The following is a 144,179-nucleotide window of genomic DNA, read 5'->3' as shown; positions in this document are numbered from 1 at the left end:
TGCTGTCGAGATATTGAATAATCAAACATTTACCGGTGCTCCCGGTAAATTTCAAATAGTGTAAATAGCTCCTAAGTTGTTGTTGTGTTTTGGCTTATTGGCGATTAGTCAGTGGTGACTATTGCAGCCTAAGGCCATTGCATGGTAGCTGCGACCATGCAAATCTCAGAAAATTATGATATATAATTTTTATACGGGAATAGCAAATCGGTCGAATGTAGTTAAGAAACATTGTTTTAAAGATAAAGTAATATCAGTCTTGAGAGGGTGCTATACAACATAAAGAGTTTATTATTTACAATTTCATCACTTTAGTCTCGATTTTAACCGCGACAACGATGATAGAACATTGTAAAATCGCATATGCTTCCGATATGTTCATTTGAACCAAATTCATTACCCCACATATAGCTCCGTTTAGTCTCATTTGAGAACGCCCCCTATCGTCACAGTCCAGCAGCCTAACATGTACGTTAGCCTAGGACTTTTACCCCCCAAATCGTTAAAAAAATCTTCTTTTTTTTTGTTTAAACGAAAAGCACATTCACCCGACGTACGTTATCACTAGCTCTTTCATTGGAACCCTCATGTCCCATTGACTTTTGAAAGTTTACCCACCGTAATTTGGTCAAAATAGGTCGCCAGCTCGCCATTGCCTATATAACACATGTCGACACATAAAGTCGAAGTTTGGACGCAATTTACCACTCGATTGTAAGGTTACAAGTCAAGCACACGAAGGGTAACAAGCACGAATTATCATAGATCAGTTCTAATTTGTTCATTATGTCCATTTCAGCCAACCCCCACCGTAATTTTTCCATTTATTATAGGCAAGCATTTTGCCGAGGTAAGCAAAAACATGAATATTCAAGAACACCATGGACTATTCGATTATTTACAGAGGGGTGCAATTGTGCACCACATCAAACTCCCCTACTTTCAGTCAGTATTTCATTGTATTATGTAGTTTGGTAGGTTTATTTTACTAACTGTTTAATTATCAGATATCAATGATAGTTTAAAGATATGGAAACGATTCTTGTATTTTATATTTAGCAAAGCAATCTCACATAGAAAATCACTATAAAGTGTCGTCTGATCCGCCGAATGCCATCTGCTATATACGTTCAAGGCACATTTATCTGTGGACTGTGATGTACACAGTTTACTCGTCATTGTAGATTTATGATTAGCCATCTGTCATGTATTAGTCTTTAATTGTTGACACACATACAATTACCACACACATGAACACTCTCACTTCCCCTCCCCAACACACCATTTCCGCACACCCGGTTCACACTTCATTCCCAATGGCATATACACCCTGCAACATAGTGGAACATTCTAGTTTGGTAGTGATGGCGAACAAGCTACGTTTGTGCTGGCGGAAATAAGACAACCGGAGCAATATGAGATTAATAAAGGCACTTATAAGAATTGAAAAATTGACAATTATTGCAAAGGAAAAAAGGAAAAATTGTCGAGGGAAAAGGGGCACATGTAACAAAAAAAGGGGGGGCACCTATCAGAGGTGAAAAGGGGAGGGGCATTTTTATAATGGAATAGGGGTTCTTCTCAAAGTAAAAGGGGCACTTTTTGGGTACTTGAAAAAGTGGGGGCACTGTGCCCCCCCCCCCCCCCGGAGGGCCGCCTCTGATATCATTCATGAATTAAAAAGGTGCGTTTTCAGCAAGGTCTTAAACTGGTCTAGAGAATGAGTATTATGAATATGCGCTGGTAATTTATTCCAAAGGATAGGGGCATTGACTGAAAAAGCTCGATCGCCTTTTTTTTTTAACGGTACGAGGTCCAAGGGTTAACTGCAAGGTAACTAGAAGATTGTAAGGAAATCAAATCTATAAGATATTTAGGGGCTTTGCCATGGAGAATTTTGTATGTTAGAAGAAGAACTTTAAATGTTATACGATGGCGTATGGGAAGCCAATGGAGGGAACGCAATATTAGGGTTATGTGCTCAAATTTTTTAGAGAGAGTAACAAGCCTTGCAGCAGTGTTCTGAATTCCTTGAAGTCATCGGACTGTGGATCACAAGGTCCGCGGTTCAAGTCCCACTAAGGCACTAATGTCCTTTGACAAGACATTTATCTACATTTGCCACTCTCCACCCAGGTGTTAAATGGGTACCCGGTAGGATGCGAAAGTTAATGTGCTTAGATTAACAAGTGTGCGCTTGTAAACATGACGCCTGGCTCGGTTGTTCCCCAGGGAGTGGAGAATGTGCATACCTTGTGTGCCGTTAAGCCTGAATCTGATGACCGGGGTAATAATATATATCTGTAAAGCGCTTTAGAGGGCCTTCGGTCCTGAAAGGCGCTGTATAAGAACTACCTATTATTATTATTATTATTATTATTAATATTTGCAACATCATTATTGTACCGATTTTAGTATTGCACTGCTATGTGTTTGTTTATATTTAATTATACATGTAATAATAAAGTGGAAATGAAATTGAACTTGAACTTTTTCGATGATACATGTGTTAACAAAACTTGAAATGTAACAACAACAACAACAAACAGACAAACATGATTAATGTTTATACATATTAAACATGAATAAGACATTTTTTAAAAACTGTTCTGTGTTGTTAAGCTTTGATTTTCGCACATTCATATAAACGCAACCCCTCCCAAAACCACAAGTACACACCCACGCTGACACCTGAAACGAACACCCATCCACGGAAAAGAAAGCCCTTTAAATTGCTAACAGTATACATGTACTTATAATCAGATTGATTTATATATCGGAGCTACTCGTATATAAACTATACTATCTTTTTGGTGCTGTTATTATGAGTTGTTATCTTTTTTTGTTACATTTAAAAAACTATCTTTGAACTACTCAACTAAATATATTTTAATTAAAAAATTTTGTTTGTTGTTTAGGCTGTTAATATAGATTTTCTTAATTTAAGATGTTATTGTTTAATTTAATAAACTTTGATTTTTCTTCGTTACTATTTGTTACCCCAACAATTTTGATGCATTCCCTAAAATAAAATGCAGGGTCTAGAAGTAGTCCCACAGGAAATCAAATTAACAAGGACCCCAGCCTATAATATACATATGTTTGGCGACCATCATGGTAAAATATCACATAACACGGAAACACCTCCTCATTTGCGAAAAATCCGGACGAGAAACCTGGAATCGTTTTTACATAGCCTAATATGAATAGACCAGATTCTGGCGTGTTTAAATACGTTTCCTTTTATCGAGTGCGTGCAAGCGCGCTCACCATATTAATTCACCTACCAGAAAAAAAGACGTGTATGCACTCAAGGTTCTCTTGTACATATACTGTTATTGCCGCTACACGTCAACAGTTATTATGCTATCTCTCCTGAGTACATATGACGATTTTTTTTTTCTCGAAAATATATAACAGTAAGATGTACTCACGTATTGTGTATAGTCAATCAGTAGTCCATTAATAAATGCAGGTCAATTACGTCATTTAACGCCTTGTGTTTAGGTGCACGATAATGATAATTGAGTAGTAAATGATCTATAAACAACTGGCTCACGACGTTGTCCGTAAGAATATTCCGTGTACCAAAACCCTGCCCAAATAGTACAACGTTCTATAAACGGCTCAAACTTGTGTAAGCTGTGAGAATGAAGAACATTTAAACACGAATCTTTCGACTCACACTTCCAGCCATCTTCTCGAGTGTCCGATTTTGCTTGTATTGAAATCTTCTCATTTGCGATATATAGCTTGTTAAGAAAGTTTGGAAAGTTTCAAGAGTCGACTCCCTCTTCCGAAGCGACCGATATATAGCCATCTACGAGGAATTATTATCATACGGCGTCAACAAGTCTAGTTGAACGCGATCAGGTCGAGGGAATAAACATAAATTGAGCAATGCGTCGCTCGCATGGATGAGCATTATAGATTGAGATATGTATTTGTGACGATGCAACTTCAATAAGTTTCTTGGGGACGGGGGCGGTGAACGTGTACGCCGGTGCCATGCAGGATATGCTTAAAGAGAAGGTTGAGTTCTGGGAAGAGGTGAACAATATTTTGTGAGCGTTATCATTCTTATTATGTGTGGAAGAACATCAGATAAGACATGTTCCCTGAAAAGCATGGCTCTTCAAATGCCTTTATATTCTAAATATGTCATGTAACTCGTAAAACTCGGGGGGGGGGGTAGGTTTTTTACGCCACGTGTTCATGTAGTCCCATATACATCTTTTTGTGTACAGTGTTTGTAACTTGGCCAAATTTCTTATCATTTTAATGATTCAAGAACCTTGCAATACACACAAATTTGTATATGCTAGATGATCAACCTTTTCTGGTCGATTTCACACCGTTTCTTTCACAGTGCAATCGCATGACCATAACTCAACTTCATCTTTAATGGGGGCGAATGAAGAGAGGGATTTACTGAGTGTGTGCGTTAACGGAAGAGAGAGGGAGAGAGAGAAGGATGGGAATTAATTGTGAATGAATGGGTTAGAAAGATAGAGCGAATCGGGATTGAGTTTGTTTAATAGGTAGTTGCGAATAAAAGAAATAGATTAATTGAGGGAGAGAGAGAGAGGGAGAGAGAGAAGGATGGGAATTAATTGTGAATGAATGGGTTAGAAAGATAGAGCGGATCGGGATTGCGTTTGTTGAATAGGTAGATGCGAATAAAAGAAATAGATCAATTGAGGGAGAGAGAGAGAGAGAAAGAGAGAGAGAGGGAGAGAGAGAGAAGGATGGGAATTAATTGTGAATGAATGGGTTAGAAAGATAGAGCGAATCGGGATTGAGTTTGTTTAATAGGTAGTTGCGAATAAAAGAAATAGATTAATTGAGGGAGAGAGAGAGAGGGAGAGAGAGAAGGATGGGAATTAATTGTGAATGAATGGGTTAGAAAGATAGAGCGGATCGGGATTGAGTTTGTTGAATAGGTAGATGCGAATAAAAGAAATAGATCAATTGAGGGAGAGAGAGAGAAACCTTTTGAATGAGCCAGTGGGTGAGCGAAAAAGAAATATTTGAGAGAGTGAGTTAATGCGAGAGAAAGATTAGGTTATACAGAGTGAGGCAGACAAAATGCCCCACTTTTTAAAAGTTGTATTGTCTGAAGTATGAATATTTCATCATAGGTTTCATTATATATCTTGATAGAGTTATCCTCCCAGTACATTTAGGTACCATTTTCATTTGAATTTCTGCATGCATCACTGAATATCAGACAATCTTTACAAGACTGCCAGATCTCACTTGCGCCAAGTTACTGGGTGAGGAATAAAACAGTGCATTGAACAAAGACAGTCAGAAACGCGCACACGCACGCACACACAACACCCACGGTGACAATTGTTTCATAATTACCCCTTTTCTGATTGAGCATTGATTTTTATCAAGATCGCAGAATGTTTAAGTGATGGCATAACCCTACAAATCTTTCCCTTTTGTACACATTCACTAGTTCAAGTTCAAAGTTCAAATAAGGTTTTATTCATTACTTGTCAACAAGTCCGAAGACTAAAAATGCAAGTTTACATCAATATAAAAAACATTCAAAAAACATAAAGATAACATAGTAAATGAGGACAAATATATAACAATGAATACATTTTTAAGTTAAAAACATTAAAGTAGTAACAAAAAACAAAACAACAAAAAAAGATTTTTAAAAAAAATACAAGATATGAAATATTGCTAGCAAAAATGAATAAATGTTGACATATAAACAAATAAAATGTATACAGATACTTGAATTCAATTAACTGTAACATTGGAAAAATTGTAATTAAGTATTGAGTATTGAGTATTGAGTATTAAAAAGTATTTAAAAGTATTAAATAGTATTACAATCGGAGTCTTGGCAGTGTGCTAATCACAAGCGTGATATGAGTACAGTATAATGTATAAACATATTGCACATGAGAACAATGGAATTCCTTAGGTATTATTGGTTACAGTAAGAATAGCAGATAATTAAAGAATGTTGTACTGTAAAACATCATCAGAAGAGAATAAGGTGGAAAAGAGGAGGGAGAGACAGAAAGTGAGAGAGAGAAACAGAGAGGAGGAAGAAGAGATGAAGGGAGTAAGAGGAAGAGGCAGAGAGAGAGAGAGAGAGAGACAGACATAGAGCTGAGAGAGAGGGAATGGGAGTGAAATAAAGAATAAAGAGGAAAGACCAGAACTGAAGAAGAGAAAAGGAAATTTGAAAAGAAGCAAGTTCGAATAGAAAAAAGGAATGAGGGAGTGAGAGGAAGATAAAAGTACATGCAATATCAAAATACGAATGAATGGAAGAACCCGCTATGCCAATCATCATAGCAGTTAATATTGCACATAATTATATTGCTGAAATACATGACATATAACATACTGATAATTACCTAAGCCTCAATTTATCATTATTTTCAACAACAAAAATGGAATTCCTTAGGTGTTATTGGTCACAGTAAAAATAACATATAATTATAGAAATATAATTATAGAATGTTGTACTGTAAAACATCATAAGAGAAAAGAGGTGTCATCATCTTAATCTTTATCATCATCATCATCATCATCATCATCATCATCATCATTAAGCACAACATCCGCTAATACGCACCAAGAGGACAGCGGCCACTCAACTTTTCGTACGTTAAGGAGAATTCCCGACAAAAAAGTAACAGTTTGGGTGGGCCTCGTCGGGAATGAAATGCTCATTTGTGTGCGTGTGCCTGTGCATGTGCGTGTGTGTTGGTTTGTGGGTGCGTGTGTGTGTGTGTGTGTTTGTGTGTGTGTGTGCGTGTGTGTGGGTGTGTGCGTTTGTGCGTGTGCGTGTGCGTGTGTTTGTGTGTTTTTGTCTGTCTGGGTAATTGGATAATTGAAAAAAACTGGCTGTCTTTGTTCAAAACATTATTTTGTTCCTCACCTAGCAACTTGGCGCAAGTGATATCTGGCAGTCTTGTAAAGATTGTCTGATGTTCAGTCATGCATGCAGAGATTCAAATGAAAATGGTACCTAAATGTACTGGGAGGATAACTCTATCAAGACATAGCATGAAACACTTTTAAAAAGTGGGACATTTTTTCTGACTCACTCTGTAGGTGTCCTCTGGTATCCGCATCTCCTGTATTTATTTATTTATTTATTTATTATAGTTTTATTTTAACAGGGTGGTCTCATTCAAGTTCATTTCTGAACCTGCTCTCCCAGAGAGCCCTGCATTCACATAAAAACATGGACAATAATAACATGAATTCAAAACATACATACAGAGGTAAAATATACATGGTATATACAATAATTAAACATAGGTAACGAAAAACACGCATTAACAATTATAAGGGAAAAAATACAACTATAAAAAAATACAACTATCAAATATAAAACTGCGTTGTACATTTCGAGATGCCGCCGTGAGGGACCCGCACGGGCGATATTTATTTTAAATGGCCCCCGGACGGCAGACGCCTATTGTTGTGCATATCACCCGGGGCTCTTGAGGGGCCCGTGAGGGCGCCGTAGGGTACACGTACGGAACCCTTGAGCACCGCAAGGTGCCCGTAAAGATTTTTCATGAGAATTGACCCCCAAAATCGTGAGGGGCCCTACGGGCACCGTCCGGAGCCCGTGCGGGACCCGTAAGGTGCCCTATGGGCCCTTTACGTGCTTTATACGGCCTAACGGTCAGGTAAAAACGCCGGGAGAATTGAGAGCAGCCAACTCAGCACCACGGCGCCCGTACGGCTTACAAAACTGTCCCGGCGCCCGTAGGAACTTTACGCCAACCGGCCGGACACCGGCCGAAAATTCCCAAAATATCTGTTTTTACTCGCCGTACGGGCCCCGGAGTGTATATGTGAAAGCCCCATTACTTTATGTCTGAATACACCCATCTGCAATCAAGAAAAATGAGCCAGGAATAACAAAGTTCTGTTTGTTTAAAGTAGTCCTTACATTTTCATAATTTTAACAAACGAATTCGTTTTCACTGGGTGCCTGCCGTAGCAAAAAGCAGATTTGACAAAAGACTTAACTCCGTTTCGTTGACAATCAGCCATGCATGAAGACTCTCGTCTACGGCTGATTGTCAACGAAACGGAGTTAAGTCTTTTGTTAATTTCGTTAATTGATACGGCAGGCAGCAAGTGAAAACGAATTCGTTTAATAAAATTATGGAAATGCAAGCACTACTTCAAGCACTACAAACAGAACTTTGTCATTCCTCGCTCATTTTTCCTGATTGAGGTGTCACATGAAAGGGCAGAAATTCAACTTTCTAGAAATGTGAATTTTTCTTCGAAATTCAGATACCACCCGCCAAATGTCTTTTTGGTTTCCTTCCTTCAAATTGCTTTTAATCACTCATGCGTAAAATATGCATTATCTGAGTACCATCACATGAAAGAGGAGACTCTAAGCTTTTCAAATATGTATCATTCATTAATTATAGTTGTGATTAAGTTATGATAGAACATCGATACTTCTCGGTTTCGTTTTTTCTGGGACGCACTGTATAGACCCCAATGGCAAATCATGCATTTTAACTGCATTATTTAAAAACTGTAAAAGTTTGTTGCAATTCTTCCCCCTAACATTCCTAACTTGAATACAAATATTACGAATACGAATGACAGGTGTTAATTTGAATGATAAAAATTACGCTTCGACAAGTGAATTTAATTTGAATGCTAGTTGAGCAGTTTCTAAATTGAATGACAGATCTATGAAACCCTTCGACCAAAATCCTAAATTAAATACAAAAACTGGAAAATTGAATGATAATTGGCATGGCAAAGCTGATCTGCGCTAACTTAAATGCAAAGTAAATGAATTCGAATGACAAACACGCGAATTTGGCCGGGAAATCCAAAATATATATTTCTTGTCTGTCTGTTTTCTCTGTCTCTCTCTCTCTCTGTCTATCTCTCTCTCTCTCTCTCTGTCTTTTTTCTATCTCCCTCTTTCTCCCTACCTCTCTTACTCACTGTCTCTTCTATTTGTTTCACATGTACAACCATTCAATGGAGGGACACAATCCCCAGTCCCTTAGCTTTGATACTATCTTTAATCTTCCTTATTACATGCCTACAACCGGAATCACGTTTATAAATAGTTCTATTTTGCACGCAGGTGAATGCTACGGTCGCGTCGTCAGTAGTCGTATTATACCCGATTGGCCCCGGGTAGGGCCACGGGAAAGACACCTCATGATACACTCCCTTTAATGCATGTATAAACATCTCTTTGACACACATTTCTAGTATATCTTGGTTATTTTATTAATAAAGGCCTTAAAATATTGTAAAAATAAGCCACATATACACATGCTATAGATCCAAATGGAACAGTACTTTAATAGTAACAAGTGTGACAAAACTTTCTACCATAATTCACAACATTTTAAGTACTACTAGCTCCAAGATATAGGCCTACATGATGCACAGCATACATGTACACATGACTTACTTAAAGTTTTGGGAATTTTTGAAAATTGAGTGAATAGGGATTCTTTACAATTTTGATATATTTGGATGCCCCTGTGGATGTAATATAAGCACTAGAAACTTTAGCCCTTAAAGGTACTATGTCCCATTTGCAGGCCCTAAAAATGAAAAGGTTAAATTTCAACGGCTTTTGAAAGATAATACTAATTTAGAACTTCCCTAAAAAAAAGGGGGGGGCTTGAAAATGTCTTTAAGTGGGAAAATATTGACTATTAGTTGTCAAATGGACTTAGGAGCTATAGAGCCAGTAAGTAATAGTCTGATTTTCAGACTATTGTACCGAATGGTCATACGTTTTATGCTGCGCAAATATTCAATCAGTTTAATTTTGGCCATTACAAGAAGTGGGTTATAGATGTAGACAAATGCTCATGTATCCTTTACAGCTCAATTTATGTATGCTATTACCAAAGAAGAAAAAAGCCAGTCAGTCACTCAATAGTGTCTGACAGTGAAGTCTAGCAAGTAAACGGGTTTCCTTGCATAATTTGAATATTAGGACACTGCTAACGTTTACGTTTCACAGATGGGACATATGTGACATATTAATAATTCCTGCAAAGTTCTACAGAACTTGATAGTGGCTGCAAAAGGGACATAGTATCTATAAAACACTTCTGTTTTAGAGAAAAAAATTAGTTTAATATAAAAATTTACCGATGCTCTCGGTAAATTTTGATGAATTTTAAATAGCGCCGACGGCCGTACAATGGTAGCTGCTACCATGACAATCTCAGAATATATAGTTGTGATATATAATTTCTTAACGGGAATAGCCAATCGGTCGATTTTAGTCAAGAAACATTGTGTTATAGCTTAATTAATATCTTGACCTTGAGAGGGAGCTATACAACATAAAGAGTTTATTTACAATTTCGTAACTTAAGACTCGATTTCAACCGCAACAACGATCACTGAATATTGTAGGATCGCATATGCTTCCAATATGTTCATTTGAACCAAATTCATAACCCTATACCAAAACTTTGATATACCTTTAAAACACAGTTACTTAAAACACAGTTAGTGCTTGCGTATACCTGAACTGAAACGCCATGAGATCAAAGAAACGCCGGAAGCGATGCGATGTTTTATATTTATAATTTTTGTCATAACAAATCGACTGAAAGTGTGAATAGAACGATGTTTTATGGAATTCTTTAAAATAAGTTCAATTCAATTCAATTCGGTATTCATTGTTTTGTTTTAAGAATAGGACACAAAATCCGGAGACTAATATTGTCATATTTACAGTAAAGATGGCATACTAAGAAAAGATATACAGATTTCTTGATGTTGTACAATTTGTTGCAGACCGATCATCGTTATTTAGTAAACGTAATTCAGATTGTATAACTATAAAAATTTGAGATAGTTTAAACTTAATCTTTTGTCTTCGCTGCCTAAGAATATCTTACATAAAGTGATCTTAATTTTTGCGTTGATCATGGCACTCGATGGGCCCAACACTCTTGCAAGTAAACGTTAAAGTAATGTTGCAAGAGTGATTTATACATTAATGTTTGTTTGTTTCGTAAATAATTATTTATTCGTGTTTTTTTATCATTATTATTCATCTCTTTATTTGCAAGGGATGTTTCTTTCAGACTTGTACCCCTGTTAGAAAACCCTGGATCCACCACTGATGTTTAAATGTCTACATAAGCGATGACGACATAGCCTGGGCTGGATTTAAAGGTCCTCTTTATCATTGGAGTGGACGCCCTCTGAAGGCTTATTAATCACGCGAGTGAAATCATCAAATCCGACCCTGAAAGAAAGACAAAAAATCCAAAAGGACTTTAGATCAGACTTTAATTGACACTATTGTAGGACATGTACTCAAGCAACGTTTGCTACACGATCAAGTTTGTAAAGTTTGTGTTAAAATTCCTTACTTCAACTGTCCACCTAACAGCACATCCCTGGATGCTCATCTGACCGTAGTGAAATATCTAAAAACTCTCGGAGCTTCTGGGGGCTCCGCCCCCTGGATGTTCATATAACCGTAATTAAACACCTTAAACCCATGAGCTTCCGGGGGCTCTGCCCCCTAGACTCCCCGCCAATTAGTGACCTGCCAGTGTCACAAATAAGGTATCTAAATATGCTTAATGCCTAAAAACCCTGAGCTTCCAAGGCTCAGGCCCTGGACCCCAAGCCAATTTACGCTCTACCTGGTCGTTAATACTACACTTTGAAAAACTTTCCGCGGGACCTGCATGTAACGTGTAAGAGTGGTGGTGATGCAGATTTTTCTTTCCCCCCCCCCCCCCTTCCAAATCCCAAAATGCTTCCTGCGCGCCTGCAACTCAACACATTCAACAATTAATGAGAAATCATTGAAAGGAAGAGCGAACATTTGCTGAGATACCATTTTCTGATGTAGGAATTCTATACCCTGATATTTCATGCGCACCTTAATCTCACTACCTGGTCAACAGTTGCGGATTAGCGCGTAACTTTTCGGCAGCTTGGATCATGGGAGTCAAAGGAGAGCGGCTTGATTCCACTCCTTCTCTATCACCTCCATGTTTAGACCAAGGAAATTACCTTGTTATAATCAGGAATCTTGTTATATCAGGGTAAAAACGCCAAAAGAATATAAAGAGCTCTGACCAGCAGAATCAGCTTGTTATAACAGATACCTCGTTATATCAGATCTCTTTATACTGAGGTTTCACTGTATTATCAACTATCAAAATGTATGTGAGGCCATTTTCATTTGATTTGATTTTCAACCATACACGTTCATATTTTGCTTGTCTATGTCTATTGTATAAAACTATTAAACAAAAATTCAAACTAACTGGGTGTCACCCCAACTGTTCTCGCAGTCGGTCTCGCTGACCAAGAGCCATGTGGTCTTCATGGTCTCCCGACCGTCGCACGTGAGGAGAAGTCCTGCCCAGGACGTGGTCGAAGTGCCGCCGTTCCACAGGACTGAGAAGGAGACGGACGGGTGGCTTCCATCCGGCGATGTCCAGCCAGTGAGAGGGTAAGATATTTTGTCTGTAAGAAGGGTAATTAGTCAGAACTTGTTGATTATAGGTACAGTCATGTCACCATTCTAGCATGATCGTCAAAAGCAAAGTATAAATCACAAACTGTGGTGTAACATGCCTCGATCTACCAGCCAATAGAGAAAATTAGAACGAGATAAACATGTATAATAGAATTGTGAGAGAATGAAGAAAAAAGGGGTAAGTCCATGGAAACGGGATGAGAAGTTGACCAACTGCCCCTCCCAGACCCTCATTCACTCATTAACCCCACTCATGTTCACCCGTCTCTTTTGTAGGCGCCTATACACTCTTCTTATCGTACCCTCTCATTCTTTGATAACCTAACACTTCCCATCCTCAATCGACTTTTTCATCTTGGAAAGAGAGAGAGAGGGAGAGAGAGAGAAGGAGAGAGAGGGGGGAGAGAGAGGGAGAGATGTGAAGTGAAGGATGTGATAAAATGGAGTGACCAGGGAGACAACGTGTCAGAAGGAAAGGACAACGACCACCCTTACCAGTAAAATCGTTATCTAATCTGAGGTCAGTAAGAAACAAAATTGATGAGATTCGAGCTGGTTGTAAATATTTGTCCGAGTTCAGAGATTCCAGCATACTTTGTTTCACTGAAACCTGGTTATCAAATGATATTCCAGACAACATTATTGATATTAATGGATTCGATATTTTACGTCTCGATAGGTCACAGACCGCTACCAATAAATCGAGGGGAGGGGGAATTTGCATGTAATATGTGAACAAGCGATGGTGCCAGAACTTTCAGATAAAGAAAAAAATATGCAATGCTAACATTAAACTCATGTGTGTAGCCCTACGACCCTACTACCTCCCCCGAGAATTCAACCAAATTCATGTTTTCCTGGCATACATCCCCCCCCCCCCCAGACGCTAACAAGGATGAAGCGTCGAATATGGTTCATGACTTTGTCCAATCTATGAGTAGTTCTTCCCCAGAGTCACCGAAAATTGTTCTTGTTCTCAGCGAAATACTTCCTACATTTGTTCGATGTGTTAATGAACCTACACGTGGAAATAAGATTTTGGATCAATGTTACTGTTCAATTTCCAATTCTTATAAGTCAGTGATTCGTCCTGCGATTGGGAACTCGGACCACAATGCCGTCCACCTTGACATCGCAAGTCATGAAGTGTTTGAGCGAATTGTATCCAGGCGTCTCCTTGATCCTCTAGTGCAGCAGGTGGATAAATTTCAGTTTGCATACCAAAAGAATAAATCAGTAGACGATGCCGTGTTATCACTGGCTCACTCTATTCAACGTCATACGGACAACCGCGATACATACGCTCGCGCTACATTTGTTGACTTCTCATCAGCATTCAATACCATGGTAGCAGCAAAGCTGATTGAAAAGCTCAGGGATCTTCGTGTTGACCCCACACTAGTTCAATGGATTGGTGATTTCCTCGTGAACAGAACGCAACAGGTGTCGGTTAATGGTGCTCTATCGCGACCGATGTCAACGAGCACCGGGTCTACTCAAGGTTGTGTACTGTCTCCCATTCTTTTTATACTCTATACGAATGACTGTCAAGCTGATGGTGTAAATACAAGTATTCTTTATACGCCGATGACACGGTCATCATTGGTCTCATCACGAAGAATGACGAAACAGAATATAGGAGAACATTGAACTATTAATTTGTACAGTGGTGCGATTTCTTTCTAATACTCAATGAAAAGAAAACAAATGAAATTGTATTCGATCATAGGAAAAGGCAAAATGTTGCTATAAGTCCAGTTATCCTCCAAAATTCAGTCATTGAAATTGTTCCGAAAAAATTGATGAGAAGCTGAATTGGGTAGAACAGAGCAAAGTTGTTCTGGCAAAAGATTATGTCAGACTGCACTTCCTGAGAAAACTCAAATCTTTCCATGTCGACAAGACCATTCTACATTTTTCAATAATTTATTGCATTTTACCCCGGTTCCTTACATTACAAAATCCTCTGTGTGACCATGCCTTGAGCCATAATGCATGGCCGTCCAGAGGATTTCTTTATGTTGGGGACCGGGGTAAAATGCAATAAATTATTGCATTTTCTGTTTTTTATTTTATTTATGGAAACTGCCCCCTACCCTAGCCCCAACTGCGTACAGTCATGGCTCAGTGACAAAGCAATGACCTCGTAACTGTGAGGCTCCAAGATCAAAACCGTGTCGATGTGCTATATTAGTGCCCTTTTGTGGGGCATTAATCCTCATTACTGTCATTTATGACTTAAGTGGGTATAGGTCCCCTAGTTGATATGCATAGTAGCATACACATGCTTTAGCAGTCACGCAAAACACACATTGGCAAATTACTATTCAATAAAATCTGAGAATGTATACTATAATTGTCAAAATAAAATGCATTGATTAATGTTTTTCCTAGCTGCGTGAATATTCATGCATAGCTTCCCATTTGACCTCTGAACTCTCTAATTCTTATTCAGATGCGAAGTCTGGATGCGCTCATTCCTTTTCCTTTGTTCCGTCATAGGAATTTAGATATGCAAATTTAACACTAGCGCTCATGTGACTGGGTTACGTTTGGGAGAGTGTGAATGTGTACGTGTTATACATTAGCGAGAGTGGTGGGCAAAAGCCATTTTGTTGCGAGTAGAGAAGGACCTGCTGTGTCGCCCTTGGGGAGGGAGTACGTATGACAGTGAAGGGAGGATTTTTGGGCTTGCTGTCAGAGCGAGTGTGGTCCCCTTTTTTATCGCTGCTTTCTCATTCTGCTGTTGATCGAGAGCGGAAAGAGCAGACAACCGTCCTTCGGACACGATCCCTCCGGAAGGCAGGCAACGGGGTCTTCAATCTACAGAATAACTCCGTTTAGGGTGGTGTTCAACCACATTCCATTGATCGACTTTACGAAGTACAAGAGACCGATTTAGACTGTTTTCTACCCTGCGATATGGTGAACTCATCACGAGCCATCGAGCCATTCGACCCAGCTAGTTCTCGTCCTACATGATTCTAAGTGCATCTAACGCGGTGGACTTTTTCACGCACACTGATCGTCTAACGCGGTGGACTTTGTCACGCACTTCAACGTTCGTAACGCGTTATCCTTTGAACGAACACTGGTTTAGTATAATGGCAGCCTTAATTTAATTGACCCTCTTAGGAAGTTATAAGCTGATATATTTTTGATTTGTCAACGCTCAATATTGGTGAATTTATGTTGCATCTCGGTGTATTGTGTAATTAAAATCCACACTATCATATTACAACTCATTCTTTGATTGATTGTTTTTATATGTGTGTATCGCCACGTAGCCAACCACAATCCTTGTGACAATTATCTAGATCTATTATTCTTAAATAATTTTTAAAATAATTCCATACATTTGGGTAAAGCCAAAATATTCCAACTTTATGAGCGACAGTGTAAAACTCTTTCACACCGCAGTCGTTGATAGTACCATCCTATATGGCTGCCTCTCTTGTTATTGTAGTTTAAGGAAGTGTGACCAAACAAAAATTCAAAGGTTGTTGAACCAAGCAGGTAAAATAGTTGGTGAAAAATTCAGTCTAGATGATACATGCTCTGTCCGTGTTCTTAAGAAAGTTGAGAATATCATGAAGGACCCCCAACACCCCCTTCATTCATCCGACTCCAGTCTGCAAAATGCAGGACAAACCGTTATCTGAATTCTTTCATTCCATTTGCCATAAGAGCCTTTAACAACACACGTTAACTAAATTGGTGCCAATCAATATAGTTCACCTGAAATGTTGACCTTATCATTATTATGTCTAAAGAGCTGGGCTTTTAAATGCAATTAAACTCTGACTTTCCATACTCGTTGACATGTGCTGTGTTGCTAAGTTCGTAGTCATGTAAGCGTAAGAGTAAACAAACAAATTGCATGTAATAATATTTATATATTCATCACCAACATGTAACTTTTGTTATTATGTGCATGGAGACGCCTCTTTTCGATGGACCAGTTTCGTAATGTGTTCGAGTTGGGTGCATGGGTCCGCGTGTGGTACCTGGATGCGTGTGGTTGCGTTAGGAGTGATTGCGTTTCGGTGGGTGGGGTGTAGATTGTGCACATTTGTTGTTGCTAGGCTGGGCAAACATTAAAGCTTGCCCAGCCTTGTTGCGGCTGGTGTGTGCAATTCGCGCTCTGTCTATTCGGGGTGCGGTCGCTCTTGGCAGGTGGGTGGAATCGAATCGCTCGCGTTCGACCGCCTCGCGGGGACCTGTGCATTCTGTTTGGATACGTTGCGAGACTGGTCGTTTGTATCTCCTTGACATGCATTAATGGATGACTGGAAAACTGTCCTCACTATGTGCAATATCCATGTCTTCAATATTCCTGTGTCTTCGTATTATTATCATTAAAATGATGAGTTCCCACTGGAGGATGTTTGTACGAAGAAAATAGAGCAAAATTATTGAATGTAACTGTCTTTACTTGGAAGCTCACACATCTATCATCACTTTTTAAGTACAGCCAGTGTATGTATGTATTATGAACTATGTGCATTGCCTCTGAATTCGGGTTTGCCTGTACTGTGGGTTGCGATTCCTTCTCGATCTTTCCCTTCCACCCCCCCCCCCCCTCTCTCTCTCTCTCTCTACTCTCTCTCTCTCTCTCTCTCTCTTTCTTTTCTCTTTGTTTGTCTCTCTCTCTTTTATTTTCTCTCTTATATATTCCTCTTCCTCTCTCTCTAACTTCGTCTCTCGTTATTTCTCACTGCCTCTGTCTCTTTGTCCCCCCCCCCCCTCTCTCTCTCTCTCTATGTCCCTCCGGCTGGGATGAGTTATTGGGGTGGGGGTGCAAGGGATCGGGCTATTGTGTATACTAAAGCTATTTTGAAAATCTTGGGGCCTTTTTACTATGTATTTTTGTGCATTGTGTCGATGTCATGTTATGTTTTTCCAATTTCTAACCGATTTTAAATGTAATTATTTCCTATTTCAATGTCATGCTTTTCAGTGATGTCTTTTTTATACATGATTTTAATGTAAACGCATTATGTAAAATCCCACAATGAATTTCCATCTTATTATTGGACGAAATAAAATTGAATTGAGTTGTGTTATCATGTCTTTCATCCGGAAAGAGGAGTTGTTGTTAATCACTGGCAATGTAAACGTGAAGTGTAAAAAAAAGTATATTGCTTGTTTATTTACTATAGTTTTGCTGAGGAATGTAATATTTTAATACAACAGAACTTCAAAAGCCTGTGAGGGGGTGGTTACTTCCGTCACCTTCGCCCTTCTCGTTCAATATGTTCCCTCGTCCCTAGCATGTCACAGCCCCCCCCCCCCCCTGCTGGTCATGAAAAGAAATCGCCGCCCCTTCTCATCTGAGACGTTCACATGAGGACTATCGATTGAATCTTTCTCCTGTAGATCGTTCGTTGATAGCTAAAAAAGCATTAAAAAAAGAATTATAGAAAATAGGCAAGAAGAAGAGGAATTAGCGGGGGAGAGAGGCACTCTAACACTTCACTTCAGAAAATGGGACAACTTCCACAGTTAAGGATGGCGAGGCAAATACTTCTTTCTCAGACTCAGACATTTTTTTTAAATATAATTTGGTCTTAAGGAAAAGAAAGAGACAGAATTTCCAACAAATGTGTAGGTGTGAATGCTCGGGAAGGGAGGGGGGATTTGTTGAGCTTTGGAATGAAGGGGGAGGGGGATATGTAAGTTTGTATGTGTGTCTGAGTATGTGAGCGTGTGTGGTGTGTCTGTCTGTCTGTGCATAACTCTTTGATTTATAATATTCGTTCAGTATAATTAATTTGAAAACATTATGTACTGTGTATTAAACTATCTTATGTATTTTTTGAGGGATGTACAATTTTCTTAATATTTTGATATGTTATGTAAATCAATGAAGCTGTATGTTTGTTTTTTATATATTTTGTTCTGAATGAATACAATAAAATATGCACACAAAAAAAGAGAGCATTAACTCCGTGTTAAATAATCATGAGCCTTGTGGCTCTCTTTATACGACTTAAATCACTATGACAAATTGTACTCGCCTGCATCCCCAACGTTCGTTATGTATTCCCCAGTCACAAGACCTGTGTCTTTATCCACGCGAAAGAAGACTATTGAACCCAGATTGTTGGTCCACGCACCTTGCATCTTGCAATCTATATTGAAGGATAGGTTTAACATGGGCATATATGTATTTTGTATTTTGTGGGTATTTATTAACATTTATTTCCTTCTCAACGGTACAATATGAAACACAATGTATATATAGATTATATATGTAACAATGATTTTAACATAGAGTATACAATTCAGGTCACAAAAGGAGGCGAAAACCCGTAAAACATAGCTTGAGTTGGGAATGCCCATAATAAATTAAAACAGTTACTGAGAAAACATTATAGATATCATTATGAAAATTACATATTGTACAGAACGTTGATAGAAAATAAAAAATAGTAAACAGAAGAAAAACTGAGAAAAGATTTGTATAGGAAAGCATGTTCACAATAAATTCTATCAAAGGGAGTCATTCAAGCGCCCAATCAAAAAACTACACGGTATATCATGAGTTTATGAATATCTTTGCGTAGAAGGGTAGGTGATATGTAGAGAAAAGAGTAAAATAATTTGTCAAAAAATCAGCAAAGATATAACTTCATACTGACGATACAGCTACAAGCAAGTGTAAACATACAAAGGATCCCATTAACTCCAGGATAAAGACAACTTTTACAAGCCATGTACTTGAAATCCACTGTACAGCACACTGCCAAAAGTTTCATCTTTAATTGGCTACAAAGTGACCCTTGTATCCATAAAGGGCCAAATTAAATCACTACTGCTTGAGTGTATTATATACTGCCAAGGCCAAGCACTAATTAAATACTAAAATGAACATATAAATGAAATGTCAACATTTCCAATAGAAAATTAATACCCTTTATAAAGGGCCCTTTTTAACTTGCACAGCGAAAATCATGCAACGACGATGGAAACGCCATTAATTTCAACAACAAAAATTTTAGAAAAATTGCACTTCTATACTTCCATATCCCCTTGTCAACCGTTTACGATATAAATTTGAAAGAGCACAATGGGGTAAATTGAAACTTCAAAGATTACACAAATTACCCTTACTAATTTAAAATTGGGCAAGGGGTTTTAAAATATGATATTTTTTTTAAAACTTGGTGGGAGGGGACGGAGGGGGTCTGAAACAAAGATGGAAAAGTCGAAACTGCTCAACTAACCTAATAAATGGATTTTTATAAGATTACATATTTGAGCCGGCTAATAACAACACAAGCACACTGGAATGAAGTACATGATGTAAGGTAAATAGCACCAAATCACATTGGTATTGTATTTACCTTTGACTCGTCCACACTTGGTCGTACGTTGCTTGTTAGTCTGCAAATAAAAATAAGAGATGAATAACCAATTTATCGGCGGGACTTAAAACTGTACATGTATATTTATGATCGACCCTATATAATATTCGAAGACAACCTTGAAATAATCGATGAAGCTGGAACGGATTTTATCATTCTTGGCGATATGAACTATGATATGAAGAGGAAAAACTACCAGTGGCAAGCAAAGCTGCTCTCTGATCTATTTCATAATAATAGATTTAAGCAACTTATAATGGACTCGTGTAACAAATAACTCTAGTTCATTGATTGATTTGACACGGTGACGAACAATACCCAGCAAATTCAGTCAAGTGGAGGAGGCGCGATAGCTCAGTCGGTCTGAGGGCACTGATCTCGTAATCCGGTGACTCGGGTTCGAAACCAAGTCGATGCGCTAGCGCCCTTTGGTAAGGGGTGGTAGTTGTTTGGTAGGGGCAATTGAAAACGTCTGCTTGGGGTCGGTTATGCCTAGTGATTAATTTGATGTACAAAAGATAATATAAGATGTATTTCTTTACCTCTGCTTGCAAAAAAAGAAGGAAAATAACTTGTACTGTAATTATTTCTTTTATTCTACAAAATTAGATTGGATACAGGGACCGACATGCTGGTTAGATGGGTCCTTGATAATTCACTGAACACAGAGCTGCAGATGTGACTTCTTGATCGTTCTTGATCGTTTCCAAATAGTTGAAATTTGAGATGTTCCTAATTAATTGTTTTTAATGTTTAGGTCTCTTAGTTTAAGGGAATGAGTGGTCCTATCGAGGTCAGCATTAGATGCTGACCTCGATAGGACCACTCATTCCCTTAAAATAAGAGACATAAACATTAAAAACAATTAATTAGGAACATCTCGTTTTTTAAATCCTTAACAAAAATTGATAATACTAAGATTATACCAATTAAAGTATCTAATTTAAGAGCCTCTCTAAAAGTTGGTACCAAAACTACACAAAATAATTTCACCTAATCATAAATACAATGCACTGTAAAGTTCCCTTTCATGATTGACATTCTGATAATGATTTTCTATTGATTTTGACTTGGAATTTTGTTATGATTTTTCTTTCTCTTATTACCTTTTGCTTTCAAGCAGTCTAGATCAATAATCTTCGCTGCTTCAACCACTATCGCTCGGATGACATACGTGTGAAGAAACTTGAAGAACTTTTGTTGAAGAGCATGCTTAAGAAACTAGAATCAATCATATTGATCGTTGTGGCAATGTTTCCATACCTCAATCTCTATTTGATACTGTATAATTGTAAACATTTTGAATATCATATAGAAAACTCCACTCATAATTTTAATTGTGTGTAGAATTCAGTAATCGCAATGAAATGGATTGATTATAAAACCAATGAATTTATTTAAAGTGAACTGGTAACATTGTCCATGATTTCTGAAACAATGAGCTGAATGGTCGTACCTGTGTCAGTTTTATGTTACACTATTGTAATGAACTCATGCAAACATAAATCTTTGATATTTAAATGTTTAGCTCAGAACAGCTATTTATCAGGTATACCTACCTCATTTTTAGAAATCAGTAATGGATATTAGAGTTTTGGATTTCAGTTCCATGAATTCTCATATCGTATCTTTGTATTGAAAAAATTGTTTATTTCTTTTAAATTTTTCTATTTACAGGGGTTGATGCCTTTATTAGAACATTTCCACAATTTGTTTTCCTGTTAAAACACAATGTTACTAGTTCACATTTAATGGTGTTTTTTTTTCTAGTTATTCTCATCATAATTGTATTTGGTATTTCAAACTATCCTATAATCATACAATATAATGTTGCTGTTTTTAATGTATCTGTATGATGAGAAATGAAATTGTTTAGTCAAAATGATATTTCCATGTTTATCATGCATTTTTCAGCTGATAATTGTTTAGTCAAAGATTACGTGTTCGCCTGGGTGAAGATAACCTTTTAGCATTGGTAAACTTTGTAGCGTTTGAGACTGTGTACTAAATTTTATTGAAATACCCTACAAAGAGATTGTGTAAACTGACTTGCTTCTGATACTCTACTCACAAAACATTTATGAAAAACAGTGATGAAAAAAAAAAAGTAACATTGATGATTATATTAGTCATATTTCCTATTGAAAAACTCCAGCATCTTTTTTTCAAGAACTGCCTTGTTTCGTTACGATCAACATATAAATCTTTCAGCTAGAACATGATAACCACGGCGTGCAAGAAAGAGACTATACCACACAGTACTGTTTTGAATAGCTCTTTTGTCTTCAGGTAAACAATCTATGCAGATGATGAGGATGATGATGCAAAAGATAAAGACATTTTAGCATATTTACAAGTACTGTATAATGTTTGAAATAACCTTCGTATTCCGTGGATGTATACCTGATGAGTCTTTTCCACAAAACCCTAAATGTACGTTTTAAAATGCAATACAGGGGCGCATCTAGCTTTTTGCTCAGGGGGGGTTGACCAATAATGACGATGCGGAGCATCGTCCACGAGCCGCGAAGCGGCGAGCCGATTTTTTGGGGGTGTTTATTTGAACCCCGTAAGTGATGTTTTCCTGGCATCTATTAACACAATGGAGACCATAAAAAGCAGTGCATGATAACGTCTTTTTAAATCAAGTAACAGTTAAATACACAGTTATATCCAGAGTTATCATATGTTTGGTTAAGTTACCAGATGAGTTGAATATCTTCTCACAATATTTGCACTTGAAAGGGTTTCTCTCCAGCGTGCGTTCTTTTTTCTTTTTTTCTTTTTTTTTTTTCTTCTTTTTTTTTTTTTTTTTTTTTTTTTTTTTTTTTTAATGTGGGGATTTGGGGGATGAGAATCGGCAACGCTGGCCTAGCTTGTCACTTCGGCGGTGGCCCGTGTCCTCAAAAAAGCTGATGGGGGGGGGGCAAGGGACTCTGTGACATTTGTTCGCCCAACCCCCCCCCCCTCCCCTCCCCCCAAAAAGAAATAATAATAATAATAATAATAATAATAATAATAATAATAATAATAATAATAATAAATGAAATAAATACATAGAAATAGAAAAAAATAAAATTACAAGTTTAAAAAAAAAGATAAGATTTAAAAAAATGGTCCCCGGATTTTTTTGATTTTTTTTGGGGGGGGGTTGCAACCCCCCCAACCCCCCCCCCCCCCCCCCCCCCCCTCTAGATCCGCTTCTGCAATACAGTATTGATGATAATTGATGATGATATGTTTGGTGTGAATTATTTGATATTTTAAATGCATGTTTACCTCTTTTTTGTTTATTTTTGTAAAGAACTTATTGGCATGCACCCAGTAGATTTTCATCATGTGTTTGATCTTGTTATTGAAAACAAGATCAAACACGTCATCATAATTTACAGAGTGCAACCAAAACATTCTTATCAACGATTGAATTTTTTTCAGGAAAACTAACAATAAAAGCTGTTTTTGATTCAAAGAGCATCGCAGAGACGACGAAAAATAAGAATAGTAATACAACGTGAGACCGTTCACTTCTATCTCTTCCCGCCAAATAATCCGATCAAAAGAATCACCCGAGGGTAATCAACTGTTAAACGAATGTATCATGAGTCCTTGACAAATTAATTTATACTGCTTGCCAAGTATTATTGAAGCACAGCAAAGGCGAACGATTGTCGCTACAATTCAGAAATCGTTGATTCGATTGCTTTTCTGTCAAAATTACCATGAGATATCAGGCTACATAGAACTATGATCGACAAAAAAGATATTGTCTTGAAAGAAACATTGGAACTTGAATACATAAATATAATGGCAATGGGTAAGACTAGAATGAATAGGACACGAGTTCATTTTTACCATTTAAATCATCCAGTACCAAATTCGAGCCAGATGCATATAATGGTAAGCTTAAAGACAATGATTCATGACAAATTGTCAATTGTCCTTCCTTTGAGTTTATTGTCTAGACATATTGCAAAAGATAATCAGGATAATAAGGATCAGAATGATACCTCTACTACTTGGCCTACTTTTACATGTATTATACTACACTACTGCCATTGCTGAGTATCGTGAAATTGTTTCATCCAATAAAAATCCCAAAATGTCGTGAGAAATTTGTTTTTGTTTGTATTTTTGGGTGGGATATCTAGCCCTCGTAGCAACAAGCGGGCAGGATATAATGATAAATACAAAACAAACACAGGAAAAATACGGAATGTAAATACAAATATGCATGGAGTTTCAGAAAAAGTTAAACATTAATTAATTCGAGACATGATAAATTCAGATATAAATATAAATAATCAATGACTTTAAATAGCCAAACCAAAATAATAAAATTACAATAAAAGGAACAAACCAAACGAGGAGTAAGGCTGGCGTGAATTGTCACGTAACAAAGTAGATAAATACAGAACAAAGACATCATTAAATATGAAATATCCCCCCCCCCCCCCAGCCCCCGCTCAAAGAAACAACATAGCAGCTGAGAAAATGACGGACAGAGAAGCTGGCAGCTTTGATGTAACTTCTACACACTGTTATACCAAGAATATATCTGTACTTTTAACTCCGTAATGTATAATTTTGCAAATAAATGACATAAAAAATTATTATTACCTGCCCCGAAAAGGAGCAAAACGAATATCCTGTTTTCACCGAGTTACTGTATACATATACATTGTAGCTCTGTTGTAATTAATTTCTTATCTATTTCTTAAAAATTATTTAAGCAATATTTACAAATTCTAGTACTATTACTTTCATGTAAAGTAAATGTTATCTCAGTTATTCGTTAACCTTTGCTCTACCGGGGTTAACGTATGCCGAAATAACACCCCGTGATACAATATGCGTGATTATGTGGGATAATTATCTAGAATAATATTGCTATGAAATATATCGACGTCGTAATCAAAACAAGGAGTAAAATCGACCTTAACACCAAATATGGAACGAGAGGATAGTAATAATAAAACATTGCGAAGGACATAATCACTTACCATATTCATTTCGAAATGATGAGTATAAAATTGTTGACAGAAGCTTGTATGTGCGAGAATTTTTTTTAAATAAAATTGCTTCTCTGAAACTCTGCTCTCTAACACTGAGCTCCTGCTGAAATCAACTTATAAACTCTTGCTCTATTATAAACAGGTTAATCTAATTAAAAGCAGACGAAAATGAAATCATGTCTTAACTGAACCAGATCCTTAGTGGCACTGATTTAGATTAAGAGGAAGTCAATTTCACCGGATAACAACATGACGTCATAAATAAAGAACCAATCAGAAACATAAAAATGGAATAGGTCAACATAATGGAAAAACCCAGGGAGAAGGAAGAACAAATAGACAGTATATGGAAGGTTGTTCTGGGCCCTGTTTCACAAAACTTGATATCAATAACAAGTTACAAGCTACTGTTATAAGCTAATGAAATCAAGGCATCAGATTGGATGAGAGCAGAATTATCATAGAAATTAAGCATTTGTTATAGATAATAAGTTTTAAGAAACGGGCCCCTGGTGTTCTGAATATTATTAATATTATAAATGAGAAGTAAACAATAGAAGTGGAAATGGAAAGGAAATGGTAGCATGAGGGGTGAAAATGGAATGAAAGAAACAAGGTGTGGCAATGGCAATGAGATCGATGTGTGAAGGTGGAGCGAGGAATGGAGCACTGCTGTTCAAATTGAGCTCATAATTAAAACAAAAACAACGAAAAAGCTGCAATGTTTGGATTCAAAAGCTCATTCAAAATGTTAATATATTTTTATATACAGATTTTTGTGTAATGTGCAAGTGACTTTCGGCAACTTGGGCCAATTTGTGAGTATTTTAAAGTTTTTAAAGACTCGCAGTAGACATACATGTCTAGGTGATACATAATCAATTTTTCAAGTCGCTTCCAGATATTAAAAAAAAAAAAAAATTGTCACAATGCAATTGCATTTATTTTTCTTTATAGTGAATGATTGTAAGAATATGATTTATTTTTGATAGATAAAGTTCATATCTTGTCAGAATTTCATTGATTAAACTAAATATTCAGAGAAATTGATGAATAAGGTTCTGAGAAGGTATAAAACTCATGTATAAAGTATAAACCAGATTGTCACAAGCATTTCATGAAAAGAGGCAATAAAATATAATTTCCTATGTATTCGCACTTTATACGGGCATGCACCCGGATACAGTCATTTTCGTCAAAGTCAATAACATTTTTAAAAAATCAGGTTTCCTTCCTCCTCCATATTCCATATTCATTCAAAAATGTAAAAGCCATTCAGTCAGTCAGTCCAGGAAAATTGTTTTTTAATATTTTTGTTATCCCGATACAAATGTAGCATTTAAATATAACATAGTTCCGCAGCCCAGAAAGCACTGGTAAGTTCCAATCTCCAAAAGCCCGGTTTTGTGTTGATCTTATCACATTTGCTTTGCATGCTCTTTCAGTCGGTTATTTTATGGAGTTGAACAATTGTTTGTGAACAAAGAAAGCTCCATGTAGCCCTGTGCACATTAAGCGTTATTCAACTCCGAAGTGGCGTAGCATGGTCCCATTCATTGGCGGAGGAGGGGGAGGGGGCGCCAGTTTTTAATCCACGAGATCAGTGTTTTTCAACCCTTTTTTGTCAAGACACCCTTTTAAGAAATAAAAAGCTTCGCGTCACCCTAATCCCAAATAAATTACAGTAGATTCAATTTTCATCACGATGGCACTCGTCGTTTGTTATGTACACATGCAATGTGTAGGCCTACATGGCGTTTACGGGAATATTTGTTCCGAAACTTTGTGAGTGAGCAAAAAGAAGGGGGGCGCTGTTACGAGTTTAAAAGGGCAGTCATAGTAATGATAGTAATGTATGCGGACGACTGTTCAACTTTTTTGAAAGACACAGAAGATATGAAAATCTTAGAAAAAATATTAGATTCCTTCTCTCACGTATCTGGATTAAAATTAATAGGGACAAAACACAAATTATGAAGCTTGGTTCTTCTAGTCACAGTAATGAAAATTTGACCGGTATAACATTGGGTAAGATGGTTTCTCTGGTAAAAGTTCTTGGAATATACTTCTCTTTGGATATTAATGTTAAAGAAGAAATGAATTATAAGGAAATACTGAGCAAAATAAAAAGATTGTTAGGGTGGTGGAAGCAACGGGATTTAACACTTTTTGGGAAAATTCAATTGGTTAAAGTTTTTGCAATCTCTAAATTACTATATGTGTCTTCTATAATGTCGGTACCACCAAGTGTTTTCAAAGAAGTTGAAAAGATATGTTTCAATTTTATATGGAATGGACATGATAAGATAAAAAGGAATATTTTGTATTTGAATTATGATAAAGGGGGTTTGAAAATGTTGAATTTCAAGTACATGATCTATGCACAGCGTGTAATGTGGATTAAGAAACTGCTTGGTGGCAATAATGACATGAAATGGAAACAATTTTTTCGAATATATATTCAGAACGGTAGGAGGAAAGTTAATATTTTTTTGCAATTATAATCCCAAAACAATCAATATTAAGGCACCCAATCTATACTTGGATTTTTTGAACATCTGGAATTATCTAAAGGAGAAGAAATATATTGTAAAAGAAACACATAATGAAAATCAAATTATCTTTAACAATACTTTTATTGAAGGTAGGATAATTCCTTTTAATGCAAAATTATTTCATGTGAACATTTTTCAAGTTAAACATTTGACGGACGCAGAAGGTGATATGAGATCAGGGGACTATTTCATAAGGAAAGGTCTTAATGTAGACGATCTGTTTTTGCTTAATGATCTATACACCAAATTGCCAGCTGCCTGGAAGATTAAGAGAATTTGCAGAGGGAGAGATGATACTCTAAATGACACTGTTGATCTTTCCAACATTAACTTTATCATTAACAAAACAGTATATTCTTTTGAGTCTGTCTCTTCCAAAATGCTCTATAACATTTTTATTGCAATAATACAAGATGCATTTGCTTTTAAACATCCAGCGGTAATAGCTTTAAATCTAGATAAGTCGGAAACTACAACATGTTTCTCAATCCCCAGATTTTCCACTCTAGATGGGAAGTTAAGGGAATTTCAGTATAAACTTTTACATAACATCATATTTTGTAATGATAAATTGTATCTTTTTGGATTAACACAGTCAAATTTATGTTCCTTCTGTAGAAAAGAAGTAGAAACCTATCGTCATATCTTCTTTGAATGTTCTGAAGGGACCAGAATATGGAATGAGATGGGAAACAGTTTAAAGATGTTTCAGTTTCTTAATATGCAATGGATTGATGTGTTGCTTGGTTTGAGAAAAAATATGAAAGATAATATATTGTTAAATCATGTATTGATTATGGTCAAATAATTATATGATTTACAGTAATCGTAAAAATGGAAAGTTCCCAACTAGTAAAAAAATATGTAAGGCTGTAGAGAACTCAAAAAAAGTTGAACATGAAAAAGCAAAATTAAAGGAGAAACTGCCAATACATTATCAAAAATGGGAAAATTGGGGAACTGATTGTATATATATATTGTAATTCCTGTTTCCTGTTCACTCACTCACTTTCCCATCGATCCGGACATTTATCTGCTATCGTGTTTGCTTGTTTTTTTATATTTCATATTTATATATTTTTTAAATAACGGTATAGTTACAGACCTCCACTGATACAAGACCCTTATATAGTTATAATGAAAAATGCACCGTATTATTATATGTTAATATAACAAATGTTGTCATCATGGGTTATGAAGCAGCACCTTCACCTTATACTTTTTGTTTATAAAAGAAAATCTTTGTTCAGATTGCTTAATTTATATTGAACTAATTAATTTGCATATTATGTTGTAAAAAGTGTTCCTTTTTATAATGTTGTATTCAAGTATTACCGTCACCTTTTCCCTTTTTAAAGGAATTGGAGCACATTCTGTACACTTGTTTGAATGTGTACTATTATTAGAAAATATTTTTTAAATATGTCTGTGTTTATAATGTATGAGACAATGTACTACATGCATGTTTATACTGTAAGAACAGTTGTGTTCCTATTCATCATTTTGTATAATTATAAAGATCTGAATAAAGGCAAAAAAGCTTTTTAAAAAAAAGTCATTAAAAGTGGAAAGGACACTTCTTACGAAGGAAAAATGGCACCTCTCAGATTTTAATAGGGGCAATTATCAGAGGTAAAAGGGGGGGTACTTATCAAAAGTAAAAAAAAAAGGGGGCACTTCTCGTATCTAAGAACGGTCACTTTAGTACTAGAGATTAAAAAGGGCACCGTATGAAAATAGAAAATGGACACTTACTGCGAAGGAAGATGAGAACTCGGCAAAGGAAAAGGGGTACGTGTAAACAGAAAAATAGGCACTTATCATTGCTTAAAAAGGGCACTTATTAAAAAGGGGAAGGGGCACTTGTTACAACTTAATAGGGGCTTTAGTGAAAGAAGAAGGGGCATTCTTTTTACAAGCAAATCCCCCCCCCCGGACCACCGCCTTTGTGAATTAGTTCTACCGCAGCGTCATAGTTATGATAAACTTTATATCAAACTAAGGAAACAATTCCTCCATCAGATGTACTTATGAGTCGTAACACACACCGATGCAGCATTGCAGCATATATTATACAAGACTAAACCTACACCATGTCTGAACCCATAAATGTGGGAATTCCCGCATGGCGGACGAGCGTAAGAGGATCACAGAGGTCGCACACCTGACTAGTCCCTCCCTCCCCCCCCCCCCCCCAAGAAAAGGCGCAATGTGTTCGCACGTAGATAGATTTGATTGATTGATTGGTTGCTCGTATTCACATTCCATGCGAAAACAGAAATAAAGCAAATCACAGGTAGTACATGTTCTAGTATAGAGAAAGGTGGGACTGGTAAATTTTGTAGACATTCTAGGCATGGGTGGAGATTTTTAAAAAAAGCGGAGAGCAATGAATTGATGAAAATAATCTTTACAAAGAGCTGTCTATGAGTCATTGCACATCATGCTGGGGAAAATAATGATTGAGTGCGTTCCCGAAGCTGCAATTTCAAGTGGGTTTCTATTTCAAATCAATTGGGTACTGTACACACACAAAATTATTAGCAAGTAGGCTTCTCATTTTGTGGAAGGTGATCGGAGCCCACTTAAACCTAGATAGATAGATAGTTTATTGGTTTCCACAATATCTCATTTTACAAAGAGTGTAACAACATATTGAAAATTATTATAATATACATGTACATACGATACCGATACACACTATTCAGAATATTGTCCATTAAGTTGAACTTCAGAGATATAGTGGCGGAGCCTATGGAAAAGCAGAGGTTATTGTGGATAGGCTCCTTAAACTCCAAATAAAGGGAAATGAGTAATTCGGTATTTTTCCTAAATATTGTTAAAAGAACTTCCATAATCCCAGACAACTCGCCCCTGGACAACTTGACACAATACCCTGGACATCTCGCCACAATATGTTGTATAGCGCCCTCTCAAGACTAATATTATTTTAGTTTCAAAACAATGTTTCTTGACAACAATGATATCGACCAATTTGCTATTCCAGTTTGGAAATTATATACTCCAGGAACTGCACATTCTGAGATTTTCATGGTCCCAGCTACCATGGAGTGGCCTTAGGGGATATTTGAAATATTTGAGAAAAAAAAAATGATTATTCAATTTCTCGAAAGCAAAAGTGTGCCTCAGTCACACCTTTGCGTATGATGCTGCGTATTGCTGCGCTGTACGGGGTATATCAATACGCAGCCGTTCCCAGCAATACGCGGCAAATTTGATGGTAGCAGTCACACTATTGCGTATCTAGCTCGTAGGTAGCTCGTATGCCGCTCGTACTAAGACTGCCTACGGTTGCCTTTGACCACGCTATAGCTCGCTGTTGCTCATAGCAGTACGATTCAATACGCAGTTTGCTCGCCACGTTGCGTATGTAACTGCTTCTTTGCTCGTTTGCTGCTCGCTAGCCGCTCGCTCCAGTACGTCTCGTTGCGTCTCACTGCGTGTTCGCTCGATTTAGCTCGTCTGTTGTTCGTACTGCTGCGTGCCAGCTCGCTCTACAGCGTACCAGCTCGCTTGGGCTGCGACGGCGTATAAATAAAAGTCATTTTGCGGGCTTCTGACGAGTTTACATCTACAAGAAAAATCAATCTAATGAAAAAAAATGGCCCAGCAGCAGAGCTCTGCCTTGCAAAAGCTTAAGCTTTTGGTTCAGCTGGAAGAAGCAGAGGCGAATGATGTTTATTTATTAACGTTATGAAGCGCAGCGACGGTGATTGGTGCTAGGCAACTAATCGCAGTGAGAGAGAGAGAGAGAGCTTAAGCGAACGGCGTACGAGCTAGACTCGCAGCGTATCGAGCGGCAATTGCAACAGTTCTTGCTGCTTCGAGTGGTAGGCGAGCAACAGCGCAACAATACGCGCAATCATGCGAACGACAACGAGCTTTTGCGAGGTAAATCGTGCAAGGAACGCAGCTATATATGGAAAGCCGTTGGAGACTTTATTCACATGCCCCAGACGTATGGAACGCGGCACACGTCTGCTAAATTGACCAATCACCGCCTGTTATTTAGCAGGCGCGTGCAAGGTGCGATAGCACACGCCTGTTACTTTGCCAGACGGATGCGCAGAACGCTCGTAAATTGAATTTTAAGGCAACCAATCAAATCCGCTGTTACAAAGCTGCTCAGCTCAGTACGTACGGGGCCTGTTCGCTATTACAAAACTGGTCAGGTCAGTACATATTGGATGGGGGACACACCCACGGCCAGGCACGGATCCAGGGGGAGGGCCTAAGGGGTCTCCCCCCCCCCCCCCCCCCTCCCCCGCCAAAAGAGAGAGAGAGCTAGAGAGAGAAGGAACAGAAGGGAAGGGGAAAGAGGAGAGAAATGAAAGAAAGAAGAGGAAAGAAAAGAGGGGAAAAAAGAGATCGGCGGGAGGGGGGGGGGCGACTGAGGGCCTTGCCTCCGAGGCTGTTGCCCCCCTCCCCCCTCCCCCAAAAAAGAGAGAAGGAAGGAAAGGGAAATAAAAAAAAAAGGAGAAGAGGAGTCAAAGGGAAGGGGGGAAAAGGAATAAGAAAAGTAATGAAGGAGGATATCAGTTACGATTTTCTCGCCAACAATTTGTTGATCCTAAGGGGGGGGGGGAGCAAAAAAAGAGAGTAGGAAGGGAAAAGGAAAGAGAAGAGTTAATGGGAACAAAAAAGGGAAAGAAGAAAAGAAACAGGTGAAAAGAAAGGGAGGGGGGTCAGATGCAATTAATCCAGCCAACAACATGTGGTTCGGGTAGGGGGTGAAAGGCCTTTGCCTCCCCCAGCAAACTTTAAAAAGAGAGAAGGAAGGGAAGGGGAAGGTATAGAGATGAGAAAGGGAAAGAAAAAAAAAAGAGGAAGAAGAAAGGTAGGGGAGATCAGTTGCGATTTTTCCCGCCATCAAGGTGTGGATTAGGGGCGAAAGGCCCTTGTCTCCCCTCCCCCCTCAGCAAAGGAGAGAGAGAGAGAGAGAGAGAGAGAGAGAAAGAAGGGAGGGAGGGAATGGGAAAGAGGAGAGAAAGGGAAAGAAAATAAAGAGTAAGAGGAAAAGAAAAGGGGGATATGATATAGTTTCGCGCTCATCTCACCTCCCCCAAACGAGACAAAGCGCCAGATACGCCACTAGACACCACTGGCGTACTAATTCGAAGGGGACAGCCTCCCCCTTAAGTGGTTCATTTCTAATTCGATTTCAGTGATTTACAAATGTTGTAAAATTACATAATTTTTTAGTAAATTATACTGTTTTAAGAGTTTGTTGGAAAATGACGAATTCTGAAAGTTACAGTTGGGAGGAAGCGCAAGAGCATATCTTTTCCCCCTTTTCTTTTCTTCTTCCTCTTTATTTTATTTCACTTTCTCTCCTCTTTCCCATCCCCGACCTTCCTTCTCTCTCTCTGTTTTTTTGCTGAGGGGGGAGGGGAGGCAAGGGCCTTTCAGCCCCGCGATCAACACGTCGTTGGCTGGATTGATTGCAAGTGATCTCCCCTCCTTTTCACCCTTTTCTTTTTCTTCTTCCTCTTTTGTTCCTCTCACCCTTATAGCTTTCCTCTTTTCCTTTCCCTTCCTCCTCTCTTTTTTTTTTGGGGGGGGGGCGAAGGGGGCTGGAGGGGAAGGCAAGGCCTTTTCCCCATCCCCCAATCCCCTTCTTTTACCTGTTTTCTTATCTTCTTTTTCTTCTTTCTTTCCTTTCTCTCCTCTTTCCCTTATTTTCCTTCATCTCTCTCTTTTTTTATCGGGGGGGGGGGGGGCAAGGCCCCTCGCCCCTCCCACGCCTGGTAGCACACACTTTAGCAGTCATGCAGTCATGTAAAGCAAACACTTACAAACTATTATTTTGTTTTAATCTGAGAATGTATACTATTATCAAGATCTGTTAAGAATGAATCATTGTCAAAATCATTCCATAAACTGGGGTAAATAGGCCACCTTTATGACCAACATCGTATTATTATAATTTGATTGCAGGGACCTCAGGGAGAACAGCATACATACTGATGAGGCTACCCTGGGTAAACAAGACAGTATTATTATTATTATTATTATTATTATTATTATTATTATTATTGTTATTACACATATCTTAAACATTCAAATATTAAAAACAAACAAAGAACACAAAGAAGAAAAAAAATAATACAAAATGTACAAATGAAGATACTACCATCCAACCCCCCCCCCCCCCATCATCAGTTATTATTTCCAATCAGCGTTAAACAAAAACGTAGAGTTATGTTAATATATATTTAAGCGTACGTAATATATAAACACTATCAATTATTTCAAATATTATAGAACTCAAACAGTAAATCATATTGGGATTGCATTACCCCTTTGTACGCTACATGACGCGAAAACCTTCAAGACCCGAGAGTGTTCAAGCCCCCTTTCCCCCAACAAGACACAATTTTAAAGTCCCCCCCCCCCCCCTCCGAGCAGTATCTAGGCTTGTAGTCCGGTCAGCTCCGTTTGGTATCCTGAGGTTTTGAGAATTCCGATGTCATGGACAAACGAAAATCTTGAAAATTTTCATTGGCTAAAATTGTATAGTTTCTGGGTGCCTGGAGATGGTAGGTCCATAAGTTCTAATAAAAGCTCCGTTCACATATGCCTTCCGGTCACAAAATCGTATCTTATTTAGCTAAAAATCTTGAAAATCTAACTTCCTTACTTATTTGGAAAATATATTGTGCAACTATTGTATATTTACGAAAAGCTTGAATGTGGTATAACCTAAAGGCTAAATCCACTTCAAAATAATTCGCTTTCAATAGATGCAGAAAAACAAGAGGAGCAGAGCAAAACAAAATGAGTAAAATCGGATAACTAATAAGGAAGTTATGATTTTTTTTTAAATATGAAAAACTATGGAACAATGGAAATCACTACACAAATTGGCAATTTGGTTATCAGTTTGTGACGCCATTGCCTCACTATTTATCAATTGCTTTATATATTTTTATCCCATTTTAATTCCCTCTTTATCCCAAAAATTTGATTTCCCCATGCCTTTGCCCAGGTTATATGATTTGTATCGTATTGCGGGCATGACATTTCACAAGATCTTTTATAAACTTTGAAGAATTGAAACTATTTTCAGAATATTGTATATTCATAATTATTGACTTTTATATAAATAAATTTTCAGAATTCACATTTTCCATGATTTAACTGAAAACAATTGCTCTATATTAGATTATTAGTGCATCCGCACAAAAACATATTATTGTCAATATGACTTGGATGCTGGTGTTAGGAGATGAGATTCTAAGGGGGAAAGTGAGAAATGTATATTACCAATAGAAAGAAAACAATAAGAGGATAGCGAGGCAATGACGTCAGGCGCGGGTCCAGGGGGGGCCGAGCGGTCCTTGCCCCCCCCCCCCCCCCCGCAAAAAGAGAGAGAGAGAGAGAGAGAGAGAGAGAGAGAGAGAGAGAGAAGGAAAAGAAGGGAAAGAGGAGAGAAAGGGAAAGAAAGAAGAGGAAGAAGAAAAGAAAAAGGGGGGAGGAAGAGATCGGGGCCGAAAGGGCCTTGCCTCCCAGGCTGTTCCCTCTTCCCCCCCCCCCCCCAAAAAAAGAGAGAGAGAGAGAAGGAAGGGAAAGGGAAAGAGGAGAGCTAAAAGGGAACAAAAAAGAGGAAGAAGAAAAGAAAAGGGTGAAAAGAAGAGAAGATCAGTTGCTGTTAATCCCGCCAACAGCGTGTGGAGCGGGATGGGCGCCGAAAGGCCCTGCCCCCCCCCCCCCCCGGTCAACCTATAAGAGAGAAAAGGAAGGGAAGGGAAAGGTAAAGAGGAGAGAAAGGGAAAGACAAAAAAAGAGAAAGAAGAAAGGTAGGGGAGATCAGTTGCGATTTTTTTTCCCGCCAACAAGGTGTAACGGAGGGGGGGGGGGGCACTGGTGTACTGATAGGGGGCCGGGGGCGGCTTGGGGGAAATAAAATTAAAACGTGGTTTATTTCTAATTCGATAACGGTGGTTTACAAATAATGCTAAAATGACATAATTTGTCCTCACTTTTTAGTAAATTACCTATATTTTTGTATGCGTTTGGTGGAAAATGACAAATTCCTAAATTTACAGCCAGGCAAGAAATATGCTTCTTGAGGTGCCTACATGTCAGGTCTCGCAGAACGGCGGGGATCGGGAGCCTCGAGCCCCCCCCCCCCCCCCCCTCCCCCACACACTTAACAAAAAAGTATATTAAAGAGAAATAGAAAGAAAGAGAGCAAGAAAGAAAGAATGGTATATGCCAATGCATGGCACAAAATAATGAGGTATCAAAATATGCTCAGCTGACCGTGATTAAATGCCTATAAAACCCCTAAGCTGTCGGAGGCTCTGCCCCCTGGATTCCACCTGGGGCCCTAAGGCGGGCCTCTCCTAAACACTGGCCCAAAAAAACAAAAAAAATAAGAGAGAGGAGAGAAAATTAAGAGGACGTAGAAAGAAAAAGGAGCAGACAAAGAAGATTTTTGAAGGATCAAAATAAGAGTCGAGAACGGTACAACGAATCGTCTTCTTTCTATAATGATTTAATGAAACGTAAAAGCTTCCGCGCTTCGCGCAGGAGGGGGGGGTGGGGGGACTAAATTTAGACGAGGATTAAGAGACGAGAACGGTACAACGAATCGTCTTCTTTCTCTAATAATTTATTGAAACGTCAAAGCTTCCGCGCTTCGTGGAGGAGGAAGGGGGAAGCTCGCCCATCCCTGTACCCACCCCCTATTACGTCACTGCTGGTCACCATTACGTCCCAATATTTGGCTCGCATAATTTCATATTTGAGTGAGTGAGTGAGTTGCCAATTTGTCTTGTGATTTTCAAAGTTTTTCATGTCATCAAAAATTCAAAACTTTCTTATTAGTTATCCGATTTTGCAAACTTTTAGTTTGATTGGTTTGTTATTAATTTTTGAAGTGGACTTGCCCTTTAAGTCCATACAACCCCCTCTCTGTCGATTCCTTCCTTTGCTGTGGGTTAGGGGACATAAGCAGGGCAATAAACAAAATGATAATAAGAAAGCAAAATAATGGATAGGGAACACCCCATGGCTGTGGCGTAGGCGGAGGCGCAGGGGGGGGGGCGGGGGTCGCCACATGGCCCCGAATATTTGTAGAAAACATTTATTGAAAACGTACATTTCTGAACAAATAAAGAAAAAAGGCGTGCCCCAATAATGTACGCGACCAATCATCCTGCCCCTCCCCCCCCCCCAACAAAAAAAATAAAATAATTACGACCACGCTGCGCCATTCGGTCCACCCTCCCCGCAGTATTCCCTTGGTACGAGTAAACAGCGGGGGCTAGGGTACGTCGCCGCCCCCCATAAATAAAAAAAAAACTCAAAGAAAATGCAATAAATTATCAATAATTCATTGCATTTGGCCCCGACCCCTAACATAACAAAATTCTCTATGTGGGCATGCCTTGAACCATAATGCATGGTCTTACAGAGTTCCTATTTAACTAACATCTACATTATTATAAGAACAGTTTCATTATCAAATCGAATAAACACTTACATACAAATAATGTTATATATGTTTTGTTCTTATTCACATCATATTCATACCTAATATGGTGATCAGGGGCGTCGCTAGACTTTTTCAGTGGGGGGGGGGGGTGTAGAGGCCAACAATTACCGACAAAACTAGCCACAAATTACAGACAACATTAAATTTCCAATACCTACAAATTTAACCCTATAAACCCGGGCCGAAGGCTAAATTGTTTTTCCTATGGACTATCTATAATACTTGCGTATGCGAAATGGTCATTTTCCACGACGACACAAATATACGAATTATTTCGTCAACTTAGTCAGCATTCATAGCTATATATTTTAATGCAGACACGGAGCTAGGATCTTATTTTAGGGAGGGGCGGTAGTGAACAAGCGAATCACTTAAAGAGCGCGGGGGTTTGGGTGATAGGCCTCCCGCGTGAAGCGCGGAAGCTTAGACGTTTCCTTAAACTATTAGGAAAAAAAGACGATTTATTGTACCGTTATCGACTGTTAATCCTAGTCTGAATTCAGTTTCTCCCCCTCCCGCGCTTTGACGTTTCATTACATGATGACAAAAAGCAGACGATTCTGTGTACTGTTCTCGACTCTTAATCCTTATCTGAATTCAGTTCTCCCCCTCCCGCGCGAAGCTCTGAAGATTTGGCGATTCATTAAATTGTTAGAGAAAGTAGACGATTCGTTGAACCGTTCTCGACTCGTCTAAATGAAGTTTTCCCCTTCCGAGCAAAGCGCAGAATTTTTGGCGTTTCATCACAATATAGAGAAAAGAAGACGATTCGTCGTACCGTTTTCGACTCTTATTAAGCCCTATTCATCTGAATTCAGTTTCCCCCTCTCGCGCGAAGCGCGGAAGCTTTGACGTTTCCTTAAATTATTTGAGAAAGAAGACGATTCGTTGTACCGCTTTCGACTCTTAATAAACCATATTTGTCTGAATTCAGTTTCCCCCTCTCGGGTGAAGCGCGGAAGCTTTGACGTTTCCTTAAATTATTAGAGAAAGAAGACGATTCGTTGTACCGTTCTCGACTCTGCTAAATGAAGTTTTCCACTTCCGCGAGAAGCGCGGAATTTTTGGCGTTTAATCACAATATAGAGAAAGGAAGACGATTCTTCGTATAGTTTTCGACTCTTAATAAGTCCTATTCATCTGAATTCAGTTTCCTCCTTTAGCGCGAAGCGCGGAAGCTTTGACGATTCCTTAAATTATCAGAGAAAGAAGACCATTCGTTGTACCGTTCTCGACTCGTCTAAATGAAGTTTTCCCCTTCCGCGCGAAGGGTGGAATTTTTGGCGTTTCATCACAATATAGAGAAAGGAAGACGATTCGTCGTACCGTACGTTGTTGACTCTTAAACCTTGTTTGAATTCAGGCGAAAATGTCAAACCTCTGATTTCTTTAGCTGATATTATAGGAAAGTGAAACTTCGAGAAAATACAAGTATAGTAGTTGTAGTCACTCTCGAAGTCTTCATAGCGGATAAAAAGTCACAGTTCGTAGGGAAAAAAACTTGTCGGCCGACCGACAATATACATCTCACCAACTTCAAACTTCTGCATTGATATAGTACACGAGGATCTAGCAAGAGTACCGACACAGCTGACCCGACACAGCAACATATTTACCCGTGTCTTTCTTGCTCCCTCGACCAGACGACTCCACCCAACAACCCCCTTCTTTCTTTTACTCCCACTCCTCCTCTCTCAGACTCTTACCTCCCATCTTTCTCCTCTCTTTCATCCCCCGTTTCTTTTCTTTCCCTTTTACTCTTTTTTCTTCTTTTTATTCCTTTTCTTTCTTTTCTTTCTTTTCTTTTCTTTCCTCTCCTCCCTCTTTTTCTTTTTTCTCTTTCTTTCTTCTCTTTTCTTTCCTTTTTCCCTTTCTTTCCTTTCTTTTCCTTCAATCTTTCTTTTCTTTTCCTTTCCTTTTTTCTTTTCTTTCCCTTTCCCTCTCTTCCCCCCCCCCTTTTCTCTTTTTTCCCGACGGCAGCGCAATTTTCCCGACAATATCCTGACAGGTGGGGGTGTCGCACCCCCACCCCCCCCCCTCCTTTGGAGACGCCCCTGATGGTGATTCGTTATACCCTAACTCTAAATTAGACCTTTATTGTACCTAGGCAATCTCATCTAAACGCGCTAATCTATTATCCTCTCAGATTTGGAAATAATAATACTAACATAGAAATATGTTGTATTCCTCCAGCACACAACACATACATAATCTCAGGTATAAATATCGTTTTAGGAAAACGAGCTTATCAATCAATACTGCAATCTGTATGTGATTCACCTATAATTATTGCACTATTATTATGCTTCGACTACTCATCTGACATATAACATAGAAATATAAAGGAATAATCATAAACTATATACAAGACAAGAAATATAGACTAAAGAATATTGATTGTCTCTAAGAAATGTGATAACTTCCACTTATGCAATATAGAGCAATACATGTTGTATTATAAGCCAATCAACATTCAAACATCAACCTTTAAATACAATTAGGCCTATGGGATAATTATGAGCAGGTTTATTCGATTGAAAACTACCACAAAAATGGTCAGACAATCCCTTGTGCCAAGCAAATGCAGTGTTTCCAACTTCTTATCTGAGCTCTTAATTAAGCAAACATGCCTCCTATCACTAATCCCCCTGTCCTCCCGGGGGGGGGGGGGTACTCAGATTATAGTCGGACGGGGGTGTGCGGCTGAGACCTCCGAACCCATACCCACATCCAAGGGTCCTTTTGCTGAAATAGGTACCCATGTCTAAGGATTTTTTGTCAAAAATGGACCCATGTCTAAGGATTTCAAACTTCAAATATTACATTTTTTAAGCTGTAATAATACATTCCAGCAAAGCATATGGAGAGTCAACGCTAATGCATATTGACCTTTAGCACTGCACTACGCGTTAATAGGCAGCATTTAAATACATGAATAGTCAATACACTCATAACACAAAGATGCACACAATCATGCCGATGCGGCTGATCGGCAAGTTCGATAGTGGACTCACAATTTGATTTTTTAAATTATTCTTTCTAACATCGGAAAGTTAAAAAAATGTATATTACTGCTATTTAGATCTTATTGATTGTCACTAAAGTATCGATTTTTAGTGAAATTGGTTGAGTTTTACAAAGTGGTGTTTGAAATGTTGAGAATCAATACTATACTAGCACAGCTTTTAATACACAGCCAGGATAGTAATGCACCTATGTGTGTAATAATACAATGGCCAATAATTTTGCAGTTTCTCGATAAAGTTCTGTATTAGTAAACTGTACCATACTACATGTAGTTTACAAGTAGTTTACACACATAAAGATGAAAACACCATGCAACATAATAATACTGTGCTAGCACCTCTAGCATCTGTTTTAATTGAAGGACTTTTCCTGTTAACGTACCCGTACACGAGCTCTCAAGCATTGGCTATATAGCTCCCTGCTTGAGCCCCGCTGCTGCCCGGCTGCTGGGCAGAGGGTACGCAGGGTATAGCTTCCGATCTTTCAGCGTGCGAAGCGCTACAAGTTTCCGGGGGTACGACCCCTATACGGGCGGATACCATACCTAGCGCGCATTATGCCATATGAGTACCCGGTATAGAGCCCATGGGGTCCTGATATATGTGGTACCCCGGGATCTAGTTGAGTTTACGAGCTACGTACGTACACCCACTGACTTAGAGGTCAGTGCGTACACCTTTTACACTGGAAATGCAATTACCGAAGGGTCCATTTATTTAGAGATGGGAGAGATTTAGGCCCCGGATTTAGGCATTTTCAATGTAGGAGCAAATCCCAAAATCCAGGAGAAAATGAGGGAGAAAAGAGGGGAAAGGAATAAATGAAAAAAGGGACCCATGTCTAAGGATTTTTTTAATGAAAAGGGGACCCATGTCTAAGGATCTTTCCTGAAAAAGTCACCCTTCCGAGCGGCACATCCCCGTATACCCAATATACGTGAGTACCCCCCCCCCCCCCCCGGGCCTGTCCTAGCCCAATGGAGAGTGTTGCTCAACAACATAACATGAACGAGAATTGGGGAAGAAAGGGAGAGAAAGAGAGAGTGTGTGTGTGTGTGTGTGTGTGTGTGTTCCCCTACCACGAATGAGGTTGACCTCTGTACAGAGTGACCCAAGAGAGATAAGGGAGAGATGGAAGAGGGGGAGAGATCTACTCTGTTGTTTCAACACTATGTATCTACACTGGATCATACACATTATCACAATGGCACTGTTGCATAGTGTGAAAGTTGTAATTTTGTATTTGCTAGCTAAAGTCATTTTATTTAGTATTTATTGATTTAGCTTGACATTGCAATAATAGAACAACAGAGGGCATTTGGTCAAAGATTACTTTGACAGTTCTTATTTAAAGTTTTTCTAGTTTGAAGGTCAGAAACTTGTTTGGCGCCACCTGTTGTTGGCTGATTTGAAATGATCATGTTTGCAACATGATTTCTGTTTTGTGAGGAAAATCTGTGGTTTTCTGGAGCATCCTTTGTTCCTGAGAGCTGTTTCTACAGTATTATGGAGGCACAGAGGTTAGTTAATTTAAACCACATATTTGAGCATTATGAAAATGAATGTAAAAAAGGTAGTTTTTAAGATGTTTACATTGTATGAAACTTACACAGTAGCACAGTAATTTGTATGGCAAATGTATAACATGTGTATACTGTGTACCCACACATAGGATAGACTAGAGATATCTATTGAACATTTAATATGTCATTACATCTATAATTGATGTTTTGGTTTAGCTTAAAGTAGAAAGAAATAGTAAAGTTAAACGTATGATGCAGAAGAAGACATTCTATGATGAAATTGGATGAGGAATGTGAGCATATCTGTGTGAATGACAGGTCAAGGTCATGACTTTGTTATTGTATTCCTTGACTATGATAAAGTCATTCAAGCTCGTTAAATATAGTCACATTATTAGTTGAAACCACGTTAGATCTGATTTAGACATGATAAAGATGATGTAAGTTTAATTGTGTGTTTCTATATGAAATTCAAAGAGAGTTAGACACTGAATTCAGACAATGCCTTTGATTTAGTAGAATGCTATAGTTGCTTTAATGTTGTGAAACTTATATTCATAAACACGTACTTATTATGCATTCCTGTTATGCTTTATCATGTACAGTTTTCACGGAGTGAAGGGAAGAAGAACGGAATAAAGCAGTGGAAGGAGTATTAAGATAAAAGATTCGTTCATCAAAGACAGAGTTGCATTCCCCTTGATGGTTATGACTCTAAAATAAACTGACACTCCCGTAAAAACCTGAGTCGTTGTAGTTATTCAGCGTTTCGCCTCACAGACAGTCACAGTGAAAACTCTCTCTCAGAAGAGTGAAAAGAACTCGGGGAAACAGCCAACCTTTTCCTGAGTTAAACCGCCTCTCGGCTCTTCAAGTAAGCTCTCTCCAACGATCAGACAAGATGATAGAAGGAGAAGGAAAAGCTGAGGGACAAACAGCTGAGGGTCAAACAAGACCAATAAGAGAAACAGTTACAACCGAAAAGGGGTTGCAATACCAGCTTGGTGTTGCAACCAAGAACTGGAAGGGTGCAATAAGAACGTGGCAGAGATCAGCCGACAAGTTGAAGGAGCTGTTAGGTGATGAAAAACCAGAATCATCAATGATTAGAGATGGTCGAAACGGCACCCAACAAGCAATCGAGAAGGTCATCGAGCTCAGGAAAGGCTGGCAGAAGTCACGACTGCCTTGTCAAAAGAGGACAACAGCGAGGACAAGCTGGAAGCGATGGAGGAAAAGCATTCCGGCTTGATGGACAAAGTCATGAATACATTGGTTCTCTTACGCGGTGATGTGGCCTCAAAGGCCTCCTCCAGGTGCAAGGAATGGGTTGACAACGGACCGCCAGCTGCCACCAACAATGAAGACGCTTCAAAGGAGCCAGCAGCAAGAGCAGAAGCAAGTCCCAATCCAGACGAAGGAGTGCTGAAATTCCTTGCCATGAGCAGGCTGCCCGTGCCGGAGTCAGGGATCTTTGGGGGCGATCCGCTGGAATATACGTCATGGAAACGTAGTTATGACAACCTCATAGGGCAACAGGGCATTCCGCCGCAGGAGAAGTTTTATTTTCTCCTGAAATATCTCAGAGGAGAACCAAAGGGCCTTGTTCAAGGATATGCCATGCTAGGAGATGATGGAGCCTATGAAGCAGCTGTCAGCAATCTACAAGAGAGGTATGGAGACACTTTCATCATCTCCAATGCCTACAGAGACCGTCTCGATGCCTGGCCAAAGATTAGCACAAAAGATTCACAAGGTCTACGCAGACTAGCTGACTTCCTGAGACAATGTGATACGGCATCAAGATACGTCCATCATCTTAGACATTTAGATGATGAACGCGAGAGCAGGAAATTGATGGCCAAACTACCCGACTGGTTAGTGGCGAGATGGGGACGGACTGTTGCGAGGTACAGGCAAGACACAGTTGCCTTTCCCCCGTTTTCCATCTTTGCAAGATTCGTTAACGATGAGGCGACCATTGCCTGTGATCCCGTCACATCTTTTCAGATGCCAAAGGGGGAAAGGAAGCTGCCTACGGCAAGGGCATTCGGAACCGACGCTAGGAAAAGCAACAGTAAGCCGTCATGCAGCTTTTGTAAGGGTACTCACAGACTTGAGGACTGCTCTACCTTCAAGGTGGAGACTTTAGATAGCCGAAAGGAGTTTGTGAAAGAACAAAGACTGTGCTTTGGTTGCCTAAAGTTTGGACACGTGTCAAAGAAATGCAAGATACGCTCTACATGTTCATTATGTAAGTACAAACATCCAACGGTACTTCATGATGAGAGCTGGAGAACAACTAAAGCACAGCCGAAGGATTCAAAAGTTCAAGAAGAAATGCAATCCAGCTCTCATGCATCGGCCAACAGATTTAACATCAAAGCAAAGACATCTTCGATACTCCCGGTTTGGTTGTCCCATGGCACAGCTCGAGAGCAGAGGTTGGTGTACGCCATGTTAGACACGCAGTCTGACACTACCTTCATCCTGGACAAGACAAAGCAGGACATGGGCATCAAAGGCAAAGAAGTCAACCTCCTGCTTTCTACGATGACACGGGCCGATGAAAGGGTGAAGAGTGAGAAGATTACAGGTTTAAAGGTGAAGGCTTTCAATAGCAATAAGGAGATCAGTCTGCCACCTACATACACCCGCAGCATCATGTCTGCTAACCGGGAGCACATTCCCACTCCAGATGTGGCCAGATCATACCCTCATCTGACTGAGATTGCAGAGTTCATGATGCCCCTTCAAGATTGTGAAATTGGCCTCCTGATTGGGTATGACTGTGCAAAGGCTCTAGCTCCTCGTGCTGTAATTCTCTCCTCAGACGAAAACGGACCTTTTGGGATGCAGACTGATTTGGGTTGGAGTATCATCGGCACAGTGGACTCCAACTATCAAGGCAGTGCAGAGGATCCAATAGGACTGAGTCATAGAATTCTGGGCTGCGAAATCCCCACTGAATTACATGGTGTCAACAAACACCAGAAGTTTGATGCAGTGTTCTCACAGTCTATCACTGCAAAGGAAGAAATCACCCCGAGCCACATCTTGAAACTAATGGAAGCAGGTTTCAATGCAGACACGAATGAGAGGCCATATTCGCAGCATGATAAAAAGTTCCTGAAAGTAATGGAAGATGGCATCCATGTTGCGGATAATGGGCACTACGAAATGCCGCTACCATTCAAGATGGAGGAACCGTTGATGCCGAACAATCTGTTCCAAGCCAAGAAGAGGCTACAAGGCTTAAGACGAAAGTTCACAAAGGATGTAGTCTATCATGAACATTACACCAAGGTAATGGATGCTCTCATCAAGAATGAGTATTCAGAGTATGTACCAGAACCCATGGACTACAAGAAAACAGTCTGGTACATTCCACATCACGGCGTTCAACAACCTAACAAATTGAGAGTCGTCTTTGACTGTAGTGCCCAGTATAAAGGAGAATCGTTGAACGAACATTTGATGACAGGACCGGATATGACAAATGCACTGGCTGGTGTCTTGTGCAGATTCCGGATGGAAAAGGTAGCCTTCATGTGTGATGTGAAAGAAATGTTTCATCAATTCCAAGTCAACAAGGAACACCGAGACTACCTGAGATTCCTGTGGTGGCCCGATGGTGATTATCAGCAACCAGTTCATCACTATAGAATGAAGGTACACTTGTTTGGGGCTGCCTCATCACCAGGGTGTGCGAATTATGGACTAAAGAAAACTGCAACGGACCACAAAGATAAATACGGTGAAGCTGCAGCAAACTTCGTACACAATGACTTCTACGTTGACGATGGTTTGATCTCTGTTCCCACATCAGCGGAGGCAGTCGACTTGATCATACAGACTAGAGTGCTCTGCAAGGAAGGAAAACTGCACCTGCACAAGATTGTTTCCAACTCGAGAGAGGTAATGCAGGCAGTACCAATAGAAGATCGAGCCAAGAGTGTGAAAGAACTCAATCTACTTCATGATGAGCTGCCGATTGAACGAGCCCTTGGTCTGCAGTGGTGCATAGCATCAGATTCCTTCAACTTTCGCATCACATTTGCTGACAAGCCATGCACCAGAAGAGGAGTGCTTTCAACAGTCATGTCACTCTACGATCCTCTTGGACTCATTGCTCCAGTGACATTGAGAGGCAGACAGATTGTTCAGGAATTGTGCAGAGAAGGTGCTGACTGGGATGATCCACTGACGGATGAGATGAAAATGAGATGGGGAAAATGGAGACAAGATGTCATTTGTCTTCAAAATGTGTCGATTCCCAGATGCTACAAACCAGTGGAATTCAAGGAAGTGAAATCTGCACAGCTTCATCACTTTTCTGATGCCAGCACCATAGGATACGGAAACTGCACTTACCTCAGACTGCAGGACGTTGACGGGTCAGTGCACACAACACTAGTGATGGGGAAATCTCGAGTTGCGCCCATAAAGCATGTCACCATTCCAAGACTGGAACTTATGGCCGCAGTTGTATCCACAAAGATCAGCTCCTTTTTGGAGAAAGAACTTAGTGCACTTGAAGCTGAGAATTATTTCTGGACAGACAGCAATGTGGTGATGGGATACGTAAACAACAATGAAAGGAGATTTCAAGTTTTCGTAGCCAACAGGATCAGCCAGATAAAGGATCGGTCAAGCTCATCACAATGGAGACACGTGGACACAAAAAGCAATCCAGCTGATCTTGCATCCAGGGGTGCTACTGTCGAGCAGTTGATGGAGTCAAACTGGTTAAAGGGTCCAGCTTTCCTGTCAAAGAGATCTCTTCCAATTCATGAAGGAAAAAGTTATGATGTACCTGAAGATGACCCAGAAGTGAAGAAATCGTGTGTGTCTGCCACATCTGTAGTCACTACGTTTGACTTGGAACGACTGGAGAGGTTTTCTTCCTGGTATCAAGCAAAGAGAGCGGTAGCAAACTGTGGGAGATTCAAAGCTGAACTGAGAAAGAGATGCAAACAGCGTTCACAGTCTGCCACCAAACCACTGTGTGTGGAAGATTTGAATCAAGCCCAAAATGACATCTTGAGGTTGGTTCAAGAACATTGCTTTCCTGAGGAGATGCAGAGACTGCGAGATGCACCAATCTCAAAAATACCAGGAACAAACCACACCAGAGATTACAAACGGAGCATGAAAAGGGCCAGTCACCTGTATAAACTAGACCCCTTTGTGGATGAAAGGGGAGTTCTACGGGTTGGAGGACGATTAAGGCGATCAGAGGGTTCATTTGAGGTCATCCATCCTGCCATCTTACCTCAAAAACACCATGTGACTGAGTTGATCATCCGTCACTGCCATCAGATATCTCACCTTGGACGGGGTATGACTATAAATGAACTCCGAGGTAATGGCTTTTGGATCATCGGTTGCAGTACAGCAGTGTCCAAGCTGATTGGGAAGTGCGTAACCTGTAAAAGATTGCGAAGTGCAACACAGTCACAAAAGATGTCAGATCTGCCACGAGACAGGTTAGAACCAGCTCCACCATTCAGCTACAGTGGTATGGACTGTTTTGGACCCTGGATCATAAAGGAAGGCAGAAAAGAGGTGAAAAGGTATGGTCTCCTTTTTACCTGTATGGCGTCACGAGCGATTCACATCGAAACGTTGAACTCCATGAGCACTGACTCCTTCATCAACGGACTTCGTAGATTCATCTCAGTACGTGGTCCCATTCGTCAGCTGAGATCCGACAGAGGGACTAACTTTGTTGGCGCTGAGAACGAGTTCAAGAAGGCCTGGAAGGAGATGGACCACGAGAAGGTGAAAGATCATTTGATCAAAGAACATTGTGATTACTTTGATTTCACCTTCAACTTCCCCTCGTCAAGTCACATGGGAGGGGTCTGGGAACGACAGATCGGTTCGGTTCGCAGAGTACTTGACGCATTACTGTATCACAACGGCCAGCAACTGGATGACGACTCTCTTCGCACTTTGCTCTGTGAGGCAGCAGCTATCGTGAACAGTCGCCCCCTCACGGCAGAGCACCTCAACGAGCCGACTCATCTAGAACCGCTAACTCCAAATCACCTGCTGACTCAGAAATCAAGGGTGATATTACCGCCGCCAGGTAACTTTCCACGAGAAGATGTGTACGCCAAGAAGCGATGGAGAAGAGTACAACATCTAGCCAACGAGTTCTGGTCTCGATGGAGAAAAGAATTCCTGAGCCAACTACAGTCACGACACAAATGGACGAAGCCACAGCGCAACATGAAGGTAGACGACATCGTTCTGATGAAGGACGAAAACATTCCTAGAAACTCGTGGCCGCTGGGAAGAATTGCTAAAGTGTTCGCGTCTGATGACGGCCATGTCCGGAAGGTCAAGGTCGCAGTGGGTGATCCAAAACTAAATAGACATGGAAAGCGAACCTCTCCACTCTCTTACCTTGACCGCCCTATTCACAAATTGGTTCTATTAGTACCGCAACAAGACCAAGTGTAATTCCCAGCCAAGGAGCCAAGAACATTTATACACTGTTGGTCATAATGGTGGAATATTTATTTTTACCCCAGTTTAGGGAAGGATTTTTAAAAATTATTTATTTCTAATAGATCTAAATAATGGCATACATTCTCAGATTTTATTGAATATTAATTTGCGAGTGTTTGTTTTGCGTGACTGCTTAATCATATGTGTGCTACTATGCTAATCAGCTAAGGGACCTACGTCCTTAAGTCATAATTGACAGTAATGAGGATTAATGCCTCACAAAAGGGCACTAATATATAGCTGATCGATACGATTTTTATCCTGGGGCCTCACAGTAACGAGGCCACTGCTTAGCCCCTGAATCATGACTGTACGCAGTGTTTGCTAGGGTACGCGGCCCCTTCCACAAATCCCCCAAAACGAAGAAAATGCAATAAATTGTCAAAAATTTATTGCATTTTCCCCCGGCCCCCTACAGGAAAAATTCCTCTGTAGGGCCATGCATTATGGTTCAAGGCATGGCCACACAGAGGAATTTTTCCTGTAGGGGGCCGGGGGAAAATGCAATGAATTTTTGACAATTTATTGCATTTTCTTCGTTTGGGGGGATTTGTCGAAGGGGCCGCGTACCCTAGCAAACACTGCGTACAGTCATGATTCAGGGGCTAAGCAATAGCCTCGTTACTGTGAGGCCCCAGGATAAAAATCGTGCTGATCAGCTATATTAGTGCCCTTTTGTGAGGCATTAATCCTCATTACTGTCAATTATGATTTAAGGACGTAGGTTCCCTAGCTGATTAGCATAGTAGCACACATATGATATAGCAGTCACGCAAAACAAACACTCGCAATTTAATATTCAATAAAATCTGAGAATGTATGCCATTATTTAGATCTATTAGAAATAAATAATTTTTAAAAATCCTTCCCTAAACTGGGGTAAAAATAAATATTCCACCATTATGACCAACAGTGTAGTAACAAACAAGGGAATTTACATTTTGAAAGTTAAATTATGAGATTTGGAACTCATTTAAATTACCTCATTTGAACTCTAAGGAACTGGAGGTTTATGGAACTTGTGTTTACGGCAGAAAGTCATAATCTAGACATTTATGGACTTTGTAAAGACTAATTATATTGAATTTAGGGTTTGAGTAAAAGACTAGCACAGAGAAGAACATTTATTCATAGAGTCTTAAAGCAAGACTACTTTTATGTTCTTAATTTGATGGACAATTTGATTTTTGATGAAGACAAATTTATTTGGTAAAGTCTGAAACTGAGTCTAGTAACAAATTTGTAGTAAAGGACTGAAGCAAGACTAGTCGAGTATTATTGGTTAAGTCTAAAACATAGAGATGTATACTACTAAACACTAGAGGGCGTACTCGCTCAAATTGCTGCTCCGAGCTGGAGCGGTGGCCGCCATTACTAAGGAGGGCAGAAAAACGGACGACTCAACAAGATACTGTGCACAACATACGTGGAAAAAATTGGAGAAGCCAGGTTCGTGCGTTGCATTTGGATGTTCAAACCGAAGAAAGAAAGGGAACTGCATAATATTTCACAAGTAAGTTCTTCTTAATGTTATGTTGATTAATAAGGAGATTTTAGAGCTAAAAATGTAGTTTAAACTTTATGCAGTGACTGTAGTCTGTACCCGGGTTGTCTCATGACAAGCCACGGCAGCTCCTGCAGGAGCGGAGCGCGCCAGTCCACGCCCGCCGGGCTGGGGCAGGCATGGGTTAAGGTTCTGGGGATGGTGATGGGAAAATTCTGCTGCGCTGGAGTCGCTCGCAACTCCAAGAGTCATAGAGTCCAACTCGGAAATATAACTCCATGAGCTTGATTCTATTAAAGAAAAGTCTAGAATAAAATGATATAATTAATTTTATCTTATCTAATTTCAAGATAAAAACCAAATGTCAGCTTCTTTATAGATTCTAGACCTATTTTAACTAGAGTCTAGACTAGACTCTAGATCTAGATCTAGACTCTAGACTCTAGATCTAAACTCTAGTCTCTAATTTCTAAAGCCTGAAAGGCAAAGCCAGGTTAGACAGAAATAACCGTCTGATATGGGTCATTTCTTTAATAAAACTGACATTTGTTGACATTCCCCATAATATAATCAGAGGTCTAGTGGAGCCAGACACAGTCTCAGTAGAACAACCGACGATATAGAGAGACTGAAGCTTTTGGTCTAAGCCAGGCTAGCCTGCCATATTTCACATCACAGGAGTTATCCAACTAGGCTAGGCAAGCCTAAAAATCCCACCACACACTACACTATTTCTATCAAATTTGCTTATGACTTGCTAACATTATTATTATTTTATTTATTTGGCTGGAAGCTGCTTTCAGTTTCAGTCTTAAAAATCACATGAAATAGCATGAATAGTAGAACAATTGTCATGTTATGAGAAAAAACTCATTGTTTCCATTTGCTTTTATTGTAATGCAGGAATACACTCAAGAGAGGAAAGGATGTTACACACCACATCTCATTCCTAGAGCTGTGCCTACTGTCTTTCCTGGACATCCTCCCTATAAACAGACCCATGGCTCAAGACTCCCAGCAAAACCTAGCCTCTTGTCGATGCCCTCGCGCTGTTGGAGTCTCTAAATTCTGACGAGCGAAGCGAGTCAGAGAAACCGAGGCGCTTGCGCTGAGGGCCTCTTGACAAGTGATCTGAATTTCTTATGTTTTACATTGTTTGGCGAATATTCCGACCCAGCAGAGTTCGGTGAAAGTCATCCAATCAGAGAGAGCTACTATGACGTAATATCTACCGCTCTGTGCGAATTCCCTCCGTGAGAGCGACACTGGCCGCCTAGTTGTAGTCTGCAAGCACAAACCCTGGTCAGTCGTAAAAGAGAGTGTGCACTATAAGACTACCATATGCCACGTACTATAGCTGCTCCTGACCTATATTGGTACAACCAGTAGGTACCAGTAGATAGCTGGGCTAGGCTTTTCTCAAGGCACAATGATTTTTTGATAAAGTGTCAAATTAGGGTTTGTGCTTGCAGACTAGCCTAGTTGGGCAATCCCGAACACACACGTACACACACACAATCGCTGGGGTCTAGACATGCATAATTCAGTAGGAAATCGGGTCTCATGAATATATAATTCAGATCACTTGTCAAGAGGCCCTCCGCGCAAGCGCCTCGGTTTCTCTGACTCGCTTCGCTCGTCAGAATTTAGAGACTCCAACAGCGCGAGGGCTTCGACAAGAAGCTAAGCAAAACCATGTACAACATCCGAAAGTGTTCCCGTGCCTCCAAAGAAACCCTATGACATTACAAAAGAACATGACTATTCTTTTTCTGTCTGAGTTGATTAGAAACTGAATATAACCAGACAGCAAGTGCAGGATGCCAAGAAACAGCTTAAAGTGGTGAAACAAGGTAAACAGGAGAGATGGAAAAACCAGGACTCTCTTGCAGGAAGTCCACGAAAGCAAGCTCATTAGCCAGGATCAGCTTGACCTACTTCAACACAACTTTGGAGAGAACGCATTTTCAGGAAAAACAAAACAAAACATAGAACTTCATTCGTACAAACTACAAAGACAGATCGGTCTTTTATATTTTGCCTCTTGTCTGCATAGCTTATCCACTGGATGATTGACTGTGAAGCTGTTTAAAACTGGAGAGAGCTTTCAATAATCTTTTAAAAAAACAGAACAATCTGAGACTTTTGTTCTGTGTAATGAAATAAAAATTTTGGGACACATTGTGACAGTTGCACAACCTAACCATAATTTTCTGTTTGTTAACTTTACACGAAGGCAAACTAAAGTGGAACTTAGAAGAGTTGTACTTGAATTTTGAGTTGTTGTGAGGTACACTGTATTTGAATATTTACTCTATAAGCTTCATGATTGTACCTGCTGTATCTGATTCAGTTGCTATAATTTTTGCAAATTATTTGCACTCTACATGTGCTTTGATTCTACAAGTACAGTATGGATATGTATGTTTTGTACATAGGTTTGAATTTTGTTCCAAAATGGAAAACTGCTTTTGAAGAGATTTGATAACAGAAAAATTATATGGAATAATGTCACTAGATGTAAACCCATAAGATTGTGCACTCTTTGGCTTGTTGTATCTACTGTGTACATTTGAGGGTAATCAGTTTCAAATTTATTATTATACCTGATGAATAATGATGTCAAAAGACCATGTTACTATGAGGTTTCACTGAATAGTGTAGTGCAGTATCCTGAGATGTAAGTCCCTTCAATTATAGTTCTTCATAGCAATACAGGTGACTTGGAATATATATGCTCAATTACTATTTCTGGTTTGCATTTATTACTCGATGAAATGTCTTTGTATTATTAGTAAATGTGACGCGCCTGCGTGCACTTGGAGCCAAGACTAGTTAATAAAGTGTTCGTTATCGCTGACATCTTGACACATAGACATTGGCCTCCTGACATTTATGTTTTGGGAGTTATTGTGGCGGTTTTGGGATGTGTAATGCTTGTCTTTGGTGACGAATCAATTTGTTGTGGTTGTGTTGCCTATGATCCGTGACAGTAAATTTGGGGCTAAAATCTGAGGTGTTGTTTTTGCAATGTCTGTCCTTTCAATTGTGATGTATTATTGCAGTATATTATGTCCGATAAAATGTCAAAACTTAAATGCCTATGCTGTAGAATATCAACACACGTGTGCCGTGTGGTAATAAAAGGTTCATTTATTCATTTTTTTCTTCAAATTTAATTATAAGTTTATTCTCTAAAACTGGTTGATGAAGAAAATAAGAAATACACTGTATCAAGGAGAATATTATTTATGGAGAAAAAAAGTGGTGTGAATAAATAATTATTACATCAATGATCAGCTGTTTTTAAAGAATATTCATATATATTTATAGTGAACTGTAAAAAATTGAATTACTCTTTCAGACAAAAATAGAGATTTTATAGAGAATGGGTGAAAGACATAAGGTGTGAATTTGATATAAAATGAGTGAGAGAAGAAGAAAAAGAATGTTTGGATGGATGGATGAATGATTGGATGAGTAAATAACATAATTTTTTTAAATAAATGTGTAGGCCTATAATTCTTTCCTTCCCCCTCTTCCTATCTTCAGTATCGTCCTTTATCTGCATTTCCATTATCTACCTATCCTTCTATATTATATCTATCTATCCATCTATTTATGTGTCTAGCTATCTACATACCCATCTCTATCCCAAATCTATAAGTATCAATCTGTTTATAATAGTTATAAACATAAAACGAATATATTACCTTTAAAGCATTTTAAATCAATAAACCCTGGCTCTCATAATAACTGAATTAGAAAGACATTGGCCCCCGGCATTGGCCCTGTAGCATAAAACTTTGTTTAATATCATGACATAAATATCAAATACAAGTCCCAAATGCTTGATTCTGATTGGTTGAAAGCCAAGTAATATTTAATGTCATATTATCGCAGTTTTATATTGACAAAGAGGAAGACAAATTGAAGATATACTGAAATATAAATAGCTTTTTGTGTCCCTTTTACCTCACCATAACATCCGTAATTAATCTTGACCTATACCAGATACCATGACTGAGGCATGAGTAGGGTTCATGCATTATGCAAAATACCACAATTATAACGTTTCATACTCGAAAACCGATAAATCAACCCGAAAAATGAAGCTTCACATTGCATATCAGTAGCACAGTTTCGAAGGGAACATCCGGGTATTTCTCGAAGTTGTGCCCTCCTTAGTAATGGCGGACCGCGCTCCATGCGCGCACAGAGCTTTGAACGGGCGCGTATGACGAGTCCGCACTCTAGCCTTATTAAGTATATATCTCTATGGTCTAAAATCACAGTCGCTAGTAAGAAACAAAAGGCAGTTATTCTTTTGGAAATTCTCTATGCACAACATGTTATGTGAACAAGTATGTTCAATTTATAGCACTAGGGGAATGCCGCAAAATTGGCTGGAAAAAGGGTTCCATTTTTTGGGTTGTTTAAAATAACGGACTCTTTCTGTATGAAAATAGCTTGGTTTTTCCTGGCAGAAAGTGTTTGTTAGCAATGATTTAGGCAATCATTTTTGGACAAGTTTGAGTTCCATGCTATACATTGATCATTTGATTGACATTGTAGAATTTATATTGCATGTATATCAACGTTCTTATGCCTTGCTAGGTACTTAGGTATTTAGACAGAATTGCATATATGCTTGTTTATTGTAATGGTAGTATAGTGACAAAGTTTTACAAGCTATGCATTAGATTTGAAATGGTATAATAGTGTATGACGTAAATCATCCACTTCATGATTATAGCACTTAGTCCGCTAAACAGAGACTTAAAGGCACATTATAGTTTGATAACGAAGAAAGTTAATTTTACAACTCGTATTGTTTGGTAAATTAGTATCTAATTTAAAGGAGCCATGTGAAAGTTGTAATTTTGTATTTGCTAGCTAAAGTCATTTTATTTAGTATTTATTGATTTAGCTTGACATTGCAATAATAGAACAACAGAGGGCATTTGGTCAAAGATTACTTTGACAGTTCTTATTTAAAGTTTTTCTAGTTTGAAGGTCAGAAACTTGTTTGGCGCCACCTGTTGTTGGCTGATTTGAAATGATCATGTTTGCAACATGATTTCTGTTTTGTGAGGAAAATCTGTGGTTTTCTGGAGCATCCTTTGTTCCTGAGAGCTGTTTCTACAGTATTATGGAGGCACAGAGGTTAGTTAAACCATATATTTGAGCATTATGAAAATGAATGTAAAAAAGGTAGTTTTTAAGATGTTTACATTGTATGAAACTTACACAGTAGCACAGTAATTTGTATGGCAAATGTATAACATGTGTATACTGTGTACCCACACATAGGATAGACTAGAGATATCTATTGAACATTTAATATGTCATTACATCTATAATTGATGTTTTGGTTTAGCTTAAAGTTGAAAGAAATAGTAAAGTTAAACGTATGATGCAGAAGAAGACATTCTATGATGAAATTGGATGAGGAATGTGAGCATATCTGTGTGAATGACAGGTCAAGGTCATGACTTTGTTATTGTATTCCTTGACTATGATAAAGTCATTCAAGCTCGTTAAATATAGTCACATTATTAGTTGAAACCATGTTAGATCTGATTTAGACATGATAAAGATGATGTAAGTTTAATTGTGTGTTTCTATATGAAATTCAAAGAGAGTTAGACACTGAATTCAGACAATGCCTTTGATTTAGTAGAATGCTATAGTTGCTTTAATGTTGTGAAACTTATATTCATAAACACGTACTTATTATGCATTCCTGTTATGCTTTATCATGTACAGTTTTCACGGAGTGAAGGGAAGAAGAACGGAATAAAGCAGTGGAAGGAGTATTAAGATAAAAGATTCGTTCATCAAAGACAGAGTTGCATTCCCCTTGATGGTTATGACTCTAAAATAAACTGACACTCCCGTAAAAACCTGAGTCGTTGTAGTTATTCAGCGTTTCGCCTCACAGACAGTCACACATAGTATATCACCTAATTTGCAATTAGAGTAGGTTCTGAATGATAGATTGTAAATCTAGAAACTACCATTCATGATATTAGACTTACCTTTTCTTTATCAACCCTAGACTAGCTTTATAGTATTTACAAACTCCAATACTAGGTGGAGGATAAACGTTCATATAGCATGCAGTTCGGTACCTCGTTTATAATTTGACATACTATTCTTTGCATCAGAAAGTTCCAACCTCAATGAAAGTACTCTTACAATGTATACTTCTTTTCTGACATAGAAATCAAAGTCAATACTTTTAAGAACGATAAGAGTACCACGTGCGTCGATCACATTTTTGCTTGTCTGCGCTGCATGCACTCACCCTACACACACATTAAACTCCATATTAAACAAGGTATCTGATTGGTCGATTAATTCCAGACGCATGCGCAGTAAACAGCATCCGTCTGGAAAAAGGCACACGTGTGCTAATAAAGTAACAGGCGTTTGCTATCGCACCTTGCACGCGCCTTCTAAATAACAGGCGGTGATTGGTCAATTTAGCAGACGTGTGCCGCGTTCCATACGTCTGGGGCATGTGAATAAAGTCTCCAACGGCTTTCCATAGCTATAGGCAGTGACACGCGCTCCAAAAAAAAGAGGTGTGTATGGCTGCGTATACTTGCGCTAAGCCACTCGCTGCTGCTCGCATTCACTGGTTGCCACTCGTATCCGCTCGTAGGTGATTTGACCTTGCGTTTGCTTGCGATAGTTTAGAAAATTTTAAAACTAGCGAGTGGCAAACGCAGGCCTTTGCGCTATAGTCTGTGTATTGAGTACGCAGTGAGCACGTTTCGTTGCGCTTTATTGGGTATGACTGCCTATGTCTGCGTTCGGGCAATACGCAGCAATACGCAAGCCCAATACGCAAAGGTGTGACTGAGGCATTAGAGGCTAAATTTTCTAGTGCTTATAATTCATCCATAGGGGCATTCAAATATGTCAACATTTTAAAGAATTACTATCCATCCAATTTTGAAAACTTCCCAAAACTTTGCATTACCTTTAAAATTACAATGGAAAACTATTTGAAGTGTAAGCATGTCCAAAGTTGGGTATTACTTCTTTCCGTTTTGGTACAAACATTCCTCGCCAAAAAAATATACGAGAAAACACATACAGACATATATAAACGGAAGTTTTGGTTTGGTTTGGTTTTATTTTCCGTATAAAAATTCAATACATACAAGAATACAATTTACAAATAATACAAATCAAGAATTTAAAAAAAACGGCTGGAAAGCTCTATTCAGAGCCATTATTAAAATGGCTCTGTTCTTCCTAGAGGTCCAGAAATAATCAAACATAGAAATAAAACACAAAATATTACAAAAATATAATATTACAAACGCACTATCTACAACCCCCTCCCAAACCCTCTATAACACATTATGAATACGATTATTACCATCCCTCCCCCTCCCCGTTTACACCAAAAGTTTATACATCAAAATCTAGCATCCATTCATTTAGGCCCTGTCGAAATAAATTGAGTGTGTTCGGTCTACGTAAGTTAATCGGTAATTCATTATATAATTTAGATCCGCGATAAAAAAATGTTCGTTTACAATAATTAGTTTTAGGTTTGGGCAAGACTAAGTTATCGATATTTCTTAGGGCATAATTGACTTGAAGTGAATAATGGAAACAATAGTTTGGATTTTGTGTATGAAATTTGTTCACATGTATAGATAATGAAGTTCAGAAAATAAGTGAAAACCCTAAAACCGAAATACAGAACTAAAATCATGCATTTAGCTACGGTATGCTTTGTTGCCCGTTTTGACTTAGGCGAACTAAGATAGGGGAAGCATCTTCACAAAACGAATATTTCAGGATGGCTAAGTCTAGCTTAAATGTCAATGACAAAATGGCAGATCTTTTAGAGACAACTTCTGATAGGCTCTTCCCACCGCGTTCTCTGATAGAACTACAATGATAACAAGATAGGTGTAGGCATATGTTGCTGGTATCCAAATACTTGTGCTTTATTTACAGAAAAAATCTTTAAAAGGCTTTTAATCATCTTGCAATTTATATCTGATTTATTGTGATGCTATACATTTACAGTTAAATAATAAAGTATTCTTACCAAGTTCTGTTATTTTTAAGTATACAAAAAATTATTTGTCCCAACCTCCCTTTCTTGAGAATGTGACGTATCGAAGCTTACATCTGAAAGTATTCAACAAATACCCTTTTTCAACCTATCCACCTTTCATTCTTGAATTATGAAAAATACACAAACATCATATTTACAAGTGGTATGAATAATGCAGTTGTTAACTATATTTGTACATTTTAAAAATTATACAATTCAAGCATTTCAATACTTCATACCCAGACTAATAACCAAAAAATATGTTCATTTTAAATACGAGCTTTGCATATCTTCGACTTAATGTTGTAGGAGCCAAGTTTTGTATTTCAGATTAGTTTCTTGATAAAAAAAAATAAAAAAAATAAAATATTTTGCTAATGTTGTATAATAGTATGATTTTTCCACATGTAAATTATTGTAATATTCTTTGGGGAAATACTTATTTTGATTTGATTTGATTTGATTTATTGGTTTCTGCATCTTTTTTCTTTTTTTCATCATACATTTTCATGAACATAAAAAAATATGGCTTAATACAATATTTCAAGTGTATATAATTTTATACAGATAATAAACGATATTAAACAAATATATTGAATTTAAACATATACATTGAATGCATAATTAACATACATTAGATGCAGGAGGGCTACAGAAATAAGCAAAGTAGCTTGACGTGCCGGCAGCCCTCAACTTAGATACAACAATACAAAATAAAAATAAAAAAGAGTGACTTGCAGAAAAGAAAAGGAAAGGGGAGAGAAGGAGGAGGAGGAGGAGCGTTGGTAATAATACAGTAAATCTCATACATCTGCTGATTGAATGCAGGTTCATTCATGACTGGAAAAACGATGCTAGGTCATGGACGATTACACATCATTGTTGAATATACAGTCGATGTACACACTTATGCATCATATATAGATAATATTTATTTGTTACAGAAACGAGCCGTGCGTATTATTACTAAATCTGATTATTTAGCCCCATCACGGCCACTTTTTGTTAAAACACACGTTGTCCCAATTTTTGAATTGATTCAGTTTAATACTCGCATATTTATGTTTAAATTTCAAAATCGCCTATTGCCAGAAATTCCTAATATAAACTTTGTTATTAATAGTGATATTCACTCGTATTCTACTCGTCAGAAAAATGATTTACATTTATTTAAAGTTCGTACGAAAAATGCACAAAATTCTTTCTATTTAAAGGTAAAGACCAGTTATGGCCATGCGATTGCATTGTGAAAGAAACGTTGTGGAATCGATCAGAAAAGGTTGATCACCTAGCATCTAGCATCTGCAAGGTTCTGGAATCATCAAAATGATAAGAAATTTGGCCCATTCTTCGTAAAGTTACAAGCACTATACACAGAAAGATGTATATGGGACTACCCTATATCTCTCACAGTCCATGAGAGAAACAAATTTACCAAATATATGAATTAGTAGGCGGTTTCCCGGCAAATTTTTTATCATCATGTATTAGTCAAAACATATTCTTTCACATGATTGGTAATGAGAGCTTCCATTTCATTTTTTTGAAATTGGGGCGTTTGCAATACTGGTCTTTACCTTTAAATGGCATTAAGGAATGGAATAAGTTGAGTAATGATATTAAGGAAAGTACAACTCTATCTCGATTTAAAGTACGATGTACACAGTTATTATTTAATGATTTATGTAAACAAGTTTGAGCAGAGGAGGATATTTTAAATGTATGTGTGTATGTATATGCGTGAGCGTGCATGTGTGTTTGTATCATGTTATTTTAAAGTTTTTAAACCGTATAATTTATGTGTAGTTTGTTTTTTCTTGTTAAGGCCCCACCACAAGCAATTTGCTTCTAAGGGTGTCCTTTACCGTATTATGTTTACTATGTTACTCATTTGTATGTACATGTTTCATTTTATGGTTAAATAAACTTACATTGATAAACTGGTTACTGAAAGGCACTGTAACTTCTAAATTTTATCACTACGTGTTCTGTAGTTCAGATATACTGTATACCCTGTTGGTCATACAGGTGGAATAATTTTATTTATCCCAATTTATGGTTTGAAAACAAACACTAACAACTTATTATTTGGTAAAATTTGAGAATGCATACTATTATCTAGATCTATTAGGAATAAATCATTGTCGAAATCATTCCCTAAAATCATTCCCTAAATTGAGGTAAAAAAGAATTATTGCACTTTTATGACCAACAGTGTACATGTACACTATGCTTTTAGCATGTATATACACGGAACTTTCTTTGAAATGTTCATTTCCTTTTAAATGAGGCTCATTTTATTAAAAACATATAAATGAAAAGAGATTACTTCATATTTGTTAATGTCGAAATGAATTACCATTTACATCAACTCCTTTAAATGTTATGCAATGTACATTTTATTACATAGATAATTTAAAATAATCAATTTCGATTCCTTCAACATTATGTTACCTTAGCTTATACAGACCAACAGAATAGAATTGTTTTAAAGCCACGTAGCAGTCAGTATCCATGTGTATTGCAGCATAATTCGCTGAGACTAGATTTGGTTGAATTACCAATTAATTTTTCTAAAGCAGCGGACCCTTGGTCCCTCCCGAAAATATTTTAACTTGCCTATATATCTCAAGGGTGAGGGAAATTTGATGTGTATGATGAGAATTTCAAACGGTGGTATATAGGGCGCATTGCATTACCTAAGACCTGTATGTCGTATTAGAGTGAAGTCTACTCGTGGTGATTGACAACACCTGTTATTGGGTAAACACCAGGATGGTGTCAAATTCCCCATGAAAACCCACTACTATGCATCTTTAGCGCAAGTATACACGTATATTAACAAAAAATACTTTTTGAGAACTCCTCTCCTGTTAGAAGACCGAGAAGCTCAGTTTTCATGGATTAATTGTCCATTTGTATTAATAAATTTTTACTGTAAAATCAATCAAAATTCAAATATAGATCGACCATAAACAACCCAGGACCGAGGTTTACAAGTGAAAGTGTAAGTTCCTCAGGCAGGGTAACATAACTAGTACATAATAATGTGCGGACGAAAAAACGGATACAGACATAGATTCAATTATAATTAGGTTTAATACATTTCAAACATGCCAAATAAAACTAATAATTAAAAGCACGACTTATAAATAAATGCGGTTAAAGATAAACTTTAGTACTGGTAATGCGATTGCATTGTGAAAGAAAAGGTGTGGAAAGGATCAGAAACAGTTGATCATGTAGCATGTAAGTATTGGTGTGCACTGCAAGGTTCTGGAGTCATCAAAATCATAATAAATTTGACCGAGTCTTGGTAAAGTAACAAGCACTCACGTAGAAAGCTATATATGGGACAACACACATGGTGTCGGGGCTAGTACTACCTTGATTTCCTTGTCTTTCTATACTCATTACTCAGCCAGTATACATTTTCTTCCAAAATTGTTTGGCACATGTCATTTATTTGTAATCTTGAACATTCAGTGTAAGTTTCGTTTAATTCTGTGAGAATTTTTTTTTTTTTTTTACCAGTACTGGAGTTTATCTTTAAGTGAAATAATGTTAGGTCATTGATTATGTTGGTATCGTGGATTGGCATAGTGTGTGCCATCCCTTTGATATCTATGGATCTAGAATGATCAATTAAGCAGAAATTATCAAGGATTGTTGTAAGAGCGGACACATAATTACAAACAAAGACGTGTCGCGTAGTCAGCACCTGCCGTAAATTAATGTTTTTCTTAAAGGTACTATGTCCCATTTACAGGCCAAAAAGATGAAAAGGTTTGAATCCAACGGCATTTGAAAGATAATACTTATTTAGAACTTCCCTTAAAAAAGGGGGCTTAAAGATGTCTTTAAGTGGGAAAATAACGACTATTAGTTGTCGAATCGACTTAAGAGCTATAGACCCAGTAAGTAATAGTCTGATGTTCAGACCATTGTACCGAATGGTCGTACGTTTTATGCTGCGCAAAGATTCAATCAGTTTAATTTTGGCCATTACAAGAAGTGATTTATTGATGTAAACAAATGCTCATGTACCCTTTACAGCTCATTTTATGTATGTTATTACCAAAGAAGAAAAAAGCCAGTCAGTCACTCAAAAGTGTCTGACAGTGAAGTCTGGCAAGTAAACGGGTTTCCTTGCGTAATTTGAACATTAGGACACTGCTAACGTTTAAATTTCACAGATAAGACAAACATGACATATTCATAATTCTTGCACAGTTCTACAGAATTTGATGTTGGCTGCAAAAGGGACATAGTATCTTCAATTCTCAAATTTGAAGAAAAGAAAAAAATATTTATTTATTTATTTATTTATTTTATTTATCGGTATATAATGATCAACCAGCAGCACAAGTCTGAAAGGGTCAATTTACAGAGGCACAGTGATGTATAACATGTACAATAGTATTACAAAACATAGTAAGTAAATCAGTAACATAATGACAATACAGCAGAGTTATGTTGCGTTCGTTTATGTACATTAAGTGAAAGGATGTACTAGCAGGAGATAATAATTACATACTTGTTATTCCTTTATGTGATTATAAGTGGGTTGCAAAGGACATGACCTATGCAACATAATTATGGTCAAGTTTTTAAAAATCCCCCAGGACCTGAACATAATCAAATTGCTAAATGTATATATTTTCAATGGTTATGTCGGAAGTTGCAATTCGTAGAACTACCACCTGTCTTAAAGATCATTAAAAAAGGGACACACACTTAGATAACATACAGGTCAAAATGTCCAACTTCCCACATCTCCCCAGTCGTCCCGACTATTTTGTAGGGGGGGGGGGGGGAATTTGATATTGCAATTCGTCTGATGACACAATAAAACGATGAAGTAGAAACTATACACAACGTCTACACTTTCCTTTATTGGAAGTTCACTCACGACAATTATGATCCTTTTCTTTTCTCACAAGAACATATTACCGTTGATCGCTTGTAAAGGGATTTTTTTCTCGTCAATACTTACTATTGGAAGTATTTATCCTATGATTTTGTTTAATACTCTGTTTCAATAGTGTTTTTACTGCTTCTTGCTTTTAAGCTAAATAGGAATAACTCTAATGAAAAGTGATTAGTTTGATTTCTAACTTTGCGACTTAAAGATAGTCGGCATAACCAGAGATTCCTAATTTTCTAAATTAGTTGTGAAAATATTCTTGTTAAACGAGAATAAGTGTAGTTGATTTTGGGATGGTCAATTTGCATCTTAACAATAGTCTGTATAATCAGAGATTACTCATTTTCTTAAATGGGAATAACGCTGTTGAGGGCCCTGTTGGCTCTCATGCTCTTCTCAAACTGGGCCCAGAAGAGTTCCTGACCATCTTCATCGTCCGTCCACAACATGTAAGGTTTGTTCTTACTCAGGAATAACCGAACCAGGTACGGGAGGTCCTCATCCTGGATGTCCTCAATGAAAATCAATATTACCTTGTCCAGTCTGGTGTCATTGACGTGCTCTAGAGCTATACGCAGCTTGGTCAAGAACCAGGCATCATCTACGGAGTTGTAACTTATCAACAAGACAGTCTTGAAGCTGTTCTCGGTGGCGTAGTGGAGAGCATTGATGTAGAACATCCCGATGTTGAGGTCGTTGTCGCCGAAGACCACTTTCTGCAGATGTGGAAACCTCTCCTGCAGTATTGGTTTCATGATCTGGTCCACCCATTCCTCGTCACCTTCATTGCACATGATGTTTAGCTGGTACTCGTAGTCCTGGGCGTCAAAGTCCTGGTTGATTTCCTCGTAGCCAAAGATAGCTAGCTTGAGGAGGAATAATTTGTAATTTAGCCACCATCGCTCCCTGTAAGCCACCAAGCAAATCGCCACGACCAAAACAACTGACAAGGATACACATGTGATCATCACAATGTCAGTGCCACAGTATTGGTCAGGATTGAATGAAAGTAAAGGTAAATTGACTTCTTCTTTGATGGACGTTAGCGAGCAGAAAGTCTTCTCTACATTTAAGAGTTCAACCTTGCCAGAACGGAGCCACTTTACGAACCAACTCAAGTGGCACGTACAGGAAAAGGGGTTCCCATAAGCATCCAATTTCAGTGTCGTGTTTGTTGGGAACATCGTCTGTGGTTCTATGGTAGCAATTTTGTTTTGCTGGATGAACAAACTGTGCAGAGAGGTGGTTTCATTGAATAGTGTCCTTGGAATGGTTTCAAGTTCATTGTTGCTCAAAAATAGAACGGCAAGATGGTATTGCGTTTGAAGCAGACATTCAGGAATCTTCTTGATCTCATTGTTGCGAAGGTCCAATGTCGTGAGGGCAGTCAGGCTGTCAAAGACACCACGGCTCAAAACTGTTATAGAAGACTGCGACAGGTAAAGTATCTTGAGGTTCTTCAGCGGGTTGAAAGTACCTGGAGCTAACATATCAAGCTTATTCTGTCTTAGATCCAGTCTCTCCAAAGAGACTAGGCCCCGAAACAGAGAGCTTTTAGTTATGACGTTGTACATATCTGTACTCCTCAGACTATTCTCACGCATAATCAGCTTGGTGAGAGATGAGGTATTTGTGAATTGACTTATAGTGGATATTTTCAATGGGGCAAATGACAAATTCAAGACGTGTAGCGCCTCTAGGTAGCGAAAAGCGTTATTGATTGTCTGGAAATGCTCATTGGAAAGATACAGCTCCTGGAGAAGCCTCAGGTTTGTGAACGATTTGGGAGAATATGTATTGGAGATTTCATTGTTCGACATGTTCAGAATTTTCAGATTAGTGAAACCCCCCATTAAAAACCTCCTGATCCCTATGAATTTGTTAAAAGACAGATCAATGTACTCTACTGAGGGAAATGTTACATTCTTTATATTGCTTTCGATATCCTTAATATTATTGTGCGCCAAGTCGAGGTGAAAGAGTATGGATAGGCCAAATTCTATGCCAATTGATAGCCTTGCAATCTTATTCCCATTAAGTTTCAGTTGCTGTAACATGTTATTGCAAGAGAACATATCTAAGCTTAAGGTTGCGAGGCGATTGTAAGACAGATCCAACTGAATTAAGTGATCTAACCCACAAAAAGATCTGTTTGATAAACTAGCAACCTTGTTTCCATTAAGTGAAAGAAATTTGGTCTGATTGAAACCCCAAAATGCAAAGTCAGGGACGTAACTTATCATATTTGGTGTAAGACTTAATTTAGAGATGTTGCCCCATTCCCCTAGAGAGACACGTGACTTGTTCAGTGGAATGATTTCATGTATCTTGCATGAATCAATGTAAAGGTTTCTGATGACAGTACTTCCTAAAAACATGGAGGTGTGAATTTTGTTTAAATTGTTTTTCGAAAGAAACAAGTTCCTCACTGTGCTCAAATATGAGAAAACGTTTAGAGAAAGATTATTTAAGGCATTATCTTGAAATTGCAGAACTTCCAGTGAACAATTCTGTAGAGGTCTTAAGTCATGGGATTCAAAGAAGGAGATATTATTGCTACGTAAGTCAAGTTTCTTTATTCTGTTAGACCATGGCAGTGCATCACTAGGAAAAGAAGACAATCGGTTCTTACCTAGAATGAGTGTGGAAAGGAATTGATTTGTAAAAAACAGACCTGATGGAAGAGAAACTAGTTTGTTTCTATTTAGACTTAATTCCCTGAGATGAACCAGAGGCTTAAAGGTACCATTTTCGATCTGTGAGAGGAAATTGCTTGCCAGCCCTAAGGTAGTGATGTCAGGAAGATAGGCAAAAGAACCGTTGAACAGGGTTGTGATCTTGTTGAAGGAGAGATCAAGCATTACCGTGTTGCTTGGAAGATCCTGAGGAACAGACTTGAGATCTAGATGAGTACAGTTGGCTTTTGATCCGATGCTGGTGTTCCTAAGCTGACAACCTCTGGTTGACTCAGGGCTGAGACTTCCTGAAACATCCTTCACAAGTGATCCTGTAGAGAGCAGGGACATGGTATACAGCACCCACAAGCAAAAGGAAAACCTTGAGGTTGTATGGGAATTTTTTATCTTCATCATGATTATAATCTCTAGGGTGTCACCAGTGCAGAATGAAAATGTATTGTTTGCTTCAGAATGGCCACGGCTAATTGCTACGTATTCCTAGCTGTGTTAAGAATTGTCCGGCTTATCTCTTGAGTTTTACAATTTCAGACAACGGCCAATATTCAAGTCTTGGTGGTCATTTACAGCGTGCTTCACAAAATCAACATTTTTTAAAATAATTACTAGAGATTCAAAAATTCAGACAGTGGCCTATGTTCAAGTCTGGCGCTCATTTATAATAAACTTCACAAAGTAAAAAGAATTCTTGGTAATCGCTCGAGCTTCACAATTGCAAAAGGTTGTAAAATAAAGTCCCTGGTGCTCATTTACAACTATTAATAATTTCAAAAAATCCTTGATAATTACGTTAGTTTCACAAGTGCAGACGGCGGTCGACATGTATATAGTATATCAAACAATTGCAGTTGTTTGCCAATTCAAAGTATGGTAAAAATTTCTGTGTATTGATAAAATCCATAAAATCATGGCCTCCAAAGGCAGAACACTAAACGTTTCACATCAGGACTTTGAGTGGTCTGTGGCACCTGGGTAATTCCTAAACATCCATTCCATGTACTGTATGACTTGAATTACAGTTGAAAACCTCTGAAGCAATTTTTCCCTTAAGAATCTCAAAGAGATGATTTCAAAACTGCAAAGTATCTAATTCCTAAATGTCCATTCCTTGTCTCAAAGTACAATTGAAAACCTCTGAAGCAATGTTTCTCGAAGAATCTCAAAGAGATGATTTCAAAACTGCAAAGTATCTAATTCCTAAATGTCCATTCCTTGTCTCAAAGTACAATTGAAAACCTCTGAAGCAATTTTTTCGAAGAATCTCAAAGAGATGATTTCAAAACTGCAAAGTATCTAATTCCTAAATGTCCATTCCTCGTTTCAAAGTACAATTGAAAACCTCTGAAGCAATGTTTTTTGAAGAATCTCAAAGAGATTATTTCAAAACTGCAAAGTATCTAATTCCTAAATGTCCATTCCTCGTTTCAAAGTACAATTGAAAACCTCTGAAGCAATGTTTTTTGAAGAATCTCAAAGAGATGATTCCAAAACTGCAAAGTATCTAATTCCTAAATGTCCATTCCTTGTTTCAAAGTACAATTGAAAACCTCGGGAGCAATGTTTCTCGAAGAATCTCAAAGAGATGACTTCAAAACTGCAAAGTATTTAATTCCTAAATGTCCATTCCTTGTCTCAAAGTTCACTTGAAAACCTCTGAAGCAAACTTTGTCGAAGAATCTTAAAGAGATGGATTCAAAACATTAATGGATCTAATTCCTAAAGTCAATTCCTTCTACTATATGACTCGAAGTACAGTTGAAAAACCTCTGAAGATGTTGAATTGCAGAATCAAAATGAATTGAAGTTACAGCTTTTTCACTCCAAGCTTTGAAGACAACAGTGTTTAAAACCCAAAGATTTGATGACCTCAATCAACTTTAAATGTTAGTTTTATTTAGTTTTCATACTCTTGAAATTGATTGTCTCATACATATCCGCAATTAAAAAAACAATTAAGGGATCCAAAAGAGGATATATGTTAGAGGTTAATCATAAGCATTTTTTTTAATTTAAAATTTGTTTTTGCCTGTCTGAAGTATGTTTCACTTTCATAAAACCCGGAATTTATTGAGTGCTCAAAGTACTAGTACCGTAGATCAAAACAAGCTGCTTTTCCTGTTTGTTTGGTTTTGTTTTCTTCATCTTCATCTATCTTTCCTTTTTTTCTCTCTTTTTTAAATTACAGGATTTTTTGGTAAGCATGATAAATAGAGCATAACAAAAATATAAGTTCATTTAATTTCACAAAGACATTTAATTTCACAAAGGAAAAGAAATGACTAAAACTACTATAGTTGATGTCATCAGATAAAAGGAGGGGCGATGACTTAGTCAGAGATGCTAACCCACACAAGAAGTGCCTCAAAATAGTAAAAACCTTTGAGTGACCGGTTTTACCATACTCGTTTTCCCCAATAGACTGTAGTGTTACGAAAACTGTTAGGAAAACGCAAAATTTGATTTCGATTTTCAATCATTAATATCTTGATAATCAGACAGGCGATCGGCTTGTAAAAGTCCTAGGGTTACTGACTGACCTAAAGGTTTATAATTGTCATTGTAGCTTGAGCTAAATCAAGGATTTTTTAAAAGGATCTAAGACAAGGTTACCGGATCCCTTTTTTTGGTTTTAATCCATAAAAAGCCATATAAACAGCGGAATAGCATAGAAACATATACAAGTAAATCCCCGAACCCCCCAAAAAACTTTGCTTTACAATTTTCTCATTAAATTTTAATGAAAGAGCAAACATTTTGCTTGACCGTACTTACCAGTAAAACATTTTTCTGAAATTTTACTGGCCCAGGGCTGACGGGCCAGTGGTAGTGTCGAATTTTGATGAAAATCTGATTTTTTTTTTTAGGATACTCAGTCTATTTGGGGGGTCAAGAGGTTGGCATCTCTGCTCAGTGGGAGAGCTGTGGTCATACCGAGAGGTCGCGAATCTCTCAGAGAGGACTTAAACTAAAGCCATCGGTCCTGCGGTTGCTTAGTTATATTAAACATACACATCTTTTCTTAGTAGTTGGGTAAGACAAACAAACCATCATACAAGTCATCAAGAAAGACTATCCAATTTAGCCTGCACAAAATTCCTGTTCTTAACACTTTGGAAGCTTTCTTTGCCCCCCCCCCCCCCCCCTGATTGGTCTCTCGTTTGCAACACGTGCAATTTTGCATACGGTAAACAATAAACATCAATGGACAGAAGGATTTTTTTTTTGCAACGTAATTGCCTCGCATGATTGCCTATTTTTGCTCTTGATCTGATTAGCTCCATGACAACCCTTTTAAGTTTTTACTCATGTATATAATTAATCTTCCAATGAAAACATTTAAATAATCTTGAAGCCTTTTGTTAACCTATCCCATGAGAAAATAATGTTGGTACATATGAAGAGTTGAATTAGCTATCAAACCATCTAGAAGGACTGATCAATTTAGACTGCACACAATTGTTGTCATTCATGAGTACCATAAAGCATCCATGTCACTATCAGATTGCTTTCAATTAGTTATTGTATTCATGGGTAATAGAAAGCAGTAATTGTACCCTACACCTGTACATCCTTTCTCCAGTTACAGAGGTTAACAGTGCCACAAGCGTCAGTACTTAGCGGATACTTGCACTTAGTTTTATAAATAGCCACTTTCATTATTTTATTATATAATTATTATCATTAAAATATGTAGCATTATAAGTATCATTATTAATGTAATTATTATTATCATTATTAGTATCAGTATTATCGCATTATAAGTTTTGTTATTATCATTATTAGTATTATTAGTATTATTATCATTATAAGTATTGTTATTATCATTATTAGTATTATTATTAAATAAAAACTAGAAATATTTTATCCCCAGAATATTTTGTATATACTGTATTGTTTTTTCATGGATATATTTTAACTGAAATGTGTACCAATGGCATGCCATTGGCTAAAGGAGAACTAATCCCCAAAGATTTTTTTTTTTTCATTTTTGATTCATATTCATTATAGTTTATTCGATTCCATAAAAATCACATTACAAAACACAAACATTTGCAACTAGTACTGTAAGTAACATAAAAATCTTTTACTAGAATATATACATGAGTACATTAAAATATTAAACAATGATTTTAGTTCTTCTGAGAGATTTATTGCGTTCTTGCCCATCATTGATTCCCCACCAAAGTGTATGAGAAAGGCATAAAGCATTAAAAAGGTATTTTTGAATAAATGAGTTAAAATTATTACTTTATCATATATATTTTCATCAAATTTAATTTTTACCTTCTTGGCTATGATTGTCTCTCATCTAAAAGTAAAGATTTTGTTATTGAATTAAAAAGTCTTTCCAATTAAAGCTTGGTGCATGATACATGTATAACTCCGCTTGGTACGTCACATTTCCCAAAAAATGGCTGCGCCCATGTCATGCTAATGGGCATTACATTATGCCAAGAAATCTTCATTAATATCTCTTGTACACATTCGTATGATTTATTGTACAACAAAAGGCAGACATTCATCTTGTCTTTCAGAATACTTTCATTTGTTCTTTGTGGTTAGTTTTCATGTTTAGGTAGCAGCTAAATTTAGACATCCTAAGCACCAAGGAAAACAAGATGCAATTAAATACTGTTATCACGAAGATACTTATTTCACGAAAATTAAGATACTGTGATTTTCAGAAACCCCCCAATTTAAATGCATATCAATTACATAATACTTCTGGAAGTCGAGTGTACTCATCATACCATTGCACCTTCACAGAAAAAAAAGAGAGAATTATTCATTTTCTTTTTATAATTTGTTCTCTTTACTTTAGGAGCCTGTGAAGGAGAGTGCGCCTGCTAATTTCAAGGAGAAAGAACTCCCCAACGTCACCAAGTCGTGGAAGAACTACATGAGCAAACTGCTGATACAAGACTTTCAGGCGGCCACTCTGCAAGTCATGGATTCACCATATGATGAGGAGTAAGTTATTTTGGTGGTGGTGGTGATGGTGATGGTGGTGGTGGCAGTCAGGCGCGTACGCAGGGGGGGGGGGGTTTGGGGGGTTAAACCCCCCCCTTTGGAAATTTTTTGTGTGTAAACCCCCCTAAAAAAAAACCTAAAACCCCCCCCCCCCCCCCCCCCCCCCCCCCCCCTTTTGGATTTTTTTTTTTTTTTTTTTTTTTTTTTTTTTTTTATTAAAAAAAAAAAAAAAAAGTGTCCTCTTACCCCCCCCCCCCCCGCTTATTCAGCGGTCGGCTGAGTCGTTGCGATTTTTTTGGGACCAAAAAAAAAAAAAATGTGTCCTCTTACCCCCCCCCCCCCCCCCCCCCCCCCCGCTTATTCAGCGGCTGGCTGAGTCGTTGCGAAATTTTCGGACCGATTTATAAATGTTAAAACCCCCCCTTGAAAAAATCCTGCGTACGCGCCTGGTGGCAGTGATGGTGATGGTGGTGGTGATGGTGGTGGTGGTGATGGTGGTGGTGGTGGTGATGGTGGTGGTGGTGGTGATGGTAGAGGGTTGAAAAGTATTGTTTGATGGTGGCAGTAGATGTGGTGATGATAACTGGTGGTGGTAGTGATTTTAACCCTTTTGCAACAATCTTTCCTCATTTTGTGGTTTAATTGGCTCCACATTCTTATTCAGAGCCCTAAAAAAATATGCAAGATACATGAGCAGAAGGGGCAAAATTTCAGCACACACTATCCATTTTTGTTTCATTTTATTGCATGTAATGCTAGGAATTTTAGACATGATAACAAGCTCTAAAATCCTTAAATTGGCAACACGTAGTGAGATTTAAAATCAATGTTTTGTTTTTTAATTGGCAATTTTTTTAACGTTATTACAACATTCTCATTCATGGATATTGTTTTTCAGAGACATTACGATTTATTTTAACAATGTATCAATAAAAGAAAAAATATGACTATTGCCAATGTGAAGAACATTATGTGATCAATTAAGCCTTTTAAAAAATCCTGTCCTGAAAGGATTAAGGTAAAGAGAGATGATGGTAGTATCAGCGATCATGGTGATGGACGTAGTGATGGTGGTAGCAGTGGTGCTGATGATGGTGGTGGAGATAGTGGCAGTGGTGCTGCTGATGGTGATAGAGGTAGTGATGGCGGTGGCAGTGGTGCTGATGATGGTGGTGGAGGTAGTGATGGTGGTGGCAGTGGTGCTGATGATGGTGATGGAGGTGGTGATGGTGGTGGGAGTGGTGCTGATGATGGTGGTGGAGGTAGTGATATTGGTGGCAGTGGTGCTGATGATGATGGTGGAGGTAGTGGCAGTGGTGCTGATGATGGTGGTGGAGGTAGTGATGGGATGGCAGTGGTGCTGATGATGGTGATGGAGGTAGTGATGGTGGTGGGAGTGGTGCTGATGATGGTGATAGAGGTAGTGATGGTGGTGGCAGTGGTGCTGATGATGGTGGTGGAGGTAGTGATGGTGGTGGCAGTGGTGCTGATGATGATGGTGGAGGTAGTGGCAGTGGTGCTGATGATGGTAAAGAGAGATGATGGTAGTATCAGCGATCATGGTGATGGAGGTAGTGATGGTGGTGGCAGTGGTGCTGATGATGGTGGTGGAGATAGTGGCAGTGGTGCTGCTGATTTTTTTTGATTTTTTTTAATAGTTTTATTTTAACAGGGTGGTCTCATTCAAGTTCATTTTTGAGCCTGCTTTCCCAGAGAGCCCTGTATTCACATAAAAACATGTACAATAATAACATGAATTCAAAACATACATACAAAGGTAAAATATACATGGTATATACAATAATTAAACATAGGTAACGAAAAACACGCATTAACAATAAATTATAAGGAAAAAAAATACAACTATCAAATTGAGAAAACTAGATGAATGAAATGTAATAAATAAAGGTCAAGTTAACGTGAAAATATGTTTACAAGGGAAACTGAAAGGTTTTGACATTCTTTTTAAAACTTTGCAGCGACTTACAATTTTTAATATGATAGGGTAATTTATTGTATATTTTAGCTCCTGAAACCGCTAAGGTTTTCGTTTTAAAATTTGTTTTACATTTTGGAATGAACAATGGACTATTTAAAGCATAACAAGTAGAATATAATATCGGTCTTTTACTTATACATGGATTAAGATATGGTGGTGATAGGTCGTTTATGATTTTAAAAATCAAGATGCATTTCTGATATTTAATTCTTTCCTCTAATGACCGCCATTTCAATTTACTCATTAAAACATTTTGGTGTGTAAAATATTCGGCACGAAGAACTAATCGTGCATATCTATTTTGTAATTTTTGCAACTTTGTTAGATTTTGTTTCGAAGTATTTCCCCATACTGAATTACAGTAGTTTAAATGCGGTAGGATAAGAGAATAGTATAATGTAATCAGATTCTTACGGGAAATATAATTGCGTATACGTCTAATGCAGGCAATCGTACCCGATACTTTCTTAACAACTTCTTTTACATGTAACGACCATGTTAAACCTTTGTCTAGTGTTAGTGTGTTACACCTAGATATTTCATACTTTCGACTGAGTCGAGTACATTGTCACTGTAACGAATACAAATATCATTATTTTGAATTTTTCTTTTGGAACCAAATAGTATTGTTTTGGTTTTATTTGCATTTAAAAACAGTCCATTGTATTTTAGCCATTTCAAGATACGGGTAAAATCTTTTTGGAGATTGTATTCACAAACTTTATAATCCTTTCCATGATGAAATACTGCCGTGTCATCTGCATATAAGGAAATCTTTGTCTTAGAATGGAGTTGCAGGTTACAAATATCATTCACATAAAGGCAGAAAATTAATGGCCCCAGTATTGATCCTTGTGGAATTCCTGATTTCACAGTTAGAAAATTACTCTTCGTCCCTTGCAAGAATACACATTGTTGCCTATTAGATAGATAGGATTCGAACCACTCAAGTTCAACTCCCCCAATACCATACAATAACATTTTCTTAATAATCAATGGATGTGGTATAACGTCGAACGCCTTTTTCAGGTCAAGAAAAATGGCTCCAGTGACCAGACCTTTGTCCATATTGTCAAGTATACCTTCGACTATTTCAGTCAAGCATGTTAGAGTTGAATGCCCTGGTCTAAAACCTGATTGCCATTCACTTAACAAAGAATGTTTGTTTAAGTAAGAGTATATCTGATTGTGCACTGCTTTTTCAAATATCTTTGACATTGTGGGGAGAACGGAAATAGGTCGGTAGTTAGTTAATTCCATTTTGTTTCCACCTTTATGAATAGGGGTTATTTTAGCAACTTTGAATTAATGAGGAACGTACCTTTTTGACAATGAACAATTGAACAATACTGTTAAGGCTCTAACAATATGTGGGGCAGCTATTTTAAGTAGCTTTGGAGGAAGGTCATCAATACCAACTGCTTTTGAAACATCAAGCTTGAGTAGTTCTTTTAATACCAAACATTCCTCGATCTCTGTAAATTTGAATTCATGTGCTGTTTGCGGTAATGTTTGCAATGCATTTATATTGAGATGAGAATCATTCGCTCCTGTTAGTTGGCTTCGAATATTATTGAAACTTTCATTAAACAATTCTGCTACTTTTTCTTTGTCTACTACAATTTGGTCATTTACAAGAATTTTATGATCAGAATTGGCATCTTTCTTTGGGAGTAAGTTTTTGAGTACTTTCCAGGATTTTTCATAGCATTACCATTTTCAATGCAAAGATTCTTATAATATTGTTTCTTTAACTTCTTGTTCAGTACATTTGCCCTATTTCTGAATTCTTTAAACTTTTCCCAGTAGTCTGTAGTTCTGTGTTTATTAAATTTGCATTTAAAATAATTCCTATCTCTTGCGATACATAAATATTCGTTGGTAATCCAAGGTGACCCCCTAGAATGTTTTCTTACTGTGACATATGGTGCATGAAGATCACAAATGTCTTTGAATTTACATTTGAAAATATTCCACATATTCTCAACATTGTGATTGTTTAAGTACAAATTATCCCAGTTTATATCTTTAACATCATTTTGAAAGAATTTTCATTAAAGTTTCTAAATGAACGGTAGGTACTCACAGAACATATAGAGGGCGGTGGTTTTTCTTTCAATACAAGGTATATCAATAAATGATCACTTAGACCGATAGACCGTGTGCCACTCTCCAGTGATTTCAAATTATTTGACACAAGAATTAGATCAATAAGGGTTGTACTATTAACGGTTATACGTGTCGGGGCCCTTATCAGCTGAGACAAATGCATATTGTCACTCAGATCGTGTATCTGCTTTGAAAGATTATTCTGAGTTAACATATTACAATTTATATCACCTAATATTACAATATCATTTGATAACATACATATATTTTCTAAATTAATTTCTAGGTTATTGAAAAAAGCACTTCTACTGTTAGGTGGACGATATACAACTCCAAGATACTTTGGTTTGTGATTGTGTAGTCTTATCTCTAGCCACGTAATTTCTAACTCACGGTCTTCAATATCAGGTCGTCTTATATATGATATATTCTTTTGTATAAAACATCCAACTCCTCCTCCCTTTTAGTCTCTATCTAGTCTTTCAAAATGATACCCATCAATTTGTAACAATGAATTACAAATGTTTTCACTTAGCCATGTTTCTGACAAGGTCAGGATTTCGTACGGATTTTCTTTCAAATGTAATTGCAGATCATCCACCTTATTTCTAAGACTACGAATATTTAAATGTGCAATTTTCAATCCTTTACCCTTTGGAAAGTCATTTATAGAGGTACAGGTATTCGTACTTAAGTCAATGTCTATATCAACAGAATTTGTATGGTTCAAGCTCACATTTCTATCTTTTACTATATCCTCAACATTCCAAAGCGGCATTTCTAGGAAAATACATTTGGTACATTGCCAATTGTGAAATTGTTCAGTTTCATCATCATATTGTTTGGAAGATACATCTCCACATGAAATGTGTATCCACTGGTTACATTTTGTACAAAGTAGCGCTTTTTTATTACACTTTACGGGTTTCTCACATATATAACAAGGAAAAACATTGACCATGGTTAAAATGATAAAATAGGACAAGAAAAACTTGAAATATAAATACAATTAATGTGAAATAATGTTCGTCTCCTTCTCAATTAAATTGAATATAACGTTTGAAATTCTCAACATGAGCCAAGCTGGCATTAATTTGAGATAATTTTATCTCTAATAATACCTCCATTTTGTTACAAAGAGTAAATTGTTTCGAAATGGCAAACAGGTACATACAAGTTCATGAATAATTTCTCCAGCACCACCATCTGTGGGTGGAGGCTCAAACACTCAGTTCAAATTATATAGCAGAATTTCTCATGTATACGCTCAGTTTGTCTAAGTCTCTCTCTCTCTTGTGACATTCACTCTTCCTTTTCCTTCTTTCAGTTTAATGCAAATACGTCCATCTTGTGTCCATGTCTTATCAATGATTTTCTTGAATTTGTTTCTAACCTTCCAGAGTAGTTCTTTCCGCTTATTATTGAGGCTTTCGTTGATGTAGACATGGTGATTATTCTCATCGCTAAGATTCTTTAGCTTGAATCGTGCACTGTAGACTTGCTCTCGGGTGCGATAGCTATTGAATTTAACGATGATATTCCTGGGTGGGTGGCTATAGCTGGTCGTCCCGATGCGCGGTTTCGTCGATCCGTCGCTTTGGGGTTTCTGCTGCCCAAGTCGATGACTACGCTCGACGTCATCCATCTTGATATCGACACCGAGGTCCTCCTTGCAGAGTTGTATGATTCTGGAATCGGTATTCTCATTCATCCTCTCAGGTACACCACTTATCACAAGGCATGTACGTCTGGAGTATTGCTCAGCATCATCATTAACTTCCTTTAATTCGTCTATTTCCTTTCTCATTGCCGCCATCACATCCCCTTGATTTGCAGAATTAAATTCCAACGAGTCCAAAACTTCTTGACAAATTGACTCCTTTAAATCATTCAGAAGCTTTCCTTGAATTGTTCGAGTGAGCTGATTTACAAATTCGTCGTCTTTGAGAAGACTTTCCAATACTTGCCGAATGGCTGAATTGAGTTTAGCATCGGGCTCTACGGAAGTAGATTCTGGCGCCGCGGGGCTTCGTAGCTTGATCACGTGATCTCCCGATGCGTGAATTGGCGCCGGTTTACCGGGTTCCTTTGTACCGCCCGATACATCAGCGGGAGCTGGTGGGCTCTCCACGGCGCCTTGGGTAGGGACAATGGTTGGGTGTGTCCCGTTGTTTGCTGCAGCTTCTCGTCTTGGCTTTCCAGATCTTGTAGGCATTTTTACTGATGTTTCGCTGGTAAATCAAGGGTTTTGGGTCCAATTTCTACAAGCTGGTAGTCCATGTAACGATAAACAGTTCTTGTTTTCGAGGTTTTCGAGGTAATATTTCCAGTATAGCTCAGTTTAGCTCATTGTTGGAGAGAGCTAGGTCATAACACGTCCGCTCATCACACCGTTCGTGCCACTGATGGTGGTGGAGGTAGTGATGGTGGTGACAGTGGTGCTGATGATGATGGTGGAGGTAGTGGCAGTGGTGCTGATGATGGTGGTGGAGGTAGTGATGGAGGTGGCAATGGGGCTGATGATGGTGGTGGAGGTAGTGATTGGGGTGGCAGTGGTGCTGATGATGGTGGTGGAGGTAGTGATGGTGGTGGCAGTGGTGCTGATGATAATGGTGGAGGTAGTGGCAGTGGTGCTGATGATGGTGGTGGAGGTAGTGATGGAGGTGGCAGTGGGGCTGATGATGGTGGTGGAGGTAGTGATTGGGGTGGCAGTGGTGCTGATGATGGTGGTGGAGGTAGTGATGGTGGTGGCAGTGGTGCTGATGATGGTGGTGGAGGTAGTGATGGTGGTGGCAGTGGTGCTGATGATGGTGGTGGAGGTAGTGATGGGGGTGGCACTAGTGCTGATGATGGTGATGGAGGTAGTGATGGTGGTGGCAGTGGTGCTGATGATGGTGGTGGAGGTGGTGATGGTGGTGGCAGTGATGCTGATGATGGTGATGGAGGTAGTGATGGTGGTGGGAGTGGTGCTGATGATGGTGATGGAGGTGGTGATGGTGGTGGGAGTGGTGCTGATGATGGTGGTGGAGGTAGTGATGGGGTGGGAGTGGTGCTGATGTTGGTGATGGACTTAGTGATGGTGGAGGCAGTGGTGCTGATGATGGTGATAGAGGTAGTGATATTGGTGGCAGTGATGCTGATGATGGTGATGGAGGTAGTGATGGGGGTGGGAGTGGTGCTGATGTTGGTGATGGAGGTAGTGATGGTGGTGGGAGTGGTGCTGATGATGGTGGTGGAGGTAGTGATGGTGGTGGGAGTGGTGCTGATGATGGTGATGGAGGTAGTGATGGGGGTGGGAGTGGTGCTGATGTTGGTGATGGACTTAGTGATGGTGGTGGCAGTGGTGCTGATGATGGTGATAGAGGTAGTGATATTGGTGGCAGTGATGCTGATGATGGTGATGGAGGTAGTGATATTGGTGGCAGTGATGCTGATGATGGTGGTGGAGGTAGTGATGGTGGTGGCAGTGGTGCTGATGATGGTGGTGGAGGTAGTGATGGTGGTGGCACTGGTGCTGATGATGGTGATGGAGGTAGTGATGGTGGTGGCAGTGGTGCTGATGATGGTGGTGGAGGTGGTGATGGTGGTGGCAGTGATGCTGATGATGGTGATGGAGGTAGTGATGGTGGTGGCAGTGGTGCTGATGATAATGGTGGAGGTAGTGGCAGTGGTGCTGATGATGGTGGTGGTGGAGGTAGTGATGGAGGTGGCAGTGGGGCTGATGATGGTGGTGGAGGTAGTGATTGGGGTGGCAGTGGTGCTGATGATGGTGGTGGAGGTAGTGATGGTGGTGGCAGTGGTGCTGATGATGGTGGTGGAGGTAGTGATGGTGGTGGCAGTGGTGCTGATGATGGTGGTGGAGGTAGTGATGGGGGTGGCACTAGTGCTGATGATGGTGATGGAGGTAGTGATGGTGGTGGCAGTGGTGCTGATGATGGTGGTGGAGGTGGTGATGGTGGTGGCAGTGATGCTGATGATGGTGATGGAGGTAGTGATGGTGGTGGGAGTGTGCTGATGATGGTGATGGAGGTGGTGATGGTGGTGGGAGTGGTTCTGATGATGGTGGTGGAGGTAGTGATGGTGGTGGGAGTAGTCCTGATGATGGTGATGGAGGTAGTGATGGGGTGGGAGTGGTGCTGATGTTGGTGATGGACTTAGTGATGGTGGAGGCAGTGGTGCTGATGATGGTGATAGAGGTAGTGATATTGGTGGCAGTGATGCTGATGATGGTGATGGAGGTAGTGATGGGGGTGGGAGTGGTGCTGATGTTGGTGATGGAGGTAGTGATGGTGGTGGGAGTGGTGCTGATGATGGTGGTGGAGGTAGTGATGGTGGTGGGAGTGGTGCTGATGATGGTGATGGAGGTAGTGATGGGGGTGGGAGTGGTGCTGATGTTGGTGATGGACTTAGTGATGGTGGTGGCAGTGGTGCTGATGATGGTGATAGAGGTAGTGATATTGGTGGCAGTGATGCTGATGATGGTGATGGAGGTAGTGATATTGGTGGCAGTGATGCTGATGATGGTGGTGGAGGTAGTGATGGTGGTGGCAGTGGTGCTGATGATGGTGATGAAGGTAGTGATGGTGGTGGCAGTGGTGCTGATGATGGTGATGGAGGTAGTGATAGTGGTGGCAGTGGTGCTGATGATGGTGATGGAGGTAGTGATGGTAGTGGCAGTGGTGCTGATGATGGTGGTGGAGGTAGTGATGTGGTGGGAGTGTTGCTGATGATGGTGATGGAGGTAGTGATAGTGGTGGCAGTGGTGCTGATGATGGTGATGGAGGTAGTGATGTGGTGGGAGTGTTGCTGATGATGGTGATAGACTTAGTGATGAAGGTGGCCAGACGTGGATCAGGGGAGGGGGGGGGATTGTGACCAAAAATGTACCTTCTTTTTTTTTGGTCCAAGGGAGAGGGGTGTCGAGCGAAATATTCAAATTTCTTGGGGCAATTTTTTTTTTTTTTTTTTTAATTAGTGCTCAGTTGATGCACACCATTTCTTTTTAGATGACAATAATTTTATGACGAGGCAGGAAGGGACTCTTTAAAAGAGTCTAATTAATTGCTATAACTCTTAATCTTGTAAACATACAGTGTAAACTGTGCCTACGTGATACCAACGGAATACAGGTGTTCTACAATATTTACTTGTATATTTTGAAGGATGTAATACGAGGGAGCGTAGCGACCGAGTAAGAAGATTTTAGCATTTGTATTATCCAAACGATGCACTCTTGTGCCCTCCAGAGCCTAAAAGTGTGTTGCAGTGTTAAGCCAGTATTTGTTATACATTTTTGTTGTTTCACTTTTTCAAATTTTCCGGGGGACGATCCCTTAAAAAAACTGAGAGGGGACGTATCATCGTCCCCCTGGAATCGCCGCCTCTGGATGGAGGTAGTGATAATAAAATTCAAACGTGGTTTATTTCTAATTCGATCCCAGTGCAAAATGTTGCTCAAATGACATGATTTTCCGGGGTTGTATTTTGTATGCCCCCCCCCCCAAAAAAAAAAAAATGTATTCGCTCATTACACCACCGACTTCACCCACCCACCAACTCGCTTATTATATCTCTCGTTCTCTCTCTCTCTCTCTCTCTCTCTCTGGATGAATTGAAATAATTTTCTTTCTGTAAACAAATGTAAAAATACAAATGAATGACCCCACTCGCAACAATGAAACCCGTCAGAAATACATATCAATATGAATATCAAACTATGCGTGCGATCATGCGAGGCATTAGGGTACGTTAATGCTCAATTTTGAAAGCAGAATGAGCGATTTGAAACGCTCATCATAAACGCCCATCGTAATCACAGTTCCACGGTGTACTGTTTATTCTCACTTCTCTGGCTCCTCCAGGCATGATTCTGGCTCTGCAGCTGGATTCGCAAACCTGCATTGCGCTGTCTGCGTATGCTACGTTGACACCATTTAAACGCGTTTACAAATGATTGTGCGTTTATGCTTCCCCAGAATCGCTGATTTTGCAGAATCGCCGATCCAAAACGCACCTTTTAGTGAGTTTACGATCGGCGACTACGATCGCCGTTTTTCGGTGATTCTACAAAAATGAGAAAGGACGCAACCGTGTTTTGAACTAAACGCGTAACAAATGCCTCATTCTGGCCAGATAAAGTTGAGCATAAACGTACCCTTAAATTACACAACTTGATTGCGTTCAACTGAATTCCCAACGCTGTGTGTTATTACTTCCTCCTATACTATACAAGTCGTGCTGTTATGAATGGGGAGTCGACATTTGAGAACTTTTCCACCTTCTCAACTCAAGCAAGTTTTATTGGATTTGGCAAAGTAGGTGTTATCAAGTTAATGCAATCAGAGCCGGACAGTCAAGAATTCTGCTGGAATTGTTATTCAACTGATTCGTATTTAAAGTCTCGCCATTGTCGCAGTTTACACCAATTTGAGCACGCATGTACTAAGGACTATATCGTTAGACTTGTTAACCAGCAGTTTGAAAAGAATTATTCCTCAATCCCTATATGCAGCATAAGAACTCGTCGTGCACTAAACTAAAGGGGGCGAATGACGTCATCTACATGCACTTAAAAGCCCATATAGATTGTACACATGATGTGAGTATAGTTTATACATTTTCATATTTTGGCTGAAAGATAAATTATTTGTATCCAGAGGTCTGGAATTAGACTGAGTAAAGTAAAATAATTATAATAAACACATGAAGAAAAATAAATAATTATAATAATAATAACAAAGATGATAATGATAATAATAAGTTAAAGAGATGCATGCACTTCAAGCACAAGCTTACGCTGCAGCTCTTCTGCATTTGCTATGTAAATCGTTCCCAACATTTTGTTTAATAAATTGTGTTATTTGTATTATTATCTTGGTCATTATTATCATTATTATTATTATTATTATTATTATAAGAACTTTTTTCTTCTTGTGCCTCTAAGGAGGTGGTTATTTACCTTCAAACATCAAAATAAAGTTGTAACAACAAATATAATGTTATCGATTGAAATCACATATTTTCTCAACTATACAATATTATGCTACTTTTCATTTATGGTGCTTTGAACAGTTTCTCTGGCAACCTTTGGTCTGGCTTTTTAGCTCCTGATTTACAAAAATTCTGATTTTTATTTCTCTTTCAAATACGTATTTTGGTTTGAAACGGTTTTCATGAAATCCATATTTATTCCGGACGACTAACATTTTGTATATACACCAGAATGCGATCGTTGTTACAATGCCTATCTTTCTGTCACTATTAATCTTAAGTAAACAAGAGATATCCATGCATCCATCAATATATATTTGTATTTGTAAGCGCTATGGTACTTATTGTTTTTAGCGCTCCTAAATATTCGATATTATTATTATTATTATTATTAAAAGAGTACTTCACAAAATGTTTGATATGATCAAAGAATTTTTGTATTCTGTTCACATTCGATAAAGACGTGCACTATTTCCTCTATGACATGGGGACAGTTTATTTCGTTCACTAATCCCCATTAATTTGTGTAAAGATTATTTCTGACATGTAGTATATTGTAAAGCAATTTAAAAATTGAACTCCCTTTTCCCTTGTATACGTTAAATTCCTTTTGAACACGGAAGACCAGCCAATACTTCTTTGTAAAGTATATTTTCCCAAAAGAGACAGCATCTGTTGGTGATTGTATGTTTAAAAGATATCATATTGTAGAAACGTTTGCTGCTTATGTCACTGTCATTAATAAGTAAAGACAATCTCCCAAATTTAATATAAGGTATTCAAAGAGAGCGTGTATAACATACTGATTCAGTTTCTCTATTTGTAAGATCACTGAACCATATCTTTGGAATAGCTTTCTTTAATTTAGTATAATTGAATACAGGTCTTTGCTTGCTTTTCCTTGTTTCAAGGCGTACTGACAGGTCTTTGATAGACAAAACATGTCCTTCTTCAAAAAGGTCATTTAGATAAATTATTTAACAACTAAACCAATCTGCGTAAAACAAAGACTTCGTATTTAAAACAATATTTTTGTTATGCCATATTTAATATTTGCTTATCACAAAATGTATTTTGTACAGAATAATTTTCACTACAAGTATAACCTTTCACATAATTCCAGGTCTGTAATATTTCTAGATACAAATCAGGAGGTTGCCATGTCTGGACATCGAATAATTTATGTTATATACCTCACTTAAGAAATCCAGCCATCTGATTGGTCGAATTGCATTCATAAACTTCAACTGTTCCTGTAAAATTCTCGGTAACCATGCATAAAACATTTCAATATTTTTAATAACCATGGTTATTAAAAACAGTTGGTCAGCCTCCATGGTTACCCCATAGGTTTACATGTTAAAAAATGGTTTGAGCGATGGAGGATGCCGTATGTGTGCGAAGGATTGGTCGGTAATTTCAATACAATTGAATCTCGATCGATCTTACCGACAATTTTATCTTGCATTGTTGACATGAAGACGAAAATAAACTTCCAAAAACAAAAAAACAACATCTGCCGATAGATCTTGATCTAAGTTCGTGCCAATATGCATTGCAAAAGTAAAAGAAGAGTCCGTATATGGAGCTTTTGCGAAGCATTCATCACACGCGAAGCCGGTTTCAATCCATTTTAATGTATATATTGGAGAAAACTGCCATGCATGTTAACGGCGGGCCATAGCCGAGTGGTCTAAGCGTTGGTTTTCGGTACACCTCTTGTTGTACGCAAGGGTTCGAATCCCGTCTTCGACAAAATGATAAATATTTTTCATTTTTCATTTTTTAGTCTATTTTTTTTTCGGCATATAAAAGTATTAATGACTGCTTTAATATTCGAGAAATAGTTGTTTTCATACGCTCTCGGGAAGGTTACAATTGGGCTATTCCCCTCGGCAAGCCTCGGGGAATAGCACAATTCTAACCTTCCCTTGAGCGTAATAAAACAACTATTTCTCTCAAAGCAGTCATTAATACTATACTCATAGTTACAGTTTAACAGAAGACTTACGCCACCGAGCAAATCAAACCAATAATTACCCTTATCTTTCCATAGACCTTTACTGTCATCCACTAATGTACCAAAGCCATCTTAAACGAAAACTCTTTATCTGTTTCTCAGTGTGAACTACATGTAACCCCCCCCCCCCCCCCCCTTGGCTATAATCTTGAGTAAGGGTGTACCTTTTTACCTTGTCGATTTTGGATTTTCAAATGAAATTGACTATTTATTTGTTCACTTTCTGCAGACACTTTGGCAGAATCGTGTCTACCATCATTAAGTGAACTATTTGACTCAAAAGGTAATACAAAGTTTTGGGAAATTTTGAAAATTAGGTGGATAGAGATTCTTTACAATTTTGATAAGTTTGGATGCCCCTGTGGATGTATTATTAGCACTAGAAAATTTAAAAAGTGAATATAACAATTTACCGGTGCTCCCGGTAGATTTTGATGAATTTCAAATAGCACACACGGCCGTACAATGGTAGCTGCGACCATGAAAATCTCAGAATATGTAGTTGTGATAAATAGTTTCCAAACGGGAATAGCTATATTGGACGATTTTAGTCAACAAACATTGTTTGATAGCTTAATTAATATCTTGACCTTGAGAAGGAGCTATACAACATAAAGAGTTTATTATTTACAATTTCATTACTTTAGACTCGATTTCAACCGCGGCAACGATCACTGAATATAGTAGGATCGCATATGCTTCCAATATGTTCATTTGCACCAAATTCATGACCCATAACAAAACTTTGTATTACCTTCAAAGCATTTGATTTAACAAATATTGTGAGGTTTCTGCTTCTATTGGAATGAAAGCATGTCCAGGCATAGTCCAATTCCCTCTTGTTCTCCCCTCTCTCCCTCTCTCTCTCTCTCTATCTCTGTCTCTATCTCTCTATCTCTCTATCTCTCTATCTCTCTCTCACATACACACACCCTTCTCTCTCACACTGTCTTTCATGCCCATGCACACCCCATGCATACTCCTCTAATATTCCCATGCTAGATGTATGATTTGCGATCAACCATAATGCCTTCTCCGTCTCACTAGGCAAGATATATGTATTGTATTGTCTGGTTGCCTGCCTACCGTTAAAGGCAAATCCCCTCATATAATAGTTTTATTTTCAAATGGAACAGACCCCTCACACAAAGCAACAAACGCATGCTCTCATGATTCCAGATCTTTGAGCAAGTTTGATATGTGTTTTCTTTTTTTCCTTGATCGAACAACTGACTTTTTAATCTTTATTTGTTACTGCGTTTACCTATATGTCCGTTTTATTCTCCTAACTGGACTTTGATCAGTGAATATTTTCAGATATTCCTCTTCTTTTTTTTAATGCACTGTTTTATATTGCTTATAGTCTACTTGGTGTACTTGTTTTTATCTTTCATTTGTAATAGTATATATGTGTGACTCAATTTTAAGCCGACCCAATTCGTTTACATTTAACGGCCTTGACTCTTTAAACGGAGTGGACAGTGACCTACATCCTCAGTCAAATTACTATTCATGTGATGAGTTCAATGGATTCATAGATGCAAAAGATAAGGTTTCTCAGAATTTTTCCTGTATTCATTTTAATTGTCGAAGTCTCGTCAAGAACTTTGATATATTTTCCCTGTTTTTAAGTGACATTCATCATAATTTCACTATTATAGGACTAACAGAAACATGGTTTAAGCCTGAAGATTCATTGAGTTTGTACAACATTGATAACTATGATTTGATTGTGAATAATAGATCTCAAAGAATAGGAGGTGGTGTGGGAATGTTTATTCAAACAGATCTGAAATATAATCAAAGAAACGACTTCACTTTTATGTCTGACAGTTTTGAATCTTTATTTCTTGAATTTCCTGAATTTGACAATGTTTTATGTACATGTACAGCTCGTTATTGTGTAGTGGGCGTGGCTTTCAGGCCTCCTGCAAGTTCGATTGAAGATTTTTTACAAAAACTTACGGGGATATTAGAGAAAATTAGTCGTGAACATAAATCTTGCTTTTTGCTTGGTGATTTTAATATTGACCTTGCATCGGTTACCAACCGTAGCATTACAGATCGATTTTTAGATACCCTTTACACTTTCTCTGTGTTACCATTGATACAAGCACCAACTCGCATATCTCGCCATAAAGCATCACTCTTAGACAATATTCTTACCAATGCTGATGCCGGTTGTGAATCAGGTATATTATTAAGTGATTTAAGTGACCACCTACCTGTCTTTACTTTTACCAATGTTCTTTTGAAATTGAGTGAAAACATAGATTTACCTGTAAACAAGCGTGTCTTTAATGATGCGAATTTTTTGAAGTTCAGTCAAAGTTTAAGTGAACTAGATTGGCATGATTGTATACAAATTGAAGATTCTAATGTTAACTACAACAGCTTCATTTCAGTGTTCATGGCTTTATACAATGAATGTTTTCCTTTTACCACCATACGCAAAAAAAAAACTTTAAAAAACCATGGTATACTACTTACCTAAAAAAAAATTCCAATAAAAGACTCAGGCTTTATAGAAAATACTTAAAGAAACCTACTAATGAAAATAAAAACCAATACAATTCGTATAGAAATATTGTTACTAGGGAAATCCGCAAAGCAAAGACAAATTACTATAATCAGAGATTTAAAAATTTGAATGGTAACATGTCAGGGACATGGAAAGTGATAAATAACCTATTGAGAAAGAAAAACAAAACAAAAATTCCTGAATTCAAAAAGGATGGTGAGACCATTGATGATGAAGCTGTTGCAGAAGGTTTCAATGATTACTTTGTTCATGTAGCACCAAGAATGCTCAGTGAAGTAAACAATGTAGCCCAGCCTACTTGTTCCCCGACTGTTCATATTGTAAACAACTCCCATTCTTTTTTCTGTAAACCTATACATGAAAGTGAAATTATAAATATTGTAGACAAAATGAAAGGTGGTACAAGTCCAGGATATGATAATGTTCACATATCTGTAGTTAAGAAAATTATTCACTTGATTAGTAAACCCTTATGTGCAATATTTAATGTTTCTATTAACAATGGAATATTCCCTGACAAGTTAAAAGTTGCGAAGGTTATTCCAATATTTAAGAAGGGTCAATCTAATCTGTATTCAAATTATCGGCCAATTTCTCTCCTTCCTATATTCTCAAAGATTCTTGAGAAATGCATGTACAATCGACTTATCACTTTCATTGAAAGATTTCAGTTGCTTTTCAGTAATCAATTTGGCTTCAGGTCAAAACACTCAACCTCTTCTGCTCTCATTGAATTTATTCATACTATCACAAGAGCTATGGATGCTAAAGATATATCTATCGGTGTGTTTTTGGATCTTTCAAAGGCCTTTGATTGTTTAAATCATAAAATATTATTAGCAAAACTATTCTGTTTAGGCATCAGAGGTATCCCTTTGAAATGGTGTCAGAGCTATTTAGATGACCGAAAGCAATTCACTGTTTACAATAAAAACCAATCTGATATGCAAAAAATCTCATGCGGAATTCCGCAAGGGTCGATTCTAGGCCCTCTACTTTTTCTAATATATATAAATGATATTCATAAATGTTCTTCCAAACTTAGTTATGTCCTCTTTGCAGATGACACTACAATTTCTTTATCAAACAAAGATAAAGCAACCCTTATTCAAACTTTAGACCATGAACTAGAACATGTCGCCCATTGGCTCAAACTTAACAAGCTACTACTTAATACAAACAAAACTCACATGATGATTTTCACCAAAAGAAATATTGATATTTCCAACTATAAGGTATATCTAAATGGCTCTGAAATCACAATAGTATCCAACACAAAATTTCTAGGAATTCAAATTGATGACAAATTGCGTTGGCATGACCATGTACATTACATATGTACAACAATTTCACGAAATATTGGTGTAATGAACAAACTAAACTATCTGCCTACAAATATTTTGTTATCTCTTTACTACACACTCATTTACCCTTTTCTTATATATTGCAATATTGTCTGGGCCTCAGCTTCTCAAGTAAAAATGTTGAGAGTATATATAGATTGCAAAAAAGAGCAGTGAGGATAATTTGTAAAATGCCTTTCCTTGCCTCCACTAAACCTTTATTTACTCAATTAAAAATCTTGAATGTATTCGATTTGTATAAATTAAGACTGGCCATTTTTATGTTCTCTTGTCAGAGACAGATCTTGCCCTTACCCCTGACTCGCTATGTTTCCATTTACTCTTAAATCCACTCCCACTGTACTCGTTCAAATGCAGACTTTCACATCCCATATGCAAGAACTTCAGTTTCTCAAAAGACAATTTACTATGCAGGTCCCAAACTATGGAATGCATTGCCACCTTATCTAATATCTGCATGTTCTCTGAATGTTTTCAAGAGACAATACAAAGAAAGGCTTCTACAATCTTATCCACATTGAGTCACCTGTTGTTTGTTGTTTATGTCAATGTTAATTGTTATATCCCTGGTTTGTATGGGTTTTTTCTTTTTATAATTGTTATTTCTATTTTCTATTTTGTATGTACTATTATTCTGCTTGGGTCTAATTTCATCCTATGTATTAACTTTACTTCTCATCTTGCCTTTCTCTCCTTCAATTTTCCTTCCTCTTCCCCCCCCCTCTCTCTCTCTCTCTCTCTCTATCTATCTCCCTCTCTTGTTTCTCTGTGACCCAGCTGTAGCTGTATATGTATTCTCTCCCTCCTGTTGTTGTACATGCAACAGTATACAATGCAATTTATTTTATTCTAAGAGGTCGAATTCACAAGATCTTTGAGTAGATCTTTAATCTGTCCCTCAATTTATGTTATTTGTGTTGTCATCTAATGATTTTGCTATGTCCATCTTTTTATATTTGTTATACATGTATGCGTTTATTCGCAATTCTATGTGTCTGTTTTTTATATTGAGTGAAAAAATTATTTGAAAAATTTGAATAGATGAACCATAAATCAAAGCCAAACTTTAGTTCTTATTAAACTTCCAAATAACATATTATGGAGGTATTTTTCTTTATTTTTTTTTAACCGTTCAATAACATAACATTTCTAGTCGGTGTCATCTGTCACCTTCAGTTCAATTTTTTATGATTATGCATTGATAACATGACTAATATTAGTAGTGTAGACCAAAGTGTACATCAGGCTTCATAAGAAATCTTTCTTTACTGACTCTGATAAAATACCAACCACAGAAGATAACTGCAGTGAAAAAAAGGTTGATCCCTCATGTAGACCCACTCCAACATGAAAACTTTCATATCTCTGTTCCTTAAAGCCTCACTGTACTACTTTTAACTACTTGCTCCCTCTACATAGAAAAAATGCCTAAGAGGTGCCTTTTGGTCTCCCATGATCCCCCTTTCCTGATATTTATTTTATTTTTATTTATTGAAATATATTTATTCGGGATAACAAGAATGAGATATACATTGTAGATATAAGATCTGTTTAACATCATGGTCCGGAACAGGATAAAAATGTAGTACACGGAAATATAAATAATGAATATCACCAGAGCTCACAAGCAAAGGTAAGAACAGTATAAAACTAACATATAAGAATAATACGCATTAAAAGTAGTAAAAAGCACAAAACAAAAAACAAAAACGACAATAATTGAAATTAACAGCGGAAAAAACATCAAATCACTTTATTAAAAGGCATTAAAATATCACCAAAAAATAGAAGAGGAGAAAAGATATAAGGAAACTGGTAAAGAGTAAAGGAGTAAAAAGGTAAATAAAGAAAGAGGGGAGAAGTAAATGGAGAGAGAGAAAGAGAGAGAGAGAGAGAGAGAGAGGGAGAGAGAGAAAGAAATAAGCCATGTCAAGAGCAGTAAATGAATCGGCATTGTATCACACAGGTTAAAAAAATTGTCCATGTACATACGTTTAAAAACATCGATAGATTTAGCATTTTGACAAGCAGAAGGTAAACTATTCCAGATTTTACCACCAGCGTATATAAAACAATTCTTAAAGCATTCAATATTAAGCTTGGGTAAAACAACATTCAAGACCGATAACAAAACTTTGTATTACCTTCAAAGCAATTGATTTAACAACTGTTAGCAGAAACCTCACAATATTTGGAAAAATCACAGTGATTCTTCCAAATATTGTGAGGTTTCTGCTTTTATTGGAATGAAAGCATAGTCCCATCCCCTCTTGTTCTCCCCTCTCTCCCTCTCTCTCTCTCTCTCTCACGCTCTCTCTCTCTCTCTCTCACGCTTTCTATCTCTCTCTCTCTCCCTCCCCCCTCTCTCCCTCCCTCTCTCACACTCTCTCTCACTTTCTCTCTCTCTCTCTCATGCTCTCTCTCCCTCCCCCTCTCTCCCTCTCCCCCTCTCTCCCTCTCTCTCTCTCACGCTCTCTCTCACTTTCTCTCTCTCTCTCTCTCTCTCTCTCTCGCTCTATCTCTCTTTCTCTTTCTTTTGTTCTCTCTCTGTCTTTCTCTCCCATATATATCTTTCTACCCTATTCCCCTTTTACTCCCCCTTCTCTTTCCTGCTTTCTCTCTCTCTCTCTCTCTCTCCCTCTCCCCTTTTTCTCAGTCTTGCTTCTTCTCTATCTCACTCTCCCTGTTTTCTCTCTCTCTCTCTCTCTCTCTCTTTTCCCCTCTCTCTCTCTATCTCTCTCTCACATACACGCACACACCTACTATGACTTTCACACTGTCTTTCATGCCAATGCTCACCCTCTCTCATACGCTCTCCAGTTCCATAAGCACTGCAATAAACATAATGCCTTCTCCGTCTCACTAGGCAAGAGATATGTATTCAATTGTCTGGCTGCCTGGCTACCATTAAAGGCAAAGCCCCTCATATAATAGTTTCATTTTAATATGGAACAGGCCCCCAATACAAAAAGTAACAAACGCACGACTCTAGCTCTTTGAGAATATTCATGTATGAACCATCAATAAAAGCCAAACTTCTAAATTACATATTATGGAGGTAATTGTCTTTATTTTTTACCCGTTCAATAACAAAACGTTCCTAGTCGGTGTCATCTGTTACCTTCAGTTCAATTGTCATGATTATGCATTGATAACATGACTAATATTAGTAGTGTAGACCAAAGTGTACAGCAGGCATCATAAGAAATCTTCCTTTACTGACTCTGATAAAACACCAACCACAGTAGATAACTGCAGGGAAGAAAAGATTGATCCCTGATGTAGACCTTCTCCAATATTAAAACATTAAGAGTACTCACTTTCAAATCTCTGTTCCTTAAAGGCATCGTTTAACAATGATAACTCTGAGATGCATTTCTCTACGTGTTATCAGTGTCTGTGATATGGTGTAATATTGAAGCCCTGAAAATATGACCTCCAAAATGATTATGAAGTGCCTCAAAAAAATTAAAAATCTTTGAGTGACCGGTTTTACCATACTCATTTTCCCCAGTAAACTGTAGTGTTGAAAAAAACCGTTAGGAAAACGAAAAATGAAATTTCGATTTCCAATCATATATATCTTGATAATCAGACAGGCGATCGGCTTGTATTAAAAGTCATGGGATTCCTGACTGACCTAAAGGTTTATAATTATGATTGCAGCATGAGCTGAATCCAGGATTTGGTTTAAAAATCTGAGGCAATATTACCGAGTCACTTTAAGTCTTTATGATGGCCCACTCGCTTTACTGCAATTCATGCGTGCCAATGCTTTCTTTATCTCCTTCTATGATATCCCTGAATCTGGACCATCTACTTTATTAGCATTCACAATACCATCCCAAACATGAAGAAAGAGGAACAAGAGAGAAAAAAATCAAGAGAATAAGGAACGATGGAGATTTCGTGGAAAGGGAGACTGAGTAACATCCACGACTTCTCAGACAAACATGTACCATATACAAACGTCGACTGCAGGCTATCAAAGTGTTGAAAAGGGTAACAGTCTCTTTTAATCTCAAATGATGCTGCATCCAATCTTCTTCTCCTTATAGGGGTTTGTCACGCCAGGGAGGGGAATCCCCGTCAGAAGGTAGTCATTGCCAACAATCTGCTCAAAGTAGTTCAATGGTATGTAGAAAGAGAGAGAGAGAGAGAGAGAGAGATAGCGAGACAAAAAGAAAAAAGAGAAAGATAGAAACATATATGTTGCTTGGAAATTGTTATGACATTTCATTCAATCTTTCAATAATCTGTTTCTCTTGTAATAATGTTCTACTTTTTTTAAAAACCAACTTAGGTATAATATCATAGTGAAGTGTAAAAAAATTAAAAGGGCTATATAGATTTCTAAACGATTTATGATTGATGATATCGTTATGAATTATCATTATGGTCATCAAGTTCATCATTCATTATCATCGTTGATGGTTATTATTAGATATTATATATGAACATAATTAAACAAACAAATGTACACAAATAAATGTCTTGTCTTTCACTAAAAGCAAACATTGTGACTCTTCTGGGGGTAGTGCCCCTATAATGAAGGATTGAGCGCTCTAGAAAAATATAACTGAAATACACAGGGGCAATGAAAATCTTCACGAAGATTAAACCATGAGTACGATCATGCAAGGCATTGCTACGTTTCTTTTAGCTACACAACTTGATCGCGTTCAACTGGAATTCATGACGCTGTATGTTATTATTTCATTGTAGGCTCTACATGTCCTGCTGTTAGGAACGTGGAGTCGACATTTTAGAATTTTCCTACTCAACTCATGCAAGTTTGATCGGATTTGGCAAATTCAGTCCAAGCAGAACCGGACAGTCAATAATTTGGCTTGAATTTTTTTTTTTTTTAGTTAGACTCATGTTTAAAGTCTCGCCATTATCGCAGTTTACACCAATTTCAGCACGTATACACTGCTGTACTAAATCTTACCACACGGACTGCTTGTAAGGGCTATATTGTTAGACATGTTAACCAGTAGTTTGTAGTTCATTACTCCTCAATTATTATTACATCGAAACAACTCGTCGTTCATATAAACTAAAGGCAAGTGAATGATACCAGTGATATGCACTGAAGGCCTATACTGCTTGATTATGCATTTTTTTTTTTTTTTTTTTTTTTTTAGGTGACAATACTTTTATAACGAGGCAGGAAGGTATTCTTTAAAAGAGTCTGATCTATTTCTATAACTCTTAATCTTGTAAACATACAGTGTAAACTGTGCCTACGTGATACCAATGGAATACAGGTGTTTTACAATATTTACTTGTATATTTTGAAGGATGTTATGCGAGGGAGCGAGGCGACCGAGCGAGAAGATTTTAGCATTTGTATTATCCAAACGCCACACTCTTGTGCCCTCCAGAGCCTAAAAGTGTGTTGCGGTGTTAAAGGTACTATGTCCCTTTTGCAGCCAACCTCAAATTCTGTAGAACTTTGCAGGAATTATAAATATGTCATGTATGTCCTATCTGTGAAATTTAAACGTAAGCAGTGTCCTCATATTCATATTATGCAAGAAAACCCGTTTACTTGCTAGACTTCACTGTCAGACACTATTAAGTGACTGACTGGCTTTTTTTCTTCTTTGGTAATAACATACATGAAAAGAGTTGTAAAGGGTACATGAGCATTTGTCTACATCAATAACCCACTTCTTGTGATGGCCAAGATTAAACTGATTTAATCTTTGCGCAGCATAAAACGTATGACCATTCGGTACAATTGTCTTAAAATCTAGACTATTACTTTTGGGCTCTATAGCCCTAAAGTCGATTTGACAACTAATAGTCGTTATTTTTCCACTTGAAGACATTTTCAAGCCCCACCTTTTTAGGGAAGTTCTAAATTAGTATTATCTTTCAAATGTAGTTGGAATTTAACTTTTTCATCTTTTTGGCATGCAAATGGGACATATTACCTTTAAGTCAGTATTTGCTTCACATTATTGTTGTTGCACTATAGCGATAAAAAAATCCAAACGTGGTTTATTTCTAATTCGATCCCAGTGCAAAATGTTGCTGAAATGTCATGATTCTCCGGGGTTTTATTTTGTATGCCCCAAACAAATGTATTCGCTCATTACGCCACCGACTTCACCCACCCACCAACTCGCTTATATTATCTCTCGTTCTCTATCTCTCTCTCTGTCTGGATGAATTGAAATAATTTTCTTTCTGTAAACAAATGTAAAAAAATACAAATGAATGACCCCACTCGCAACAATGAAACCCGTCAGAAATACATATCAATATGAATATCAAACTATGCGTGCGATCATGCGAGGCATTAGGGTACGTTAATGCTCAATTTTGAAGGCAGAATGAGCGATTTGAAAAGGCTCATCGTAAACGCCCATCGTAATCACAGTTCCACGGTGTACTGTTTATGCTCACTTCTCTGGCTCCTCCAGGCATGATTCTGGCTCTGCAGCTCGATTCGCAAACCTGCACTGCGCTGTCTGCGTATGCTACGTTGACACCATTTAAACGCGTTTACAAATGATTGTGCGTTTATGCTTCCCCAGAATCGCCGATCCAAAACGCACCTTTTTGTGAGTTTACGATCGGCGAATACGATCGCCGTTTTTCGGTGATTCTACAAAAATGAGAAAGGACGCAACCGTGTTTTGAACTAAACGCGTAACAAATGCCTCATTCTGGCCAGATAAAGTTGAGCATAAACAGCCCTTACAATTACACAACTTGATCGCGTTCAACTGGAATTCCCAACGCTGTGTGTTATTACTTCCTCGTAGGCTCTACATGTCCTGCTGTTATGAATGGGGAGTCGACATTTGAGAACTTTCCCACCTTCTCAAATCAAGCAAGTTTTATCAGATTTGGCAAAGTAGGTGTTATCAAGTTAATGCAATCAGAGCGGACAGTCAAGAATTCGGCTGGAATTGTTATTTAACTGATTCGTATTTAAAGTCTCGCCATTATCGCAGTTTACACCAATTTGAGCACGCATGCAAGGACTATATCTTTAGACTTGTTAACCAGCAGTATGAAAAGAATTATTCCTCAATCATTATATGCAGCGAATCAACTCGTCGTGCAATTAAGTAAAGGCGGTGAATGACGTCATCTACCTGTACTTAAAAGCCGGGAAATCCTATATTTATAGTTTCATTACATTAGACTTGATTTGAACCGCGACAACGATCACTGAATATTGTAGGATCGCATATGCTTCCAATATGTTCATTTGCACCAAATTCATGACCGACAACAAAACTTTGTATTACCTTCAAAGCATTTGATACATCAACTGTTAGCAGAAACCTCACAATATTGGGAAGAATCACAGTGATTCTTCCCAATATTGTGAGGTTTCTGCTTCTATTGGAATGAAAGCATGTCCAGGCATAGTCCCATTCCCTCTTGTTCTCCCCTCTCTCCCTCTCTCTCTCTCTCTCACGCTCTCTCTCTCTCTCTCTCTCTCTCTCTATCTCTCTTTCTCTTTCTTTTGTTCTCTCTCTGTCTTTCTCTCCTATATATATCTTTCTACCCTATCCCTCTTTTACTCCCCCTTCTCTTTCCTGCCTTCTCTATCTCTCTCTCTCTCTCCCTCTCCCCTTTCTCTCAGTCTTGCTTCTTCTCTATCTCACTCTCCCTGTCCTCTCTCTCTCTCTCTCTCTCTCTCTCTTTCCCTCTCTCTCTATCTCTCTCTCTCACATACACACACACACCTAATCTGACTCTCACACTGTCTTTAATGCCCATGCTCACCCTCTCTCATACGCTCTCCAGTTCCATACGTACTCCTCTAATTTTCCCATGTCAAATGCATGATTTGCAATAAACATAATGCATTCTCCGTCTCACTAGGCAAGAGATATGTGTTCAATTGTTTGGTTGCCTGCCTACCATTAAAAGCAAATCCCCTAATATAATAGTTCATTTTCATATGGAACAGACCAGTAGCGTACACGGGATTTTTCAACGGGGGAGGGGGTTTAACATTTTAAATCGGGCAGAAAATTTCTCAACGACTCAGCCAGCCGCTGAATAAGCGGGGGGGGGGGGGGGTAAAAGGACATTTTTCTCCAAATTACACACATTTTAAAAAAATGAAGGGGGGTTAACCCCCCCCCCCTCCCCCCACCCCGCTGCAACACGCCTTGAACAGACCCCTCACACAAAGCCTTGACGGTACGGTTCAGCCATCAAAACTTAGTCACCTGCATACAACAGACTTCATACAAAATCTTTCTTGACTGTTTCTGATAAAACATCAACCACAGTAAATAACAGCAGGGGAGAAAAGATCAATCCCTGATGTAGACCCACTCCAACATGAAAACTTTCAAATCTCTGTACCTAAAGCCTCACTGTACTACTTGCTCCCTCTATATAGAAAAACGGTGCCTGTTGGTCCCCCATGATCCCCCTTTCCTGATGTTAATTGATAACCACCTGCCTGTGACCATGCTAATCTCTCCTGGCCAAACTAGTGCAGAGGGGATATAAGTCTTTATGATGGCCCACTCGCTTTACTGCAATGCAATCGTGCCAATGCTTTCTTTATCTCCTTCATAGGGGTTAGTCACGCCAGGGAGGGGTATCCGGTCAGAAGGCATTGTTGCATTTATTTTAGTTACACAACTTGATCACGTTCCGTCACCTTCACCCCTCTCATTCACTATTGCTCCCTCGCACCTGCGTACTGATAGGGGGTTAGGGGTCTTTGGGGCAGTTCCCCCAAAATGAAATTCAAACGTGGTTTATTTCAATTTCGATACCAGTGATTTACAAATATTGCTGAAATGGCATGATTTTCCCCTGACATTCCGGGGGCTCATCTGATCGTAATGTAATGCCTAAAACCCCTGACCTTCTGGAAGCTCCGCCCCTGGACCCCACTCCAATTAGTGGCCTGCATGCCAGTGTCACAAATAAGGAATCAAAATATTCTCATCTGAGCGTAAATAAATGCCTAAAACCCCTGAGCTTCCGGGGGCTCTGCCCCCTGGATGCTCATCTGACCTTAATAAATGCCTAAAAGCTTCATGGGGCTCCGCCGGGGCTTTACCTCTGAACCCTACGCCAATTTACGCTCCACTTTTCTTTGCTTTGCTCTACCTGATCGTAAATACTTTAGCCCTCCCCCCCCCCCTCCTTCGAAAAACGTTCCCAGGGCCTGCGTAACATGTAAGAGTGGTGGTGATGCGGATTTTGTTCTGCCCCCCCCCCCTTCCAAACAAACAAAAAAAACCAAAAAACGTTTTTGCTCATTACGCCACTGCTCCCTCGTCCCTCGCATTTCGTCCCCCGGTCATGAAAAGAAATCGCCGTCCCTGCATGTATATGTGCAATGTAAATGTACTGTATAGGGCAATTCTCACAGGTATTAGCATTATCAGTCCATGGGCCCAAAACTTTAATGGCTCCACCCTCGTACTGAGATGTTTGTCTAAATAGTGGATAAAGCGTTAAGATGAAGGGCACCGAATTCAAATGTTGTACGAGACCGTGAATGGCTTTTCTTGGATTACAAAGCTAGTGAAAACTTTTTGAAGCGATAGGAGGGAGTGCCTTACTTAACTTGTACGTCACCCTATAGGATAAACGCTTTTGCATAAACCTCATAAAATGAAACAAAAACATGACGACGAATAATGATTATCATAACATTCAGAGAAGCCATCTTTTCATGGCTTCAGTGATTTCAAAATATGAGAATCCCGTTAATTTGCAAAACGAAAATCTGTATTAAATACGTCTGTAATTCATTGCTATTTCTCGATTTTATACTACCAATCATCTCTTTGATCTGCAGGACCATGTTTATACATTTTCCTTCATCCTTTATTGTCCTGGTTCATTCAAATGTAAATAGTTAATTATTTTAGAGCGGTAAGCTCCTATGTCAACTTTCTCCCCAATATTTGTTTTCCTTTTTATTCAATATATAGTGAGAGAGAATACACATACCGATAGAGAAGACAGAATGGACATGGCGCTTTCTAAAGCGGTAAAGGAAGGCGATCTTGTAAAGACAAGGTCTATTCTAGAAGACGAGACAGGTGATACCAAGCTAGTAATGCTATGCAGTGTGGATCCCGATGGAAAGACACCCCTTCATATCGCTTCAGAAAAAGGGCATATCGACCTCGTGAAATATATGACTGATTTGGGGGCGGATCTAGAAAAACGAAGTAGAAGCGGCGACGCCCCTCTTCACTATGCGTCTCGGAGAGGTCACCAGATTGTTGCTCAATATCTCATCGGTGAGGGAGCAGATACCAATATTGGTGATAGCAATGGCTATACACCTCTCTATGTTGCTTCGGAGAAGGGCCATTTTGGTGTTGTTGAATGTCTGGTGGATTCAGGAGCAGATGTAAACAAAGTATCATGTGATGACAACGACTCGCCCCTTCATGCTGCATCAAAATATGGTCATCTGAACGTTGTAAAATATCTTATCACTCACAGAGCAGAAATAAAATTAAAGGGATGCGAAGGTAAAACTTCTCTTAGTACTGCGGCTTCATGTGGTCATCTTGATGTAGTAAAATACCTCTTAACTAAAGGTGCAGATATTAACATGGGTGATAACAACAAACACACACCCCTTTGCGCGGCATCAAAAGAGGGTCATCTTCATGTTGTTGAATGTCTAGTGAATGCAGAAGCTGATGTGAATCGAGCAACTGAGCAAGGCAGGACACCTCTTCATACGGCGTCACAAGCAGGTCATGTAGACATTGTAAAATATCTAATTTCTCAAGGCTCGAACCCGAATTCGCTTGATAACAATGGTGAAACACCCCTTTGCATTGCCTCACAAAAGGGTCTTCTTCATGTTGTTGAATGTCTAGTGAATTCAGAAGCTGATGTGAATCGAGCAACTGAGCAATTGGGCAGAACACCTCTTCATACGGCGTCATATGCAGGTCATGTAGACATTGTAAAATATCTAATTTCTCAAGGATCGAATCCGAATTCGTTTGATAACGATGGTTGTACACCCCTGTACTTTGCCTCTCAAGAGGGTCATGTAGACATGGTAAAATATCTAATTTCTCAAGGCGCGAACCCGAATTCGGTTGATAACGATGGTTATACACCCCTGAACTTTGCCTCATACAAGGGTCATCTTCCTGTTGTTGAATGTCTAGTGAATGCAGAAGCTGATGTGAATCGAGCAACTGAGCAAGGCAGGACACCTCTTCATACGGCGTCACAAGCAGGTCATGTAGACATTGTAAAATATCTAATTTCTCAAGGCGCGAACCCGAATTCGGTTGATAACAATGGTGAAACACCCCTTTGCATTGCCTCACAAAAGGGTCATCTTCATGTTGTTGAATGTCTAGTGAATTCAGAAGCTGATGTGAATCGAGCAACTGAGCAATTAGGAAGAACACCTCTTCATACGGCGTCATATGCAGGTCATGTAGACATTGTAAAATATCTAATTTCTCAAGGAGCGAATCCGAATTCGTTTGATAACGATGGTTGTACACCCTGTACTTTGCCTCTCAAGAGGATCATGTAGACATGGTAAAATATCTAATTTCTCAAGGCGCGAACCCGAATTCGGTTGATAACGATGGTGATACACCCCTTTGCATTGCCTCACGAAAGAGGCATCTTCATGTTGTTGAATGTCTAGTGAATTCAGAAGCTGATGTGAATCGAGCAACTGAGCAATTAGGCAGAACACCTCTTCATACGGCGTCATATGCAGGTCATGTAGACATTGTAAAATATCTAATTTCTCAAGGATCGAATCCGAATTCGTTTGATAACGATGGTTGTACACCCCTGTACTTTGCCTCTCAAGAGGGTCATGTAGACATGGTAAAATATCTAATTTCTCAAGGCGCGAACCCGAATTCGGTTGATAACGACGGTTATACACCCCTGAACTTTGCCTCATACAAGGGCCATCTTCCTGTTGTTGAATGTCTAGTGAATGCAGAAGCTGATGTGAATCGAGCAACTGAGCAAGGCAGGACACCTCTTCATACGGCGTCACAAGCAGGTCATGTAGACATTGTAAAATATCTAATTTCTCAAGGCGCGAACCCGAATTCGGTTGATAACAATGGTGAAACACCCCTTTGCATTGACTCACAAAAGGGTCATCTTCATGTTGTTGAATGTCTTGTGAATTCAGAAGCTGATGTGAATCGAGCAACTGAGCAATTAGGCAGAACACCTCTTCATACGGCGTCATATACAGGTCATGTAGACATTGTAAAATATCAAATTTCTCAAGGAGCGAATCCGAATTCGTTTGATAACGATGGTTGTACACCCCTGTACTTTGCCTCTCAAGAGGGTCATGTAGACATTGTAAAATATCTAACTTCTCAAGGCGCGAACCCGAATTCGTTTGATAACGAATGCGTAACACCCCTGTACATTGCTTCACAAGAGGGTCATCTTCATGTTGTTGAATGTCTTGTGAATGCAGGAGCTGATATGAAGAGAGCAACGGAGCAAGGCCAGAAGCCTCTTCATACGGCGTCATATGCAGGTCATGTAGACATTGTAAAATATCTAATTTCTCAAGGCGCGAACCCGAATTCGATTGATAACGAATGCGTAACACCCCTGCACATGGCCTCAATAAAGGGTCATCTTCATGTTGTTGAATGTCTTGTGAATGCAGGAGCTGATATGAAGAGAGCAACGGAGCAAGGCCACAAGCCTCTTCATATGGCGTCATATGCAGGTCATGTAGACATTGTAAAATATCTAATTTCTCAAGGCGCGAACCCGAATTTGGTTGATAACAATGTTGAAACACCCCTGCACATGGCGTCACACAAGGGCCATCTTCATGTTGTCGAATGTCTAGTGAATGCAGAAGCTAATGTGAAGATAGCAACTGACCAATTACGCAGGACACCTCTTCATATGGCGTCATATGCAGGTCATGTAGACATTGTAAAATATCTAATTTCTCAAGGCGCGAACCCAAATACGTGCGATAACGATGGTTGTACACCCCTGTACTATGCCTCACAAGAGGGTCATCTTCATGTTGTCGAATGTCTAGTGAATGCAGGAGCTAATGTGAAGATAACAACTGAGCAATTACGCAGTACACCTCTTTATACAGCGTCATATGCAGGTCATGTGGACATTGTAAAATATCTAATTTCTCGAGGCGCGAACCCGAATACGTGCGATAACGATGGTGAAACACCCTTGTACATTGCCTCACAAGAGGGTTATGTAGGCATTGTAAAATATTTAATTTCTCAAGGCGCGAACCCGAATTCGGTTAATAACGATGGTGAAACACCCCTGTACATTGCCTCAGAAGAGGGTTATGGAGGCATTGTAAAATATCTAATTTCTCAAGGCGCGAACCCGAATTCGGTTGATAACGATGGTTATACACCCCTGTACATTGCCTCACAAGAGGGCCATCTTCATGTTGTTGAATGTCTAGTGAATGCAAAAGCTGATGTGAAGGTAGCAAATGAGCAAGGCAGGACACCTCTTCATACGGCGTCATATGCAGGTCATGTAGATATTGTAAAATATCTAATTTCTCAAGGCGCGAACCCGAATTCGGTTGATAACAATGGTGAAACACCCCTGTACTTTGCCTCACGAAAGGGTCATCTTCATGTTGTTGAATGTCTAGTTAATGCAGAAGCTGATGTGAATCGAGCAACTGAGCAAGGCAGGACACCTCTTCATACGGCGTCACAAGCAGGTCATGTAGACATTGTAAAATATCTAATTTCTCAAAGCGCGAACCCGAATTCGGTTGATAACGATGGTTGTACATCCCTGTACTTTGCCTCTCGAGAGGGTCATGTAGACATTGTAAAATATCTAATTTCTCAAGGCGCGAACCCGAATTCGGTTAATAACAATGGTGAAACACCCCTGTACTTTGCCTCACAAGAGGGTCATCTTCATGTTGTTGAATGTCTAGTGAATACAGGAGCTGATGTGAAGAGAGCAAACGAGCGAGGCAGGACACCCCTTTATATGGCGTCACATGCAGGTCATGTGGAAATTGTAGAGTACCTAACTTCTCAAGGCGCGAACCCGAATTCGTTTGATAACGATTGCGTAACACCCCTGTACACTGCTTCACAAGAGGGTCATCTTCATGTTGTTGAATGTCTAGTGAATGCAGGAGCTGATATGAAGAGAGCAACGGAGCAAGGCCACAAGCCTCTTCATATGGCGTCATATGTAGGTCATGTAGACATTGTAAAATATCTAATTTCTCAAGGCGCGAACCCGAATTCGGTTAATAACAATGGTGAAACACCCCTGTACTTTGCCTCTCGAGAGGGTCATGTAGACATTGTAAAATATCTAATTTCTCAAGGCGCGAACCCGAATTCGGTTGATAACAATGGTGAAACACCCATGTACATTGCCTCACAAAAGGACCATCTTCATGTTGTTGAATGTCTAGTGAATACAGGAGCTGATGTGAAGAGAGCAAACGAGCGAGGCAGGACACCCCTTTATATGGCGTCACATGCAGGTCATGTGGAAATTGTAGAGTACCTAACTTCTCAAGGCGCGAACCCGAATTCGTTTGATAACGATTGCGTAACACCCCTGTACACTGCTTCACAAGAGGGTCATCTTCATGTTGTTGAATGTCTAGTGAATGCAGGAGCTGATATGAAGAGAGCAACGGAGCAAGGCCACAAGCCTCTTCATATGGCGTCATATGTAGGTCATGTAGACATTGTAAAATATCTAATTTCTCAAGGCGCGAACCCGAATTCGGTTAATAACAATGGTGAAACACCCCTGTACTTTGCCTCACAAGAGGGTCATCTTCATGTTGTTGAATGTCTAGTGAATACAGGAGCTGATGTGAAGAGAGCAAACGAGCGAGGCAGGACACCCCTTTATATGGCGTCACATGCAGGTCATGTGGAAATTGTAGAGTACCTAACTTCTCAAGGCGCGAACCCGAATTCGTTTGATAACGATTGCGTAACACCCCTGTACACTGCTTCACAAGAGGGTCATCTTCATGTTGTTGAATGTCTAGTGAATGCAGGAGCTGATATGAAGAGAGCAACGGAGCAAGGCCACAAGCCTCTTCATATGGCGTCATATGTAGGTCATGTAGACATTGTAAAATATCTAATTTCTCAAGGCGCGAACCCGAATTCGGTTAATAACAATGGTGAAACACCCCTGTACTTTGCCTCACAAGAGGGTCATCTTCATGTTGTTGAATGTCTAGTGAATGCAAAAGCTGATGTGAAGAGAGCAACTGGGCAAGTCTGGACACCTCTTCTTATGGCGTCATATGCAGGTCATGTAGACATTGTAAAATATCTAATTTCTCAAGGCGCGTACCCGAATTCGATTAATAACAATGGTGAAACACCCCTGTACCTTGCCTCACAAGAGGGTAATGTAGACATTGTAAAATATCTAATTTCTCAAGGCGCGAACCCGAATTCGTTTGATAACGAATGCGTAACACCTCTTCATACGGCGTCACATGCAGGTCATGTAGATATTGTAAAATATCTAATTTCTCAAGGAGCGAATCGGAATTCGTTTGATAACGATGGTTGTACACCCCTGTTCTTTGCCTCTCAAGAGGGTCATGTAGACATTGTAAAATATCTAATTTCTCAAGGCGCGAACCCGAATTCGGTTGATTTCGATGGTTATACACCCCTGAACTTTGCCTCATACAAGGGTCATCTTCCTGTTGTTGAATGTCTAGTGAATGCAGAAGCTGATGTGAATCGAGCAACTAAGCAAGGCAGGACACCTCTTCATACGGCGTCACATGCAGGTCATGTAGATATTGTAAAATATCTAATTTCTCAAGGCGCGAACCCGAATTCGGTTGATAACGATGGTGATACACCCCTGTACATTGCCTCACATAAGGGCCATCTTCATGTTGTTGAATGTCTAGTGAATACAGAAGCTGATGTGAAGATAGCAACTGAGCAAGGCAGGACACCTCTTCATACAGCGTCATATGCAGGTCATGTAGACATTGTAAAATATCTAATTTCTCAAGGCGCGAACCCGAATTCGGTTGATAACGATGGTGATACACCCCTGTGCATTGCCTCACATAAGGGCCATCTTCATGTTGTTGAATGTCTAGTGAATACAGAAGCTGATGTGAATCGAGCAACTGAGCAAGGCAGGACACCTCTTCATACAGCGTCATATGCAGGTCATGTAGACATTGTAAAATATCTAATTTCTCAAGGCGCGAACCCGAATTCGGTTGATAACGATGGTGAAACACCCCTGTACATTGCCTCACAAAAGGGCCATCTTCATGTTGTTGAATGTCTAGTGAATGCAAAAACTGATGTGAATCGAGCAACTGAGCAAGGCAGGACGCCTCTTCATACAGCGTCATATGCAGGTCATGTAGACATTGTAAAATATCTAATTTCTCAAGGCGCGAACCCGAATTCGGTTAATAACAATGATGAAACACCCCTGTACATTGCCTCACACAAGGGTCATCTTCATGTTGTTGAACGTCTAGTGAATGCAGAAGCTGATGTGAAGGTAGCAACTAAGCAAGGCAGGACACCTCTTCATACGGCGTCATATACAGGTCATGTATACATTGTAAAATATCTAATTTCTCAAGGCGCGAACCCGAATTCGGTTGATAACGATTGTGTAACACCCCTGCACATTGCCTCACAAGAGGGTCATCTTCATGTTGTTGAATGTCTAGTGAATGCAGAAGCTGATGTGAAGAGAGCAACGGAGCAAGGCAGGACACCACTTCATACGGCGTCGTGGTCAGATCATGTAGACATTGTAAAATGTCTAATTTCTCAAGGAGCGAACCCCAATTCGGTTGATAACGATCGTTATACACCCCTGTACATTGCGTCACGAATGGGTCATCTTCATGTTGTTGAATGTCTAGTGAATGCAGAAGCTGATGTGAAGGTAGCAACTGAGCAAGGCAGGACACCTCTTCATACAGCGTCATATGCAGGTCATGTAGACATTGTAAAATATCTAATTTCTCAAGGCGCGAACCCGAATTCGGTTAATAACAATGACGAAACACCCCTGTACATTGCCTCACAAAAGGGTCATCTTCATGTTGTTGAATGTCTAGTGAATGCAGAAGCTGATGTGAATCGAGCAACTGAGCAAGGCAGGACACCTCTTCATACAGCGTCATATGCAGGTCATGTAGACATTGTAAAATATCTAATTTCTCAAGGCGCGAACCCGAATTCGGTTGATAACAATGGTGAAACACCCCTGTACTTTGCCTCACAAGAGGGTAATGTAGACATTGTAAAATATCTAATTTCTCAAGGCGCGAACCCGAATTCGATTGATAACGATTGTGTAACACCCCTGTACATTGCCTCACAAAAGGGCCATCTTCATGTTGTTGAATGTCTAGTGAATGCAGAAGCCGATGTGAATCGAGCAACTGAGCGGGGCAATACACCTCTTCATACGGCGTCATATGCAGGTCATGTAGACATTGTAGAATATCTAATTTCTCAAGGCGCGAACCCGGATTCGGTTGATAACGATGGTGATACACCCCTGTACATTGCGTCACACAAGGGTCATCTTCATGTTGTTGAATGTCTCGTGAATGCAGAAGCTGATGTGAAGGTAGCGACTGAGCGGGGCAATACACCTCTTCGTGCGGCGTCATATGCAGGTCATGTAGACATTGTAAAATATCTAATTTCTCAAGGCTCGAATCCGAATTCGGTTGATAACGACGGCTATTCACCTCTATGTGTTGCTTCTCAAGTGGGTCATCTCGATGTCGTTGAATGTCTTGTTAGTGCAGGAGGAGATGTTAACAAACCAGCAAATGATGGTGATCTACCACTTCATGCTGCCTCTCGTGGGGGCTACCTTGACATTATAAACTATCTCATCACGAAAGGAGCAGATATCGAGGCACGTAATACTTTCGGTTGGACAGTTTTTCATTTCGTAGCAGGTGATGGTCATTTGGAATCGTTGGAATATTTCTTACGGAACAACACTAGCGCCACATTGGGAAATAGTCACGACGCCCTTGAACTGGGACTTAAGGTATTGTAGTCAATGCAAACTTCCCCTTAGTTAACAGTAGGGTCGCGCAGCGTGGCGCGCTGGCCGAAAATTAACCACAAATTTGTTCTATGGTGTCTTCACGTGTGCTGTCTCAGAGGGAAAAATTGAAGAAAAACCGGGTCCCTCGGGATGAGTTACCCGATTTGAGGCCTACAGATACCCGAGTAAGGATTTAAAGCATTCTAATGAAGACTGAAGTTTAAAAATTGCGAAAAAGTTGAAAATTCCTTAATTAAACTTCGTCCGCACAATTTCAGAAAGTTACTATCGAGTCCTTGAGTTACTGTTCTCATGGAATCAATATAGGTATGTAATTGAGACATTACTGTATCCGAAAATCTGCGAAATATTAAATACTTCGTCATAACACCTATTTCACACAATTTAAAAAAGTTAATATTGAGTCCATGAATTACTGTTCTCATGGAATCAATATAGGCATGTTATTGAGACATAACTGTAGCCGCGGACAACTACCCCCCCCCCCCCCCCCAGGACGTAACTGGGAGGTAATTGTCCCAGGAATCATTGCCCTGGGTGTAATTGTTCTTGGGGGTAATTGCTCGAGGATAATTGTCCAGGGCTAGTTGTCCGGGGATGCCTACAGTATTATAAATGTCTCAATAACAAGCCTGTGCTCAAGCCATAAATTTGATGTTAAAAGATTAGAAAGAGTGTTAATAAGAATAATAACAAAACCATGTAGGAAAACATGGTGTTATAGATTTATCGGAAAAAATAGAGTTCATGAGAACAGTGACTAAGTTTCTAAAATGAGGTGGGAGAAGATTGAATAAACAATTTCTTCAATTTTTGGCAACTTTAAGACTTTCATCTTTCATTTGTTATAGTTCAATCTTTTACTTAAGTATCTGAAAGCGTGAAATCCGAAGAAAAAATTCAGAGAGGTGCGCGTTTTAACTTTCGCATTGATAAAAACATTTGAAGACACCATATACATATTGGTGGCTAATTTCGGCCAGTTCTTCGAGCCGCGTCGCGACTGGACCGTTAAGTAAAAGCCATTCAAATATCAATATGTAAAACAAGTGTATGGCATGCAAGCAAATGCAGTGATTAATACGTGATATATTTTTTAACTTGCATCTCCGTAAGATATATGTCCAAAATGTGAAAAGCTTAGACATTCTTTTAACCAGGGCCATGGACTCAATGTTGATTTTTAATCTTCCAATCTATTCATTTGAATAATGTCCAGTTGCTCTAGACGAAAGCAAAAGACCGAAAAGGAAACACCAAATCTGGTACCGGAGAGGACATTATACAGTGTTTTAATTTGTGCGTATTTAGCACAGAATTTGGGATTAGGACTGGCTAATAGGATCTCACAAGTGAGGTATTCAGCACAAAGCACAAAGCTTCTAGAATGTCATATTTTCGAAATAATAGCTAATTTCTAGCAGTGCTGTAGATATTTGTAACAAGATATATCATTAATACGTATGATAACATGTAAATATTAATGTCGAAAAGATAATTTCCAAAACTTGTGATAAGTAAGATGATATTCTATCAACACAATGATCATCCAAGTCAGCAAACTTTCCACATTCTTCCTTACTGTCTCTATTGGAGGGAAACTGTATTTATTGATGAAATTAGAGTAGGACTACGTGTATCTTGTGATAGGTCTACTTCAAACTGTATGGGCATTGTACCGATATAATTTATCTCACAGACCTTAAAAGGTGTCACGCCCCTCATGGTAGCCGCAATGGGAGGACGTCTGGACTGCGCACGTCTGCTGTTCGAAAACAATGCAGATATTGAGACAGAGGATGCAGAAGGATGGACAGCCCTCCATTATGCTGCAGCAAGGTGAACTTCTTAATATACAACATTTTGCATACTTCTAACGTACTACTCATCTTTTTCCAGGACTGTATCACAAAATACTACTATGTTCAATTTTGTAATGCTATTACATTCGACAAGAACATTCATTTTTTTTTATTAAAGCAAAATAACATTTCTTACTTTTCTTAAAATAGTGTTAACGTGTTATTTCTTTGGATTCAATGTTAACGGTAGGTTTATTAGCGGTTCCATAGGACATGTAGATTTGAAAATGAATGAGACACAACCTAAAGTCCCGCTACAATCACATTTGATTGATTGAGTTTGATTTCGAAAAAAAATCAAAAAGAATTTGCCATTTAGGTAAATCTCAAAAGAACAATAATTTCGTTTATTATTTCAGATGCATGCTATTATTAATTATAAACAGAACATTTAGAATACTAATACAAACTTTGAACATAACGAAGCGGACTAAGATTCAAAATGTTAATTATAATATAAAAAATACAGTTACAAATTTTAAAAAAAAATAGTCGTGCGGCCGGTAACGAAAAATAGACAAGTGAAGAAGAAATAATGAAACAACCGTAGGAGATACAAAATGTACGAATTCTCGGCGTTAACCCTTTGTCAAGGAATGACAATTTTTTTCAAATTTATTTCAACATGTGAAAAATGGAGCGTAACCGTTGCTAGATGAATACAGTTCCAAAAACAAAAAGGGTAAGTCTGTTAACAAGAAAAAATAACGAATCAAAGAGAAGACTGGGAATATGTTAACAAAGAACGAGGGTAGAGGTGAGCGAGAATGACAAAACAAAGAAAAGGACTAGAAATTTCGCGGAAATGAAAGGAGAATGGAAGAAAAGGAGCGCGATGGAAAATAAAAGAGAGGGAGAGAGAGAAAGAGAAAGAGAGAGAGAGCGGGGGAAGGAAAAAAGAAGGGTGAGAGAAAAAGATTTTTATTTTTTTATAAATGAGAAAAGACCACCCACAAAAAGCAGATATACACGTTAATGTATATCATAAATATAAGATATGTTTTCTCGTTTTCATGAAGTGGGAATGAATCAATGATGAATGATTTACTGGATCGGAAAGCAGTTATGAGCACGAAACTTTCTAGAAGAGGCCAGTCACCAATGGGTATTGCTCTGAGCTCTGGCAATGCTGATACTGCACGGGTTCTTCTTGATAAGGTACATGCAGATGTAACTCATTCAGCTTATTATGTTAATTACTATGACATCGGATGCATTACCATCAGTACCGGCATCAGTACCACCGCCACCCATACTATACCCCCTCCCCCCCCCCCCCCCCCCCCCCCCCCCCCCCCCCCCACTACCTCTACTGTTTACACTTCATCAACAATTTTTATTTTCCTATAGACTACAGTTCTGCTTTCAGGCCTGCTGATAGTATTCCTAAAAAAGTATCACCTTTTTTATGATGGCTATAAAATACCAATACATAGTAAATGTATACCACATTATCATATAATGATAATGATAGTAAAAAATGTTCGACAACAAAGTTTTATCTATCGCGTGTCATTATTTGTATGTCTTCTACTTTATATATGGATAGCGTTTTAATATAAAGTTTATTTACGTGTATATATATGATTATTTAGCCTAAATCAAAATTCATGAAAGGTACATGACCATTGCGTGAAAATATTTTGAATTCCATCATTTATTTGTGTTGTGTTTCTCTTTCACAGGATGCATCATCTATACATCATAGCGACAGCGGTGGTCTAACACCCATTCACCTTGCTACTGTAAGCGGGCTAACTTCAATCATTGAAAAGTTGGTATCACTAGGTGCTGGTCTAAATCCTCAGTCACACGATGGCCAGACGCCCTTACATGCTGCCATCAGACTATGCCACTATAAGAAAAGACAAGTTGAAGTGACGACAGCTTTGAAGCAGGTTACGTATTTCTTGTATAGGTTTCTCTTTCGGAGAGAATTGTTAGTCTATCTAATTGGCACCCACACGCGCGTGATTTACATATAGCTCCGTTTAGTCTCATCTGACAACGTCCCCTATCGTCAGAGTCCAGCAGCCTATAAACATGTTAGCCTATGGACTTTTACCCCCAAAATCGTTTTTTAAAAAACGTCGTACGTTATCACTAGCTCTTTCATTGGAACCCTCATGTTTCATTGACTTTTGAAAGTTTACCCACCGTAATTTGGTCAAAATAGGTCGCCAGCTCGCCATTTCCTATACAGTGTGTCCCGAAAAAAACTATACATTTTTGAAATGGCTGCCGAATAACAAATATATGATTCTAGGGGGAAAAGTTATATATGTATGGAAAGCTCATATACTCAACTTTCGTATGACACCAAAAGTTGCGAAAATAATTCATGCTCGGGTGAGCACCACTGGCGTACCTATGGGGGGGCAGGGGGGCAGAGTGCCCCCCCCCCCTGACGGGCTCCAGGGGAAAAAAAGAAAAGGGAAGAAAAAAAGGAAAGAAAGAGAAAAAAGGAAAAAAAAGGAAAAGGAAAGAAAAAAGGAAGAAGAAGAGAAAAGGAAGAAAAAGGGAAAAGAAAAGGAAAGGAAAAAAATGGGGAAATTAAAAAAAAAAGACCAAGGCCATATGCACCAGGGGGGGGGGGGTTGACCCCAGATTTTTTGAAAACGTACAGTTTTTTTCCTGAAAATGTAGTGTAGGCCTATACCAAATCCTTCAATTCTACTTTTGAAAATGCAAAAGTACCCTCATGACCAGTTCGGTCGCTCGAACTCCCTTCACTCCGTTTGCTTTTTAGATTCTTCGAAAACTTTTAACGCATCTTTCCCCCTCCCCCACCAGAAAAATATTCCGCATACGGCCCAAAAAAATTAAGACAAATTAAAATAGGAAAATATAAGTGATACAACAAATTCGAAACTCTTCGCTGGCGCGAACTGCTTGCTAGCCTATTTTGTATTAAATGTTTTCACTTGCTCGTCCCCCTGAAAAAAGAAAAGGATTAGCATTGCCTAGAATACAATTGTGCCTGCGCCGACGGGCCCCGACCTGCAACCATGGCAACAATAACACACAGTGTATGTACCACCCGGCCCCCCACTCAGTGTTATTTAGGGTACGCATATGCTCGTTCCCTCTTTTTGAAAGCGCCCCCTATCTGAGGACTGCCAACATTTCCGAACCCCCCTTTCGCGGGCTTTTCGCGGGCTTTTCCTGCCTTGGAGACCCCCCTAAATCAGGAAAAATGCTCAATGTACCCCCCTAAATTCGGAATAATTTCTCAGGAGTCCAAAGAGATGAGAGAAAAAAAAAAACACCCCCTTTTTTTACAATTCTCGGGCCGGACTTTGTCGCACGAAAAGTACCCCTTTACCGGACATTTTGGCAACACGCATGCGGTCATTTCGAAACCTGAGTGGGGGGGGGGGCCGGGATGTACCAAATGTTACTAAAAGAGAGTAATTCATTTTTCTCGCTCGCTACACTTGCTCGCGAATAAAATGAATATATATTGCTTTGGAAACAATTGTGCCCAACCTGCAACAATATCATTAAAAATGAGTTTTTTCGCCCTCTCGCCAAAAAGGAATTGAATCGCGTTAAACGCGATTGCGTCCATCCTGACCTGCACCAATAAAAACTAGTTTATTTATTAATTTCTATTAAAAGAGAATTTTTTTTTTGCTTGCTCGCTATGCTCGCTCGCCAAAATGGAATTGACACCGCTAACGTGCCCGCCCCAACCTGCAACAACCAGTTAATAATTATGTACCAAACGTTATTCAAAGAAGTTTTGGTGTGCTCGTGCTCGCCAAAACGGAATTAACATCACCTTAGACATGATTGTGTAAGCCCTGCCCTGCAACAAAAAAATCTGAAATTTATGAACCTATTACCATAACAAAAATTTTGATCGCTCGCTACGCTCGCTCGCCAAAATAGAAATAACACCGCTTTTAATAATCACGTCCCTGACATGGAACAATGAACCCAAGTTTATGTACCATATTTTCCCTATAAAAGAGAAGTGATTTTTTTTGCTCGCTCGCCAAAATAGAAATAACACCGCTTTTAATAATCACGTCCCTGACATGGAACAATGAACCCAAGTTTTATGTACCATATTTTCCCTATAAAAGAGAAGTGATTTTTTTTGCTCGCTCGCTACGCTCGCTAGCTCGTGGAATTATGTGCCCACCACTAACCTGCTACAATATCATTAAAAAGAGAAATGTAGGGGGTTGCCTGCCCGCCAAAATGGGATTGACATTGCCTTAAACACGATTGTGCCCGCACCCGACCTGCAACAATGAAACAAATTTTATATAGCAATTCATTGAGAGAAAGATGTATTTTGGCTCGCTCGCTAAAATGGGTATGAAATCACCCTAAACACAATATTGTTCCCGCGCCCTGCATGGGACAATTGAACCAAGTTTAAGTGGCAATTATTAAAAAAGAAGTGATTTTTTTCTTGCTCGCTACGCTCGTTTGCAAAAAAAATGAAATTAACGTCGCTAACAAGTGAATGTTCCCACCCCCAACTTGCAACAATACCAGTTTATATACCAAACGTTACTTAAAGATTTTTTTTTTGCTCGCTCGCTCGCCAGAAGTGAAAATTAGCATCGCCTTTTTTGTTTGTTTCGGTCGCTTGCCCCCCCCCCCCTGACGGAGTACCCCAGGTACGCCACTGGTGAGCACTGCTCACTTTTGTAAAGGGTATGAAAATTTGGTTGCGCAGGAATTAGCCTTCCAATTTGTGAGAGGTAAATCCTTTGGAGCTTACGGAATTGAGGATTATATGACCAATTTATGATCAATTGTGATAAGTTTGGGTTTGCTGAGTAAAATGTTTGGTTTATGGGATTAACATTTTATGCATGAGTTAACAGGAATTGCATTTTTTATTGTAGCACTGTAACTTCCCTGGTAGACTCAGTGGTGTGTTCATGGGAGTCAGGATGGGGTGATGGTACATGTTGTAATTTCCATGTTATTCTCTTACATCTGTGACTTTGAATAAAAACCTTCACCCCACATTTCAATTATTGTAAGATTAGTTGAACATCTCATTGATTTACTCAATACCCAGGAAGGGATAATGTAAATTGAATATTCAAATACGGTTTGTTGACAAAAGGAATGTCCAAGATGTCAGCTACTTATTCTTCAGGTAAATGGTAACTGAAATGTGGGGTGAAGGTTTTTATTCAAAGTCACAAATGTAAAAAAATAACAGTTTGTAACATGGAAATTACAACATGTACCATCACCCCATCCTGACTCTCATGAACACACCACTGAGTCTACCAGGGAAAGTTACAATGCTACAATAAAAATTTAAATTCCTGTTCCGTGCATAAAAGTTTGATTTAATAAACCATGAAATTCACTCAGCAAATCATGAATGTATCATATCACCCCCAATGTTTTAAGCTCCAAAGGATTTACCTCTCACAAATTGGAAGGCTAATTCCTGCGCAACTTAATTTCCATACCCTTTACAAAAGTGAGCAGTGCTCACCCGAGCATGAATTATTTTCAAACTTTTTGGTGTCATATGAAAGTTGAGTTTATGAGCTTTCCATACATATAAAACTTTTCCCCCTAGAATCATATATTTGTTACTCGGCAGCCATTTTAAAAGTGTATAGTTTTTTTCGGGACACACTGTATAACACATGTGCAACAAGTCGAACTTTGGAGGCAATTTGCCACTCGATTGTAAGGTTATAAGTCAAGCACACGAAGGATTACAAGCAAGAATTATCATAGATCAGTTCTGATTTGTTTATTATGTCCATTTCATCCACCCCCCCCCCCACCGCAATCTTTCCATTTAGTATAGGCAAGCATTTTACCGAGGTAAGCAAAAACATGAATATTCATGAACACCATGGACTATTCGATTATTAACAGAAGGGTGCAATTGTGCACCACATCAAACTTCCCTATACTTTCAGTCAAGTATTTCATTGTATTATGTAGTTTGGTAGGTTTATTTTTACTAACTGTTTAATTATCAGATATCAATGATAGTTTAAAGATATGAAGAAAAAAAATTGTATTTTATATTTAGCAAAGCAATCTCACATACAAAATCACTATCAAGTGTCGTCGGATCCGCCGATTGCCGTCTGCTATATACATTCGAACTTCAAGGCACATTTATCTGTGGACTATGATGTACACAGTTTACTCGTCATTGTAGATTTATGATTAGCCATCTGTCATGTATTACTCTTTAATTGTTGACAAACATACAATTACCAAACACATGAACACTCTCAATTCCCCTCCCCAACACACTATTTCCACAGACCCAGTTCACATATCATACCCAATTGCATATACACCCTGCAACAAAGTTGGAACATTCTAGTTTCGTAGTGACGGCGAACTAGCTACATTTGTGCTGGCGAAAATGTGACAACCGGAGCAATATGTTTACCTTTTTACAAACCGAATGTCTGAATATGGGAAGGACAAGGTCCTTGATAATGAACGTTATAAATATTTGTTGATATGGAATTTTAAAAAAAACATGCCCTCTCCGTTTGTTTCATTTGATATATACTTTTGACGATCTTTTCACTTACTAATGCAAGGAAACTTTTGTGAATGTGTGTTGTGCGTGTGAGTAAATGTATGGGAGGGGCCATCGAATGAAGGTGGGTGGGGTGGGTGCAGAGGCGGCACACCCGGGGCCAGGGGGGGGGGGCACAGTTCCCCCTCCCAAATTTTTCAAATATCCAAAAAGTGCATTTTTTACATAGGAAAAGTGCCTATTTTACTTTGACAAGTGCCCCTATTAATTTCTAAAAGTGCCCCTTTTATTTTGACACGTATCCCTTTTCCTTTGACAAGTTCACATTTTCCTTTGTATAAAGTGCCCCTTCCCATTTTAATAACTACCCGTTTTTAACTCGGATAAGCGCACCTTATATTTGCACATGTGCCCCCTTTCATTTTTAATAAGTGCCCCTTTTCCTTACGATAACTGCCCCCATTTAAAAAAGAGCCCCTATCCCTTCTCATAGATGCCCCTTTTCATCTATTAAAATAGTTCCTTTTCATTCTCATAAGTGCCCCTTTTCATCTCATGTAAGTTGTAAATGACCCTATTCAATTCTGAGAGATACTCATTTTACTTTGACAAGTGCCCCTTCCCCTCCCGATAAGTGCTCTTTTCATCTTATATAAATGCCCCTTTTCTTTTGACACGTCCCCCTTGTCCTTCCTAATAAATGCTCTTTTTCCTTCTTATCAGCTAGTACCCCTTCCTCTTTTTATTTTTATAATTACCCCTTTTCATCTTTGATTAGTGCCCCGTTTATTCTAACATGTGCCTCTTTTTCTTTTTAATAAGAGCCACTTCCCCTTCTCATAAAAGCCCCCTTTCACCTCCGATAAATGTCCCTATTAAAATCTGATCGGTGCCCCTTTTCTTTCAACAAATGCACATTCCCCTTTATCATTAGTGCCCCTTTTTCACTCTCATAAGTGCCCCTTTTCACCTCTAATAAATACCCTTTTAAATATGATATGTGCCCCATTTTCTTTCTAATAATGAACCTACCCCGTTTTCATGAATGCCCCTTCTCACTTCTTGTAAATGTCTCCTATCAAAAAGTGTCTTAATTCTTTCGATAAGTGTCCCCTTTTCCTCTCATCATTAAACGTGCCCCTAATTTCAAGCGACTAAGAGCAATTTCCCTCCACAGTTCACTCGCTACGCTCGCTCGTAGACATAGCCTAGATGTTATAATAAAGTAACTTATCAAAGGTGTTTTTAGACTTCCGTTAGGAGAATGTGCTTATAACCCCACCAGGATTGGGTTTTTCCTCTTTATAAGATGTAATTTTTCGCACTGCGACCTCATAAATCTTTTTAAAAAATTCTCGCTCGATTTGCTCGCTCGCAAATGAATTTTCAGACCATCATACCCAACTGCAAAGTATGATGCTTAAACAACATCTTATATGATGTGAAAAGAGAAACAAGTATTGAAATCATCCCTGATAATGTAATCACAATATAGGGGTATATACCAATGTCTAAAAAATTGTATATTTTCGCTTTGAGGATTTCTCTTTGAAGGTGCCCTTTTTTTTCCAGAAAGTGCCTTTTGTTTATCGGTGTTTAACACACACACACACACACACACACTTTGGAAGTCGCTCCGCCGCTTAAGGGTGGGTGCTCAGTTGAATTTAGTATGTATATGCTGATTCATTATTATAATAAGTAGTAGTAGCAGTAGTAAATATAAGGATCTTATTCCCTGTTATCGTAAATTTGTATAACTGGTATGAGTGTAGAAAAGGCATTTAATCTGGACAGTCTATTTTTGTTTGTTTGTACTCACAATAATCTATCTATCTAGTTCTTTTACCGTTTTCATTAACGAAATAGATACAACAAGAGAGTGATGATGACATATCCCCTGCGGAGGCTCTGATACAATTCCTTATAAATCAAGGATCCAAGATCGACATCAAGGATAACAACGGTTTTACCCCGGTACAGTATGCCAGAGATGAGCGCATTAGACAAATGGTATTCCGGAGGTGAGAAAGTTATAACAAGTAGTTAACCATGCACTGTTAAATATGATTCAAGATTTAATTCTTCAAAAATGATTGAATTTAATGAAATTATCTGCATAATTAATGTACATATTTCGATTTTTCATAACATTTGTCGACTACCTATTCTATTTTTTTGTAAACATCCATCCTTAAACAATTATAATTGTGCATTATGAAATTTAAGTCGCAATAAACAAATTAATGTTGATACATCGTTGTAATATAAAAGATATACTACAGCGTAAATCATGGATGCTTATAAATGTTTTTATGAATTAGCTCCCTCTTATTTAATGAATTACTCACTGTATATAGACCAGTAAGAAGTATTCGATCTTGTAAAAATAATATATTTTTTGTTCCTCCTATTTTGACAAACACATATGGTAAACGTTCATTTGCCCATGCTGCCCTAGTCTTATGGAATAGCCTCCTAGACTCAATTAGAAACATTGACACAATAAATAAGTTTAAGTCCACCCTGAAAACATATCTATTTAAATTGTTGTAAACAAGTCAAGGGATCGACTCAGTACCCTATTTTTCTATTTGCTTTTCTTTCTAAGCGCGTAGGAAAATACTTAGTAATGTGTAATGCGCTATATACAAATGGATTATTATTATAACTATTATCATTATTATAATAGGTAATAAATCAACATTACAAATAGACTCATACAATATATTTTTGGTTCTTTTGGCAGCTTATCCGAAGATGATGTTCATACATTCCGAGGTACGTATTTCATCTAATTTAGAATAGTTTCACTACTCACTAAGATTGTTCTCAAGGGTCAATAAAGAAGCTTCTACCCCACCCCTCCACGGTTTATGCACATCGCAAAGGTTTAAACAAAAGCATTAGTTTCTGAGCTCTATATTTCTACAAAACAAAAATAAATATTTTATAAATTAATATCCCCCTTTGGGTATGATAGTGCGGCGTTATTCTGCCATCAAAATAATTATATATATATTCGATGATTCGTTTCATCCGTACAGCGTTGATACAACGATGTCCGTTTCAGGCTATCCATTCGTGTGATATGAAATGACTAATCACCAAGCTATCATCAGATGATATAATTCACCTTTTCTTATTTTCTTGTTCCATTGTCCGTAATTTTTGTTTAGATCTTCCGATTGAAAGATCTACTGAAAGTCATCGCAGTATTGGCTGTGAAGGAGGGATTCTACATTTGGATAGCTGTGACGTGACAATGTCGATTCCACCAAGGACAGTGCAGGCTGGCTCTTGCCACGATGTTTATATAGCTCTAGTTACTGATGACCCCCCTCCTATCCGAGAGATGGAGTTTCTTACAGGCCATGGCATTTGCATCACATTCCCTGCACAATGGCGCTATTCTAAGAACCAGCCTATAAGGTTAAGTCTCCCACATGCAGCAACATTGCTGAAGTCAAAAGATGTGCATGCTGACATCATCTGGAAACAAACTGAATCAACATCAGGTTAGTTGTCAATAGGAGGATGCAAGGGAGTTGTAAACAAAAAATACTACTTTTCAAGATTTTCCACGTTAAATTTGAGTGGCCCCATAATTGGCGCGGTGAAGCAGTTAAATAATAAATGTATTTGTTTTTCTTCAAAACTAGAGATGCGCTGCAACTTTTATAGATTATTTTGCAGACATCCCTCACTCACCTATTGATATATACTTTTCATCGAATCTCCATTTTATATCATCATATCCTCAATTGTATCATTAGCCTACTTATTATCGCGAATGTTGGAAACTAGATAATTAGCAACAAACTGAAGAATTTTCAAAGTCATCACATCAATTAGGGTCTTACAAAAGAACAGTTACCTATTTTTAAAAAGATTTGTATTTGATTTTTTCTTTCCTGTCAATATGTTACTATTTACAGTTCACCGCGAGGATAATCATACGCAATGTATCATTAAAGAAAGGGAAATCAACCTCGCCATAGATGCCACATCTGTAATTAAGGACAAGGTTCAGCTATGGATACCGATTAAGCTTCATTATCATGCTCTTGGTAAACGAATGGCATGCACCCCTTTCCTTCCCGTTGACATGGCACTTGGGGAAGACATCACACTCAGGATATACATACATGAAGAAATACCTTACACTGTTCAGGTAATATTAATATATATATATATATACCAAGGATTACTGGAGTAGAGTATGATACATCAAGACAGTCAAAGTACAAAGCAAAAGAGATTATATTAACATGTGAATAGTGTTCCAGGTTTATACAATATTTTGGTTGAGACCGTGAAAATTATTTCTTGATCTAGATAATTAAACAAAACACGTTTCACTAACTTAAACATGTAAAATCTTTCGAAGTAAATATCTTAGAACTGTTGAACAGATTTCCATTAAATGCAACGTACTTTAATCTAATTGGGCCAATCGTAGTAGGTTAAATAATGACATTATAACTATACGTATTTCAATCATTTCATTGCTGAAATGTGCGTGTTTTGGTTTTGTTTTGGTTTTTTTAACAGAAAATTCAGGAAGAAGAGGAAAATTCGCTTTACCGCCAAGTACATCCTGGAAGATGTTTTGCACTTGAACCTGAGTCAAGTGATCTACAGCTGGAATGCAATGGGGTGAAAAGGGTAAAAATTATTCTACAAGGATTGTTAACTTAGAATTTCTGCATTCTAAATTTCATTTAAAGATGTTAGTAAAATGCATTAGATGCAAATAAATGTCATTAGCCATACTGTTAACGGCCTGCCAATGCCGCGTGAACTCTCAATACTCTCAACTTTAAATAGGCTATGCCTCTATTTTTGGCTTTGTCCGTGTGTGTATAATATATATATATATGTATATTTAAATATATGCACGTGTGTGTCACAAACAAAGTTGATATTATTTCAAGATGTTTGTGTCGCGCTGCACTCGCTACTGTATAGGGCCAGTGTCAGGATTGCATTTGGGGGTTTTGGTTAGGTCTAGGGTAAAGGTTAGAATTATGTTTTGTTTTTGTTTTAGCCTATGGTTAAATTTGATTAGTTTTGGAAATTATAGGGGCGCGATTGGCGCAGAAGCAAATGTCGTAAATCCGTCCACAGCGTCTTCAACATTGCCCCAATTCTGTTTGGAGAAATAAACACTAAATATTGTAAATATAATATTTTATTAGATCATCTCTGCGACAGAATTATTCAACCGGCAGAAGACACTAGTTTCGATGCCAATTACGACGGAAACCAATGCCAGAATGCAGATGATGAACATTTCGATTTCAGCAACAAGTACCAAACAACCAAAAACAACCATGGCATTCATGGCCATACAGACTGGTTTGTCAATCTTGATTCTAGGACAATCACCCCCTGGGCAATCACACCCCCCCCCCCCCCCCGGCCAATAACCAGCGGGACAATTACTCCCAAGGACAATTACCTCCCGGAAAATTATCCCCCGGATAATTGCCCCCCCCCCCCCCGGATCAAAATCTGCTGTTATCAAATGCAAATTATTATCAGGGTGTTCTACCCATTAAATTAACAGTGGGGGGAGGGGGGTAATTTTCGGGGGGGGGCGGTGTATTTGTCCTCGGGGATGGTTGTCCTTGGTTATTCTTGTAGGCCGTATTAGTCCTAGGGGGTAATATTAAGGGGGAAATTTTCCTCAGGGAGTAATTGTCCACGGGGGTAATTTATCAGGGGGGGGGTAATTTTCCTGGGGCTGGTTGACCTTTGGGCGCTTATTTTCCGGAGGTTTATTGTCCTTCGAGTGTATTTGTCCTAGGAGGTAATTTTAAGGGGGTAATTGTCCGGGGGTAATCGTCCACGGGGAGGGGGATTTTCCGGGGTTAATTGTCCCCGGCGGATGGTTGTCCTTGGGGGGGGGGGTAATCTTCTAATTCTCCTCCTCCTTCTTCGTCTTTGTTTTCTTCTTCAGTTACAATTTCTCCTACTAAATCTTCTTTTAATTCTTCTCCTCATTTGTGCTATCCCTCCTCTGTTCCAAAAACAACAGCATTTATCGATTAAACACGTTTCACTTCTATCAATTTCATGGAATCCAGGATCACTGCATGTATGTCGATATTCTAATTTTTTAATTTGACGAAAACTTATCAGCGGGGGATTCTATAGTAGTAAAAACAAATATTGCACGGTACCTATCATCAATCTAAACTAATCTTGTTCCAAGGCGAAAGGGGTCTCATTAGAAAATGTTGTCATTTTCCTCCAAGGTTTCTCCACCGACATATGCTCAACCCTAGATAACATGGTCCCTGGATCAAATACTGACCTCAGGTAACGTTAATCTAAGAAAAATATATTTATTTTACATTTACAACTTTTGGTGTCAATTCTTTATTGCTTATTACTATCGCTATTTTGCCTATTCCCTTGTGTGTGACATGCTCTTAATCATTATTGTTTTTACTATTATTCAAATCTAACGATAACAAGATGGAAAATGTTAATGTCGATTGTGTCAGCGGGAAAATATAAACAACATTACACGAGATGAATTTATAATATATTACTGTATCATTAAAAAACTAAAAGAGGAAAAAATGCAAAAAGAACTGGGATGCTATAGGTAATGAAATTATCTAGCCTTACTAATCAATTAAATAACTGCATTTTTGTTCTCTCTTCACCCTGTATTTCCATTTATAGCAACGCTGAAGAAATTCAGAATGATGATTTCATCACAAAAGAGATGAACACTGATCGGTACTACCATCTTGGTCTAGCATTGGGTTTGTCCTACCAGACACTTGACAGCATCCAGTTCAGAAGCAGACAACATGATGAGGCTGGGGTTAAGACACTAAACCAAAGGGCTGCTGTCTCCATGATCCGCTATTGGAAATGCTTGCATCATTCCGTCTCACTAGCAGACGATCATCTAACAGAAGTGTGGAAGTCCGTGAGCGATTCAGGAGATTCAGCCCCTGTTTTGAAACAACGACGAAGAGCGGGTAAGGACGCACTGAATTTTGAAACAGAATTAAACTCATTCTAAAACAGACCAGAGGATATACATTACCTTTTAAATGAGGGATCGTGCAATACAGTTATTTTTCGAATTTAATTGATAAATATGTTTGATAAACATCTTTACATGGTCTTTATACTTCTACCTTCCCTCTAAAGAAAAGAAATATGACATACATGTGGAAGACTTCTTCGAAGGGGAATTCCCTCTTGAAGAACCCAGCTCCATCTCGACTGTAGGCCTTCATGCTTATGATTTGGAGGTGAGTGTTTCCACGCGGTAGCTGTATGTAGTTAATATTTCCAGAGACGGAGCATGTATTTCCAAATCAGTGTCCCGTTGCATGAAACTTACCACTGGTTATAACGTTGCCATCAGTATTATCTACCATGGCAACATTACTCAACAGCCAATCAAATCAAGCTTTCCATGGAATTTACCATTAATGGCAAAAATTACCACCAATGGTAGGCTTTATGAAATGGGGCCAAGATCTTTGGACGTTAATACAGTCGTTATCAATGTGTATATTGTGCATACATAGGCCTGCTAAGCAGACAACCACATTTGAAACTCTTTCAGCATCTAGATAGCAGAAAGATAATCTCCGACTTAGTTAGGAGCCTTGATGATTCTTGGACGTGGGGATCTACTATTAATTTCTCTTGCACTCATGTAGATGTGAATTTTAGTATAGACACTGAATTTCAATTCGAGACAATAAATTTGATGTAATGGATAGGAGCCGTATCCAGACACCTACCCCCTGGGCATCCACCCCGGAAAACCACCCCTAGGATAACCACCCTCTAGGACAACCACCCCCTACGACATTTACTCCCTAGGGCCACCACACTCTAGGATGACTACCCCCTAGTACAACAACCACCGGACAACTACCCCAGACAACTACCCCCTAGGATAGCTACCCTCGGACAACTTCCCTCAGGCAACTACCCCTAGGATAGTTTGCCGGGGGTAGTTGTCATAGAGGATGGTTGTCGTAGGGGGTAGTTGTCTGCGGGTAGTTGTCGGAGGGGGTAATTGTCGTAGGGGGTAGCTGTCTGGGGTTAGTTGTCTGTGGGCAGTTGTATGGGGTAGTTGTCCGGTGGTAGTTGTCCTAGGGGGTAGTTGTCATAGGGGTAGTTGTCTGTGGGTAGTTGTCCGGGGGTAGTTGTCCTTGGAAATTTAAAACATTGAGAAAATGCTTTGTACTGCAAATTTATTTTTAAAAGCCCCTATAAACAAATTATTTTTTTGAGGCTCATGACAAAGATGCCCTGCTTGAAAAAAAATTATCAGACTCTTTAGTAAACAGAAATTGGGAATGAGAAGGGGAAATGAAATAAGTCCAAATTATGGCATTAGAAATATAAGAAAGGAATAACAGGATGAGAGCAAAATATGAAAATTAGGTGACGAAGAGACCCGTGAACTAGAACTCTTATTTAACCGTCTGATATTGCCAATGTAATATTTGTATGTCATTTTCAGTGTATGATTCACATAGAATAATACAGATATATTGACTGCTTTGAGAGGCCTAGCTGTTTATATAGGCTCAAGGGGCCGTTGCGGCGGTGGGCGGCGCGCCGAGGGGTCATGGCAGGATGCACTATCCCCGAGAGCCAGTATAGAAACAGCCATGCCTCGAATATTAAAGCAGTCCATGTATCTTTTATATACCGAATTCACACAAAATATCTACAAAGTATTCTTGCCTTATCCTTTTCTTGAGTAAAGATAGATTAAAACATCACAGAAAATCTGAGACACTATCTATTAATCTACGCTGGAGAGTTGGCTTAAAGTTATGATCATTCGGGAATCGCGCATACACTGTATGGTATCCGCGTTCGCACAAAGATTTTTTTACACGTTAACCAATGGGGATCTCAGCAAAATTTAACTATTTTCCCGTCACCAGGGGCAACTGGAATCTTTCTCATGAACTATTGATCGTTACTGGCATTGTTCGTTTCTTTACGGGCATGGCTATATCACGACTCCAGTTTCGACCAATCAGATGGCTAGATTTCTAAAGAGGGATATATAATAATGGATAATCACTCTTACGTCACAGACATTCAAAACAACCTTTCTTTCTCTCCCCTTATCGTACCTTTCTTTATCAAATGTATGTATCCTTCATTTTGTACATTTACTTATACTGTTTTATGCTTTGAGAAATATTAAATAAAGACTTTATTTGGAGAAATAAAAATTCTTACTAGTATTCTTATAATCCAATTAAATATACCTATTTCACAACTGGCGTTGATTATTTTCCCCTCCAAAGATTTCAAGAGCAATGGGGCACTGGACAGAGAGGCTTCATCATAAGCGATCTAACACTCCTAGTGTCAGAAGCGACTCGTTAAGCAGGTATACAATGACTTTGAAATGCGTTTCAAAGGGTATTATTATCAGTTGCTAGCTTCTAGCAGGTAAATAAGAATTATAATGGCGTTATAGCCTTTTGCCAAAGGACAGTGTCTTTACCTAAAATATGTTCTGATTCAACGCGTTTTGAGGAAAGTGATTTCAGATTTAGGTTGGATTTGGCGTTTATTGTAATTTGCTATAAAATTCTACCCCTGTGACCCGAGACTAGAAACCAAATACATTCAGACCAAAAAATAATAAGTTAAACTAATTGCAGAGCCTCATGCAGGAAGAAAAGCAATGATACCGATGAGGCTTCCATGGGTAAACAACCGTTTTATTATTATTATTATCATATTTATCATTATTATTAGAGGTATTATTATCATATTTATCATTATTATTAGTGGTATTATTATCATTATTGTTATGATTAAATTATCATTGTTACTGTTATTGGTAGTAGTAGTAGTAGTACTGTTGTTGATGTTTGTATTATTATTATTAACGTGAAGTTTCAGCACGTTCCTGGGGGAGGAGGAGGGTCGCTTTCCGAAACGCTGTAAGTTGCCCTGTCTTGTACAACATTTCTTCTTCTAATTATTGAATAACATATAATGAAAGAGTGTAATATAGTATAGTTGTTTATCAATACTTAAGACAATTTAATCATTTGGGAAGTAGTTCTCAAAAGCATGATGTGGGCTCGCTATACGTATCCTGCTATTACATGCTATTTTAACATTCAAAGAAGTTCACTTTGTGAGTTAAGCATAAGGTTCTTGCAAGGAGACAAAAGATCATTGAGTTTAAATATGTTTTTTGAGTCCCCGACAGATATTTATAATAATGTTTAAATTCTTTAAAGGGACTTTGTAACTTTGTAACATTGTTCAGATGAGAGATAGTGGTGCTAAGGTAGTGACTTCAATGTTAGATGTACAATTAAAGATAATCTGAAAATTTGAGCGAAAACGGACCATTATTCATGGTACAAATTGGGAAAAACTGATCCGATCGATTCCTTAATTCTCCTAACTATATTATTACAATTTAATTGCATTTTAGGTGAATGGAAATCTCACAAAGCAATAAATTGGCTCTACATTCCATTCCAGACATTTAAGTGTTGACAGATTTCTTATAGCCTGTTTTTATGTCTTTTTTCATGGAAAAACGGTTGGGAAAATTCAAAAATGGTTGGGAGAATTTAGATTCACAAGCGCCTCCCATCGACGCCCGTTCGAAAACCCGTTGAACTTTGTTAAAAATCTTCATATTGCGTGAATTAATTTCGGATTTGGGGCATCGTAGTTGGATAATCCATACATACACACATAATTTTAGGTGTTTTGCATCCTGATTCAACAGATTTGTGAAATCAACCATCACAATGTTACTAAGTACCCTTAATGTTCATTTCAGATTACGCATCGCATAAACGGACCTTATCAACTTCTAGACACCTTCGTGACAAAGTTAAAAGGTTTATTTTCTGCCTTTCTCTTGTTTCCCATGGGTTTACCCTTATTACTTGTAATAAAAATTGCGAAAACTGACTTCAATTCAATTATTTCGACAAAACTCATGAATACAGTAAAATATGTAAGACAACTGAATGCAGGAAAAAAAACATTATAAATATAAACATGCAGTTAAGAATATAAAATGTCAACATGATGATCAACTGAATCTGCGTATATATTTTTTCTTCAAAAGGATAAATGAATTTCGTGTTAATAAAAGAATCGTAGATTGCTATAGATAAAAATTATATTTCATCTCTACCTAACCTAGATATTGCTCAAAATTTTCTTACAATTTTTTTTCTTTCAGTTTTAGAGTTCTGAGAATTGACCCGCATCGTGAAGATGAAGGTATGCATCCCCTTTCTATATATATATATATAAATATATATATATTTTTTTAATTTTTTTTTATTTGGGGGGAGGGGGGGGCGCAAGTAAACAAAAAATGAATCATGTTCTTAAGCGCAGTAATTGAATCATGTTTACATGTTCGTTTTCATACAATATTAATGAAAGGACAATTATAAAAAAGGAACTACAAGAATGTAAGGTAGAACATCTTCTATGTATTATTGTTTCTAGTTATTGTAAAATCACTCTTTAAAAAGTCAGACAACGTTAACGTTGGTCATTCTTTCCAGAAGTAGGATATTATTTCGGGGAAAAGGCGCTATATAAATCCAGTAATTATTACTACTAGTGTACCCAAATTCATTTACAGAAAAAGAGGACTCCAAGCAAGCCATTCTTGCATGGATGGAATCTGGGGAAAGAGTAAAGCCGGCGGATTTCAGACCGCATAAGGAAACTTCAAAACCTACAAATGACGAGGGACAGATAATACAGTCCGTTCACCATATCTCTTCATCGAGCGCCCTCAATGATGAAAACCAGGTTCAAAATCTTGAAAGCAGGGATGATTTGAGTGCGGTTACTGACGTGATCCGGCTTGAGAAGCATGGCATTGAAGTAAGAATTCCACCAAATGAAGCTTACAGCGCAAAAGATGTCACTGTCGAAATAATCGATGACATCCCAACTGAGTTGGTGCTAAAGGAAACGGAAGCCATCATTTCCTTCGGCCTGAGAATGTCGCCCTCCGATGCAGCGTTTGACATTCCAGTGACAGTAACGATGCCCCATTGTGCTATATTCAAAAAGCCAGAGGCTGCAAAAATCGTCACTTATTATCGCAAGAATGGTAAAGTCTGGTCTTTCTCGTTGTCTCTGTCTCTGTCTGTCCCATTCATATTGCCGTTCATTAAAGGTACTATGTCCCATTTTCAGGCCAACGAAATGAAAAGGTTACATTCCATTGGCATTTGAAAGATAATACTAATTTAGAACTTCCCCCCAAAATGGGGGCTTGAAAATGTCTTTAAGTGGGAAAATAACGACTGTTAGTTGTCGAATTGACTAAAGTGCTACCAAGTCAGTAAGTAATAGTCTGATTTTCAGACCATTGTACCAAATGGTCGTACGTTTTGTGTTGCGCAAAGATTCAAGCAGTTTAGTTTTGGCCATTACAAGAAGTGGGTTATTGATTTAGACAAATGCTTATGTACCCTTTACAGCTCATTTTATGTATGTTATTATCAAAGAAGAAAAAAAGCCAGTCAGTCACTCAATAGTCTGACAGTCAAGTCTAGCAAGTAAACGGGTTTCCTTGCATAATCTGAATATAAGGACACTGCTAACGTTTAAATTTAACAGATAGGACATACATGACATATTCATAATATTCCTGCAAAGTTCTACAGAAATTGATGTTGGCTGCAAAAGGAACATAGTATCTTTAGATAAACTTGAAGAAAGTAATATATATGAACAAGGAATTTGATTGCACAGCTACCAAAATCAATTTTGGGCTATTCTTCAACCCCCTCCTAAAAAAGGCACTTTAAACCCTAATACTGGTTGGGATGGGGAAAAGAGGGTAGAAATATCGTTAAGGATTAGTGTTTAGAGAGAAAAATACATGACTGCTGTTAGGTTGTGATATAAGGTTAAAATTGCAATACTTATTGCTGAACATATAGGTTTTGACATTGAAGTATATGATTTTGTTATATTATAGTTGTGCTAAGGTATTGGTTAATTTTCTTTGATATTTTGCATGATTAGCATCTGAAAGTTTTACAGCGATTCCTTCTACCGACGGTAGCCTACGATGTGTTGTAAGACAGCACGACCTAGATCTTTACATGGACCACTTCTCCGAAATTTGGATTGTTGCTCTCTTCACATGGGCATTCATCGGTAAACGTGTTATTTGTACACCATATATTCCATTGTCAACTCCGAAGAACGATGAACATGTGTTGTTTGTCCGTGTAAGAGATGCAAACATTGGAAAGGGAGAGGTTGGTTTTCTTTCCAATTGTATTTTCTTCATCTTTTTTTGTTCTTTATCACTATCCCCTTCTTTTGCATTTATATAAGCTATAAAACTTTATTTAAAGAAATATCAAAGGGATTATAGGGAGAATTGTCGTGTTATTGTGGTCCATTCACTTGACTCTCAATCCAAGCGTTTGGGAGTTTGAATCCAAGCCAGGCACTGACGTCTTTTGGCAAGACATCAATCCACATGTCCCACTCTTCACTAGGTGTAAAAGGATACCTTGCGATTCTGAGGTAATAATATTTGCAGGGCCCGCAGGAAGAGAAGCATAATACTTATATGCTTACCCTGGGTATATAAGTCCCAATTATTGTCTTCTCCTAATAATTTTGTTTTAACCTGGGCTATTTTGTGTCCTTTTTGTGCATATTTGACCTTTAAAAGAATGATTAAAAAACAATAATAATTATTATTATCATGATGATTATTGATATTATTATCATTATAAGTATTATTATTATTTTAAATATTATTATCTTTAGAAGTATTAACATAATTTATATACAATTTTATTACGATGGCTAATCTCTCATGATGTTTGCTGATTTACGTCTTTTAGTAAATCCTCTTCTGTTTTTTTTTTGGAATCTAAACTTCTATATGTTCGTGTGTCAAAGCCCTTTCTTTCTTTTGTTATTCTTTTTTTTTTCTCTCTCTCTCTCTCTTTATAACTTATAGTTTACACTTTGTTGAGTGGAAACGCATTTTTAGAATTAAACTATTGAATGCTTTTTCTCAACTTTTAAGGTGCAGCCTGGATACATGGCTCCGATCACGGGAGAGCAATTCTTAGTGAGGTGGCGTTCAGGAGCGTTAAAGATTACTTGCCCAGAAAGCACCATGAAAGACGAGGCCATGGTAACATTCAAACGAGCAGTTTAAATCAACCTGTTCAAAGTTTTCTTAGATTTGAATTGCTAAGTAAAGTAAACGAAAGTAAGACCACTAACGCCCGAGATCTTTTTTTTTGTCGGACAAATCGGATGAATATTAGCATCAGTTATTGCAGCTATTTATTGATTGACCACATAATATAGAACCCATAATTTGGCGATTCGAGAGTTAGGCAATTTATGGTTGGCTGTCTTCTCTTTGGAAATTTGATTTGCTCAACCATTGAGCATTTCAATTGTCAAAATCAGTTGGTTAACGTTTAACCTAAAATACAATGGACAGTATGCTGCCCAGTTATAGTCAATTTTTAGCTCAAAATTCTTTTTAGAAATCGAAAGTTAAATGTATGGCAGAATGATCTACAATATAGTTTAATATATCAAATGACTCTTGGACCTTTTTCGTCCTGCATATTTTTGGTTTTTACGAGATCTAACTACGTTAAAAATCAATTTTTCGAGGTAGCTTCACTGTCGCTCATATAGTTGGAATATTTTTTTTTTACCCCAATTTATGGAATTATTTTGACAATGATTTATTTCTAATAGATCTAGATGATAGTATACATTCTCAGATTTTACTGAATAATAATTTGCCAGTGTTTGTTTTGGGTGACTGCTAAAGCATGTGTATGCTACAATGCTTATCAACTAGGGGACCTACGCCCTTAAGTCATAAATGACAGTAATGAGGATTAATGCCCCACAAAAGGGCACTAATGTAGCACATCGACACGGTTTTGATCCTGGGGGCTCACAGTTACGAGGCCATTGCTTTGCCACTGAACCATGACTGTACACAGCGGGGGCTAGGGTAGGGGGCAGCTCCCACAAATAAAAAGAAACAAAGAAAATGTCATAAATTATCCAAAATTCATTGAATTTCCCCCCGGTCCCCAACAGAAAAAAAAATATTCTGTGTGCCCATGCCTTGAGCCATATTGCATGGCTGTACAGAGGATTTTTTTTATGTTGGGGACCGGGGTAAAATGCAATGAATTATTGAAATTTATTGCATTTTCTTTGGGTCCCCTAGTTAATAAGCATAGTAGCATACATATCCTTTAGCAGTCACGCAAAACAAACAAAGTTATTGGCAAATTATTATTCAATAAAATCTGAGAATGTATATTATTATCTAGATCTATTAGGAATAAATCATTGTCAAAATAATTCCATAAATTGGGGTAAAAAAAAAAATGTTCCAACTATATGAGCGATAGTGTATAAACGAGTTAGCCCGGACCAAAGACAACTCGGCCCAGCTGCAGAACGGTCAGTTTTTGTCATTTTACCCTAACCCAAACTCTAACCTTAACCCTAACCCTAACCCTTACCCTAACCCTAAACCTAACCCTAACCCTAAACCTAACCCTAAACCTGCAAAAAACGGGGCCGAGTTGTCTGTGGTCCGAGTTAGCCCGACTCCCTACATATGAATCCATACATATATATATATATGCTCCATACATATGTATATGATTATTTCGTAGACTCTCAAGGAAAGTGAAATTGGCCATCTGACAGAGCAAAAAGTGATGTTCAAAGTGGATACACGAACCGCTGACAAGAATAAAGTGATATTACAGTTCATCTTGGAACAAAGCACAACAAAGCAGCTCCTGGTTCCCATGCACTTAGAAGGTAAATATCATAAAGTCTAATCAACTGAGAAATCAACAAATGGTTGCCATTCATTCAATCTGTCAGCTACAGACATTTGACAATTTCGGAGAATGTGAAGGCATGTAGAAAATGCATCACAAGGAACGGTTTTATGTTGCATTTTAAAATATAACATTAAAGATCTTTAAAGTTGATAACGTTTAGTTGCCATTGTTACCTCACGAATATAGAGTACTTGAAATGTTCATTGTTATTGACGGATGAGGATAGAAACAGAATCTTGGCTTTGGTTCTATTTTGTGAACCAAATTAATCAAGGAAGTTTTTATGCCTCCGTTACGAAGTAGCCGGAGGCATTATGTTTTCGGGTTGTCCGTCCGTCCGTACGTACGTCCGTACGTCCCGTTCTCGTGATCGCGTTATCTGAAGAACCGATTGATGGATTCCTGCCAAAATTTGGTCATGTATGTATCTTGCAGAGCCGATGAACTGATTAGATTTTGGGGTCACGAGGTCAAATGTCACAGGGCTCATTATGTATGCAAAAACAGCTCGTGATCGCGTTATCTCAAGAACCGATTGATGGATTCCTGCCAAACATTAGTCATGTATGTATCTTGCAGAGCCGATGAACTGATTAGATTTTGGGGTCACGAGGTCAAAGGTCAAAGGTCACAGGGCTCATTATGTATGCAAAAACAGCTCGTGATCGCGTTATCTCAAGAACCGATTGATGGATTCCTGCCAAACATTAGTCATGTATGTATCTTGCAGAGCCGATGAACTGATTAGATTTTGGGGTCACGAGGTCAAAGGTCAAAGGTCACAGGGCTCATTATGTATGCAAAAACACCTCGTGATCGCGTTATCTAAAGAACCAATTGATGGATTCCTGCCAAACTTAGGTCATGTATGTTACTTGCAGAGCCGATGAACTGATTAGATTTTGGGGTCTTGGTCAAGGTCTAAGGTCATGCGGCTCATTACGTATGCAAAAAATAGCTTGTGATCGCATTATCATTAAAACAGATTGATGGATTCCTGCCAAACTTAGATCATGTATGTATCTTGCAGAGCCAATGAACTGAGTAGATTCTTGGGTCATGAGGTCAAAGGTCAAATGTCATGGGCTCATTATGTATGCAAAAATAGCTTGTGAACGCATTCTCATTAGAACTGACAGATGGATTACTATTTAACTCATGACATCTTGCAGAGCCAATGAACTGAGTACATTTTAGGGTCATGAGGTCAAAGATCAAAGGGTCATATATGTATATGAGAAATTGCTTTTTGGTTTGTAAACTTGCTCTATGACGGAGGCATCATTTTCGACTGCGCGCAGTCGAAGTTCCATCTAGTTTTTGTTTCTTTCTTTTACATCAATTGAATTTTAAAACCAAGCTCCAACTTTTTTTAGAGATGTAAGCAAAATTCACGGATGAACATTGGGACGGACATTTCGAGAGTCATCAACGGACATCAAAATAAAATAAAACAGCCAATTTTACTCTTTAAGATAAAAACACACTCATTCTGTGTGCTCTGTATACTGTATGTTTTATAATCGCTTTTTTCTTCGTATTATTTACACCAAACGTGTGTTAAAAACTTCACTCTTCAAGTGCTTTAGGTAATGCCAACAACTGAATTTCCAAATGGACCAATAAAATTAATCTGAATCTGAATCTGAATCTGAATCTATTTGACTTATGACAAAGCCTTTGTCTTTTGATATGTTAACATCACAAACACGAGGTACTCTTTTTTAACAGCTCATACTTTTAAATAATTCCGTGTCGAAGAACGATGAACATTTCATGCAGAGGATTGTCTGACAATTGTTATTTCCTGTCATTTGAAGACTGTATTGAAGTACCCAGTAGCATGATAATGATGATCACATATTGTTAAATTGACGTATCAAGATCAAATTACTTGAAAATGTTTATTTGTGTAATTAAATTGTAATTATAATGCAACATGATTATGCAAGAAATAACAACAAAAATGAATATATGTTTGTTTGCGAAGTTAACAAGGTTTCCCATTTCTCCAATCAGATACAACCATGGCATCATCGAATAAAACAGATTCCTCGTCCCCGAGACCGTCGGCATCCACATCAGCTAGCAGTCCCCCTACAGATGCAGCAGCGACAGCCGGTGGAGTTTCTACTTCTAAAACCAGGTTAGAACTATCTCTTAATCGTTGATGTGGGTATTCGCTAATCATTCTCAATTAAAATCTCATTGATGGGATAATTCATTTCTTAAATAATGACAATAATCTTTCGATATCGTTTTTAGATAATTATCTACTATAATCAAGCTTAAATCAAAAAGGTATACACGAGTATTGCTTGCGTTCTGCTGCAATATTTGTATTCGACGATTTCGCACCATCATCTAGTTTTATTTTGACTTCAATTCAGATTTGCATAGATAAATGCATTTTGGGGAAATTCTCCCATCTTAATTAAGGAAAGGAAGAAAATAGAATGTAGTAAAATTTGAAAGAATTTGACGATATGACGTCCTCGTGAGACTCATTAACATTCTACATTTAGTCTCCTGTAATCCGCGCCCCACAAAATGCAACATACCATATAAACTGACTGGATGAGGCGCGATGGCTTAGTGGTAGAGAGCAGTGGTCTCGTAACCGGGAGGTCCCGGGTTTGAAACCACGTCAATGTGCTCGTGCCATTTGGTAAGGCATTACTACTCATGATCAAGTCCTCTGGAGGCTTTAAGCTCCACCGTCCTACTTGTAGCTACTTGCTCCCTCTATATAGAAAACTTCCCCAATCGGTGCCTGTTGGTCCCCCATGATCCTCTTTTTCTTATGTCAGTTGAGAGCTGAGTTAATGAGATAGCCACCTGTCAGTGACCTCGTTGTGTGGTATAATCCCTTCTGGCCAAATAGTATTGACGGTCTTTAAAGCCGCCAGTCCCCTGGTTGTTTACTTACTGTCTTACTAACCATATTCATGATTTCTTAGTAAAACAATCATCGTTAATCACCATAAAAAAAGAGAAAAGAAGTACAATTGTATTTAACAAAGAAGTGAGAGAGAAACAAATTAAAATAATTAGAATCAATGCTTATGCTTCGGAAATATCCGAATAATCTCATCAGAATAGGTATTCATAAGGCACGCAATATAGAACAAAATATCTACATTTTAAGAGAGAAAAAAAAGTCAGGGAGAAAATACAGATTAGGTATTTACATACAATCCCAATTATTTGATTCGAGTTGCTTCGAGTTGTCAAAAATAAGCTTCATACTAGAAGTTTTAAACCAGTGCTATACATTGTAAATTGGGTCATGTAAGATTATATATAAGAAGTAACCTTTCATATTTTCTCTATACAAATATAGACCTACGGAGGAATCCAGGGAGCAAGATTTTGACGACCTTCTCAGGATAGTAGCTAGGCAGATTCATACGAATCCTGACATCGACAGTCTAGGCAAAGAATTGGGTTTTGACGTTTCGGAAATACAACGTTACATACAAACGAATGAAAAATACCCAAGAGTCACATACATGGGTACACTTAGTATGCTCCGTGATTGGAGGAACAGGACTACAAGGTCCGAAGAACATGAGAAGTTAAAGAAAGTCCTGACTGTGCTTAAACACCATCGTCTGGTAGACGACCTCCTGAAAGACAATATGTCAAGCTAGCATGAACTAGAAAAAATAGAAAAACTCTAAATAGTTCTAAATTGAAACGTGAACTAAAGGAACCTGTCTACAAAGACCACCTATCTACACATACCACTTTTTGTGTTTCCCTTGCGAGGTCGTTTTAGACAGGTTTGACTGTATTGCCATATGTCATTTTTGACTTCATTAGATTCTGTGCATAGGCCTTGACATGTTGAATATCCAGTGAATTTGGATATTGATATCATATCTCGTTGTTGAGTTTACAATTTTGTTCATAACTCTGCACATGTGGAATGTTTAATGTATTTATATTATTCGTACAATATTATATCTCGGTCTTGAGTTTTTTAGATTAATTTTGTGTGCATAAGTCAATTGCATATATATGTCATGTAATATCATACTTAGATTGAAATTTTGTGCATAGAACTGCACATTATAATGCCGATTTCCACTGCATACATGTATATATTTGTTATGATATCATACTGAGATTGGATTTGTGTGCATAAGTCTGCACATCATAATGGTGATTGGCCATTGTATATATTTCATATGAAATCATACCTCAGTGTTGAATTAAGATTTTCGTGCATAAGTCTGCACATCACAATGCCGGAATTTCCAATATAGATATAAATAATTCATATGATATCATACTGAGACTGGAGTTTTATGCATAAGTCTGCACATCATAATGGTGAATATCAAATAGATATATTTTATATCATATCATACTGAAATTGGATGTTTGTGCATAAGTCTGCACATCATAATGGTGAATATCAAATGTATATATATATATATCATGTAATATCATACTGTGCATAAGTCTGCACGTTATAATGGTGAACATCAAACGCATATAGTTTTCATATAATGTCATACTAAGATTGGATGTTTGTGCATAAGTCTGCACATCATAATGGTGAATATCAAACGCATATAGTTGTCATATAATGTCATACTGAGATTGGATGTTTGTGCATAAGCCTGCACATCATAATGGTGAATATCAAACGCATATAGTTTTCATATAATGTCATACTGAGATTGGATGTTTATGCATAAGTCTGCACATCATAATGGTGAATATCAAACGCATATAGTTTTCATATAATGTCATACTGAGATTGGATGTTTATGCATAAGTCTGCACATCATAATGGTGAATATCAAACGCATATAGTTTTCATATAATGTCATACTGAGATTGGATCTGTGTGCATAAGTCTGCACATCATAATGGTGAATATCAAATGGATATATTTCATGTAGCATCATACTATGATTGGATTTTTTTTTGCATAAGTCTGCATATAATGCTTAATTTCCTTTGCATACATATATATATTTTATATGATATCATACTAAAATTGGATTTGTGTGCATAAGTCTGCACATCATCACGGTGAACGTCAAATGCATATGTTTCATATAGTATAATACTGAGATTGGATTTGTGTGCATACGTCTGCACATCATAATGCTGTATTTCCATTTTATATATGCATATAGTTTTCATATAATGTCATACTAAGATTGGATGTTTGTGCATAAGTCTGCACATCATAATGGTGAATATCAAACGCATATCGTTTTCATATAATGTCATACTGAGATTGGATATTTGTGCATAAGCCTGCACATCATAATGGTGAATATCAAACGCATATAGTTTTCATATAATGTCATACTGAGATTGGATGTTTATGCATAAGTCTGCACATCATAATGGTGAATATCAAACGCATATAGTTTTCATATAATGTCATACTGAGATTGGATGTTTATGCATAAGTCTGCACATCATAATGGTGAATATCAAACGCATATAGTTTTCATATAATGTCATACTGAGATTGGATCTGTGTGCATAAGTCTGCACATCATAATGGTGAATATCAAATGGATATATTTCATGTAGCATCATACTATGATTGGATTTTTTTTTGCATAAGTCTGCATATAATGCTTAATTTCCTTTGCATACATATATATATTTTATATGATATCATACTAAAATTGGATTTGTGTGCATAAGTCTGCACATCATCACGGTGAACGTCAAATGCATATGTTTCATATAGTATAATACTGAGATTGGATTTGTGTGCATACGTCTGCACATCATAATGCTGTATTTCCATTTTATATATGCATATAGTTTTCATATAATGTCATACTAAGATTGGATGTTTGTGCATAAGTCTGCACATCATAATGGTGAATATCAAATGCATATAGTTTTCATATAATGTCATACTAAGATTGGATGTTTGTGCATAAGTCTGCACATCATAATGGTGAATATCAAATGCATATAGTTTTCATATAATGTCATACTAAGATTGGATGTTTGTGCATAAGTCTGCACATCATAATGGTGAATATCAAACGCATATCGTTTTCATATAATGTCATACTGAGATTGGATATTTGTGCATAAGTTTGCACATCATAATGGTGAATATCAAATGGATTATGTCATATAATGTCATACTGAGATTGGATATTTGTGCATAAGTCTGCACATCATAATCATATGGTGAACATCAAATTGATATATTTCATATAATATCCTACTGAGATTGGATGTTTGTGCATAAGTCTGCACATCATAATGGTGAATATCCTTGCATACTTGTATATATGTTATATGATAACATTTTGAGATTGGATTTTTGTGCATAAGTCTGCATATAATGCTGAATTTCCTTGCATACTTGTATATATGTTATATGATAACATTTTGAGATTGGATTTTTGTGCATAAGTCTGCACATCATCACGGTGAATATCAAACACATATAGTTTTCATATAATATCATACTGAGATTGGATGTTTGTGCATAAGTCTGCACATCATAATGGTGAATATCAAATGGATATATTTCATATAATATCATACTGAGATTGGATTTTTGTGCATAAGTCTGCATATTATAATGGTGTATTTCCTTTGTATACATGTATATATGTTATATAATATCATACTAAGATTTGATTTGTGTGCATTTGGTGGTGGATTTGTTGATGAGGATGATGATGGTGGTGGTGTTGATGAGGATGATGGTGGTTGTGGTGATGTTGATGAGGATGATGATGGTGGTGGTGTTGTTGATGAGGATGATGATGGTGGTGGTGTTGTTGATGAGGATGATGATGGTGGTGGTGTTGTTGATGAGGATGATGAAGGTGGTGATGTTGATGAGGATGATGGTGGTTGTGGTGATGTTGATGAGGATGATGATGGTGGTGGTGTTGTTGATGAGGCTGATGAAGGTGGTGGTGTTGTTGATGAGGATGATGAAGGTGGTGGTGATGTTGATGAGGATGATGATGGTGGTGAAAATAATGATGAGGAGGTGGAGGAGGATAATGCTTTTTCACTTTTTCTACTTTATATTTTAAGGCTTTGAAGAAAAAAAGTGTGTTGAGCCAAACAACAAAATGTTGAATGATTCCCCCCAATGGTACTTGAAATGTACAGCCCGTAGTAGGTCAAATAAGTATGAGCCACATTGTAAGAACTAGTGTTGAACTGTGGGATGTAGATATCAGAGGAGTAAGTATTCACACTTGCAGAATATTCAACTTTGTGTTAGTTCAGGCACTTTTCAAGCCACCGCATAAGTCTGCACATCATAATGGTGAAAATCAAATGGATATATTTCATATAATATCATATACTGAGATTGGATTTGTGTGCATAAGTCTGCATATTATAATGCTGTATTTCCTTTGTATACATGTATATATGTTATATAATATCATACTAAGATTTGATTTGTGTGCATAAGTCTGCATATAATGCCCAATTTCCTTGCATACTTGTATATTGTTATATGATAACATTTTGAGATTGGATTTTTGTGCATAAGTCTGCATATAATGCCGAATTTCCTTGCATACTTGTATATATGTTATATGATAACATTTTGAGATTGGATTTTTGTGCATAAGTCTGCACATCATAATGGTGAATGTCAAATGCATATATATTTCACATAATGTCATACTGAGATTGGATGTTTGTGCACAAGTCTGCACATCATAATGGTTAGTGGCCATTGTATATATATATATATATTTCATATGAAATCATACCTCAATGTTGAATTAAGATTTTTGTGCATAGGTCTGCACATCACAATGCCGGAATTTCCAATATAGATATAAATAATTCATATGATATCATACTGCGACCGGAGTTTTATGCTTAAGTCTGCACATTATAATGGTGAATTTACTGTGCATACATGTATATATTTTTTTTATTGGATTTTTGTGTATAAGTCCGCACATTTGTTCGTATTGTTTCTAATATATCATATTCATCCACAACGCCTGTTGATCCAGAGCACTGCACAATTCCACTATTTATTTCTCCAATACTTGATTGATTCTAAATATAGAATTTCACATAGTACAAAAGTCTGCACAACATTTTGATTTTTAATTTCCATTGTGAATTGGATGTGACCGTGTATATAGGGCTACACATGTTTAAGCGACGGGATATGGAAGTTTTTATTAATTCCTTCCCAAATGAAAAACGCTAATTGACTTGGTTTTGAACCCTATGTCTCCTTGTTATGAGTCCACTGTTATACCACTGGACCATGACAGCTCCTTGTTTTAAAAAGATTCCCTCAAAATTTGTCTGTATACAACTTATGTTTCAACTTTTCTAATATGTTTGTTTCTTTTCTTCTCTTTTTTTCCTGTTTATTTTGATGGTATTGATATAAATGTCATATATTGAAATTATGTACAGTTTGCTTATTTGATGTTTTGTTTTATGAATGTGAGAGTAATGGTGATGATGATGATGATAGTAATGATCATGGTAATGATGTTGGTGGGAATTACGATAGTGATGATGATGGTGATAATTGTGATGATTAGGAGGAGGAAAATGGCGATGATTGATGACGACAATGATGATGGTGATGATAGTTGTTGATGAAGATGATGATGGCGAATTGGCGATGATGCCGATCATGATCTTGATGGTGGTGATGGTGTCGTTGATGAGGATGATGATGGTGGTGTTGTTAATGAGGATGGTGATGGTGGTGGTGTTGTTGTTGATGATGATGATGATGATAGTGCTGGTGTTGTTGATGAGGTTGATGATGGTGGTGGTGTTGTTAATGAGGATGGTGATGGTGGTGGTGTTGTTGATGATGATAATGATGATAGTGCTGGTGTTGTTGATGAGGCTGATGGTGGTGGTGTTGTTGATGAGGATGATGGTGGTGGTGATGTTGATGAGGATGATGATGGTGGTGGTGTTGTTGATGAGGATGATGATGGTGGTGGTGTTGTTGATGAGGATGATGATGATGGTGGTGTTGTTGATGAGGATGATGATGGTGGTGGTGTTGTTGATGAGGATGATGATGGTGGTGGTGTTGTTGATGAGGATGATGATGGTGGTGGTGTTGTTGATTAGGATGATGATGGTGGTGGTGATGTTGATGAGGATGATGATGGTGGTGGTATTGTTGATGAGGATGATGATGGTGGTGTTGTTGTTGATGAGGATGGTGGTGTTGTTGATGATGGTTGTGGTGGTGGTGGTGTTGTTGATGAGGATGATGATGATGGTGGTGTTGTTGATGAGGATGAAGATGGTGGTGGTGATGTTGATGAAGATGATGATGGTGGTGGTGATGTTGATGGGGATGATGATGGTGGTGGTAATGTTGATGAGGATGATGATGGTGGTGGTGTTGTTGATGAGGATGATGATGGTGGTGGTGTTGTTGATGAGGATGATGATGGTGGTGGTGTTGTTGATTAGGATGATGATGGTGGTGGTGTTGTTGATGAGGATGATGATGGTGGTGGTGTTGTTAATGAGGATGATGATGGTGGTGGTGTTGTTGATGAGGATGATGATGATGGTGGTGTTGTTGATGAGGATGATGATGGTGGTGGTGTTGTTGATGAGGATGATGATGGTGGTGGTGTTGTTGATGAGGATGATGATGGTGGTGGTGTTGTTGATTAGGATGATGATGGTGGTGGTGATGTTGATGAGGATGATGATGGTGGTGGTATTGTTGATGAGGATGATGATGGTGGTGTTGTTGTTGATGAGGATGGTGGTGTTGTTAATGATGGTTGTGGTGGTGGTGGTGTTGTTGATGAGGATGATGATGATGGTGGTGTTGTTGATGAGGATGAAGATGGTGGTGGTGATGTTGATGAAGATGATGATGGTGGTGGTGATGTTGATGGGGATGATGATGGTGGTGGTAATGTTGATGAGGATGATGATGGTGGTGGTGTTGTTGATGAGGATGATGATGGTGGTGGTGTTGTTGATGAGGATGATGATGGTGGTGGTGTTGTTGATTAGGATGATGATGGTGGTGGTGTTGTTGATGAGGATGATGATGGTGGTGGTGTTGTTGATGAGGATGATGATGGTGGTGGTGTTGTTGATGAGGATGATGATGGTGGTGGTGTTGTTGATGAGGATGATGATGGTGGTGGTGTTGTTGATGAGGATGATGATGGTGGTGGTGATGTTGATGAGGATGATGATGGTGGTAGTGTTGTTGATGAGGATGATGATGGTGGTGGTGTTGTTGATGAGGATGATGATGATGGTGGTGTTGTTGATGAGGATGATGATGGTGGTAGTGTTGTTGATGAGGATGATGATGGTGGTGGTGTTGTTGATTCGGATGATGATGGTGGTGGTGATGTTGATGAGGATGATGATGGTGGTGGTATTGTTGATGAGGATGATGACGGTGGTGGTGTTGCTGACGGGGATGATGATGGTGGTGTTGTTGTTGATGAGGATGATGATGGTGGTGTTGTTGATGAGGATGATGATGGTGGTGGTTTTGTTGATGAGGATGATGATGGTAGTGGTGTTGTTGATGAGGATGATGATGGTGGTGGTGTTGTTGATGAGGATGATGGTGGTGTTGTTGATGAGGACGATGATGGTGGTGGTGCTGTTGTTGATGAGGATGATGATGGTGGTGGTGTTGTTGATGAGGATGATGATGGTGGTGGTGTTGTTGATTAGGATGATGATGGTGGTGGTGATGTTGATGAGGACGATGATGGTGGTGGTATTGTTGATGAGGATGATGATGGTGGTGGTGTTGTTGTTGATGATGGTGGTGGTGGTGGTGATGAGGCTGATGAAGGTGGTGGTGTTGTTGATGAGGATGATGAAGGTGGTGGTGATGTTGATGAGGATGATGATGGTGGTGAAAATAATGATGAGGAGGTGGAGGAGGATAATGCTTTTTCACTTTTTCTACTTTATATTTTAAGGCTTTGAAGAAAAAAAGTGTGTTGAGCCAAACAACAAAATGTTGAATGATTCCCCCCAATGGTACTTGAAATGTACAGCCCGTAGTAGGTCAAATAAGTATGAGCCACATTGTAAGAACTAGTGTTGAACTGTGGGATGTAGATATCAGAGGAGTAAGTATTCACACTTGCAGAATATTCAACTTTGTGTTAGTTCAGGCACTTTTCAAGCCACCGCATAAGTCTGCACATCATAATGGTGAAAATCAAATGGATATATTTCATATAATATCATATACTGAGATTGGATTTGTGTGCATAAGTCTGCATATTATAATGCTGTATTTCCTTTGTATACATGTATATATGTTATATAATATCATACTAAGATTTGATTTGTGTGCATAAGTCTGCATATAATGCCCAATTTCCTTGCATACTTGTATATTGTTATATGATAACATTTTGAGATTGGATTTTTGTGCATAAGTCTGCATATAATGCCGAATTTCCTTGCATACTTGTATATATGTTATATGATAACATTTTGAGATTGGATTTTTGTGCATAAGTCTGCACATCATAATGGTGAATGTCAAATGCATATATATTTCACATAATGTCATACTGAGATTGGATGTTTGTGCACAAGTCTGCACATCATAATGGTTAGTGGCCATTGTATATATATATATATATATTTCATATGAAATCATACCTCAATGTTGAATTAAGATTTTTGTGCATAGGTCTGCACATCACAATGCCGGAATTTCCAATATAGATATAAATAATTCATATGATATCATACTGCGACCGGAGTTTTATGCTTAAGTCTGCACATTATAATGGTGAATTTACTGTGCATACATGTATATATTTTTTTTATTGGATTTTTGTGTATAAGTCCGCACATTTGTTCGTATTGTTTCTAATATATCATATTCATCCACAACGCCTGTTGATCCAGAGCACTGCACAATTCCACTATTTATTTCTCCAATACTTGATTGATTCTAAATATAGAATTTCACATAGTACAAAAGTCTGCACAACATTTTGATTTTTAATTTCCATTGTGAATTGGATGTGACCGTGTATATAGGGCTACACATGTTTAAGCGACGGGATATGGAAGTTTTTATTAATTCCTTCCCAAATGAAAAACGCTAATTGACTTGGTTTTGAACCCTATGTCTCCTTGTTATGAGTCCACTGTTATACCACTGGACCATGACAGCTCCTTGTTTTAAAAAGATTCCCTCAAAATTTGTCTGTATACAACTTATGTTTCAACTTTTCTAATATGTTTGTTTCTTTTCTTCTCTTTTTTTCCTGTTTATTTTGATGGTATTGATATAAATGTCATATATTGAAATTATGTACAGTTTGCTTATTTGATGTTTTGTTTTATGAATGTGAGAGTAATGGTGATGATGATGATGATAGTAATGATCATGGTAATGATGTTGGTGGGAATTACGATAGTGATGATGATGGTGATAATTGTGATGATTAGGAGGAGGAAAATGGCGATGATTGATGACGACAATGATGATGGTGATGATAGTTGTTGATGAAGATGATGATGGCGAATTGGCGATGATGCCGATCATGATCTTGATGGTGGTGATGGTGTCGTTGATGAGGATGATGATGGTGGTGTTGTTAATGAGGATGGTGATGGTGGTGGTGTTGTTGTTGATGATGATGATGATGATAGTGCTGGTGTTGTTGATGAGGTTGATGATGGTGGTGGTGTTGTTAATGAGGATGGTGATGGTGGTGGTGTTGTTGATGATGATAATGATGATAGTGCTGGTGTTGTTGATGAGGCTGATGGTGGTGGTGTTGTTGATGAGGATGATGGTGGTGGTGATGTTGATGAGGATGATGATGGTGGTGGTGTTGTTGATGAGGATGATGATGGTGGTGGTGTTGTTGATGAGGATGATGATGATGGTGGTGTTGTTGATGAGGATGATGATGGTGGTGGTGTTGTTGATGAGGATGATGATGGTGGTGGTGTTGTTGATGAGGATGATGATGGTGGTGGTGTTGTTGATTAGGATGATGATGGTGGTGGTGATGTTGATGAGGATGATGATGGTGGTGGTATTGTTGATGAGGATGATGATGGTGGTGTTGTTGTTGATGAGGATGGTGGTGTTGTTGATGATGGTTGTGGTGGTGGTGGTGTTGTTGATGAGGATGATGATGATGGTGGTGTTGTTGATGAGGATGAAGATGGTGGTGGTGATGTTGATGAAGATGATGATGGTGGTGGTGATGTTGATGGGGATGATGATGGTGGTGGTAATGTTGATGAGGATGATGATGGTGGTGGTGTTGTTGATGAGGATGATGATGGTGGTGGTGTTGTTGATGAGGATGATGATGGTGGTGGTGTTGTTGATTAGGATGATGATGGTGGTGGTGTTGTTGATGAGGATGATGATGGTGGTGGTGTTGTTAATGAGGATGATGATGGTGGTGGTGTTGTTGATGAGGATGATGATGATGGTGGTGTTGTTGATGAGGATGATGATGGTGGTGGTGTTGTTGATGAGGATGATGATGGTGGTGGTGTTGTTGATGAGGATGATGATGGTGGTGGTGTTGTTGATTAGGATGATGATGGTGGTGGTGATGTTGATGAGGATGATGATGGTGGTGGTATTGTTGATGAGGATGATGATGGTGGTGTTGTTGTTGATGAGGATGGTGGTGTTGTTAATGATGGTTGTGGTGGTGGTGGTGTTGTTGATGAGGATGATGATGATGGTGGTGTTGTTGATGAGGATGAAGATGGTGGTGGTGATGTTGATGAAGATGATGATGGTGGTGGTGATGTTGATGGGGATGATGATGGTGGTGGTAATGTTGATGAGGATGATGATGGTGGTGGTGTTGTTGATGAGGATGATGATGGTGGTGGTGTTGTTGATGAGGATGATGATGGTGGTGGTGTTGTTGATTAGGATGATGATGGTGGTGGTGTTGTTGATGAGGATGATGATGGTGGTGGTGTTGTTGATGAGGATGATGATGGTGGTGGTGTTGTTGATGAGGATGATGATGGTGGTGGTGTTGTTGATGAGGATGATGATGGTGGTGGTGTTGTTGATGAGGATGATGATGGTGGTGGTGATGTTGATGAGGATGATGATGGTGGTAGTGTTGTTGATGAGGATGATGATGGTGGTGGTGTTGTTGATGAGGATGATGATGATGGTGGTGTTGTTGATGAGGATGATGATGGTGGTAGTGTTGTTGATGAGGATGATGATGGTGGTGGTGTTGTTGATTCGGATGATGATGGTGGTGGTGATGTTGATGAGGATGATGATGGTGGTGGTATTGTTGATGAGGATGATGACGGTGGTGGTGTTGCTGACGGGGATGATGATGGTGGTGTTGTTGTTGATGAGGATGATGATGGTGGTGTTGTTGATGAGGATGATGATGGTGGTGGTTTTGTTGATGAGGATGATGATTGTAGTGGTGTTGTTGATGAGGATGATGATGGTGGTGGTGTTGTTGATGAGGATGATGGTGGTGTTGTTGATGAGGACGATGATGGTGGTGCTGTTGTTGATGAGGATGATGATGGTGGTGGTGTTGTTGATGAGGATGATGATGGTGGTG

The 144,179-nt window shown here is 38.4% G+C and overlaps 6 protein-coding genes and 1 long non-coding RNA gene across 7 annotated transcripts; 6 read left to right on the top strand and 1 right to left on the bottom strand.

Annotated features, from left to right (window-relative positions):
• The first annotated feature begins 41,234 nt into the window (after window positions 1–41,234).
• On the top strand, window positions 41,235–48,024 carry LOC100892397. The gene is made up of 2 exons (XM_003725585.3): window positions 41,235–41,526; window positions 42,135–48,024. The coding sequence occupies exon 2, from the start codon at window positions 42,757–42,759 to the stop codon at window positions 47,998–48,000; it is 5,244 nt and encodes a 1,747-aa protein (XP_003725633.3). The 5' UTR covers window positions 41,235–41,526; window positions 42,135–42,756; the 3' UTR covers window positions 48,001–48,024.
• A 6,307-nt stretch (window positions 48,025–54,331) lies between these two features.
• On the bottom strand, window positions 54,332–65,594 carry LOC105440004 (toll-like receptor 3). Its single transcript, XM_030993983.1, has 3 exons — window positions 65,243–65,594; window positions 62,931–64,045; window positions 54,332–54,448 (listed from the first exon to the last, which is right to left on the bottom strand). Exons 1-3 carry the CDS (start codon window positions 65,592–65,594, stop codon window positions 54,332–54,334), a joined length of 1,584 nt encoding a protein of 527 aa, XP_030849843.1.
• On the top strand, window positions 54,459–55,458 carry LOC115927473. The gene is made up of 2 exons (XR_004065663.1): window positions 54,459–54,718; window positions 55,322–55,458. It is a non-coding gene; the product is annotated as an uncharacterized LOC115927473 (long non-coding RNA).
• Window positions 65,595–67,561: 1,967 nt separating the features above from the next.
• LOC115927741 (aspartate, glycine, lysine and serine-rich protein-like) lies at window positions 67,562–71,880 on the top strand. The gene is made up of 4 exons (XM_030993981.1): window positions 67,562–67,633; window positions 70,087–70,235; window positions 71,247–71,407; window positions 71,744–71,880. The coding sequence occupies exons 1-4, from the start codon at window positions 67,562–67,564 to the stop codon at window positions 71,878–71,880; spliced, it is 519 nt and encodes a 172-aa protein (XP_030849841.1).
• A 5,539-nt stretch (window positions 71,881–77,419) lies between these two features.
• On the top strand, window positions 77,420–101,195 carry LOC105440984 (ankyrin-1-like). The gene is made up of 7 exons (XM_030993980.1): window positions 77,420–77,526; window positions 77,979–78,115; window positions 78,708–78,869; window positions 97,201–98,748; window positions 99,207–99,344; window positions 99,912–100,189; window positions 101,166–101,195. The coding sequence occupies exons 1-7, from the start codon at window positions 77,420–77,422 to the stop codon at window positions 101,193–101,195; spliced, it is 2,400 nt and encodes a 799-aa protein (XP_030849840.1).
• A 446-nt stretch (window positions 101,196–101,641) lies between these two features.
• LOC115927740 (ankyrin-1-like) lies at window positions 101,642–105,325 on the top strand. Its single transcript, XM_030993979.1, has 4 exons — window positions 101,642–102,352; window positions 102,950–103,261; window positions 103,742–103,841; window positions 104,661–105,325. The coding sequence occupies exons 1-4, from the start codon at window positions 101,642–101,644 to the stop codon at window positions 105,323–105,325; spliced, it is 1,788 nt and encodes a 595-aa protein (XP_030849839.1).
• Window positions 105,326–125,368: 20,043 nt separating this feature from the next.
• On the top strand, window positions 125,369–131,849 carry LOC105440986. Its single transcript, XM_030992603.1, has 5 exons — window positions 125,369–125,837; window positions 126,761–126,999; window positions 127,788–127,898; window positions 129,427–129,577; window positions 131,623–131,849. The coding sequence occupies exons 1-5, from the start codon at window positions 125,393–125,395 to the stop codon at window positions 131,772–131,774; spliced, it is 1,098 nt and encodes a 365-aa protein (XP_030848463.1). The 5' UTR covers window positions 125,369–125,392; the 3' UTR covers window positions 131,775–131,849.
• The last annotated feature ends 12,330 nt before the right edge of the window (window positions 131,850–144,179 follow it).

The sequence above is a fragment of the Strongylocentrotus purpuratus genome, unplaced genomic scaffold, assembly GCF_000002235.5.
Source record: "Strongylocentrotus purpuratus isolate Spur 01 unplaced genomic scaffold, Spur_5.0 spur5_scaffold_20, whole genome shotgun sequence".
NCBI lineage: Eukaryota > Metazoa > Echinodermata > Echinoidea > Camarodonta > Strongylocentrotidae > Strongylocentrotus > Strongylocentrotus purpuratus.
This window is presented reverse-complemented; position numbering and strand designations above follow the sequence as displayed.

What these genes read in the sequence shown, in the direction of transcription:
- LOC100892397 (XM_003725585.3), top strand. Translation starts at nt 42,757, where the DNA reads ATGGAGGAAAAGCATTCCGGCTTGATGGACAAAGTCATGAATACATTG.
- LOC105440004 (XM_030993983.1), bottom strand. Translation starts at nt 65,594, where the DNA reads ATGTCCCTGCTCTCTACAGGATCACTTGTGAAGGATGTTTCAGGAAGT. An exon ending in ACTAGTTTCTCTTCCATCAG is followed by an intron (nt 64,046 to 65,242) that starts GTCTGTTTTTTA and finishes TGTTAGCTCCAG; the next exon opens with GTACTTTCAACCCGCTGAAG. An exon ending in CCAACAGGGCCCTCAACAGC is followed by an intron (nt 54,449 to 62,930) that starts GTTATTCCCATT and finishes AAATGACTTTAG; the next exon opens with CTAGCAAATACAAAATTACA.
- LOC115927741 (XM_030993981.1), top strand. Translation starts at nt 67,562, where the DNA reads ATGTCATCAGATAAAAGGAGGGGCGATGACTTAGTCAGAGATGCTAAC. An exon ending in ACAAGAAGTGCCTCAAAATA is followed by an intron (nt 67,634 to 70,086) that starts GTAAAAACCTTT and finishes TCTTTACTTTAG; the next exon opens with GAGCCTGTGAAGGAGAGTGC. An exon ending in GATTCACCATATGATGAGGA is followed by an intron (nt 70,236 to 71,246) that starts GTAAGTTATTTT and finishes CTGTCCTGAAAG; the next exon opens with GATTAAGGTAAAGAGAGATG.
- LOC105440984 (XM_030993980.1), top strand. Translation starts at nt 77,420, where the DNA reads ATGGTGGAGGCAGTGGTGCTGATGATGGTGATAGAGGTAGTGATATTG. An exon ending in GGGGTGGGAGTGGTGCTGAT is followed by an intron (nt 77,527 to 77,978) that starts GTTGGTGATGGA and finishes TGGTGGTGGCAG; the next exon opens with TGGTGCTGATGATAATGGTG. An exon ending in CAGTGATGCTGATGATGGTG is followed by an intron (nt 78,870 to 97,200) that starts GTGGAGGTAGTG and finishes TTCAATATATAG; the next exon opens with TGAGAGAGAATACACATACC.
- LOC115927740 (XM_030993979.1), top strand. Translation starts at nt 101,642, where the DNA reads ATGTACATTGCCTCACAAAAGGACCATCTTCATGTTGTTGAATGTCTA. An exon ending in CTCTTCATATGGCGTCATAT is followed by an intron (nt 102,353 to 102,949) that starts GTAGGTCATGTA and finishes GCCTCATACAAG; the next exon opens with GGTCATCTTCCTGTTGTTGA. An exon ending in TCATACGGCGTCATATACAG is followed by an intron (nt 103,842 to 104,660) that starts GTCATGTATACA and finishes TTGAATGTCTAG; the next exon opens with TGAATGCAGAAGCCGATGTG.
- LOC105440986 (XM_030992603.1), top strand. Translation starts at nt 125,393, where the DNA reads ATGGAATCTGGGGAAAGAGTAAAGCCGGCGGATTTCAGACCGCATAAG. An exon ending in CACTTATTATCGCAAGAATG is followed by an intron (nt 125,838 to 126,760) that starts GTAAAGTCTGGT and finishes TTGCATGATTAG; the next exon opens with CATCTGAAAGTTTTACAGCG. An exon ending in GGTTCCCATGCACTTAGAAG is followed by an intron (nt 129,578 to 131,622) that starts GTAAATATCATA and finishes TTCTCCAATCAG; the next exon opens with ATACAACCATGGCATCATCG.